We start from the raw sequence: 139,771 nt of genomic DNA on the forward strand, positions 1-139,771 counted from the left end.
TATTAATCTGAATTACCTGGAGCTCAGGCCCATATAGGTAGCAGTCTGGATTCTGGATAAATTTTGAATTACCATAGGTCAAAGGACATTGAATGATGCTTAGTGTCATTAGAGATTTGCTAGGATTGTCACTCCAGGTCAAGGGTGGTTGTCCTTTCCAGTCCTCCATCAAGCTCCCTCAGGTCACACCAGAAGTGGACTGGGTGCTGCAGGCTTGTAGGTGAGATAAAGGCAGGCTTTGCAGCATGCAGGTCACCTGAATCACCAAAGTAGTGACTACTGTGGGAGGCAGTCAGCCTCATGTAACTGGCATTTTGCAGTCACAGGACCTACATGACTGAGCATCTTCCAGAGAGATCATAGAGGCAACAGGATCTCATGAAAACATTCCAAGGAATGATGCCACCTGTGAGGATGTATCTGCCAAACATCACAGCAGTCTGAATAAGCACTTTCTTGGCACCAGGGCAAACCTCTTGGGCTAGGAAGTTGTGAAGCACACCCTCGAACAAGCTCCTTGCAGCACAGTACTAGAAAAGAGAGATGCTGTCACAGACCCAGGAAAAGTCACAAGGGAAGAGAGAATGCAACCCCAAAGAAGTTCAAAGCCCCTGTGGCATGGATCACTGTAAATATGACAAGGGCACAAAGTCAGAAATGAGAAGTGGAAGCGACAGTGGCAGGCTTGGCGTGACAGCTTGTTAAGCATAGAATAATGGAATCCTAGAGCAGCAGCAGACCCCTGTGGAAGCAGAGCAAGAGTGAGAAGATGCAGAGAAGTCTGCTTAAATGTCAAGGTTAAGGAGTTTGTTTAAGGCAAAGCCACTGGAGATGTGAGCCAAGCAAATGAGCTAGTCAGTGCAGGCATCCTCTGATCTTCCAGCTCCCACCTGAGAAGGGTGATTAGCTGCCAGCCCTGGGAGGAGCATCTCTGTATCTGGAGAGGCAAAAGCCACACAACCACCAGCCAAAGCTGCCTTCCTGATCCTGCTGGATGTGTAAGGACAGACGTACAGGAAGGAAGAGATATCTTCAGGCCATGCAATTCTATCTAGCAGTTGGGTGGCAGAAACTGCAACCGAGTGAAACTGTAGGAGGTGTTTGGTCCAGAAGTTTCTGGGTAGAAAAGACTTGAATGATGATCAATAAACAAAACACATGGAATAGGCAGGGAGGTATTTAAAATAATAGGGAGAGTGACAATGACCCTGAGATGGTGGAGAGAAGATTAACATCCAGGAAACAGGCTGGCAAATTCCCTTCCACCCTGCCCACTGACAGACCAACGCTCCCAGCGCTGCACATGTTCACCACTTGTGTTTTGCTGTTAGCAGGTCATGAGGAAATTGCTTCAATGTATTTGTTGGAGAGATTTAAAATTTTGGATGGGATTCAAGCCTAATATCAAAATGAGTTTTTTCATTAAAAGCTTTTAAATAGAAGCTACAGAGTAGTGAAAAGCAGGAGAGCTGTTTTAGAAGGAATTTGCCATAAAACTCTTCTGCTGCACAGAAGCTTTCTAAAATATTACCCTGTAAAAAATGTAATTCTCTTTACCTGCAATTTAATTACATTTCCCATAGTGCCTGTGTCAGCATAGTTCACTTCTTTTTGCTCTGCACTAACTCACAGCTGGCCGCAGAAACTAGAAGAAAAACTGTTGATGTTCAGAGTTGTTTGTGGGTTGTTGCAGGACCTCACTGAGGTCACAGAAAGGTTGTACTTGTATATTGGAGAAATAGGAATATAGAAATATGGTCTCTGTCTATGTTGGTGATAGCTGTGAGATGGCAATATAGAAAACTGGTGTAAACGCAGGAGGAGAAGTGGGAGCACTCATGTGGTCCTCTGATTTATCGCATCCAGAGTTAGTGGATCAGAGTTTTTGATCTGTTTGAGACTGCAGCAAACTCCAGGTATCTGAATAAGGGACCAGAACTATCTAGAGCTTTGTTGATTAACATTTTGTTGACCTCCTCCACCCCACAGTGTCTGTGTGTGTTTAAATGAGATCTCAGAGTTGCCCTGGAAGTATTATGAAAGCAACACTTGTGATACCCTGCGGTTGCTCAGAGAGAACCTGGAAATGTGGAAATGCATTGGAGCAAAAATGACACGATAGAAGTTAAACCCTTGGTGATGTTGTATTGAATTTGCCTTGTGTTTGGGGCAAGGGCTCAAGCTGAGTGTTAACTTGAAGAAACCAGCCTGTCATAGCAGAAGCACAAGATGAACCTCAACCTTTGACCTTGGCTGAGAGGAGATTGTATGTGCCATGGTGTTTTCTCAGTGCTTGTCTTCTAGTAACTGGAGACATGATTAACCTGAGTTGGGATGACCTGGGCTTTGTGATGGGAGGATGAGAGCAAGGCAAATATTCCCTTTTCACATTGAGCTGTGAAAGAGGGGATCCAAGATGATGGAGAGCTGGGATCATTACTGCAGTGCTACTAATCCCTTTGTTTTTGTAGTAAGTTTAGCAAGATTCTGTCTCTGCCTAGGGATGTTGCCTGGTGATAATGTGCTATCTCAAGACATGCTTCCTGCTAGTAGCACCAGGATGTTAGGCACAGCAGTTTTTTAGCAGAGGAGAGGCTACACGTTTCCAGGAAAAGGACAATGACTTGTTTAACTGCAGAGGGCCTTTTCATTTTATTTTTTTGTTCGTTTGTTTTTAGTTGATCAACTTCATTATGCTCAAAAAAAGCAATAAAGCAATGGAGATCCCATGGCTTGAGCTCTCAGTGAGTCAGTGACACACAGCAGTGCCTGTGCAGCCTGCGTGACACCCAGATGTTGTGCTAAGCTGAGAGTTGGGGCTGTGCTGCAGCTGCACCATATCAGAGCCCTGGTTTAGGTTGTTGTTAGAGTCTCTGTGGTGAGGTACTGGACATCCTATATGTATCCTTTGGAGGATGAAGGTGTGGGTGCAGGAGTGAAGAGGGAATTGGAGCCTGTAACCATGGGGTGAGCACACTGAGAGAGGTTGCAGGGAGGGAGCAGGACTGCACGCATCAGGTGAGAGAAAGGGGGAGATGGATGCAAGGGGTCAGTCACATTAGTGACTTGCCAAGTGGATTTTTTTTCTTCTGTCATCCCATGCCCTGCAGAAAGGTCCTCCCTTGCCTGTTGCCAAAATTTCATTTGGCCCTGCTGACATCTGGTCACTTTAATTAAACTCTCCCATCCCTAATGTCTGTGGCAACCCCTGATGGTCTGTGATCTGAGGGCAGCAACCTTCCCTAAACCTCAGAGGAGCCGATTAAAATGGTGCAGGCGGATGCTTTTCTCCAACATACCGAGGGTGACAACAGCGAGTGCTTTTGCAGGCATCTCCCCCTCCCCACCCCCAGATGCTCCCTGCCAGACTTCGGCACCCACCGCACGTGCAGAGCAGTCCCCCATCTCCAACGGGGGAGAAGCTGGGCTTTTGCTGCCAGGTGGGTGCGGAGGGGATGCAGCGAAACGTGCTCCGGTGGGCGCCCCGGCGGTGCCGCTGATGAGCAGTGGGAGCCAGCTGCACAGCAGAGCATCAGTCTGCTGGCTTGAGGCTGCTGTAGGGGTTGGCTGGATGCGAGAGAGCTGCTCTGAGCTGCGCTGCTGCTGGCCGGAGAGAGGTGGGGAGGGGAGGGGTGGGGTGTCAAAGTGAGACTTTCACCCTGTGCAGGGGGTTGTCTCTGAAGAAGACCATCCTGCTCTCTCCCCAGAGGCTCTCTGACCACGCTGTCGGCACAGACCCACTGGCAGAGAGGACAGGTCAAAGGCAGTGAGTACCTTTTTTCTCTGTGTCTGTCTGTCTGCAGTGCCTCTGTTCAGTTTTTTCTGGCTTTCGCTGCATTTGAATGAATGGTCTTAATATCTTGAAGCCCTTGGTTTGTTTTGCTTAGGTTTTTGTTGTTGTTGTTGCATTTGTTGTGGGGTTTTTAACCTTTGCGCTGCTATTGTTTTTTCTACTGGGATGGTTTCTTTATCTTTGCTCAGGTGATCTCCTGGGGTGGTTTGATAACCTGCATGTCACAATTATACCCTTTCTGTCTCCCAAGGAGAAACCCCAAAACACATTCATGATGAGACTGGCAATTCTCCTTGGCTGGGGTCCTTTTGTAGGAGGGGGAGGTAGGATGAAGGATGGAATGAGACACGAAAAACCTCACCACGGACACCTACCAGGATGCCTTTACTAGACGGCACAGATTGTATTTCTGAAGTCAAAATTGACTGGCTTTATTTGCAATCAGAGGAAATATCCGTGGGTATGTCAGCTTAGCAGTGGGATTGCCTTCACAGGAAATGTAGGTCTTGGCATCTGTGAAGTCATACAGACGTTGGGATCACAGGGAAGTTCGATGCTGCCTAGCTGTGCAGGTTGTTGTTGCGGGGGCTGGCAAGTGGGTGGGAGCAGGGGCAAGCAGAAGGCTATTTCATAACAGTATCCCAAAAAGCAGGCTGCTAGAGGAGGCTGCAAGGGAGAGGGCACCTAGCTCTGCTTCCAGCTGTCGCTTTGCAGTAGCAGCAAGAAAGATGAGTAGGGGCTGCTGGACTCTAGAAAGTCATGTGCTATGGCCCCACATGCGGGTGAGGCTGTTAATGAGAAAATTTGAAGGGGCTTAAGGAATTACAAGGATTGATTTCAGTTAAAGCGCATCGAAGCAGCCGGTCAGGGTAAGGATTAAGGAAATACACTCACTGGCGTGTAGCACAATCCCAGTTCCATTAGTTTAGTTGGGAAGAGGCTTTGTGAATTTTTAATGTAATCAGATTTTAAAAGGGATGTTGCATTGGACAGCCCAAGCTCTGGGATCTCCCCAGGCCCTGGCAGAGCAGGGTCCTGGTTCCTTTGCACACAGCCTCTACTCTTACCAGTTCCTTTATCTCCTCCTCCATTTTTTTCTTTGGACAAGAGGACATGGAGGTTACCTGGAGCTTGGCCCTGTCCTGGCAAATAAGAAACCTTTGCCCTTAGCTCACCATACAGTCCTGCTCTGTTCCATCGGTCTCCTGGCTGGTGGACCTCACCTTCACACTCTGATGTGAGATTTGTTCAGTCAGCTGCCCATGCGCCAAGGCTCACAGGGACATTGCCATCCCTTCCTTCCCCTGTACCTCCCTCCCTCCTTCCCTCCTTCCTTCTTTCCTTCCCCTTTGCAGACTGTACATCTCCTTGGTGGCTCCCCACAGGCTCCCACCACCCCAAAGAGGAGATGCTTTCTTTGAGTCATTTTTGTGTGAGTGCTTAAGCCTGTGGTGGTGAAAGGACCAGCATCTGCAGACATGTGAAAGTCCTCCTTTATTCTATTTGCAGTGCCAGCTTTTCCACGATGCCTGGCCAGTAACATCAGCCATGACCTGGAAGGACAGGGACAAGAGGTAGTTTGGTCTTCTTAGCGAGGTCAGCCTGGAGCTCTGCCTGTTGAGGAGAGAGACCTTCAGAGGTGTTGAATGATGAGTGCGATAACGCCAACTCCTGCTGCTCCATGGTGAGCTGTGACACCAAACCCAAATCACTTTAGACCTGAAGCTGGACTTAACCTGCGGTCTTGGTCTTAGAAGGAAATGCTGTCTCTCCACTGTGATCATCCCCTAACTCTGAACGTCTTCCACTGAAAAACTGACCTTCCACGCCAGGAGGCAAGGATCAAATGGGTTGAGAACAACTGGCCCTCCTTTTATTTTCCAGAGGATCCTTTGGTACATTTTTAAGTGCTAGGACATGAAACAGTAAATCCCTCCTTCCTGCACTCCTGCTTCCTGCAAACAGCCCCGACTGCTGTCCAAGCCAGCCAGTTAAAGGGTTAACTATAACTGGATGCCTGAATGGCTGCCTTACTGATCCCACGGAGGTAACTGAAAAGACATGATGCATCTCTCATCCCTGCCCATCCTGTTGTTGCCTACCTTGTCCAGCAAGCCTTTCAGCTTGCCGTGGTGCCCCCTCTTCCCTCCTGCCCTTCCCTGCCCTCTGCACCTCCCACGGACCCAGATTCTTTTCCTCTCTTTCTCTGTGTCCTGTCTTGGAAGCCCTCACCTAGAGATCGGTGTTCCACAAGAGACAAGTTCCTTGCACGTGGCGCAGTGTCTCTGTCCCTCAAACACTCTGATTCCCTGCTGCAGTGCCTTGATCTCAGGCATCAGAGAGAAATCTGAGCAGCACTGCGGTAATGCGTGTCACACCTTTCACTGCGAGATTCGTGAGCTTGCTGGAAAAAATAGTGCAGACAAGACAAAGGTTGGAGGTGGGAGGTGTCAGGAAAGGTACCAGAAAGATCCTACAGTGGGCTCAATGTCTGTTTGAGCACAGCAGGTCCAGCACGCTCAGCCAGGAACACACCACTTTACACACACTATTGTTGCACTGATGTTTGAGGTTTGTGTAGTGTAGCATCCCAAAACCACCAGCCATGGGTCCATAGTTGGAGGCTGTGCAACAATTCCTGCAACTGAAGATCTCCAGGTTTTTGTGCTTGTTAACTGCTGCGAGCTGCCTGTGCTGCGCCAGGGAGACACTCATTGCATTTAATTAACATTTAATTTGCTTTAAGATTACATTAAAATGTGCAATAATAGAAATTCTCCGAAGGGCGGGAGGAGAAGGGGGGAACAGGCATGCTACAGATTGGCTCAGTTGCTGGTGCTGAAGTGTTCTGCAAGAATTACATATGGAAGAGGAAAATAATGTACTTCCCTCTACAGTCACAGAAAGTATTTAGCATCTGTTTGGCAGCAGGGCTCAGGGAAGGGCTTTCTTCAGCTAAGTGTGTCCAGCAGCTGAGAAGTGGAGAGTAGGTCACTACATCTTCCTCCTGTGGTCCAGAGGATAGGATGGCCTTGTGTGATGTCTTGGGAATCTAGCAGAAGAGATGACCTTGGGCTGGAGAGGCAAACCACACGCTCTGCCCTTATAGAGACCATGTAAAGTCATTAACAGGCATCTCTATGTTTTTGAGAGGAGATGATGCCAGTCCTGTGTAATGCATGTGTGTGGTTTTTTTCCCCCTCTCCTTTTGTGTTCTTCCATGTCCCAGGTTTATGTAATGAAGGATGCTCTGGAAACATTTTCTATCCTGGGAAGGGCTGGCAAGGACATGAGGGGCTGATGGAGGCACAAAGGCTCTGAGTCTGGTTTGAAATTCAGAGGGAAAAAAGCAATAAATCCATTTTCTGCCTGGGTAAACCTGTCAGGAAAGAGGCAGTTTTAGCCTGCTTATGTAACCCTGAGTCTAAAGAAGCTACCTGGGATTGATCTTAGCCACAGTTTCATGGCTCTGCTGCACAGGCTCACCTTGTAGGTGCCTTACTCCCTCTCTTATTCCTCCCTCCCCTGCTCCTGCACTCAAACCCTGGTATTTGGGCTTTTTCTGGTGCTGCTGGATCATGGTGACTTGTTTCTGGTACTGCTGCCCTTTGCTGTCCTTCCACACCTCACCAGAGCAGGATTTCCAAGAAACCATCCCAAAGCGCAGTCTTTGAAAGTCTTTTTGCCAGTCAGAGCAGCTGAATGACTGGTGTGGGTGAGCCTTCAGCTGCTCTGGTGCTGTCTGTCCTTGGAGACTGCTTGGCATCTCACTGAAGATGTTTCAGAGCCCCTCCCACAGATGAGGGAACCAAGGACACAGGTCTGACGGGGCACAGAGACACTGTGGGGTTTTTGTTCTATTTTATTTTGGTTTGGGTTGGGTTTTTTTTTGTCCCGCTCTGGCTAGACTTATAATCAGCATCTTTTTTGGTTTTCCCCTGCTTACACCCCTGCTCCCCCACATCGGCCACAGGAACAGAGGGATGAGGACTCGCCTGGGCTGCCTGTCTCACAAATCAGACTCATATAATGATTTCACAGCTATTCTTCCGGACAAGCCCAACCGGGCTTTGAAGTGAGTATAGCTGCAGCATCTCACCCCAACCCCATTTCTGTCCTTCCTCTCTCTGCCCACCACCTCTTCAAGTATTATCTTCCTTTTATTGTACTCCGTATAAGCTTTGACTTGTTCTTTTAACCACAATGAAGAAGGAAAACAAAACTGTGCTGATACAGCAGGAACAACTTTTTCAGAACATACCCTGATCATTGATACGAGTTCTCCTGTGAGACAGGACATGCGCACTGTCCCCACTGCTGTAAGTGGAACATGTCTGCACATATTTGAGGATGTAATTTACCCCTCTGTCATCACAAATCAAAGTCTGAACAGTTGACTCAGGGTAAGAAGTGACCAGCAATTTCAGGTCGCTGTCTGCTTTAGCTAAGCCTTGCTATTAAGCACTACCCAGAAAGTTCTGTGTTAGTTTGCACAACACTTAAGGTAGATGCTTAAGACAATCCAGAGTCCTGATTCGAGATGAGTGGGGTGGGATTCATGTGATCACAAGTCACTGCTTACACCTGAGCTAAGACTTTAATCTTCCCCTGAAAGTCAAGAAAGAGAGAGAAACAATCCTGCAGGGATGGCTTTAATTTTGCTTGGCTTTTGGCTTTTACAATGTAAATGTCTACATCTGAACTTGTTCTCTGGGCCTCTGCTTAGAGTCAGTGAGAAAAATTAGTCTCTTTTTGGGTGTGATTCATCTGGTCTATTTTACCCACTTACCTGGGGATGTGAGCTGAAGAGAGCCAAGCCCCTGCAAGTCCCTCTGTTTCCTCTCACTGATTCTAAAGGGAGCCCAGGGTGACTTGCTCACCTGCAGACCTTGACATTGTAGACCTCCAATGTTAAGTGAGAATTCCAGCCTTCATTGGTGTCCTTGTCAAACAGCCCTAGAGTTAACCAGTGGCCATGGGTTGTCTGTAACTTACCCCTTCCTTTCTTTACAGAAGGCTGTCAACAGAAGAAGCATCAAGATGGGCAGACTCTTTTGATGTCCTTTTGTCCCATAAATGTGAGTAGGGATCAAAGTCTACCTTTTTTACCCTCATACCCTTAATACTGGTTGTAGCTAGAGCAAACAATATATGCATTGCATAGAGCAGAAATGGTCCCTCAGGTAGCTCCTTACTACCCACTAGGCAATGCTCGCAGTCCTTTATAGGCAGGACTTGTCCTCTGGTTAAAAGGAGTGAGTTTATGTGGGTTTCCTTCCTGGCTTTGCTCTTGACTGAGTGATCACGACTGATAAAGTCATTAGCCCATGGTCTAGCCTTCTCCAGCTCATGGGGATGTGCTAGAGGCAGGACCCCAAGGCTGTAGCCATGTGTACCATCCTTTGGAATGTACCCTTGGATCCAGTCTTTCCACACAAGCAAATGGCAGGTTCTCAGCTCTCTAAGGCCCCCTGGGATCCATGACACCATCTTGTTTCCCTCTCCCTCCAGCTGCTCTTCTGAGCTGCTGTGCGGCTACGCTGTGTTGAAGTGCAGCCTTTTCTACAACACAACAGTGTACATGGTTCAGTAACCTTGAACAACTTGCTCTGTAAAAGAGAAATCATGCGTGGTAGCCTTTAGCAGAATCCAATTTACAGTTGCTAATGCAAACTTGAAAATTTCACATCCAGAAACCTTATGCAAACGTATAATCAGTGCACCCCACTCCATTCAATAGATCGTATCAGTTCTGTTCAGAAAACATTATTCAACTTCAACAGCATTTTCACACTGGGAAATTATAAACAAGACAGAGAAGCTCACAGTAGAAGTTCATTGATGTGTTTCTATTGGAGAATAAAACAAGAGAGAGTCAAGGTTGGAGAAAAGTTAATGTGGGCAGTGAACTATTTTATTGCAACAAGGAACTGTCTGGCTTTCTCTGAGATTCAGATTTTTCCACACTTAATTTTTAAAATATAAGTGTAGAGTAATATTATATTTTATATAAAGTGTAATTTTGCTGGATTTCTACTGAGATGACAACAGTTTTGGCAGGGAATTAAGTGACAACTTTAAACAGGCTGGCTGACCAAGGCAGAAAAAGCAATACATAATTTTAGCAGCAGTATCTTCTTGAGATTGTTGCTCTTGTAGCCAAAACGGGGAAAAAAATATGGTGTTGCTGGGTATGGCTAAGAGGGAATGTTTATTTCGTGGAAATTCAAAACAAGAAGGGAAAAATGTACCAGTTTGACGATTGGGTGCCTGGGGAACGAGGAGGGGGGAGGACAGGATGTTCACATCAGCATTGCAATTCTGTACTCCAGCCCCTGTTCCACCTTCACCACTGTAAAAGCTGAATTTTTCCTTCTTAGATACAGACTGCAGCAAAAGTTCCTTTGTTACAAAAGCCAGCGAATTTGCGCATCTGTGTACTGACATTATACAGATTGTTCCCTCTTCAGCTGACTGCTGCAAATGCTAAATCAAACCTTATTTCAATTATTTTGTCCAACAGCCTCCAGAAGAGTTTCTGGTTTTATTAATAGATTAGCCTCATAGAGTGATGAATTATCAGAATTTTTCCTGTCTCTAGAGTGCAAAGTGTCTGTGATAACTCTGGTACCTAATGAAAAATATTCAGTTCCCAATAACAATAGAAGGTGATCTTTAAAATTTAAATTGATATTTTTCTCTTTTTTTATATATATATATTTTTTTTTAATCAGCAGTCACAGTGACATTGCCTGGTGATGGGTGAAAAAAAAATGTTTAATAAACTACTTTCTAAAGGAATATATTACAACTGCTCTGCACCTGATGTTTCTGGAATTGCAAGCCTGGCAGTCAAGGGTTATAATGATGCAAATGCAGAAAGCTCTGTTGAAACAGAAGTGTTGTTTGAGTTACATTGGTTTAAAGGAGAGAAAAGCGTGTATCCATAAATTGAATTATATTGTAAAGTCATTATGGTTTTACTTATGTATACTTGTATCAAAACCACAGAGCACTGCCAGAGATCTGCTATGAAAGCAGAACAAGAGAATAGCATTTTTGCGGTTAGAGATGTGCTGATGTTAGACAGGTAAGGGTGTCTTTTGCTTTATCTGACCAAAATTTGAGAGTAAGAAAAGCAGTGCCTGGCCTGGCTGCATCTGCCTGTAGCGAAGCTGCCAGCTAATATTGTACTTTAAGTGGTGAGAGAAGGACAGAACTGTCTCAGTGTAATTTCCCTGTGACTGCCCAGGTGAACAATATTAGCCAGAGAAAATCTGAAGGCATGCTTGGGGGCATGGGCTAAGCAGCAGCTGGGCTCAGGGAGAATTTTGCCTGGGGCTCACAGCATCAGCAGGTAGACCTCTTCTGATTGACATATCTGTCATAAAATCTTTCTTTACTAGATGGACAATTCATCTATTTTGGAAGGGAGATTGTGATGCTGATTTCGGGGGGTTGAGTGGTGCTTTCTGCTGTGGTCAGATGTTAAAGTGGTTTAGGGTCCCCTCCAGCCAACCTGTTCTTTGGGGGAAAAAACCCAGAGTGCTCAAGTAAGACACAGGAGATGGATGTAGCAGCTGCAAATGAAGCAACCGTTATGGGTAATATTGCAAGGGGTTGGACAGTGCAGAAAAGAATTCCAAGGAACAAGAAAGTGGATCAGAGCTCCCTAAAAGACTCTCTGAAGTGCCAGGGTGAGCAGGCTGCACTTGTATATGGAGGAGGTTCACGGGGCTGCAGTACTCTTTAAGAGAAAGGCAAACTGTACTCTTCCTGTTTTCATGAGTCTCCAAAAGATTTCTAAATGGAAGGTACCAGAACAGGTACCACGCATTATGCAGACTCTGTGGAGAGTGTCATTATGCTAATTTTTGTCAAATACCCTTTGAAGTGTGATGGCCCTCTGCAGCCCTCCCCCCTCCTCTCTCCCCACATTGTTTTAATAAATTACCTCTGTAGGTAATGTTTGATCCTTACATACAGCTGCTGGCAGTATCTTGAGCAGAGGTTTGAAAACTCTTAGGTTTTGAAGCAGTTCTGTGTCTCCAGACATTCCCAGTCTGGGCAATGTCCCTCTGTAGAGAGTGATCTGATTTGAATTAACTCCCTGGTCATTTAAGGAATAATTTGTGTTGACATTAGCAAGAGATTGTGAGTAGGGAAGGCAGAAAGGCTCTCTCTGTTAAACTCCCACCTTCTCTTTACACTGGCATTGGGACTTAAACATCACAGCCTAGCTGCTGTAGAGTAACCAGTGTTGAATGGTAGGATGCAGCTCAGTTCTGTTTCATGGATACCTCTGGATGAATACAATGGTCAATACAATGATATCGTACTTGTTTTTGCTAATGGGTGAGGCAAATCAACTTGAAACTGGCTGACTGGTCAGCCAGTCAGTCCCCTTTTCACAGCAGGAGCCTTGTCTGAGTTCACTGCAAGAGACACAAGCAGAGCGTAGCAGTGTTCCCTTGGGTCAGGGCTTCTGAGCGTGGCAAGCAACAGCAGAGAGGAGTTTGATTTTACTTACAGCAGGAAATTGGGAGGGTAAGGGACAGATCGTATGCAGCATGCTTCCTTGGGTGTCCGGGGAGCAAACCCAGTGGTTTTTACATGCTATATTTTGGCATCTTTTCCCATTTTGTGCCAGTGCAGATTAGCGAAGGCTCCCAGGGACTTGGAGCTCAGTGTGGTCTGCAGAGTCTGTGTGCGTTCATGTGAGTAACTGCAGAGTAGTCCCCTCTCTGTACCCATGCCCAGGAGATACAGGCCGGTCAGCCAGATGGAGATGTCTTTTGACAGGCTGCTGGAGGGAAATACAAGCAATAGCATGTCTCGTTTTGCATCCCTTGCAGGCTGGACACACATGGCTTGACATTTGTCCAGAATCCAGCAGGACAGTTCGTCCTCAACCCTTAGTCGCTTTTCAATGAAGCATACAACACAGAAAAGCTTTGCCCTGAATTTACATTTTTTTTTAATCTCAATCCCCACTCCCCCCTTTTTTGTGATCTCTGTATTCTTCTGACCGAACTTTATTGTTGTCCTCCTCCTTCTGTTGTCTACACATTGCTCCTCTTCCTACGCAGCACAGGAATATCCCAGCCTACTCCTAGTTCTTTCTAAGCCAGAACAGCATTAGCATTAGCATTGTGCTGGTGACAGGCACCTAACGTTCAATGAAGCAATGCTAAGCACCACTGAGAGCATGAACATATGCTACACAGAGCATTGCAGCCTTGCTTCTTCAGGCCTGGACCAAATATGCTCCACAGAGCTACTCCATCTACCAGCCATAATGACTCCACTGTTATTCCCTACATGAAGTGTTGATTGCCCTGATGGTGTGAAATGCATGCATTAAATAAATTACTGCTGATCCCTTTCTCACTCTGACAGTGGCTAATATTTGGCTATTAAACTGCCTGAATGATTTAAGCCACTAATCTCAGCTGTTCCTCATGTTGGGGAAGCTTGTTTTAGTTAAGACCTCTGTTGTGTTTTGTGCTAGCCACTTCAGTCCCTTCCTCCACAGCCCTTTTTGCTGGAAAGATCCATCCTCCATGGCCCGAAGAGCACCATTTGAATGGGATGTCAGGAGCATCTGAGTTGAGTCCCTATCCAATGACATAGTCATTGATCTGCCTGGCAGTCATCATCTGTAAAACAAAAATTCCTGTCATAGTTCAATTCACAGGTGACCCGCAGGATTATAGCTGTACAGTGCACTGCAGCATCATGGGATAGGGTAGTGCAAAAGAACTTGCCCAATCCTTCCTGTCAGTCCTCTTGTGCATTCCCTTGGTTTATCTGAATGGAGAGTAGGCATTACGAAGCTTACATTTACACTGCAAAAGTAAAAAAGCAAATGTCTTCCACTTCTCTTTCAGGCTTTAGACACTCAACAGAAGAGCTCATTGCTTTGCCTTCATCCTATCTACTCCATCAGTACTGATATACTTCTTTGGCTTCACACAAGGCTCACCACTGTTGAGTCAAATTCCTGAATAATAGGTCAATAGTTGTCTTGAAGGGCTGTGGATCTATATTAGTATATATTAGTACATCTCTGTCTTCTCAAATGGACATACCTTTAGGCTATACATGTTAAGGATATCTTATGCTGCTGCATCTGAAGACCTCTAATCCTGCTTTTCATTTTTGTGCTCTTCCTGTAAAACATCCCTGTGGAGTCATATTTTTTGGGTGCTCGGATCATCTTCCAGGATATTTCAAGAGGCTGCCTCAGTAGGTGATGCTCATACCACACTGCAATTCAGTGCTGGTTGCCCCAGTAAAAAAGCTGCCCAGATGGGTGAGATGAGCTTTAAAATACTGATCGTTCATGAGCAATGCTTCCTTGATAGCCTTCATGTGCAGGAGGAGATTAAAGTCAACATCCAGGTCAAATTCCAGCAAGGAATTCCCAGGTCCAGCCTTATAATTTCTGGCTCCTCAAAGGCTGTGAGGAGGGCACAACAGGAGTACATAAAGAGGAGAACTGCCAGACACTATTAATCTATTCGCTGCTTAAACTTACTTTAAGATAAAAAGGAGCTGATTGACATGAGAGCATGAGGCAGAGGATACAAAAACCTCCTGTTCCCTTGGGAGACCTGCTTCGGCTGCTCTCCGGTGCAGGGCTGAAGCAAACTCCTTCCTCACTGCGTCAATTGTAATGTCCCCTTCTTTTAGCCAGTATCATATTTTACAGGTGGTATGTTTTGCAGATATTATATTTGCCATTCAAAGCTACCATTCCTGCTGATCCTTTGTCAGTCCTGGTGCTCTGGGGCTGTTGCAGGGGAAAGAGGAGGGAGGAAAAAAGACCAGGACAGAAAAAGGAGCAAGACCTCTACAGGGACACACAGTAGAGCATGTATAGTCACAGCAGTGTGCTTGGGTGCTGGAATATTTGTCAACAACACCCAAGGATCTGACGACAGATAAAATGACATACATCTCAGGGAACTGCAGCTTTCTCACTTTGGTGCTTTCTTCTTTCTCAAACCTGTCAGCCTGCTGCTATGTCTTCTCCTTTTCCCCCTGCAAAGATTTCCTGATCCTCGCTCCCAAGTCCTCCACTTGCTCCCCCCACAGACCCTGTCAATTTTGTAGGTAATAAGGAGGACACAGGTTTTGAAAAATTTTTCTATCTTCGAGGTTACAGGAAAGGGAACAGCCCTAAAATATCTCTCTCATTCACTGCATTTGTCTACTCACTGAGATGCTCAAAGCAGCCACAGGCAGCATGATCCTTACAGGGACCCTGCTCCCAGATATGCCTTTGGCACTCTGCTCTGCAGGCTTTGCCAGGGCTAATGTCACATTGTTGCCCCAGCCTTGAACCCACAATTTGCACTGTTAATTGTTCTGCAGCGCTCATGGACAAGAGCCCTGGTTTTGTCCACAGTAGCAGTCTGAAAACCTGATCTCCTAAAAGGGCATTAATTAAGAAGTGGCAGGACAAGCTGGTATGATACAGCTATTTCTTGCCCTACTGGAGCTGACGGAAGAAGCAAGCATAGCTGAGATGGGATGTACCTATTTTAGTCACTGATTGCTGTGCTCTTTGCAACATGGACTGCCGATGGACTAGTTAGCAGTGCAGAACCCATTAACAAAGGAGCTTTGAGAAACATAGTATGGAGAGGTTTTGCCTGCAGTTTGGTCCTGTCTGGCCTAATATCTTTACTGCTTTTCACTTTGAGAATCTGGGCAGTTGGACATCTCTGCTGACTTACGTGCGGCCAGAAATAGCATTGTTAGTTGCTGTTCAACACCCAGGGCCATTTCTTAGGGCTTGAGGCTCAGGACCTACAGCTGAAAAATATCTCCATATTCTAAGTTATTACTGGAAACAAGAGAAGCAGGAACAAGATTAGGACATACATGGGAGAAAAAGGGCAGTGTTACATTACTGCTTCTCCTCCCATACTTAGTGTAGGCAGGAACAAAGCTGCTAGGGAATTTATGATGGGTCCTGTGACATGGTCAGCCCCTGCCTCTAGTGGGCTTGGGCTTGCTGTGGATGTGTGAAAATGACCTGCACCAAGCATCAAGTGTTGCCCCTTGGGGTCTGTCTCAGCTCCCATGCCCCCTGCCAGGAAAGACAGGAGGGAAGGCAGCTCCGCCGAGCTCACAGCAGAAAGAGGACATGTGGAGCCCCCAGTCCAGAGCAATTGCAGCAGTTCAGGTCCTGCAACCCCCTGTCAGCCTTTGTCCATCCCTGCCAGGCACACACGCACTTGCTCCTCTCATCCTTCTGGGGAGTCTGATCTTGCCAAGTGCATTCCCAATTCCATCAGTATTTTTAGACACTTGCTTGGAAATAACCAGTGTTGACTCAAGAGGTTTCCAGTCATATACAAATACTCAGACCCTATAGAAAAAGACCAGGAAAAGTTAGAAACATACTACTGGGAAAAACCCCACAAAACAACAAACAATAAAACCACCAAAGCAAAACAACAAACCAAAATTTAGGAGCCAAATTTATCCCAAGGCTCTTTCGAGAAAGGGCAGGTGTGAATCCTTCAGCTACTTCAACTCTGCTGGTGCCATTCAGGGAAAGGAAATAAAATACAATAGCTGTGTCCATAAATACGCCCAGGCAGGGGTTTAAGAGGACACAGATTGCCTAATAAATCTTGCCTTATTTCTAATCTGTCCTGCCTGACTCAGATTACATTACTGCAATGTCACAATTGCTAAGCATTAGCAAGCGATAAGAACACTTTTACCCCCTACTAGACAAGTAGTAATTATGCCATGTCCTTTCCCTCTTCCCTTTATTGTAGCTGCAACAGGCTCTTCAAGATCCTTCCTCTCTTTAAATCTGAACTAAAAATATGTCACAAGGCAATAAAGCAAAGTGACAGGAAACATAGGAGACAAGTCTACAGATGTTATGTTTTATTAAAGGTTTTTCTTAATGACAGATAGGACATTACAAAGTGTTACATTAACATGCACAAGATGCTGTGGCAAAGAGACTGTATCATCGAAGCCTGACGTTTTCAAGAAGAACTTTACAAAGGTTAGGTGCTCCAGTCTTGAAGAAAGCCTTTTGCTCTGGTAGCTAGCAAACCACTTTTTCAGAGTGACAGCAAAGGATGTTTGGCTTTGTGGGCAGCTCACAAGGGTCCAGCTGATGTGACGGTGTAAGTTATGGACACATCCTGGGATCACAGACCTGGGGGGAAAAGTCAAATGGCCCTTAGTAGGCAGGGTTGGATGGAAAGATGTCTGTCCTGGGTTCAGCTGTAACAGTGATTTTTCTCCTTCGTAGTAGCTGGTGCAGTGCTGTGTTTCAGCTTTAGTCTGAGAACAATGCTGACAACACACCAACGTTTTGGTTGTTGCTAAGTAATGCTTACCCTGATCAAGGACTTTTACATCTCTCATGCTGTGCCAGTGAGGAGGGGCACAAGAAGCTGTGAGGAAGTAGAGACAGAACACCTGACCCAGACTAGCCAAAGGGGTATTCCATACCACAGCACATCATGCCCAGTATATAATGAGGGGGAGTCACCTGGAAGGCCCACATTACTGCTCAGGTTGGGCTGCGTATCAGTGAGCAGCGGGTGGTGAGCAGTTGTATTGTGCATCACCTGTGTTTGTTGTTTTTTTCCTTTCCCTTCTTAGTTTTATATTCTCTCCCTTCGTTATTTCCCTTATTAGTAGTAGTGGTTTTGTATGATACTTCAGTTACTGGACTGTTCTTATCTCAACCCATGGGGTTTACATTCTTTCAATTCTCCCCATCCTGCCAGGAGCAGGGGGGAAAAGAGGAAGGTGAGCGAACGGCTGTGCGGTTCTGAGTTACTGGTTGGGCTAAACTACAACAATGTCTATTAATGGGGCTGCTCCCCACCCTCTTTCTTCTCCTGCTGTAATTCCCCACTTCTCTCTTGCAGATGGGCTGGCTGCTTTCCGTGCTTTCTTGAAGACGGAGTTCAGTGAGGAAAACTTGGAGTTCTGGCTTGCCTGTGAGGACTTCAAGAAGACCCGCTCAGCGGCCAAGCTGGCCTCCAAGGCTCAGCGGATCTTTGAGGAGTTCATTGATGTGCAGGCTCCTCGAGAGGTGGGTATGCCAGCACCCCGGGCAGGCAGAGCATCCCTGTGGCACAGGAAGCAGATTCACTTCCCCAAACAGGGACTTGCAGGGTGCTGGGGAGCTCTCCCTCTCGTCCCAGAGGTGATGGTGAGGAAAGGATAAGAAGGATGGGAATACCATTGTTCTGCTATAACTGCCTCTGTTCACGGTGACTCATCCCATGGTTAGGGCAGTCACTTTGATGATGCTAAATTAGTCACAGCCAGTGAGTTCACTGGCAACCGCAACCTACATTTTGTAACCTCTATGAGCTTCCTAGGAGTATTTCACCTTGCTCCTCTCATTTACTATCAATCCCTGAGCAGGCTATTGGGCTCATTTCTTGCAGGACATTTTGCGCAGAAGCATCCCACAAATGACTAACTTGTTGACTCTCCAGGGAAGGGTACTTATCTGCTGACTAACTCCCAACTCAATTATACCTCCTAAAAGATGCGATCAATAACTCAGAGCTGAACAAAATGTTCAGTCATAGCCCGAAGCTTGGAGTTAAGTCCTCTTTCAAGTACTGTCAGGCTGTGTGACTGTCAGATCCTGCATCGTGACGTTGGGCTGTGTTATTGTATTCATAACACAACCAGGAGGGTGATTACTGCACCTGCTCTCTCACGGTGGTCCTCTGGTAGACTGCATGGGTGCTTGTCACAATACACGTGCCTGTGAGGGGATCCCTGTATAAGGGCTCTCTACTCCATTTTTGAACTAGAAAGGCTATTGCGAGGCCATGGAGAAGCACCCACAGCAAGGGGATGTGGGCGTTTAGGGACACACTTCAATCCCCATCACCCTCAGTGAGCATCTTCCTGCTGTTATTCCTGAAGCTGGGTGAGATTTTCAGGATTGCAGGGCTGAATCAGGATTAGAAATGTGAGTGCAGGTTAGATGAGGTCTTTCATAAAATTTGGTTTGTTTTCATTATTTTGGCATGCTGGAATGTCAAATGACCCTTATGTGATACAGAGAGTTAATCTATATAGCTGTAATCTGAGCTAAGGCAGACAGCTTTACTTTTTAGACGCCTTGAAGACTGGACACTGGGTTAATAACAACAAATAACATATTTTCACCCAGGTTTTAAACCATAACCATAACAAATGCTGACTGCTTCAATAGGGAAAGAAAACAGGAAAACTCACATTGTTGGCCTTGCAAACAAACAGCAGTCATAACATGAAGGCGGTTTATTTTACCAAGTCCTCACTTGAGATATTGTAACAGGAAGCTGTTAAGGGAAAAATCAAACAATCCGTAACAATAAAGTTTAAAAACATTTAGTAAGAATGTAGTAATAGTATAAGCCCAGCTAAAAGTTCAGTCACCCTTATATTGGGCTGCAGTGAAGAATAAAGGGACCAGAGAAATCTTGATCAACAGGAGAGAGGTTAGGCTGAGTCAGCATTTCTAGAAGATGTGCTACATAAACCCGTGCTTAAGAGCCTGAATAAAAGTAATTTGATTTCAGAAGTGCTCAGGTCACTATGAATCTCATTCAGCTTTTCCATGTTTGAGGCAGAATTTATATGTTGGACTGCTAAACCCCTTAGAGTCTGGGGGGCTGTTTGGGCATGGATGAGAGCAGGACATTAGCTCTGTTACTGCATTTACAGCCACAGATGAGACAAATGTGCCATTTGAAGGCAGCAAACTGGTCACTTGGTATCAAACTCTCTTCTGCTACTTTTCCCAGGTGAACATAGACTTCCAGACACGGGAGCTGACAAGAAGAAATATGCAGGAGCCCTCCCTCTCTTGCTTTGACCAAGCCCAGGGGAAGGTGCACAGCCTGATGGAGAAAGACTCTTACCCCAGGTTCCTGAGGTCCAAAATTTACACAGACCTGCTGTCTCAAACCCAGAGGAGGCTCAGTTAAAGCAGCGATGGGGCCCTGAGAAACCATGTGCTTCCCACAACAGCGAAAAACCATGTCTAAATGTGAAACTTTCTTGGTGTTAAAAACAGTGGAATGAGAAAAGAGGGAGAAGGGGAAGAAGAGGCTTCCCGAGTGTGATCCAGATGTGGTATTAGGACTCTTTCTGTGCTTTTTTTGGTTAGTGGTAGCACCTTGCAGTTGTTGCCCCTCTAGCACAAACCCATAATCCTTTCTAGTCATGGGGTCATCTGTTGGGAAGGGAAGTTTCCTTTGAAATCACTATGCTGGTTTGTGTGTAAATAATGCCACTGCACCTTTCCATCCTTCCAGACCTCTCCCTGGCTCTCACCTCTCCCCTGTGTTTGGAAGGGCCCTAAGGGCAGTTGTGAAATGTGTGAAGCCAAGTCCAGTCCGAAGCATTGTCTCCCACACTGGCTGCTGGGGTCTGGATCCAGGGACCATGAGGAGGGGGAGAGAAGGCAAAGGCACATGATTCATGCTGCTTCCCAGCGTGGAAACCATCAATGAACTCAGCTCACCTTCCCATTTTGATTGCACACCTTGTAACACCAGCTGCTACCGGTTCCTTATCTCCCAGGGATGGAGATTAAGAGTTATTTTCCATATGACTGTCAAGGAGCTAAGTTTTTCTCATGAGGAATGTAATCCCAAAATCTCTCGCTAGACCTGATCAGGCAAGTCTTCTAGGGAAAATGATTGTTTTAACAGCATTTATTTGTGCTGTAGTTCAGCCTCAGGACCCCTGTCATCATTCAGGCTCTATTGTGCTAGGCACCACCCCAAAACCTAACACAAAGAGGTTCCTAGCCACCAGAGACAATAACAGGCTTGATGGCTTCTCAAGAATGACCTGCCATTAGGAAAGGGTTGAGAGAAGGAATGTCCCATCTACCCCATGCTGAGATGTACAAAGAGCACAAGACCTGTCTTCTGTGGCAGATAGCATTGTTCATGTAGTATCTGTAGAGAGATACTACATCTGCATAGCAGGGAGAGATAACATGAAAAATCACAATTACATTTACGTCATTTGCTGGTTATTGACTGTTGTTACCTACCAATTGTCCACTGTGGGTTCAATACCATGTAAAAATCTACTAAAACAGAGACTCTGCTGCATGGTGCTTGCTTAAAAACAGGACACAGGGAAACATGCAGTGAGCAGGATGAGTGTCCGCGTGTGAAGTGATGTGTGAAGTGTTCTTTGGCCCTTCTCCATAGCCTGGATAGACAGCTGTGGGAGAAGGCTCTGTGCAGATGTCAGTTGTGTAGCACCTCCTCTGTGCTGTGCAATAATACCACTGAAGGCCCCATTTCTATGGCATTGTTGTTCTAGCTTATCAGCTGCCAGATTCTTGCAATATTTTCTAGTGGAGAAGCAGACAGCCTGTCCGTGCATTTGAGCCTACAGACCAGAGGTTTATTTACTTAGTTTTATGAAGGCCTGGAGAGTGACCCCTTGGATCTTTTCCTTCTCTCAAGCATCCACAGATCAGAGGCTGTAAACCTCTGCTCTAGTTGAGGGTGGTGTGTAGGTCTGATACATCATAAAGCTGGTGATACTTAGTGTAATGTGGTGTAAACAAGGTAGGGTGAATTCTGAAGTTAAGCATAATGTGTATGGAATGAGATACAAACAGCCTGCTTGGATATTAAAGCCTGCTTTAGGTAGGAAACAGGTTTTGAGGCTTTTTGTAAGGATGCTGTGCAGGACATTAGGACAAGTAATTTTAGAAGCAAGATAGAGGTGGTAAACATATTTGTTTATTCTGGAGGTGTATTCCTCTGGTCTCTAAGACGCTAAAGTCTAAATTCAGTGCAAGTGCAAAATTTATGTCCAGTAGGGAAACCTGCTTTTCAGTACCTGCTTGGTCATCTCCAGAATTCTCCAGTTCTTTGGTAGGCAAATACCATCTCCAGTTACCTTTTTCCAAGGACTGGCCAGAAAGAGCAGCATGCTCTGGCATCCTGAACCAGTGTTCCTGCTGTCCTCTGCCCCTGCAAGGTAACCTGAGAAGCAGGGTCTGAAGCATGTTGAGAGATGTAGCATTCTGCAGCCATGCTCAGGCTCAATAGCACAACTCCTGAAACTGTTGAGGTACACGAGGTCCATAACGCCATGTGTTCAGAGAGACAAAGCTCAAGATCTGGACATTACTTTGCAAATTTCACTGTGGCGGCTCCATGCAAACTTCTTTGCTGCTTATTTGAAGGTGCAAGCAATGAGCAAGGTCTGGAAAATGCCCTACATTTGCCATGATTAATCCAAGGGGTCTACATTAGGCAGCAGCTCAACTGGGCAACTGTTCATGGGCCCATAGCTTTATGGCAAACAAGGTATCTTGCAAAGAAGGTCTAGTGGTACAGGTGTCTGGGGAAACCTGTGCAATGCTTTGGAAGAAGGCAAAGGCAGAAGCAAATGATATAGAGGCAAGCATCCAGTGGCTGTCCCTGATGATATCTGGATTATAGGAAGTAGAACAGAGTCACATCATTTATACATATAACCTCCTGTTATGGGTGAAAGGGAAAGAGGTGGGCAAACCACCGCACATTGTGGTGAAACAATACTTGACATGCAGGAGAGGATGCAAAGCCACTGAATGTGAGGAGGGGCTAGAAGAGCTCTCCAAGGAACACTATGTCTACTACACCTGTATAACAGGCTGGACTGGCATCTCTCGGGGTACAGGTTGCTTTGGCTGAAATAGTTCCCCCAGAGATAGCTCATGGTGCCAGTTGTAACCAGTGTCAGTGTGACCACAAAATGGCAGACTGGTGATCCAACCACTGCAACACAGCAGCTCAGCTTCCCAATGCTGTGGTGTCAAACAAGTTGTGTTGCAAGGGACGAAGGGAAGGCCCTGCCTTCCTCCATTTCATCCTCCTCTTGATTGCACATGAAAAAGCATTCCAATGCTGCCCTGGATGTGGGGGACAGCTGCAGCAGGCTTATGCAAGTCATTGCTTTTAAAGAGAAGGCAGAAACATCATGTTAAGTGCTTTACGGCATTCTTAAAGCCACTGATATGTCTTCTGGGTGGGCTTTGACGATGCTGACCTCTAGTGCCAGCTGATGCATCCCAGACAAGGTTTTTCAGCCATGTGGTCTGCAAGCACCCATGATGGTGAGGGTCACAGAAAAAAGAAGGCACTGAGGAAACAGCAGAAATAAGATACTTGTGTCAAGGAATGAGGAACAGAAACTCAGAAGTGAGGCTTCCCTGATGGCTACAAAGGCTGGTCCTGTTCAGAGTGTGGCTTCAGAAGCCCGGGAGGTAACATTTCTCAGCAAGCTCCTCCAGTGTTGGTGCTGTCACCCTTTCAGGTCATGACTGAACTTGTGGGAAAACTTTGAAGTAACCAACATCCTATAAAAACCAAGCTCCCCTCTCTCCCCATCCACCTGGGGAATAGCTTTGAGCAGGTTTATTCAGAGATACAATTGCTGAGAGACAGGAACTCTATCATGCTGGCTGATAGAAGTGTTTTTCCCATTAAATTGGTGCCAGATAATATCCTCCATGGCAAATTTGCTATAAGCATAGAGTAGACCAAACGGATTGTCTGATGCACATGAGTCTATCATGGTTATTTTTGTTGCTTCTCTTACAGTTTGTATCTTTTGAAGGAAAACAGACTAGTTATTTAAAGTTTGTTTGGTTTTGGGTTTTTTTTTTAAACCAAGAAATTGGCACCAGCTGCTTCTTTCATGCCAAATGTCAGTCTGAAGTGAATTAAAATAGGCAGCTATAGCTCTTCCCCTTAAACCAGGGGAAATTAAGGAAATAATGACTGAGCCAAAGCTTCAGAAAGCTCTGAGTGATGACTAATCCCCTTCAAGGACAAATATCCCATCTTTGATTCATCTCTTACTGATGCGAACGGGATATTCATGACTTACAAACCCTATTTCCCCTCTCCACAAGCACACACCTCCAACATTTTCTTCCTGTTTCAGGTAATGTCAGTGTATGCCATCACATGAAGAGAGGAAAAATAATTGCTTCACTCAGCTCTTTTTATTCTGTGTGTTTGCTGGCACATATCCAGTCAGCTCCCAAGTCCTTTGACAGCAAAAGGGAAGAAGTGTTTAGAGATTGTCTGTAAGCTTCAGGTGTTCTTAACTCCAGAAGCAGATGCAGAACCCCAGTCTGCTTTGACTTTCTCCTACTTTGGTCCATCAGCCAGGTCTGGGACGATTTTCGTCGCTTTTACTGGACTTGTTAATGTACCAATGGGTTCCTGCCCTCCATGCTGGGAAGGTGTGAAGGGCAAAGTACTGCTAGTCTAAGCAGGAGGTGGAAATAGGTGTGTGTGTCTGTAGGTGTGGGTGGGTGAGAGTGCATGTGACTTCAAGTGTATGTTATTTAGTGTCTCCTACTAGAGAAGCTTTTCCAAGACATAGATGTGCATGTTAAAATAGGAGAATTAGGCATAAATAACATAAAAGAAGATTTTTAGCGCAGTGTTGTGTTTGCCTTGTGTGTAAGTTTGACTAGTAATAAGAGATGTAAAACTCTGTTAGGCTTCCAGTTACCCATAAGAGCACATGTATCAAACTGAACTGAATGTTCACTGATAGACACAAAACCAAAATGTTTACAGCATTCAGAGCAATAGCAAACCATACCTCATGCCAGCCCTGGAGTGCCTCTCACCTGCTACTGCAAGCTTTCCCTTCCTTGGGGGCCTCTTGCTTCTCCCTCCAAACTCTTCTCTCCCTCTCAGTCCTGTCTACATGGTCTTCCTTCTTCCTCCTTCTTAGAATTTACTCCCTGAAGCACTCCTGCCCATGCGAACCTTCCTCTCCATCAGCACTGTTTGCCTTCATTCATCTGAGCTTGGGCCTCACATAACCTCCTCCCATGCCCCCCTGTTTGCATACCTTCCATCCCCATCTATCCCTCCACTCTCCTTTGCCTTTTACTTCCCGAGGCACTTGTCTCTGATCTTGCCATCTCTCTCCTACATACCTCCTACTGTCACTAGGAAGCTCCTAATAACTATTCCTTTCCCGTTATATAAGAAGAAATTGCTTCACACAATTTCTACATTGTCTTTCATTCCTGGGGCTGCTGTCTTCTTCCTTGATACTGTTTTCTCTGCCATCAAAGCATTATATCACAGAACTGGAATTAAAGGACATTTTGCTGCTAGACCAGAATGCTTTTCTCTACCACACACCCCTTGGGCTTTGCGGAGGCTTGTCTTGTCCGCAGAATGGTGTCTTCTTCCATCTATGCTCCATGTGCTGCACTTGTGGCAAGGGCTGACTAGTTGAGACAGCAGCTGGGCTGCGCAGAGGCAGCAGCTGCTTCAACAAGGTCAATGCTGTGCTTCCTCTTGGCTTTCTGACATAAAAAAGAGTGTAAATAAAGGGGGGTGTGTTGTATTTACTTAGTAAAGTCAGTCGTTCTGCTCTGTGCCTCCTCTTGGTTTTACTGGAGGGATGTATCTCTAATTTGACACTGCAGTAAACTCAACTGGAGTTCAGGGAACTGAGGGCATGGCAGGAGATAGCAAAAGGGGATGAAGCTTATTACTGGAAAAAAAATAAAAAAATCAACATTTCTGGTAAAAAGGTGCAGGAGAAAAGGCAGTGCCTGCTTCTGGAGGGACCTGGCATGCCAGAAAGGTATGGGGACCAAGTGCAGTGTGAACTGTTTGTCTCCAGTAGCTCCACAACCCCCAGTTTGCATCATGTGCTACATGCCCCAGGCTAGGTGTAAAACATGACGGATGAGAGCTGCTCATCTTTGCATTTACAGCATAGATAACGGTGTTATCCTAAGATAAATGTCTTCACATTGCTCTATCAGTGCCTGCAGTCACCAGCTAAAAAACAGCAAGGGGAGGGAGGCATCTTGTGTCATGTTTATTTACGCAGTCCTCTGTAACGAAGAGATCAGGGTACAAGTACACCCTCGGGTAGATCCCCCTTCCCCAAAAACCATGATTGAAGGATCTTGTTTTCCTATAACCTCTCTCCCGCTTCTTCTACAAGCAACCCAAATCAGACATGCACAGTTCAGATTTTTCTTTAAGCTCTCAGGCACCTCCATCTTTGGTGGGCTGGCAGTGTCCCATCGGCCAGAAGGGGCCCTGAGGACCAGACTCCAAACCCAACAGCACCAAATAAGAGTGTCTAAGATAATAAAGATATCTTTTTTCTTGGGAAACATGCTTGTGGGTGGTTCAGAAGAGATTTAGGAGGGCATTACTCCATAGAGTAAACTCAGAAGAGAGCCACCAGGTACCTGAGTAAAAAGACCAGCTTTTTTAAGACTTCTAAGCCACATTCTGATTTTAATTAGGTCCTGATGCTGTAATTGCCTCCGAAGTGTCTGAGTGCTGCTGGTATTGGTAGATGACAGCAGGAGCTGTTTGAGCAGGACATGTGGGCTGTTTAATCTTATTTCTTCCCATTCAGGGAAAAGGCAATGGCTTGGGTTCAGTTTGACCTTCCCTCTGCATTAGCTGCTTGTTTCTAGGCTCACCTTCCCCTACAAGGCTGGGAGAAGCTCCTCAGTCATACCAGATGTCCAACTGGCCATGATATCTCCACTGAGTCTTGTCACCACATTGTAAAGTGTTATTCAGCTGTACTGTGTAGAGACCATGAGGACGTAATAAACAGCCTGAGACTACTTGCTCTCTGCCTCAGTGTCTGAGCACGTTTTCCTGTGTGAAGAGGAAAGTGGGAACTGCAAGCCTAGGGATGGAGAGCTGTCTCCTAGCAGAATTGTTGGGGAGGAAAAGGATGGGAGAACCTCGTGTCTCCTTGGACCCTGCCCTCATCTTTCTGTGTGCTGGTTTCACCAGTGCAGACATGCTGGATGGGGCAGTGAAGGGATGTGTTAACTCTAAGCAGTCAGCGTTCTCTCTTGAAGCAATTTACGTCTCCCCAGACGTACGGTTTGGGGAGGTAAGTCCAAACTATTGTCAGTAGGATTTAGGAGACTACAAGGAAGACAAATCTGAACAGACTTCAGGGCTGTGAGTCAGCAGTAAAGCCCGGGGTGAGGACTGGCAGTGGGGATGGGGGCAAACAAATAAGGAATGGGAAAGGCAAGGGCCAGCTCAGCAAGCAGTGAGAGCGCAGACGTGGACCAGGACATACATGAGCTGCAGAAGTCAGAGCAACTCGGTGAGTCCCAAAGGCCAATTTACAGAGTCTGGAGGAGCCTGGGCTTGCTGGGGAAGGGGTGGGCAGCAGCTGAGAGCAATCCTGGGTGCTAGAGGAGGAAGGGGAGGTGTTAGCAGGGACAGAGATTGGAGTGAGGACAGCTGGGGAGGTTGGTTGTGTGTTAGAAAATTGTGTAGAGGGAGATTTGCTGTAGAGTGGGGCTACAAAAACTCCATGGAGGCTGCTGCCCACCTGGAGAGAGGGCTTCAGTGGGGGGGGGGGTTGAGGCCACACAGAGCATCTTCCGAGCAGGTCTGGTAAGTGAGGGCAAGCAGTAACGTGGGTCTTGCCTGGCCCTTGGTACAACAACAGCACTCCTCATCTGGTGCACAGCCCACTGTCCCTGCCAGAATGTGAGTGTTTGCTGCATGATCTGCACAGGGTTACATTTAATAGCAAAATTCAGATTTGCTTGTTTTTCTCTGGAAATTGGTGCAGGGGAATTTATCAGTACCTTTGTCTTCTTTCTATCTCCCTTCTTTTTGCCCTAATTCCCTTCCTTCCTTTTATTGCTTTTCCTTTTCATCTGCTGCTTCTTCCCTCTAAGCCTGTCCCTGAGCCAAAGCAATTTGCATGCATCCAGGGAAGGATCTGCCATTAGTGCTGCTCTGTCTCTCCTCTTAGTTAGGATATATTTAGCTATCGCCTTTGTTGTTTGACTTTGGTTTGGTTTTTCTCTTTTGTTTTTTGCTGTTCAGTGGCTTTAAAGAGCAGGTGCTGGGAACAGAAAAAGAAGATTAAAAATACCTGCTGTCAGATACCTCTCCCTACGCAGATGTGCTCTGGTGCTGTGCAAAGTGAGCACGTGAGCAGAGTGGATAACAGCTGCCCCTTGAAAAGCTCATTTGTAATTCTAATTCTTTTTTTATTTCAGTAATCTCTTTCCGCACTGCTACAGATTTCCCGAGCAGCTATTTCCTCTCATGCTTCATGTGAACACAGCGTGCGCTTTTGTCGGGAATCAATTAGAAGACCCATGGGGTAGGGTGAGGGCCCGCTGTCGCACAGGAGCTGCGGAGCAACAAGCGCTGCTGCCTGTGCGGGCAGCTGCCTGTCCTGCAATGCGCGGGGGGTTATCCAGGGTGGAGAGCAAGGCTTGCCTGCAACCACATGGACATGGCATCCCACAGCAGCCCCTGACTGTCCCTGTCTCACAAGCTGTGTCCGTAGCCAAGACCCAGTTGCAGTGTGGCTCCCTGGGGAACCCTTGCAAACACTGCTCCTGTCACAGTCTCAGCAGTTTCCCCACTACTCTCAGGCACCATTGCCAGCTTCCAAGCAATGCTGCAGTCCTGCCTGCACAGCAATAACCTCTCATCACAGGTAATCCCTTGTCATCACCACTTTCCCCGTCTCTTTTGCCTACACCTCTCCTTACACAACCAGAGCTTAACAACAGACTGCTGCATGAGCAGAGCCTTTAGATCTCTCTTTTCTACTCCTTCACATTCAGCATCTCCCTGATTTCCTGCAGAGAGCCCCAGGGGACTTGTCAGCTTCTGGCATTCTCCACTGAAGCAATACAGGGAGCATACAATGCTGTCTTCAGGTTTTACCCATGAGGTTCCCCATCAGTTTAGGATAAATCAGATGTCAGGCTCCACAGTGAGCTTGCCTGGCCCACATCTATGATGCAGCAAGATGACAGCAGCATCGCCTGGCCTGGCTCCCCGCCTCTCTTCTCTTCCCATCCATTGCTGTATCTTCCCCTTCTTATTCCACTCAAACCATGTAAAAATACAAAAATATCTGGTACTAGAAACTCCTCTCAATGCTTGGCTGTGCATTGGGGCACATCTGCAAGGGCGCTTTTCACCCTGTCACCAGTCTCTCCTTGTTTCCCTGTTACCTGCCTCATTTGTTTCATTTTTGGGGCTGAAAAATTTATTTTCCTATTTTTCAAGGTTGCCCACTCACCCAGAAACAACAGCAGCAATACCTGATGCTGAGAGGTTTTGCATTTTGCTTCTGATGTGGAAGCCATAGCTGTACCTCTGCAAACACTGGTGTACCTGCCCAGTTTCCCTGGTGGAAATGAAACTCTGAGAGCACTGGTCCCCATGGATGGGAGGTGGGCTTCATGCTGGCACAGCTGCAGCATAGTTACGGGAAAGGAGCCATGCCCCAGGCGTTGCGACACTGATGAGGTTTCGTGTTCCAAAATAAGGACTGATAATACAGGCAACTGAGCTGGGGCTGCAGGAGGCTGCCAAGCTAAATGAGACAGGAAGCACGTAATTAAATTAGATATAGAGTGGCATAAAGACATCTGAGTACACATACATTGTTGGGCTTGGAGGCTATTGCATAACCCTACTGAAGAGCTCTGCGTTACAAAACGTTGTACCTACTGCATCTCGTGCTGGCAAGATGCTTATCCTTGAACAGCATCTTCCACCCTATCAAAGGGGAAAGTTAAACAACCTGCCCCAAGAGAGCAGAGCTGCCAGGCAGTGGGTTGTGCAGGGAGCTGGTGGCTGTAGGAGTGCTGCCACAGGGTCTGTCCTGGCCTTGGCATAGAGGGTATTGCTGAACAGCCTGATCTCATTCCTGCACCTAGGCTCAGACCCATACGCATGGTACTGGCACTGTGTCATGCCCCAGAGCCACACACCTGTTCAAACACCTAAGTGTGGGACTCCGTCTTTTCCTATGGCTTTGTGTATCTCTGGCTGAGTAAATGCAGTGCCTTTGACACAGAGAAGATACAGCCTTTGACTCTTTCCCTCTCACTGAGGTTTTATAGGGGTGTCTCTAAAATAGGAGGTTGCAGGGACCAAGCTTGCACCACAGACTTTTCCTCACTTCTGCCTTGCTAGCAGCATTGCTTCACCTGAGCCAAGTGCTTCAAAAGCTGTTGCAGATGGGACAAGGTACAATCATATATGCACTTGCCCAACACACTTTATTTATATGGGAGAAAGCAGTGGGGAGGCAGGATCTGAAATGGAGGCTTCAGCCGACTTTAATGTCAAGGCAGAGGTGTGCAGGATTTCTCCACTCTGGCTCACGTCACCTATGCTCCTCTTCCATTGGCTACAGCTGCTGCTGCCATCCCAACAGCTAGAAGTTGTCTGTCCCGTATATCTGTAACATGTGCCCAGCCTCCTGGAGGTTTTCATCTCAGCATAACTTTCTTTGGGGTATGCCTCAGACGCTGGGGAGAATCACAACAGCATCCTGTGACTTTGCTGCCTATACGTGGGAGAATGGGCTTCAGTGTGTGAGCACGATTTTAAAGGCAAAATGGACACACATGGAGTCCTGCTTAACACCAGGCATGCCCCAAAATGATGAGACAAAACAACACTAAGGCATCGCTGAGCACTGCATCTGTGCAGAATGGGCGGGGGGTGGAGATTCAAGTGATGGAGGAGAAGGGATGTTACCACCCCAGGTAGCCAAACGCTACAGCTGGGAGGTGAGTGCAAAGGGTATGTGTGTATGGCCATTGCCAAAATATCTGAGTGTGAACCTTTCCTGTGGATACGAGGAGCCTGTACCCATGTCAGCATGGCACTGCAGCTGTGACACCGGTGTTCCCAGCATGGCAGTGAACAGGGATACGCCACCAGTCTTATGCGGCCAAGCACTTCCAAAACCCATGTTAGACCAAGTGATGTCCATGCTGCAAGCCTGGCCTTGGCATGGGGGACTTCTTGGCTGTCATGGAGCCCTCTGCTTGTTGCACCACACCTTGCGGTTTGTTGGTGTGCAGTGTCTCACACTGGCTTAAATCTTTCTCTTCATCCTTCTATTTTGCTATTTCAGCCCTTCCCTTCCAATTTTTGCCTCTCCCTTGCTTTTAGCCTCTTTTTTCCATCTTCAGTTCTCCTTAGGATCCACCTTTATCAGATGCTTTCCCATGCTTGGCTCAAACTGTCTTTGATGTGCATCCCCTCCCCTTCTTTTTTCCCACCACAGACCAAGCGGGCAGTTTGTGATGAAGTGCAGCTTCTGCCAGTACATGCGATCATACATCAGTCATTACGTGTTCTAGCTGTGGACCAGCGCTGTAATCTGGGGGGATGGGGAAACACTACACCCTTGTGCTCTATCTGCAGTGCAACGGCAGGTGTATTGCATTTCCTTGGGGAGTGCAAACCCTTCCACCAGGCTTTGCACGTGCTCTTGGGATGCTGTAAAGCAGCCTGACTCTGATGGGGACCAGCATCCACTGCTTACACCAGCTGGGGAAAAGCATGCTGCTGCAATGCCACCACGCCAGCCCTTGCAGCGCTGGGAGGATCGGAAGTCCTTGTGCCACAGGATGGAGCTGACGAACTGGCGTGAATTACAGCGTCTGTCCTGTCCCTCTCGCTCTCCCCATCTGCGCACTCACACGCTGGCAGTTACTCAGCAGGCTCCACACGTCGGTGGAAACGCGCCTGTTTTTTCCTGTTATCGAGGAAGCAGTTATGACTGTGATGCTCAAGGACAAGCCTGGGCCTCCCACTCCCCCTCCCTTAACAGCACAAAAGAAACCTACCTAAGCCGTTATCTTCACTGGGCTCTGCTATAGCAGCATTTGGTTGGCTGGAGGCTGGAGCGATGCTGGGCCCCCCTCCCAGCTCTCCCACCTCCAACCTGATATAAAGCACGGCTCCTTGCTGCTTTTCCAGCCGACAGCACATGACTGTGGGCGCAGGTGGTGCCACAGCTGCCTGTTGCACACCACTGCCACCGCCATAAGGACCCGATGAGTTGCTGGATGCCTGGGTGTCCAGCTTTCAGCATGTGCCGGGGGTTAGCGGCGCTCCCCATCACTTGCCTGGAAAGGTAAGAGCCTTCGCCATGCCGCAGTTCTGGGATACAGAGGCTTACCTGGAAAAGATGCGTCTAACTTAGAAGTGGCCAGACCAGCATCTGCTGCTGTGGCCATGATGTTTTGGCAGAAATTGGGGTGCAGACTGCAAGGAAACACGCAGTGAAGGATGGCCTGACAGATTTGGTTTGGCTGTATCTGTTCTGCTTCCCAGGAGGGGAATATAGAGGTAAAACATGAAGGAGAGGAGGCTGGCTGGGGCTGCCTTGTTTGTGTCCAGGCGTACAAGCACAAGAGGGTTGTTTCTCTGGCTTCATTTCTGCAGAACTTGCTTCAAGTTGACAGCAGCAGGACTATTTTCACCAACACAGTCGAAACGTTAAGTGACATGTTGCTCCTCCTGCCAAACATGGCTACAAAGCCCCATGCTGCCGGCTTGACATTTAAACACTTATTTTTGTATGAATGCCTTGGGATGCCTGAATGAGCTGCAGCACACAAATAGCAGCGGGGCCCTGCGCTGCCTGGGGAGGGACCCAAGGGAGAGGAGTCGATTTAGCAGCAGCTCCTACTGTATTGCTTTAAAGACCTCCCGGTAGGGAGGTGCTTCTGTGCCACCACCACAGAGCTGCGGTAACAGGCAGTAGCATCCCAGGCTCTTACAAAGGAGCTCTGGCGCAGGAGCATCGTGCTGCTACTGGGCTCGCTGGGTCTCAAAGGCATGGGGTAGGTGATGGTGCCACTGGGGAGCACAGCCATCCCCATGGCATGGCAGCAAGCTCCTGGTGATGCAGGAGCACCTCCCCAAAAAAGCAGGGGATCATCAGCCCTGCTGCAGCAGCCTTACAGCAGGGAGATGCTCCTATTCTGCTGAGCAGAAAGCAATCACTGTGTTTTCCCAGTGTTTGGAGAGCAGCATAGCACTGCTCGGAGAGGGGGGTGGGAAAAGGGGCCAGGTTAGCTCCAGGAGGATGGGGGGCTCCAGCTGGAGCTCAGCAGCTCAGCAGCTGCTCCTGTCCCAGAGGAAAAAGCTCAATGTTCTTTATAAATGCATGCGACACTACCTGAGAAGAGAGCAGGAGAAAAGAGTCCCCTGGGCTTTATGCACTGCTGAGTGTGGTTGCCAGGGAGCAGAAAAGCAATGGGAGAAGCTTTTGCTTCATACATCACAAGGCAAAAAAGCAGCTGAAACTGAGGAGTGAGGGCTGCCCCTCTGAGCTGTGTCAGGTCTGTGGGGTTCAGCCCCTGCAAAGTGGCGGCTGGGCAGCAGTGTCGGTTAGTCCAACAGTCCTACTTCTCCTCTTCCTTCCAGAGCCAAGGACCTGAAGACCCGCTTAGGGATCCTGCTTCATAAACCAGACCTGGGACACAGGACTGGCGCCTCCAGCAAGCTGCAGCTGGGCTCCAGGCAGAGGTAAGCCAAATAGTGCCATGTCCTAGGTTCAGCCTGCGACAGGTCCCTGTGGACCAGGCTGTCCTGCGGGATGCTCCTGCCCATCTGCGCAACGACAAGAAGAAAGCACAGCTCGCCCTCCCCACAGTCCCACCCTGGCAGGCAGGGAAGGCGGATCATTTCCGAGCTTCACCAGTTATAAAATCAGACAGGGGAACTGATGCTCCAGCATTAGGCACAGGAGAGCAGGGCCTCAGCAACAGACAAGAAACCTAAAGGGCTCCCACATTTTCTGGCATCTCATACTAGTGCCTGGGACGCCTGAGGAATGAAGGCAGCATTAAAAACAAAATACTAAATATTGCTGTTGAAGGCGGGGTATCATCTTGCAGAGGAGGCTCTGCTGGGTTTGTGCCAGCAGAAAAGAGCTCTTCTGCATATCCTTTAGAGAAGCTACTTGGCCAAAGCTGCGCTATGGAGCTGAGGTCTGGTGAGCCATCAGGGAAGTTAAAAGAAAGGGAGAAAGGAAAGAGAGCCCACAGGTAATGGATGCTGGATTCTCGCTTTGGTTTCCTACTGAGTGCTGCTGCCTCCCTTCTTGCACTGTCTCCTCCTATTAACTGGGCTGCTTGACTGAAGTGCTCTCATCCTTCACCATGGGGCAGAAGATGTGTTGTTGGCAGCACAGCGAGCCTTACATCATTTTGTCTTTTTCAGAGATTCTTCACGAGAAGTACTTGAATGGAGGGAGTCCTTCGACCAACTCCTGAAGAGTAAAAGTAAGTAGGATCTTGTGTTCTTCTCTGGTGTGAGTGAATAGGACAAATATGTTCCTAGTGAGCCATGGGGTGGCTGTACGCCTGGAGCCAGTGTGTGAGGAAATCTTGTCTCTTCCTCAGACAAGATAGTTTAGGATTTAGAAAGAAGTCCTTGTCTTGTCCTGACAGAGCTGATGTATAGGGGTCACTACCTGGCTTGTGAAGCTGTACCCTTTTCTTCTGGCTGGGTGCTTTTGGGAGGGCACAAGCGCTGTCTCGCAACCCCTCCCTGCTGCCTCAGGACAAGAGCATCATTGTGGGCATCCCAGGTACAGCAGTCCTTCAGGGGAAATGTTGTACCATGCCCTGACAGTTCCTTTCTCCACACTTAGGAGAAGGAAATGTGTCTGCTTTCCGGAGTCCTCCTTTGCACAGCAATGCAGCCACTTCCCCACAGGCTTTTGTTCCTCAGAAAACTACACTGCTGCCCTCTGTCTGTCTGTCCATCCTATGCCTCCGAGGATGGCTCTTCCAAAGGGAGAAGGAATTTAGCTGGTTTACTACGTAGCCATCTTCTGCTCCAACATTTGCTATAAGCATGGTGATACACAGGGTTCCTGTAAGGTGCTGTCTCCCTCTCCCCCATGCAGACAGTATCTCCAGACCCAGAGAGGGGACTTCTTTTTGAGTCCCACCTGTAATCCTTTCCTTACACTGGGCTCCACAGCAGCTACACAATGGTAGAAGTGCCAAATTTTAATACAAAAGAAGTTGCCTAGCTTAAAAGCTATTCCACAGCAAGAGAAAGTCCTTCCACCGTGCTAGTCTGGGGTTTCACAGGGTTTTTTTCCAGTTTTCCTCATGTGCTGTGATGGCTTACAAGCACCTCCAGCTTTGGAACTTAACACTTCCCCCCCGCCCCAGCCTGGCTCTGAAATCCTTGCTGCAATTACTCTGCCGTACTCCTCAGCATCACATTCCCCCTAGATTTCAGCTGAGCAAATAAAAATAAAGCCATTGCTGCTCGGTTCGTGCAGGCATGCTGATACGTCAGTGGATTTCTCCATAGGTAGAATTAGCTCTTTTCCGAAGCTGTAAAGAAAATACTCTGAAGCCTCATTACAGAAAGGTCAGATAAATAAAACCAGAGGATTACTTGTGTGTGGGAAAGTATTTTATTGGAGTCTAGAGGCCAATTAGCAGCATTTCAGAGGGTGGAATTTGCCTGGAGGGAAAGGAAGAAATCTGTGGATGTCAAGGTCCGAGCTCCCAGGGGGACGCTCACAGGCAGTGTGGAGTCTGGCAGTCCTCTTCCTGCCCCCTGCTGCCCCGTCAACTGATCTTCTCTCCCTCCACAGGTGGAGTGACTGCCTTCCACACCTTCCTGAAGACGGAGTTCAGCGAGGAGAACCTTGACTTCTGGCTGGCATGCGAGGACTTCAAAAAGACCCGGTCGAAAACCAAGCTGGCTTCCAAGGCCAACAGGATCTTTGAGGAGTTTGTCCAAAATGAGGCACCCAGGGAGGTGAGAGCATTTCCTGCCTTTGCCCTGTGTGGGATAGGAATGAAATATCCTGGTGGGTTTTACTGAAGTGCTCTCTTTTCAGTGGGGATATGTGCTTACATTCATGAGAGCTTTCATTTTTAATATCATGTAGTCTACCAATGTGAAGGGATATAAAAGCTTGTGAGCACCTTCACCCTCATCTGAGGATGGAGAAGACAGTTTTTGTCCCCCCATGGGAGGGAAGTTAACACTGAGTTAATATTCGCTGACACTGCTTCTTTGCAGGTCAATATTGACCATGAAACCAGAGAGATCACCCGCAAGAACCTCTCAGGTGCCACCTCTGCTTGCTTTAACGAAGCCCAGGCTAAGACCCGCACTTTGATGGAGAAGGACTCCTACCCCCGATTCCTGAAGTCCGCCTCTTACCAGGACATGACCAAGCAGGCCACCAGCCGTGGCATCAGCAAGCGGTCACATACCTGACCCGTGCCCAAATTTGCCATGGGGGGACAAGCCGGGGGACCAGGCAGAGACTGAGAGACAGTTTGCGAGGGCTGAGGTCTGTGCAGCAGGGTTTTGGCGGAAGTCCTGGCCATTTAGCAGGAACCCCAAGACCTCAAGCGCTCCCTGCCTCCCACTGAGCTGCTGGGAAAATTGGTCCTCCCTCCCTGGAGCAGCAGAGTGGGTGGGAATCCGATGTCTCTGCTTGCAGCGTGGCTGGAGACCTGCACCACCACAGGAACAGAAAGAAATCAGATTTGAGTTGCAAGCCCAGGAAAAGGAGATGGGATTCCCCGTAGCATCTGTAACCAGCGAGCTCCCACCTTTTCTCAGCACCTTGACTCTGACCTGCAGCACCAGCTGCTGGCTGCAGGGCCAGCACAGGAGCCTGCAGTTCCTGCACTGCCTGGGACAACCACCCCAGACCTGCCCACACAGCTCACCCTGCGAGGGAATGGCCAGAATAAAAATCCAAAGACTACATGGCATTTTCAGCTGGAGGGAGCCCCTCCCCTGATCCTAGGATCCTTCTGCCATTTCCTATGCATGCTCTGCATCAAAGCTTTACACCTTCTTCCATACAGCATATCCCTAGCGGTGATGTTTTAATCCCTCGCTTAAGCTGTGTGACCTTTAGATTGCACAAATCTTAGGTCACATGCAGAAGTTTTTACTACTATCATTGTTATTTATTTTATCATTATTATTATTATATGTATTTATTAGAAGAGCACTGCTGAAAGCATACACATGTCCCTTGCTCTGAGGAGTTTCTAAATGAAATCATATTAGATATTGTAGTACTTAGCATGTCTCTCATTACTTCTGTATAATAACCTAAGATTGATGACCAGACAGATATGTAACATGACCGTGGAACCAGGGACACGAAGAGCAGCAGGAAGGGTTGCAGTCCAGCAAGGCTGCTAGTGGAGTCTAAGGTGGCAGGTATCCTGTGAGCCTGAAGGACAACCGATGGCAGTAAAAGGATGCTTTGCAATCAGTGTTGTTTCCTATCTCCTCTAAGTTTTTCCTAGACAGAGTAGCGATGTAAAACAGGCACTTTGGTGAGTGATCCTACTGAAAACTTGTATTTTTTTTACACATTTTTCCCCTGGTTTAAAATTCAGCTTGGTGTTCCCTTGGCCAGTGAAACCATTCTGTGGCCACAGCACTTTACCAGAAACCCAGGGAGCCAAGCGAAACAGTGACGCATGCTGTGAATTTAGTGTCTCAGAGCGCTGCGGGATATTTTATCAGCTCAGACTTGTGGTGTGAGCTTTTCAGAAAGCCCTTCTAAGCAGGGATTTCTGGGTCCTGCAGCTGCTCTGGAAAGCTGTTGATCCCATTTGCCAGCAACAGTGCCAGTAGGCACTTGGGTGGGTGATGGGGAGCCCACCAGTATCCCATGCTGGGCCATGAGGAACATGCTACCATGTTCCATGAAACATGCTAGTTTCTTACTGAGACAGCCTGGGGCTGCCACATGTGCCTCAATTTATCTTTAAAGACCAAACCTGGAGGTCCTTATCTTGCTGGTACTCACTACTTGCCAAGGGAACCATCTTTCACCCACCCCTTCAACCTTTCGCTGGAGCACAGGATAACTCGGGCTTTTCGCAGCTGTTTGAGCAGAGCAAGGGACTGAGGACCAGTTTGGGATGTTATTGTGAGTCCTTTTCCATTTTCCCCATTCTGGTTCTGCCTCTGAGCTTCAGTGGGTCCTGACTGGGTTTACAGGGAGACTTTAGCTGCTTTCTTATTTATTATTTATTTTTACAACTGGAACCAGCTTCGTTGTGTTACTGAAATGAAAGATGCACAATGGTCCATTTTCATTACTGACGTAATATTGTCGTTATAAAATAAAATGTAAAAAGGAAAACACTGTGACAACATGTTTTTGGTTTTTTTCTTTGGTAGTGGGTTTTTAATTAATTTTTACATTCTAATTTTGGATGACTTGCAAAGAATGCTAAGGAAAGCTGATGGTATTGCATGGTTCGAGGTGCATTCACAGTCGCTTTAAAAGTTGCAGTGTCAGGAAGAGAAAAGAAAGGTGAAGACTTATGAAGAGTAAAGCTTCAAGGTATTTGGCTTACTTAAGAGAACTGAACAGCTCACAGCAAGAATGGAAGCAGAAACTGATCTTTTGGTATATTAATTGCTAGGGTATTCAGTACTGTTTGTTTTGCTCACCATTTTCTGAGCACTTTACAGGACTGCAGATCCTAATATCTATTTAGTACCAGTAAGACACCATTGTCTCAAAAGCATGGGAGGATTCAAATGAGGGCTGCTATCTGCAAAACCTGCTTTTTGGTCAATGTCATAAATAATACTTGATTTTTATCAATAACTCAGCTGATGACTGAATTCATTTACAAGGGACAAAGTATCTGGTATTAAAGTGGTTATTATAAGACATCCTACCTGTATTGCAGCGCTGATTCTGAGGTCTGAGCAGTCCCCTGTGTCCCTAGGGGATGCTTTAGGGAGGGCAGAGGGGTGCGTGGTGTGTGGACCTCCAGGGACTGCAGGATCACTGCAGGGCTTTCTGTGGCAAGAGCATTGCAGGGAGGGGAGCATTCAAGTGTGGCTCAGAGATGCTAATGCTCTGAATAAAAACAGAACACATTTTTAAGTTATCTTTTTATTGCATGTTTTGGAAGCCGGCATTAACTAGCCTGTGTCAGTGGAGGAGGAGAGTGGGAAGAGCTGGCATCACAGGTGTCTGTAATTCAGGAATACTTAGGTCCCAAGGTATGACTGCTAGCACAAGCCAGCCTCTGCCATTAAAAAGCCATTTTACAAGCAACTGCATCTATAACAAAGCCTTATGCCTCTTCTAATGCAACCATGCAGAGTCCAAGGATCATCATTCATTATAAGATACAGTGTCTCTTCTCCATCCCTATTCCCCGTAGCTGTCATCCACCCAACTGGAGGAAGGCAGTTTGAATCTTCCCTTATCTTTTATTTACTATTAATTAGACATGGCCCTGTCTTACAAGACAGGTGATTTGTAATTGCAGTGGTCTGTATGTATACCTGATCTTAGTGCCTGTCAGAGGAAAGAAATGAGCTGAAAGATGTCCAGGAAGCATTTAAATTATCTGGCAAGAAAGACTTAGAGTAGTAAAACAGTCTAGAAGCATCTAGAAAGAAAAAATAGTGGTTTGTTTGTGTTTTTTTCTAAATGCAGCTGCTAACTGAAAAAAACCGAATATTTTGTCTTGCACACCTTGAAGCTCATTTAAAGCCAGTTCTCAACTGAAAAAAATATTTAAGTTGACCAACAAAAAAAAGTAAGAAAAAATCAGAATTAAAATATTTTTGAGCTTTCTTTAGATGGAAATCTGGGGTTATGTCCATTCTTGCTGCACCATGCATAGAGATGGATGGCCCAGGCTGAGTCTCAACCTTGGCGGTAGCACTCAGACTTCACCGGTGATACTGGAGTATCCCATTTGCAGCGTAGCTTCATGTCTGCAAGTCTGAGATGCTTCCCAAAGAGAAAACTCAGCCAATAAAACCATGCTTGCATCTGGCATATCCTCCGTGAATGCTGGCAAAACCCGGTGGTAACACAACAAAACTTTTAAAGCTCTGGGGGGATAAAAAACCCCAACTCACAAAATCTCATTGAAAAAGAGGAGCTGAAGCTTCCCATGACTTCCTCTGGGCACGGCTGGCTGCGGCTGCTTCCAATAAACCAAGGCTGAAGTTTCCCAGGGCGGAGGCTGCACATTTGGAAGCAGCAGAGATCTGAGCTCCAGAGAGCAAATGTGGGGGCTGGGGCTGCCTCCCCCAGGCACGATACATACTTGCTCCAGGGCCAGGTTTCCATGAGCTAGGATGGGGGGTGGTTTTATTTGGTGGAAAAAACCACACGTTTCCCTCTGCCCTGGGACCCAGTGTGTTCCCAGTAGCAGCTTGGTGAGGTGACACTGTCCCTCTGGCATCCTGTCTCCTCCTGCAGCTGGGATCACCTGCAGGACTGAGCAGCCTTTGGGGTGGACTTAGGGCATATGCATAAGTGCAAGAGTGGCCCCATGAAGACAAGTATTTGAGCAGGTGTATGGATGCTGAAATTTCGGTGTGCATGCATGGCAATGGGGACACATGCATAACAACACATATGCAGGCAAACTTTAAAGACAATCTGCAAATAAATGCTCTAAAATGTCACTTAAATATATTTTTGAAGGAAGCTTACCAGCAAATGGGATGCACTGAGCTATTTCAAATACCACAAACACCTTATCCAGTGGTCTGCAGTGCTCAGCAACCTCTGTGCCAGCTGGCAGGAAGGGAGCAGCTGTATCACACTGCTTCCACTTTGCAGCTCTCGCTTCAAGGCCTTAGCCTGAATAAAGTGTAGAAATCATGTGTGATGTAGTTCCATATGGCTCACCCTTCCTCCCAGTACAATTGCAGCAAAATGTCTAGGTTACCAATCAGGTCCAGCTGTGTGCAGGGATTCTCATCCACACGGTGCTTTGGGAACTGAGAAAAGATTGATAATATTTATGCTTTCTGCCAGTGCTGGGCTCTGCAGCCCTCCTGCCTCCCTAGGGCTGGGCTGCCTGTGCTGGAGGCTGCTCTGATATGGTGCAGTTGCAACCTGGGCTCAGCCTGTGGGGAGAAGCTGAGGATGAGCGACAGCTGGGAGAAATGCTGCTGTAGAGCCACCTCTGCTGCTTAGGAAATGCATTTAAGCACAGGTCCTCAGCCTGGTTCCTTGTTTGACTTGTTTTGGCTGATCTGGGATGTTTCTGTTGGATCCCCTCTGCATTTCTTGCTCAGGGATTGCTACACGGTGCCCTACATGGTAAGGTCCTAACCTCTTCTTCCCAGCCCACTCCTGCTGGCAGATCCTCTGGTCTTTTTTATTTGTGGTGATGAGGACTGAACAGCAGTCTAAACACCTAGTAAATGCAGACTAAAAATGTAAAAATACTCCATGGTAAAGTGAAATGTGTTTGATGCGCCTGTGTGGACCACACCACCTGTCAGTGTTTAAATTGCATCTCTCTGTGGACTATTTTTCAGGGCTGTGTTCCAGCATTGAAAGTCACATCAGTGTGGCCAAGCATATAAACCCTGGGACATTCCCTTTTGGAAATAAAATAAGGAAGCAAGTACAGGGAACATGAATTAAAAAGCCATGCTACTATTCCTAGATACTTTTAAAATTATTTTGACTTTGGCGGGCAGTTTTTGTGGCTGTGTTTTACCTCATGTTTAATTGTAGCTGTTGGTCAGGGCACAGATGCTCAGAGATGTTACCTCTGGGAAAGGGCTGCAAAATGGGTGTAGGTCCATCAGGATGTAGGAAAAAGAATTGCTTAATTGCACCCTTGATGTCGCTGATGACTGTGCTTCAAAGTTTGTCTTCTGGTTCCCTGTGAATGGGGTGCTAAATAAGGACTCTGCAGAAGGGCAAATACAGCAGGAACGACACAGCCCAGAGACTATGGGAATGGTTGTGGAGAGGAGCTCTGTGACTCCTGTGCTCTAGAAACGCTCTGAGGCCCTTCTATTCCCCATGTTGTCTGTCACAGGGACTAAGAGTTTAAACTTATGACTCTGTGGAAAGCAATTTGGATCAGGCATAACAGAGAGGGAAAGTGTTACCAGCAAATCCTTCTTTGCTGGGGTGCAGGCATAGGACACTTTCGCCGGTTGCAAAAACCATGTTCCTAGCATCCTAGAGTTTGGGTTCCTACCATCCTATGGTTTCTTATCTTCCCACCATAATGAACTACTTAAATTAAATCAGCAAGCTGAAGAAGGCTTTTGTACTTTTGTGGCAGGGTGACGTCATATTGTTATGTATCGTAACACTGAGTTTTGTTTGGTTTTTTTACAAAGATGTAAAAAACACCCCAAAACCCCAGCGTTATGATACACAATAAAGATATTGTTGGCTCTGAACCTGTGATGTGCCCCTGCTCTGCTGGTTTATCTCTTTTACAGCCTGTGGAGAGTGGTGATTAAACACTGGCAGCCTAAGCCCCAGCTCTGGTTGAACCGGGAGAGATGCTATTGAGTTCAGCAAATTCCTGTGAATTAAAATGGCATCCTGACAGCCTTGAGAGTGATTTGAGATTGTTCCCTGAGTTTTCATGGTCTTTGTCCCTGTGCAGCTGTGTCAAGGTCTCCTGTAGTAATACAAACCATATGAAGATCCATCCAGAGGCTGTGGGATATTCCTAGACCTTGCTGATGCTCTGCATGCTGTGGAAAGCAGGTTATACAATATGACGGTTAGGTACAAAGACTATGTGACTCATGCATAGGTAGGGCTTTTGTGAAAGCTGGCATGCAGATGTGAGCAAGCAATGTAGGTGTACATGAAGATTTGGATATGCTTGTAAAACTTGCATCCCTGTACCCCTTTAGGGTATGTTTCCGCATTCATGCCCTTGTGTTTGTATCCATCCATCTCTCTGTGTACATATGTGGATGCCAGTTTGTGCATGCACTAATGTTGTCCAAAAAGCAGATTCATGCCCAGTGTGCAGTAAACCAATTCCACACTCTTGGAAGTGACACTGAGTTGATTGAGGCTGGGGTGCTGGGTGGACTGTCACGCAGATCAAGCCCATGAATGCAGACCCTCTTTGTTACATTTATACACAAAAGTTACAAGGTAGTACACTCCCAATTACAACGATTGCTTGTAATCTACATATAGTTATAATATCTGCTGTGTCATTCCTTCTAATCACCACCCATGCTCAGAGGAGGGGTCTTCAACTGGCCCAGGGTCTTTCTGACTTTGTTGTGATTTTAAGTATTATAATGAAGGTAGTTCACTTTAGGACACCTTAAAAGTTAGCTCTTTTGCCAGGTCAGGTAACCAAATGGTCACTTTGCCAAGCTGTCAGATAACTCATCCTTTAGTGCTTTGATCGTTCTCCTTTGTTCCTTCAAACACAACCAATATCATCAGCATATCATGGAAAGCCAGGCATGAACTCATTGGTACGATTTCAGCCCTGTTTCAAGTGTGGTATGAATCCTGCAGCTGGCACGGTTGGGTGGAGGAGGCTGCGGAGGCTGCATGAGCTCTGCATGCTGGTGAACTTATCTCACATTAGAAGGCAGTGCGGGAAAGTGGGTGGCACGTCACAGCCTGGGCTCTGCTACGTGTTTCCTGCACACGCTTTGCATGCAGGGCTGGAAGACTGGACTTCCTCAGGCAGTACTGTGTTTACACAGAGCTGCCTACAAGAAGGACAGTGCCTGGGCAGCAGGGAACTATGCGGGTACGGTTGGAACACATCAGCTGAGGTATAAACAGACCTGGAGCTCAGTGGTTCCCTGGATGAAATTTAGCAGCGTGGCAAGTTTCCTCACAGATTTACCAAAAGGTGAGGAAATGCTTCAAATATAAACCCCAACCCAATTTCCTGCATCCCAAAGAAAACCCCAAAACTCCTGACCCCCCCTCTGTCATGGTTTAAGCCCAGATAGTAACTCAGAACCAAGCATCCTCTCACTCACTCCCTACCTTCTTCCCACCCACCATTCCCGGAGGGATGGGGAGGAGAATCGAAAGAATTGAGATAAGAACAGTCCAGTAACTAAGGTATAACACAAACCACTACTGCTACCACCAATGATAATAATGATAAGGGAAATAACGAGAGGACAGAATATAAAAGGGGAAAAGGAAACAACAAACACAAGTGGTGCGCAATACAACTGCTCACCGCCCACTGACAACTGATACCCAGCCCAACCTGAGCAGTGATCTGGGCTTTCCGGGTAACTCCCTCCAGTTTATGTATTGGGCATGACGTGCTGTGGTAAGAATACCCCTTTGGCTAGTTTGGGTCAGGTGTCCTGGCTCTGCTTCCTCCCAGCTTCTTGTGCCCCTCCTCACTCTCACAGCATTAAGGACTCAAAAGCCCTTAATCGGGGTAAGCATTACTTAGCAACAACTAAAACGCTGGTGTGCTGTCAGCATTGTTCTCAGAGCAAAGTAGAAAACACAGCACTGCACCAGCTGCTAAGAAGGAGTAAAATAACTGTTAGAGCGGAACCCAGGACACCCTCCCTCCCCCAGAACCCCAGCGCTGGCTCATTTAATGTCTGAACCTTCAGCTCCTGAGCCACTGCTGAGCATACGTTTGTAAACAGGATCTATGGGTGTGGGACTGCTCGCGGAGAGCATTTGCTCATGACCACTCTGCTGTGTGTCGAAAATTGTCGCTAAACACCCTCCAAAACTGCAGCACCCCCCTGTAAGTGGATGAAATGCTGCTTGCTGGGGGAAGGGACAGCATATACTTGCAGACTTTGCTGGGAAGCAAACACTATCTGGAGATAATTGCTAGGAAAAGCTGCTCCTTAGCTTTGAAGGCGTTCTAAGCAATGCCTGGGGGTCCGCCTGGGCGCAGGGCCCCTTCTCACCCTGCCGTGCCGGGTGGCGGCGTGTGACGCCAGGCAGCATTGCGTGGCCCCGCTTGTCAGCCGGTGCCCGTGGTGCGCAGACGCAAACAGCTCCCGGCCAGAGGTCAGCGGCGCGGGGCAGGAACGTTTGAACGTTTAAACGTTTGCTGGCGGAGGGCGCCCTGTGGCTCTGCGGCTCGGAGCGAAGGGAAGCGCGGAGCCCCTGCCTCCCGCCTCCCCGGGCGTCTGGCTTCCTGAAAGAAGCAAGGAGGTTGAGCCCCGCCGTGCCCAAGGGATGTTGTGCTGCTTTTCCAGCCAGGAAAGTAACCTTTCTCTTTTTCGTATGTGGCAAAAGGCATAGAAGTTACTTCATGGAAATGAAATTCATCTAAATCAATGAAACAGGGTATTTATTTCGCGCTGGCCGGAGGGGAAACCATCCATAAAATGGTCCTTGGCTTTTCTGGGGGTAAATCCGTGTGAATTTATACTTTGCCTTTGTACCTTAGGACTTCTCTGTCCCTTTTTTTGATCGGCTTAGATAATTTATTTCCAGTTCAGCTTGTCACACAGTGACTCCTGGGAGTGCTGATCACTTGGACCAGCCTTTGCGGTCAGGAGAATGGGTATTGGAGTTCCAGCTCTCCTAGATACTACATAGATAGGAAAAGAGCAGGTTCTACCCGACTAACCTCTTAATGTCATGAAAAGCTTAGGAAGAGTTTCTACTCAGGTAGGGCCTCCTAGTTGCCTATGGGAGCAGAAGGGATTAATGCTGGCTTTCTTATTCCAGGTATCAGATTGGGGACTCTCCAGGACTGTGTGTGTGTCTGCCATCCAAAACTGAAGGGGAATGCCCGTCTCTGCCTGTCTGCTGCGTTTTCCACCTGAAAACATCACTGAGGGATGATTTCTTAGGTAACCTGTAATAAGTCTGAAATAGCATTTATAGCAAGAAAACAGTGGGTTCTCTCCTATCCCTTCACCCAGGCACCCCAAGGGATGTCTGCTTGGGCTGTGATTAATGCTGAGACCAGGCAAGCAAACATGATGAGTACTTATGTCTGGGTTAGTGTTAAAGTGGTGATTCTCACCAAAACATAGCTCTCTTGGCTGGCACTTGGCATTGCTGTTCTTAGCTGCCTCTTGCATAGACCTGCAAGACATCAAACATAAATGTGAGATTTCACAGTCTAATAAACTTTCCTGTTTTCTAATTAGTTCGAGTCCACGAAGCCCTTGAAATAGCAGCCTATCCTACGCAGTGTGCTTCAGCCAAACCCAGAGCATCCACCATGATGAAAGTACTGAGCACTGCACCAGTCCCATCCTTCCGTGGGATGCCTGGGTTCAGGTGAGGAACGTCAGAGGTACAGAGCCCTCCCTCTGACCACCATGGAGCCTACAGCTCACAGCCAGCAGGAGGCATCGATCCCTTCCAGCACAGAGACAGCAGAAGACCTTGCCTTCAAGTTAAATGCTGCTGTGAGGGACAGTAATAAAGAAGATGTGCTAGAGCTGCTGGAGAGAGGGGCAGATGTGAACTCCAAAGCAGAAAGTGGCTGGACACCACTGCAGAGTGCCGTGCAAGCTAATGAAGAGGACCTGGTCCGGCTTCTGCTGTGCAAGGGTGCTTGTCCACATGCCAGGAAGGACAATGGTGGCACTGCATTTACTGAGGCAGCAATAGTAGGAAATGTGAATATACTGGAGCTACTCCTTGATTGTGGGTTAAATATTAATGACTATGATGACAATGGCTTTACAGCTTTCATGGAGGCTGCATGGTATGGGAAGGAAGAAGCTTTGAAATTCCTGTATAGCAAAGGAGCAAATGTGAATTTGAGAAGGGTAGTTAGTGAAGAGAAAGAGAAACTGCATAAAGGAGGAGTGACAGCACTGATGGATGCTTGTAGGAACGGCCACTTCTCAGTTGTAAAAGCTCTTGTCCAAGAAATGGGGGCTGACGTGAACATTTGTGACAACAAAGATAGGAATGCCTTGATCCATGCCCTCAAGGAGGGTTGTGCCAAAGAAAGATACGAGTCAGCTGTCTCCATTGGCCATTTCCTGCTGGACCATGGTGTTGATGTGAACAGCAAAGATGAATGTGGGAAAACTGCCCTCATCCTAGCTGTTGAAATGCAGAGCCCAGATTTGGTGAAAGCCTTATTGGAGAAGGGCGAAATAGATATCGATGATGCAGATGAGGAGGGCAACACAGCACTGATGGTGGCTGTAGAGAAAAGTGATTACAATATAGCAAAGTTGCTGTGTGAAAAAGGAGCAAGAACTGATATTGGGGACCTTATAGCTGTTGCGAATAGGAACCGTGCTCCTAACGTGGCGCGTCTTCTTCGCCAGTATAATGCCAAGTTTGTTCCACAAGCCTTCAAAGACTGGGAGCCAAAGAGCAAATGCTGGAGGGATCAGCTGAAAAAGCTATATAAAATATATCGCCCTATGATTGGCAAACTGAAGACATTTCAATATATCCAGCAGAGAATTCAGAACACTTCTCAAGGTGGCATCTACCTTGGGATCCATAGTGGGACAGAGGTGGCAGTAAGAATAAGCCGCAGTACAGAGGGTGAGAAGGAGAAAAGGTTCTTTGAGCAATGTAATAACTGTGAACATCTACTGAAGCTCTTCCAGTTTGAGAAGGCAAAAGGCTACGTGTACTTATGCTTCCCCCTCTGGGAGAAAAATCTTGAACAACATCTGCAGGAACCAGAAGGCCAAATGGATTGCAAAGGTGCTCTGAGGATGATCTTCCAGGCAGTGAGAGAGCTGCACTCCCTTGGATTTGCTCACCAGGATCTGCGTCCCAGCAACTTTTTGATAGGTTATCCTTTGCTTTCTCAGTGTTTTCATTTTGCTTTCTTGATGTCTGTAGTTTAGAGAAGATGCTTCATAACTGTCTGTAAAAAAAAAAAAAAAAAAAAAAAAAAAAAAAAAGATGTCTTTATGGAGAATTGGGTCTCTATGGCATTAGATCTCCTCTTCGAGTGAGTATAGATATGTTTGCAGACAGCCAGAGAATGAACAGAACAACTTTACATGTCTCAATAGATCTGTCCTCCTTTCCAGACCTTTGCAGTCAGATTAACCCACAGCACACCTCTTCAGAGAACTGTTTTCTAAAGAAGGGGCCATCCAGAAGTCAATGACAGACTGTTACATTTTCCACCATTAACATTTCCGCCATAAACTTTGTTTATTAACAGTTTCTCTTATTTCCTCAGATTTAGGTGGCAAAATTTACCTTGCGGACTTCGATAATAAAAGGAAGTTGATTGAAGGCAAACAAGAACTTGTAAACTCAGATTTAGAGGTAACTTCTCTGCAAATCAATGAATGGTTTAAAATGTTGGGTGTTCTCTGATATTTTCTGTAGCTGTGAATCCTAGGGGGAAACCTTTCTGCGTCCTCAATTAGAAACCACTTTGATACCTGGGAAAGCCCAAAGCACTGCCTAAGGATGATAGTGGCTAGGATGCAAGGCTATAGCTGGTGATGGGATATCCAGAGAACCCTGTGAACATGATTATGGTGCCTGTCTCCTCTGTCTTTGTGCATACAGCTTCCAAGTTTGTGTTTCTATGTATTTGCATACTTCTGCACATCTGTAGGTGCATGTGTGTGTGCACATATACAGTCAGTTTATTTAGGAATAATAGTCCTTTTCCATTTGGTAAGAAGTTTCATGCATCTGGCATGTGAACAGTGATGTGTTTCTTTGCAGGCCCTCAGCAGTCTTGTGCTGTATGTTTTAACAGGGGGTAGGAAGCCCCTTCAGCAAGTCAGTGCTGAAGCTTTAGTTGCTGATTCCCCAGATTACAAGGAGGCTCTGGATCTTGTAAGTAGCCTGGTGTCTCGTGATGAACGAGGCTTGGAAGGTTTGAGCAAACATCCGTATTTCTGGAGCAAACAGATGTAAGTCCTGGGAGTACAAAGGGAAAGTTTTTGGTGGGAATTTGCCTGTAGTGCTGGGAACAGCAATGTCCTGTTGCAGCTAATGAATCATCTAATTCCACAGCAGGTTCAATTTCCTGAAGACTATATGGAATAAAATCAAAGATCTCCACAATCGGAAAGCTGTCTTTCAAGCTCCTAATGCTACTGAAAGTTTTCCTTATCCACGGTGGACCAAGGAAGTAATCCTCTTCTCTTTGAATTAGTACAGGGTTTGAGTGAAACATTTAGGCAGAAGCTTTTCCTATTTAGGAAAAGGCCCCATTTAAAACTTTAACTGGAAAAAGTAGCTTCAAAAGTAGCAAATACAGATAACTGAGGGAAACAATTAAATTTAAGCCATGTAATCGGAGTACCCAAGACTAAAAGCATTGGTGGTAAAGGGAGCTCTGTTGACTGGGGTGTTAGTAGGGGATGCTCGTTATAGAATTAGCTGGCAAACCTTCAAGGGTATTTGTTGGTGACCTCTGGCCCTTGCTGCCAGCAAATTCCTGGCAAATAATGTTCTGTTAAGATTGGCTCAAAAGCGGTGAGACCAGGCCTGTTTTTGCAGGGAGCATCTTGGAAAGACATGCTGCACCTGTTTGAGATGTGACAGTCTTGGCTCAGTACAGCAGCCCATGTGGTCCTTTTACCAGTGGCACAACTGGATCAAGACTTCCAAGTCTCCCCCTGCCCTCCAGGCATGCATGAAAATCTCCTGTTCCATGTTGACATCCTAGTGCAAATGCTGTAGATAGGAAACAGCAGAATCAGGGGGTCTGTGTGGTACCTGCCTTGCAGAGTGAACTCTTCTGCTCATGTTGGGGAATATGCTTTTAAGAGTCACAAGATTTACTCATGCAAGATGATGTCTCTGCAGAAAGGCAGTAGGTGTGGTGAGTGGAGGTAGATGTGCCGCTTTTGTGGTGTGTGAAAGGCAGAGAATCATCTATGTGCTTTTTTTCTTTTTTCAGATTAACAAAGATGTTCTGAACATCATGGAAAATCCCAAGAAAGGAAGAACATTCAAATATAGCAACAACGTCACTGACCTACTGAGGTTCATCAGAAACCTGGATGAACATCCAGATATCAGGTACACATTCACATCCTTGCCCCTGCCACATTTGCATTGCAGGGAGCATCTGGGTATGTGGAAATGTCAGTGAGTTTGAGGAAAAAAATCTTCAGATGGTCTTCCGGAAGGGAGAACACAACTGGGATGTGGGAGAAAGTCCGTTAGAGCTCATCTCATTAGAGGGGTTATCTCTTCTGGCAGCACAATAGTGTGTTCGCGTGTCACGGCTGCAAGCCATCTGGAGTCAGTCCTCAATATGACCTTCCAGAGGGTAAGAAAAGGAACTTAGATCATGTCCCACAGATGAACGTCCTCAACCAGAGCCTTCTGTTCCAGAGGGATGGCAGCAGCTTCAGAGAGTTGATGGCACTCCCTCTGCACCTTAGCCTTTGCAGAGCAGGCTGTGGGGTGGAGAGGTATCCATGACAACTAAGGCAGGTCATGCCTCTGCAGTAGAGGACACCATGAACGTGTCTTCTGGGTTGTTATTTTTGCTGCAGGCTGGTGTTTCTTGCCATAACTCCAGAAAGGTTTTCAGATCCCTCTTAAATATTTTTTCCTTTATACCTTTGAAAAGCCTTCTTATCTACCTTGCTAGTATTTCTAAAGTGCTGATTTTTACTCTGCTGCTGAAGTGCATTGAAATATGGATCACATAACAGCACAGGTCCTGTTAGAAGATCCTGTTAGGAGGTCTTGACTCCTAAAAAGCTGATAGTCTCTAACCCTCTATGGTCATGGGTGCTTACGCGTGAGGTTAGAGGTGGTGTTTGCTCCTAGTGATGGTTTCATTGAGGCTGGTAGCCAGCACTGCTCTTCAGTGAAGATGCAGGTAGGATTAGGCAGATGGAGGTGCTGGAGAAATAGTGAAAAAATTGATTGAGTAGCTTAGGGAAGGTATGGAAAAGTTACAGCTCAAGTATTTGTAGGAAACCTTCCTGTGTTATCAGAAAGCCTCTGGAATGTTGTGGGGTTTTGGGTTGGTGGTTTTTTAGTTTTGTTTTTTTTTTGGGGGGGGTGTTTGGTGGCTTTATTTCTGTTTTTGTTTTCTCTGCAAGAGAGGAACCAGGGTATCCTGGATATTTGAGTCTTTAGGCAAGCTTTACAAATCCTTATTGGGTTTGTTCTCTTTCAGGATCAGCAACAAAATAGGAGACCATGCTGAATATTTCTTGAAGCTTTTTCCAGCACTTACCATTTATGTGTACAACAGTTTACGTCATAATCCTGAATACAGTCACTTTGCAGACATTCAGTACCCTTTTCTGTAGAATGTCATTGCCTCCTGTCCCATGTCCAATCCCACCATCACTGCCTCATTTTATGCCCTATTTCTTCATCTGCAAAAGAGTTAAAGAAAGTGGGTAAGGAGATGAGAGAGAGCAGATGCAGGGACGGAGCATGGAGGACTTAAACTAAGAAACTGAAGATGCTTTGGAAGTGTTTGGTGTAATAGGCATTGGAGAGGAACCAAGTTGAGTGCCAACGCAGGTCCCCCTTGACTACTCCATTGCTCTGGGCTTACCTGCATCTGTAAGGTACAGATCAAGGCCCTGATCCTTATGGAGAGCAGGGAGATGTGAACAGCCCCCATAAACCTGATATGTCTGGGAGCAAGAGAAGAGCTCAGGCATTGCCAGATGACATTGGATTCTGCTAAAGGAAAAAGAGTTCAAGCTCCTTGCTAGGGCAAATATTCCCTACGGCTTGTACTAATAAGCTGCTTATCTAACTCTAGAAAGACAAGAATCCTCTCTTTTCAGTCTTTCTGAAACACAGCAGCCAGAAAATAAGATGCTTAGGCAATGGTTCATTATTCATCTGATCTGTTAAAGGCACCCTCAGGCCAGCCTGCTGGGACCTGAAGGACTTCTTTTGAGGAACACAGGAGATGTTTCCACAAGGAATGGGTAAAAGGAGCACAATTCCACAAAACTGCTGCTGTTCCTGACTCAGTTGAAGAAGGTCACTGACATCAAAGGGACTGCAGGGACCGGTTCCTCCTGGAAAGGACAATCCCTGTTGGGGCAGGCTGCATCTGCATAGGCTTCAGCACTTCCTGTCTCCAAACCAGTGCCACTGTTGGGGTATTACTGTCCTGCCAGACTTGGCTCACTTCCACAGTGCTGGTGCCCATACAGCCACAGCATGCAGCCAGCTCAGAGGTCTGGTATTGGAGGCTCGTAGCACAAACCCATTTCTGAAATCCTACAGCATGCAATGTGTGTCTGATTGTCCAAGGGCTTGCTTGTTTCTCCACTAATGCTCTGGTTTGCACAATGATTACATGTTGCGTATGGAAATATTTCTCAGCTGTTGAAAAGATCTTAATTTTTTTCAAACTGAGATTGTTATTCTTTCAATTAGCCTATGGAGAATCAAACTGGGAATAAACTTGCCTGGAAAACTGACTGTGCACTCATTTATGAATGAGCTTCCTGCATCCCCTCTGCACAGAAAGAGATAGTCTGCAGCACTGTAAAATGCTCAAAAGGCTGGGATTTTTGGCCTGCCTGTGGAGGTGCCATTTGGTTGCTTAGGTAAGGTGGTGGATGGTTTTGTCACTGTTCAGATGAATTGCTTCTGGCCTATATGGGTATTTGATGGGAAAAGATGTTGGGAAGTACTGAAGGCTTCCTGTCCTCAGAAGCAAGCTGTCTCTTGTGAAATAACAGGCTGAATGGTGGGGGGTTTTGCATTGTTTTGGTGGAGTGAGGGTGAGGATTTCATGGATGAGTTGAGGTGTGAAGATTAGCATCAATGCTTGCATGTATGTGTTTGCATACATGTAAAACTCTGGGAGTGGATGTGTTTGACCCATCTCCTCTACAAATGAGTGGCTGCCCAGAATGTATCATTGAGCCTACACATCTGTTTTAGCTGTGTATGATTATAGATGTATTTACCTGCAAACTAGGAGGCATTGCTGTGCATGAATTGGGTTGCAGACTGCCATACATACGCTCATGGCTGGTAAGGTCCATGTGCCAGCCTGCATCAGTGGTCCTGGATCAGAGCAAAAGGTCCTTCTGATGGTCTTGGGAATCTTTTAAAAAGTACGTGAATGTAACAAGAAAGCTTGACTGTGCCACTGATGAGATGCCAATGGAGAAAATGCAACCAGGAGAATACTGACTCCTTTTATGTCAATATTTTTATCTTTTCCATTCCTCTTTGCTCATTTTTTCTTGCTCATTGTCTCTTCTCATGGTCAGAAAGCAGGAAGACACATAGAGATGTATGTCCAGGTCTCAGCAGCACTGGGAACAGGGATACTATATGGAGCACCATGTCACCATGCATATGTGTCTCAATGCCACAGCAGCATGTTTCTGCTCTTGCGTAAACAGAGGTGAGGCAATGGGCTGGGCTCCTTCAGCCTGCTGTAAAGCGCCACATTTCTGGCTTGCTTTGACCTTTGCATCTTCTTGCATTGCTCTGCTGTTTTGCTAAACGGCTGTGACTTGGCAACCTTAAAAGGCTGTGGAAAAGCCTTCCTGAAAGAGGAGAGCTCTCAAGGATGTCCAAACCAGAGCAATGATCAAACCCATGGAGGCTGTGACCTGTCTCTCAGGGGAAATCAGGCTGCTGGGAAGAATGTCCAGGAAAGGCTTGTGTGGTCTGCAGAGCTGTGTCCTGCTTTCCGAGAAACCAGATGTGTGCTGGGAGGCTGCTGTCAGAGGGGAAACTTGATCCATGCACAGTGTCTGCAAAGCTTCTTGCTCACAGGGTGTCAGCCCACATGAAGAGGGGGGCATGTGAGACTGGACCAATGCTGGGGAGAGCACCAAGCCCTGCAAGGCTGCCTCTCCTCCTTGCAGGATCAGGGAGGATGGGTGAGTGCTCAGTCAGAGACCAGGCAAGATGGAAATCCAGTAGCAAGGTCAGCTGGACAGTATTGAAACTGGGTAGTATGGCAGTGTCTGAGGGCGCAGCCTAGGGATAAAGGTGTCCTGGGGAGCTGGGGGCAGAGCCAGCTGCCACAGTTAATGCTGCTTGATGTGCTGATGGCTCCCAGCATCAGTGCCCACCTGGGAGGTGCTGCCCGCCTTTGCCTTTTACAGGCAGGCTTGCAGACCATGCGTGGTGCCCAAGGGCATGCTGATTTGGCCCTGCACGCTTCATTCCCCTGCTGTCATGCCTGTACATTGTCTATTTGCTGTGCCTCTGCCTTGTGCCTCTGCTCCTGCAGGGCAGCTGGCTTAACCCCATGTGATGGGATCAGGTGCTCCCCATCCTGTCACTTTCGTGCTGAGGACATGCTTGTGCACAGGCATGGTCCCAGGTCAATGTGTTTCATTTGCTACACTGGGAAAAAAAACCCAGTCTGCAGATGCAGTGGAGTGAAGATCATTTTGGCTGTGTTTTTGCTGTGTTGAGCTTCAGGCACATCCGTGAAGCCTTCTAGGGAGTGGGCTCAGCTGGGCTTAGGCTGCAGAGCCTGAAGTGTTAGTGAAAAGTACATAAAAATGCAGCTAGCTTTTGGGGCTGAAGGTTTTTGGAGCAAAATCAAGTTACACCGCAAGGGCAGTTCTGAGGATCTGTTTAGGTTGTAATAGGGGCATCAGCTTCCTAAGTCCTTCATTCATAGAAATCTGCTTGGATTTGTTCAGGTTTTCTGATCCTCCAGAAGCAAAGTGTTGATAATCATAACTCACAAATATGAAACATGTCATTATCTGCCTTAAATACGCCTGTGTTATTCCCAGGATGCAGTCTTCTAGGATCTAAGGGTTAAAAAGTGGCTAAAAATAGCTCAAAATCACAAAGCTGGGAGCTTGCTAGGGAGCTGTCAGAGGCAAGGTGTGATAAAGATCATGGTCTTTTCTTCATGAGGTCCAAAGAACGTTTGGGATTTCTGCAGCTTCCTGGTGACTCGGCAAAGCCACTTGGACTCCGTTTCACCTGGGGAAAATGAATATGGTATGATTTGGTTAGTGCTTTGTAAACGCACTAGCTTTTAAAAAAACATTCCGAGGCCGTGAGTCAGGCATGAGCTGATTTTGATTGGAAAATCAGAAAGGCGGTGGCAAGGCAGGCACCATCTCACCACCCAGGGCCAGCTGAGTAGTAAGCCAGGTGGGCTCTCTTAGCATTGCCACCCACAGGAGGTATTTAAGAGTGAAGAGCCGAGATGAGGTTGTGAACCATGCAGACTGGAGCAGTCTCAGTGTCCTGTGGGAAGTGTGGCTCCCTGCATAGCAGGGCTGGAGCAGCTTCTAGGGGTGGGTGATCTTTGAGGAGCCCCTTTCTTAGGCAAAGTATTTATTGTGACTGCTTTCTGGCTTTAAGAACCTTCCAGATTGGGAAAGATCTCAAAGGTGGTGGTGTGCTTGGGCTTGGTGTGATTTATTTACACTGTTGGTGGGTCCCAGCTATGTGCAATGCAGTCCTTTACAGGTACATGTAAGGAAGGAGACTGTTGTGTGGATAAGGGTATCAGCTCAGGTGGAAATACATGCTGTGGTATGTCCCTGGTGTAGTTCCAGAGGTGCAAGCTGCTATGCTGTTACCAGGCAAGCTGGGGGATGCTGTGAATTACTTTATTTTTAGGTCTTACTGCTGATTAAGTGCAAACTATGCAGTGTGATTGGGCTGTGCAGAGCTTTCTTGGAGCATGCCCCTGTCCTGCTCACTGTGCACATTATGTTGGGAGTTCTGTTCTTCCTTGGAGGTCTGTCCTTCCCCTGATGTCCTCAGGGAAGGGAGAGGTGTTGCATGAGTGGTCATGATGCAACTGCTGATGGAGGCAGGGTGCAGGTGATCAGAGATGAGCAACATGGCTGTGTGCTCCGGGGAAGGTGCTCCGGGTATGGAGAGGTGCTGGAACTGGGCATTTTCTGTGAGTGTTACTGGACATGGTGGGGGTGACCAGCATGCTGCAGGGACCCACCCAGTTGGCCTTTAGGTTTGAAGGGGTGTCATGGCTCTGCTGCTCCAGGTGCTTATACTGGTGTGGTCTGGGGGAGTTAGACTGCTTCTGTGACCACCTACCTGCTCTGAAGGTAGAGCTTTTTCTCAAGACTTTAATCTGAATCTGGGGAAAACAACATGTACAAACTTCCTATCATGGACCAGTGCAGGAAGCCCTAAACTCCAGCTCTGGTCCTGGGCAGCTGGAGCTGCACTTGAGAGCAACAGCACTCCTTTCAGCACATTTTTGCTCCTTCTGTTGTTCCATTGTCATCTGGGGCTGTGGCAGCAGGATCTGGATGCCTTTTGTGAATGGTAAGACAATTATGGCATGATTGCCTGGTGAGAGAGATGAAGCAGTACTGTGCAGCAAGCGCTCTGACAGAAAATGAGGGAGGACACCAGGATGCTTCTTTGAATCCTATGGGGCTTATACAAAGGTTAAAGAAGGGTGGCTGAGCAAGCACTTGGGTTACCCAAATCTTGACTGTGGAGCAGTCTGGGGGCTGCAGGGCAGGGGTGATATGTCCCACCCTGGCTCTGCTGCAGTGTTGGGGGACCCTGGGTGGCAGATTGGAGGCTTGCAAGGAAATGGCACTTGGAAAAATGGGGACACACATTTGCACAGCTGCCCCCACGCACAGACGTGCTCCCAGCTTTGTGCCGGTGTGGGCAGCTCCTCCCAAGAGAAGCTCCATGCTCTTGCTCGTGAAATGGGGTGCAGATGGTATGCCCAGCCTCAAGAGGACAGGCCCCACCGCTCTGCGTACAGGCACAGCCAGCACCACAGTGACGCCTGGTGATAGAGATGGATTTAAGTCTGTCACCTTCCCAGTCTTGCACACACTGCATCTGCACAAAGCAGAAACCCTCAAAATCAGCAACAAAGCAAGGCGTGGACGATAGGAGGCTTTCTCTCGAGTTACAGATATTTTCCCTAACAGTTTTGATGCCTTTAAGAGACAACATAACCATATTTCCCACCTGAAAAGCAAGCTTTTCATCTAAAGGTCAGAAAAACAAGACCCCCAGATAAAGGTCATTGGTGAAACTGTGATAAGGTGCAGAAAACTGTTCCAAGCAGAAGGTGCCACGGGCATTAGTGCATTCAGAACCTGCAGCTATTTTGGGGTTGCATGCTGATTTGGTTTGCTTCTCTGACAGGGTGCTGCAGCCAGGGCTGCCTGTGGTGACAGGTGATGCAGAGCAGGAGGCAGCCTGTGCTGTATCCTGCAGGTACAGATCTGCCCGATGGTGTCTACCCTTCCTACTCCACCAGGCAGAATATGCCAGCCATGCAGGCTAGGGCAGGGGAAATGAGACTGGTCTGAGAGATCATGCATGTATTCCCAAGACACATCACTTGAGCTGAGTGATTTTACCTGCCTGGGTCTGGTTATTTGTTCCTGAGAGGTGCTGCAAGAAGCTGTGGCTCAGGGAGAATTATCCCAGGGACAGTCATTGCAGGATTAATGTCCATGTGAGAAAATTCAGTCTTTTTTACACATCCATGGCCGTCTCTCCAGAGCAGTATCTTAGTGGGGCTCTGTGAGCTAAATATGGGCTGCATTGCTCAGGCAGCAGTGGGGATGGAAACCATGTGTACTGATTAAATGTCTCTCTCCCCACTGGTTTCCTGAAAACCTCGGCAAACATGTGTCTTTGTACCAGATAACACATCTCCTGTGTAACATGATACTTCTGGCTTACTGCTAGCTGAGAATAGGTCTGTGATGGGTTAAGTTTTGTTTGCTTTTTCTGGGGGCAAGTAAAACAACTGTATTTGAGAAGGCCCTAGAACTGCAGTGAGGCTCTGTGAAGACTCAAGCTGAACACTGCATATTATCCAGTGGAAATACCTAAGCTTTTGGGTTAAGTTAATCGATGTGGCTTGGCAGTCTTGGAGAATGCTAGCACAGGGGTTTTACCCCAGCTTGGCTGTGGGGCTCAAGCACCTGCCTGTATCAAAATTGTATAAACCTGATTTTTAACCAGAACTTGACAGCAATAAATGACAGGGAGCTGAACAACAGCTTGATGACACCCACTCGACCGTCAAAGCAAAATTAGTATGTGCCTATTTTGGTTTCCCCTTTAATCAAAAATCAATTAGACAATTTCCAAATGAATATTCAGTCAAGGAGCCAGGTTGTCAGGCAGACTGACAGCGCTTAGCACCACTTTCTTTGTGTTTTTTAGTTTAGAGTTACTCAGTGTACTGAAACTAAACAAGCGGATAAGGAAGGAAAAGTATCTTTCCCAGTGAGTGTCACCTCAAATCCTGATGAAGCTTATTTTCCATTTAGGATGCTGAGAGCATTCTCTGTGTAATGCCACTGAGCCTGGTGTGTGGCTCCATGGTTCTTCTCCTTTTCTTACTCTCATTTGACTTGCAACCCAGGAGATTAGTTGCTTTGTTTCTATTTTAGGAGGTCTGTGAGAATATTTATCAATGCAAACAAGAGTTATGCAACAGTTCTTTGCTCATGAAGTCTCTGCACCCACTTCCCTATTCCCGAAAGAAATTTCTAAAACCCACTGGAAATTTTGACTGAATCTGCTGGAAAGGAATTATTTCAAAGACAAGCTTCCAATAGGCCTGCACCACATTCATCCTTGTGGCTGTGTGAAGGAAAAACTTTGGCTCTTTGAAGGTGCACCCTGTGGGACACCAAAACCCCAGGTCTGGACATTCCTGCATTAGAAGAACAAGCCTAAGGACAGGTGTGGAGCAGGGGGACAGGTGCTTAGGTTACTTGGACTGTAGATACCATGATTTGGAGGAGGTTCTTGTCCTAAGCGAAGAGATTTGCACCCTGTCCTTCTTGGAGACTTGAAAGCTCCTCATCACCTTCCATGTGCAGAGCCTGTATGAGAAACCCTGAAGAGAGCAAATCCAAGCAGACATCTGCAGCTGAGCTCCTGGGGAGTGTCCCATCTGCATTTCACCATGTCAGAGAAACAGGTGACTGGGGAAAAAGGCTGGCATCCACAGAACCAACCCCACTCTGGGAGAGAGGGGATGATGTCTACTTTTTCCAGGAGTGTATCAGGACAGGGAAGATGATGACCTTGGTTCTGTGGTAGATGACACAGTTTGGTAGCTCCTTGGGAGATAAACTCCAGATAAAATCTCCCTTTTTCAAAGATGTTTACCTGGCCACAGAAGAGACCCTGCTTGACCAAAGGAGTTTGTGGCATCTCTGATGGGCCCTAGAAGCATGTTTCTCTCCCTGACCCCACTTTGCATTTCAGCAGTCTCTAAGAAGAGAGACTAGTTACATCCTAGCTGACTGTCCCAGATAAAAGGGCAGGATCCCCCCTGGATTTCTGTGGAAAGCACTGTGCTGTGCTTTCCAAAGGGAAAGATACAGACATGGCTACGGCAAGGGGAAGAGGTGGCTGCAGTGGGGAGGGGATGATGGTGACCTTTTTCTCTGGAGAGTGAGAGGACTGAACTGGTGGCATGCAGCATCCACCCTGGTGCTTCAGCTCTGGCATTTCTCTGGCAGGTAGAGGATTTTACCACCTCCTTGTCCAGTCTACCTGGGTCAAGCGCTAGTGTGCGTCTGGTGATGGATTGCTTCCCATCCTGTGAAGCCCAAGTGGAGGTCCCAAGCTTCAGAGCATGCTCTGAAGATTCACAGCATACTTTGCTGGAGCAGATCCAGACCTCTGCCTGGTTCCCCTTTCCCCCCAGTCACAGCTGTGATGCAATGGTCTTGAGCAATGAGCAGACAGCAGCCTCCAGCTTTCCTGGGTGGGTCCCAGGATCTTACCCACAGTTTGGGCAGAATGTCAGAGTTCAAGAAGAGTTTGCTGATGATGGTGATTTCCCGTTTCAGAAAAGTAACTTCCTTTTCTGACTGCATGTTGCTGGCAGCCAGATGCATGATGAGGGCAGAACTTTCGTGGGATGGTGGCTAAGTTCGGGGAGCAGCTGACAGGGGTAGCTCTGAGGTTGGGGTCCCACTGGACTCCCATGCTTGGAGGAGGTTGGAGAATAGAATATGGTGGGGGGAAAGGGTAAATCTCCTCCATGGGCTCTGTTCTTGCACATAGCAGGCTTGGGAGTGCCTCTCCTGCTTATCTGCAGCATGTTGCCTCCTCCAGACCAGCATCCTGCAAGCCAGACAATGATTTTGTCCCCATAGGACAAGCCCTGCTGGCCTTGCACAGGTAAATGCATCAGCAGCTTCAGCAGCAGTTTTGCTGGGGTAAGGGCCTGGCTGCAATTTTGATGGGCCAGCTGAAAGTTCATTGGGAAATACATCTGTAGCAATTGCTGTCTGTCACCTTGGGGTGCGATGGATGGTTGGGAAGGATGTGTTTGTATAACCACTGGGCTTAAGGAACCAGCTTGACCTGGGTGCTCACCATTGTTTTACCATTGTTTTCTGGACAAAGATCTGTGCTGTCATCAACATGTGGGGGCTGACTGCTTCAGCCTCATTTATTTCTTTGGTGGTATAAGTGTGGCAGTTCAGCTGCTCTTCTAGAAGAGATGTGCGGTCACTGCCTGCGCCTGACTGCCACCCATGAGCCACCATGACAACTCTTCCTACCCTCACCCTGTCCCACTACTGCAGGCCCTGTCTGCTGTTTGCTGACTTTGGTTCTCATCCCCTTTCCTTTCTGTACTGTGCTAATTGCATACTTTGGGAATGAAGCTGTGACTCCAAGAGCATCCACAGGAGATAAGATAGGGAAGAGCTAATTCTGCTGCCACAGGAATTGCATGTTGCAGGTGTTGATCTGTAGATCCTTGCCAAAAATAAGCCACCTTTCTAGAACTGTCAGTGGCAGTGGAAGGCCTCAGCAAGTAAGTGCTCCACTGGATGGGAAAGGGGAATTGGCAAGTCCCTGCAAGAGGATGTAAAATCTGAAACTAGCATCTAGCTCAGGAAGGAGGATTTTATGATGAAAGGGGTGAAGTATGGGATGGGAGGGCACCTACCAGCTGGGGTTTCAGCATGACAGTCATTTCTGACAATGCTGTTAATAACAAAGCTCTTCATCTCTGGGTTGGTCTCTGGCTAGCTTCTCCACAGCCATCCAGAAATGCAGTAGCTTATCTGTGTTGTGCTCCTCAAGGAACTGCTTGAAGAACTGCAGGTAGTCAGGGTTGTGCAGTATTTTCATTAAGTGCCTGTAGAGGAGGAAACACCAGGAGATGTGATCTCTGTGCCACCAGTGATCTGGAAAATACCCAGGACCTCTGTGCTTGCTTTTCCAACAAGAAAGACACACCTGAAGAAGAGCTAGAAATATGTGGGTAAGTGGTGTGTGGGATCTGTAAACAGATGGGCCAACAAAGGTACCAGCAGAGCACAGCCTCCCTCGTCTGTCTTACCCATAGAATTGTTTAGGTTTGAAAAGACTTTAAAGGTCATCATCCACTGAGCCACTGGGAATCCAAGGAGGGAATTCTTCTGACAAGCTGATTCTTTTCTGCCGTAGGTGCACCTGTCAAACAGCTTTGCTTGCCATATATCCAAAGGAACTGGTCTCAGCCTGAAGAGGGGGCGGAGGCTTCAAGGAGTCAAGCAGAAGGCAGGATTTTGGGACTGTGATAGAGACCTCAGAATCTGCAAATGGACTGAGCAGCCCCACAGAGACCAGGGGAGGGAGGCAGGTAAGGAGGGGGCACCTGGAAGGACTAGTGGGAGAAGGAGCCTGTGCTCTTCTCTGTCTTACTGAGAATAAACAACAGTTTGCCTCTGAATGGCAGAGGGCTTCATGCATTTGGCCATGAAGGGGGTGTTCTGGAGTGGAAAACCTTCACCTCTTTGAGCTGGTATATCAGGAGATAATCGATAGATGCAAAGCCAGAGGATGGCAACATTGAAAAGATTCAGGGGAGCTTTGGAAAACCAGAGCTCAGAGTGGACTGGGATTTCAGGTCATTTATGAGGTTAGAAAAGACCTTCTTTGAAGTTCAGTGGATTGGGTCAAATATTTACTTTAAGTGTGGCTCCTGAGACTGACTTTCACAAGTAACAATAAGAGCTGCTCTTACTTGGGATTTGTGTCCTGGTTACCATTTATATCCCAGTGTGGAACTGCAAGAACTCATGCCTGGAGTATTCCCAGGAGGTGAAACCTGAGCCATATGGACATTCATGCGGTCAGTGAGCATGGAGATGTAAGCGTGGTCACAGGATGATTCTAAATGATTTTTCTGGGAATCTGAGAGCTGCCCAGCTGTAGTACAGGTGGCATGCCAGGGTGTGATTGAGGGTGAACTGCATGAGGCAGGCAGAGGATGTGAGAAATAAATCTGAACTATAGTGTGTGTGGGGTGTGTTAAAATAGTTTTCTTCTTTCGCTGGTAACTACAGTTCAGACCCATGGGCCACTTGTGCCTACATCTGAGAAGGCCCAATGAGGAAGCAAGGGAGCAGTGACACTACAAGAAAGCACTGGGAAAAATCTGCTTCCTGAAAGAGTGGAAGTAGCAAAAACCAGCAAAGCTCTGTGCTGCAAGGTGCCAGACCTGAATCTTCTAGACAGGTTACCTACTACAGCAGAATCAGACCATTATGTTTGATTTGTTTTTGCTCACAGGAAGCGTCCTCTTCTTTTTGTTCTTATGTTCAACAGCTGTGTGGACGGAACAGAGTTGGCCCCTTCCTCAAATGACAGCCAGAGCCTGCTTGCAACTGGCCACTGCTCACAACTGGCCACAGGGCAAAGGACCCCAGAGCCACCATGCTGTTGTCTGCATGGTGAACCCAGTGCAGGAGACACTGGGTGTTGTGGGAACTCTTCACCACACATGGTTTGACCTCCTCAGCATCTGCTTCAGAGAAGCCCTCCTGCTTTCTCTGGCTGGATTAACATCCCAAAACACATGCCTTTCAACGGTGGTTAGGCCTCTCCTTCTGGAGATGTTCTACTAGATGACGGGATACAAGCAGGGAAGACCCCTGCTTGTCCACTCCCCTAAGGGTATGCTGGAGCACCTGCAAGGGCATAACGGTTGGAGCCCACCCTGCTACCAGCCTGCTCAGACTGGACTGACCAACTGATGGGCTTGTGAGACTTAAAAGCTCATTTTCCTTGCTTGGGCTATCCAAAGTCAGTGAAGGTTTCTGAACATCCAGCTCATTAGACATCATCTTCTGGGAGTCTGCATCAGATAGAGAAGAGGGGAAAGATCCCATGTTCATTCCTTCTGGCTTTAACAGCCCTTCAGAACTTGTTTTTAGTGATGTGATTGTTACCTTTTCTTTCCCCTTGTGTGTCTTGCTCCTATGATCTATCTGTGACACTGCATTTCTCAGGTATGACTGAGGCACCACAAACTAACTAAGGGTTGCTACAGGTGACTGCTACCACTCTCAGTGCACTGGCAGGTGCTTAGAAACTTGATGTCATTCTCAAAAGATAATTTGAGAAGACAAAACTGAGGTGTCACACCAGCACGGCCACTGGAGAGCGTGAAGACGTGGAAATGGGGTGACAATGGCTGTCAGTGGCTTTGGATTTCAGTTGCTTTGCTGCAGATTTCATTTGATCCGGTGACACAGGCTAGAGCAGGGATGTAGTATTTGGTACCTCTGGTACTGGCAGGAGGGAATTTGGCCCATAGGTCACTGCCAAAGCTTGGATTACAGCTCCCATATACTCTGTCTCAAACCGCTCCATGATATCCATGCCCAGTCAGCAATACAGTAATGCATTTGTGTGCTACAGGCATTGGTCACCACGGGTGCACAAAGTATGCTTTATCAGCCCGAGTCATCATGAGCCACAGCAGAAATTCAGAGCCCCCTCTTATTGGTATTGCCCAGGAGAGGTTCCATCTCTGCCTGGATGGAGCCCCCATTCCGGAGGTCCCGAGTGGCAATTAATTGCCAGTGCTTGGAGGAGAGACCTTCCAAATTCCTTGTGCCATGCAAGGCCTGGCTCAGCTTCAAGGACTGGTTTATCCGCTGGGACAGAAGGAAACGTTCTTCTTTCCCAACAGTGTGGTCTTGCATCTCGGGCATCGGGACATTGCTCTGCAGAGACTACAGGGAGAAGAGCAGAGGCTGATTGCACAGAGGACATACCCCACCTGAGGAGCTGCTCCTGCACTGTGCCTCATGGGCTAGCTGCATGGTTTACTGTGCTTTAGAGTACAAAGCTACCCAAGCTAGATCTCTGCTCTAGCTTTAAACTCTCAGGAGTTTAAAGCTCAGCATAGATCTTAACCATATCTGTGCAGCTGCTTAAAGCTGGCTCACATCTGCCTGCAGCTGGGTCATACCGGGGGCATGCAGTAGGTCCTCCAGGTAGTCCAGACAACAGCTTGACAGTCAAGGCAGCAGCTTTCTGGAAGAGATCAGTGTCCACCCAGGAGGGCTGAAAACAACCCTGGGCAGACAGGTAACCTCATCCGCCTTTCTATTTAGCTGCAGTGTCTGAGGCTGGCTCTGTCCAGTGCCATGTGAGTGCCTCCATTGCCCACCACTGAGACCCTCCTGCAGGTTTGGGCCATCCTCACTGGTAAGCAGTTTGCATGACTCACCAAGCAGCAAGGTCAGAGTGGCTGGGTTTTGGCCAAGATGCAAGCAGCTGAGAGCAAGCACCAAAAATAACCTTGCTAAACCCCTGAGCAGTATCCCTGACATCACTGTGGTGACACCCAGGAGGAGTTTGGCTTAGGGAATAGTGCCTGCAGAGAGCATGGCCTTGACACCTGCTGGAGTGCTAATTGCACTCTCAGACCTGCCCTGTGCTCTGAGCAGTGATTTTCTTAACAAGAGCTGCTTAAAAACCTGGGCAGCTGATTAACTTACAACCAAGAGCATTTAATGAATCAGGGTCAGGAGCTGCCAGCTGATTTCCAAAATGCTCAGCTCTTGCTGACTGGGACATGAGCATCTCTGCGAGCCAGGTCTTTGGGGGCACTAGCCCTGACAGCCTTTCCTTACCATTCCCAGCATCATCTGCTGATTTTATGTTGCAGTTTGGTGAAAGGTCTAATAGTTTGAAGAACACTGTCTGCAGTGAGCAAGACTGCCTGGGTGGGTTGTGCGGGGACCCAAGCAGGTGGGATGCTTGGGGGTTTCTGTCTGCAAGGAGGCTTATGGGTGTAAGGCTGGTATTTAGGCTGTTAATAAACATGAGGTATTAGTGGGATTTCCACTGCCAGGAGGAGTAATAGTCCACGAAGATGAGTGCTTGTGTGACTGTTTTCTTAAATCATCCCTTTATACAGTGGAAAGAAATACATGGAAAACTTGAGTGTAGTTGAATCATAGGCTAACAGGCTGCATGACCTCTTCCCCCAGCCTGTTGGCCAGGCGCTTGTGTGTGGACAGGGGCATATTCATGTGTGTTTGCATGAGTCACATTAACAGCAGTATTTGCTGTGGGCAAGGAAAAAAGGGGAAGAGTTAATTCCCAGAAGTGAGAATCCGAGTGCATTGCCTGCTACTGGTCTCACCCCTGCCTATCCTGAAAGACTGGATTTAAGTTTCTCACCCGCTTTTGGGCCAGCTCATTGTCCATCTCAGGGGAGCTTTTGCAGGGTGTGCCCGAAGTGCTGTTGACTTCCGCTGTGGTGGAAGAGCTGAGAATCACTGCTCCAGGCAGCCTGGGCAAGGCAGGTTTTGCTGTGTCACCCTGCAACAGTATCAGCTAGGGACACTGTGGGGTGCTAGACCCCGGAAGCTAATTCTTGGCTTCTCCTTCCCTCTCTCTCACTTTTCATCTCCCCACTGGTGCCTGCTCACCCCATGAGGGTGCTCATGTCCCCTGTGCATCGCCTTTACCATAAACTGAAGGAACGTCCTGTCATCATCAGCCAGAAATTCCTCGTAGAAGCCGTAAAGCACCTGTGGAGAAGCAAAGGTGGGCTATCCTCAGTGCTCCAGCAGGAATTGCCTACTGTACCCTGAGTTGCAGTGGTGATGCTGTGGGCAGGCTACACCTCACTTAGATGCTCAGGACAGCTCAGCCAGGAGCTGTACATCCAGAGGGGTCCATTGGGCTGCTCAGAGGCTGCCCGGAAGGGCTTGGGTTTTAAATGTGTTTTACTTGTGTTGTGCTGGAACCACTAACTCAGATGTGAAAGGATGGCCTCTGCCCTGCCATCCCCCTGGCCTTAGTGTATGCATCTAACAGCTAAGGTCACCAGCTGCTAAATGACTTGCTCATCTCTGCTCTACTGCCCAGCAAGCCAGCGAGGATGCTCCTCTCCACTGACCTCGTGCATCCTGCTCACTGGTTCTAGCGCAAGGTGGCTTGTGTCTGTAAGTTTCTTCCTTTCCTAATCGTCTTTTTTTTGGTCTCAAATACTTCTATTCTCATGAATGCCCAGAGCCCTCACACCAGCCCAGGGGTGCCAACGCCAGCTCTCCCTCCCAGCCTGACCACTGCCAGCACTGCTCTCTACCTTGCAAATCTCCTCCTGGGCTCTGAATATCCAGGGGGAGAATTCTCCAGACATCAGATGGTTCCGCAACCTCCTGAGGGTCCTGGTTTCCAAGGGAAGCTGCTGAACGGTGCCCTCCTCCAGGTAGGTCTTACATATCTTCTCCCCAGTCAAATGACGCAGGAAGAAACTATTTTCTTTGCTGGGGTCCAGCACCGCAGACAGAAATTCCTCCAGGTCATGCCACAGGTCCAGGAGAAGAGTCTCCATGGGCCGGTCCTGGCACTTCAGGAAATCCCTGAAGGGCCGTCCTGCACAGGTCTCGGCGCCAAGGGCCCAGGGAAGAAGACCCAAGGTCTTGACTGGCTTTTCCATGGATGACAGATGGGCAATGGGTGCAGAGGAACACAGGTTAGAGAGGACTTTCTCTTTACAGAGGTCTTTCAGGTGATGAACCTGCTCTGTGTTAGGTCTGGGTCGTTCATGACAGGTTGCTCCTCTGCCTCCAAAGGCAGGGTTTGCAGGATGCTCTGACTGCTGTGGAATTGATTCCAAAGCGTTCTTATCGAGAGAAGATTCCTTTGTGCTCCCAGATGGCCCTGGTTGCCTTCCTGGTAGCACCTGAAAACTGGACATCTTCATTTCTTGGATGTCTCTTACTTCCCTGACTAGAGCCCAGATCTCCACTTTGGCCTTCTTGCTGCAGTAGGGCCCTGACAAACCCTGACTCCTTTTAATATGCATCGTGAAGAGATTTTCTGAAAAGCCTGAGGGCTCCTCTGATTTGGCCCATAATAAACGCTCCTGATATTCCTGCAGCAAAGGCCAGCACAATTTTTCTTCCTTCATGCCCATCTTGCAGTGGATGAAGAATTTAGGGAGCCAGTAACTCTGAATTGCAAAAAGGGCCTGTTCCTGCATCTTGCTTAGGATCTCTCTCCTGGTGCCGATGGACTGAATGTGCCTGGCTTTCGGCAGTGATCCTGAAATAGATACAGGGGATTACGATGGGGAGATGGCTCCATTCAGACCGCTCTCCAGCCAAAGAAAACTGGTGATGGTATCCCATCTCCATGGGAGCGTCTAGGAAAGGTCACCTCTCTGGAAGGGCACTGCCCATCCCCAGCTCCCATGCTTCGTACCAGCAATGGTCCTGCAGAGAGTGATGACACTGGAGCCTTCACGCAGGTGAGTGGCTTTCAGCCTATGAAGCAAGGACAGGTAGAGATCCCTCTGCCTTTCATCAGACTCATCAAGCCCCAGGAGCCTTTCAGTGGTGAGCCAGAAGTTGGTCAGTTCTTCCCCTACAGATCAGATAAGAGACAGGATTTGGAGGGAGTCCCTGAAAGCTCCACTGATGAGCGAAGCAGCTTGTGTCTTTTAAAAAGAGAAAGAAGGAAAGATTGCCTGGATGACGCAAGGGAACAGTGTAGAGAAGCACCATGGTTATATTTCCCTAGTGTACACAGCCCATGCTGGAGCTCTGTTACTGGCACATCTTCAACAGCTTTACCTGGGTTTGCAGTGTCCCCTGTCCCACTGGTACCCATTACCCCCAGCTCTCTGCCTGTGTCCCACTGGGGAGCTTGCCAACAGCTTCATGAGGAGGGGCTGTGGAGCATCCTGTACCCACCTGCCATTCCTCGGATGAAGGCCCGAAAGTGCCACATGGCCTGGCTCCCGCTGATGCACTTTTCCAGTAGCCACCAGTCAGCGCTTTGCCAGTTCAGCAGTTTTGCTGTCAGAGAGAGTGCAGAGCACGACATCAGGGGTTGCATGCGAAGAAAGCCCTCCAGGTCCCATCAGCATCCCCAGAGGGCCTCCCTGACAGAGGCTGTAGGGCAGCAGTGCTGCGAGGGAGGATACCAGCAGGTCGCACTGAAATGTGAGTTTCAGACAGGTTGTGGGGCGCATGTGTGATGTTTGCAAGGGCAACCTGCTTATGTCAGTGATAGTCTGCCCAGCTATCATTCCTCTTCCCCTTGCAAACATCCATCTTTTTTGCTTGAGTTTAGGGCTTGCTCTCAACTTTCTTCAGCTTGATGTTCTACCCAACTGGAGAAGCAGCAGCAATGCACTCAGAAACAGCACAGGAGCAAGCTTCCATGACTCACTTGGTTTTTATCAAATGAAAATCTGCATACCTGCTGCCATAGCTTGCTTTCCAGTGGCCTTCCCTTGTGTTGACATGTAAGCTGGCAAAGTAGTTGGCTGGGCTGAGATGGCTCATTTTAGGGGTAAACTGAGCACAATCAGACTTGCTACTGGTAAGACAAACCATGGCATAGGCCTGTTTTCGCAGGGCAGCATCCATCAGACAAGAAGCGTATTGCAATACAGTGTGAGAGCCACGGGCACCCCCATAGCAGCAAACCTGAAATGTCAGCACCTCTTTCCCATGCCCATGCTCTCCAGCCCTCCTCCACCCATGAACTGCATGGTAAACCCTGCTAAGCAGCTATCTCAGCTCAACTTCACAGAGGAAGAGAGCCAGTACTAACACGGCTGCAGGGTAGAGCCCCATTCATCCCGTGGAAACCCTGGGCCCTGCAATGGCTTTTTAACCCAGAGCAGAGGCAGGACCCGCTGGGCAGGCACCAGGTGGTGACAGCCCCAGTGAGAGGAAGCCCAGCTGTGGTGAAGCCAATCCGATTTCCTCTGTGCCGCGATGACTCACCTGCTTCCCCCGACCGAACGAAACCCAGGAGCTTCTGGCAGAGGACGAGGTGGAGGCAAAGGCTGGATTTGCAGAAGTGAGGCAGCCGGTGCTTTTCCAGCCAAGCCAGTAAAGCCGGGGGGCTGGGGTCCTGCAGTGCAATCCCCACACCCAAGGAGAGGATTAGGCTGTGAGCAAGGAGCCGTCTCTTGCCTGGGGATTACGGTAAGTAAAGGGCTGCTGCTATGGCAGAAGGAGGCAGGGGAAGGTGCCCTGTTGTTAGATGGTGAGTGATGCAAGCCATCCCCCTGCTGAGAAAGAATGGGGATACTCAAGCTATAGTCCCTGCCCTCATCTCCATGAGCTCTGCCTGCAGACCAGGCAGACCTGGGGCTGCGTGCAGCCGGCCCACCTTCCCAGAGCCCAGACAAGAAGGCACGGCAGCTTCCCAGCAGCACCAAGAGGAGCAGGTTCCCTTTTGCTATGGGATCTGAGCACTGCAAATGGTGCTTATGGCTGTGAAGAAGTGGGATGTCCATGGAGAGGGCTGAGGCAGTCTGAGAATCAACAGGACTTCACTCCTGATGAATTCAGCAGGAATAGAGGGTGCAAAGGGATGATGTTTGCGCTGTCCTTCTCTGCCCCTACATATGCTCTCAACTCCAGCTATCAGGGTTTATGGAGGGCTTTACAGACCCCATAAGCTGCACCAGGATTTTAAATGGCTTGTGCTTCTCCCAAGGCTTAAAGGCAAAATGATGCCTGCCTCTGAAATGATCCCCCACTGCATAAACAGGAGAGCCAGAGAGTGGCCTTTGTAATGAGAGGACAGCTCTTTCCTCCCCCTGCTACCTGCCCTTCCTCCTTCTTCCCTCCTCACAAAGAGGTGTTTTCTCACCAGATGGCTCGGCAGCTCTGGCCAGAGGTTCCACTGGCCTGTACTGCTGATGTAAATGGGTGTCTGGCCAAAAACCTGCATCAAAAGGAAAGGGGAGGTGTGAAAGAGATGGAGGGTGGCATGGGAGCCCATAGCCCAGCTGTTTTAGTTCTTACTACAGGGAAGGGCATGACCTTTCCTTTCAGACCTCTATCTCCAAGCTGAGGTACTTAGGTTTCCCTCATTTTCCAGCCTGAATGTGGTGTATTCGCAATTTTCCTGGGGCCTTTACCACCACAGAAGCTGGAAGTTCACATGAGAAGAGCTCAAAAGGGCTTCATGGTGCAGAGTGGACTTACCGGAAGATTCAGAAATGTGTTGAAAAAGTCGACAAAAACATCATCTCTCAGCAGAAGCCTCATGTCCGTGGAGGCTATGGTTGCTACAAGTGGGAGAAGAGAAAGTTACCTGGGCTTTGTATTGCCAAGTGTGATACAAATATGAACCCAAGGATGAGTTTTGACAGGGACAGCTCTAGGGAATGTACAGTATGGGTTTGTCGTGTGCACACAGAGGAGAATTTGGACCTGGGACAGTCCTTGAAAATTGGTTCTTAGTGCATCCATCTGCGCTGGGGGGGTGGCACAGGGTTTTGGAAAACACCAGGTTCGGCTGCATGCAGGAGTTGGGAAGTTCAAATGGCAGCTTCCAGAATAGCAAAGGTTCATGATTCATGGAGTATGGGCACAAACGCAGTAGCATCTGTAGGACAGGAGACAGGAGTTGCTGCAGTGGGAGGTGACAAACTGTACTCCTCCACCTCACCCAGACACCAGGCATAACTGCTATCATGCAGAGAAACTGTGCTCTGGCGCTGCTGTTTCACCCCCACTGCCTTGGTGCCCTGAGTCCTCTTGTTCAGGTTTTTGTAGCCAATCACCCCAAATTAGCAGGCACCATCAGGCCGGGAGCAGGTTGTGCCTCTGGGTAGAGTGACAACCGCTGCAGACATCCACCCTCTCCACCCAGAACATCAAGGCAGTGTACCAGTAGTACCCAACACCTCCTGCTATCCTGTGAAGTTTCATTCATGTCTGAAAGATGTGGGTGCAAATGAAGGGTGGGCTGGCATCAGCCTACTGATGGGTGGGTGTCCTTGAAAATGTCCACTTAAGTGAAGGCACAGATGTGTCACAGGGAGAACACACATTTTGGAAGGCTAACACTGCTTTTTCCCTGCTGTTCCCTTTGGGGCATGCTTAGAGGGGCTGAAGCCTTCAGCAAAGGAAACTCACCAGTGGCCATCATGATGCTGTGTCCCGGGGATGTGTTCTAGAATTCCACGCTTACCTAGTGAGTTCTCAGTGGGATTACTGAGGACTCTCAGAGGACTCTCGAGGACCACAGAGCTCTCTGCACCTCCCTTTGTTGCCCTTCAGGAAAATATCGGTTTTGTAATCTCCAGCGCTGCAAACACACTTAGGCAGTCTTAGAATTAAACCCTTCCCCTATCTCTGCTTCCTGCCTTCAAACCGGGTTCTGGGTAGTACCTCAGCACTGCATGTGGTTGCTGCCAGGACATCTGCGCTCAGGTAGTGATGGAAATTTCACGAGACCCCGCTATGTCTGCCCCAGACAGAGCAACTGCAGATTTCTTATTAGCTGTCCTGCTTCATCAGGTCTGGGGCTGAGACCCAATCTGGAAGACCTTCAGTGGGAAGAGAAGAAAGAAAGAACAAACCGTGTCTCTCTTGAAGCAGCAGTGACCTATTTCCCTGGCCTGAGGACGAATCTGCTCCTCAGGTGGGTATTTGTAATGCTGTGGTGTCAGGTTTTGGGCACCATCGTGCCTGGGGTCTTTGATGTGCCTTGCAGCAGAGAGGTGGGTGTGCTTGTCTGCGGCTCTGTGCTGTTGGTGGGAATGGGAAGGGCGCTGTGGTCTGTGGAGAGTGTGGAGTAGAGGTTTGGTGGCCTTTCCTGTACTGGACATCTCTCCGCTTGCCTAAGAGGCTGGCTGCAGGACAGGTTCTGCCAACCTTTCAGCCCTGAGTTGCCTTGCTCTAGCCATTAACAGAACGCAGTTGCATTATGTTGAGCACCGTGTCCCCTTCTGTCGCTGTGCCTGCCCCCAGCATGGGCATAAAGCACACATCGCAGCGTGCAGGCTCCCCGGCGCACCCCGCAGCGCCCCCTGAAGCGAGGCCACGTCACCAGGTGGCGCTGTCGACTCAGGAACGTGAGGCTGTCCGCCAGCAGCACGGCTCCGCATTGCACATCTGGGGCTCGGCTGCCGCAATCAGCACGGGGCCAACCAACAGTTAATTGTGGGGCTGGTGCTGGGGACCCCAGGGGGACAGTCTTGGGCTATTGGCACCGACTTGCTCTCTAACCCTGAGTAAGTCAGCTCATTCCTTTGTGCATCACTGCGCTGTTCTGTGCAAAGAGCATAACTGGTGCTATACCAAGCCAGAAGGGACATTACAGACTTGTGGAAGCACGCTAGAGATCACGCCTGAACTGCCTGTGCACACATGTGTGACTTGGGGAGGTCATGTCCTGCAACACTGCAAGGCACCGACTATACTGTGTTAGTTCACATGGTTAAAGCTGTTGGGTTTAGCAGCAGTAAGTGGTGTGCATGTCCTCAGGGTTCACGGGAGATGCATGTTCTGGTGGTGACAACGAAGGGATGTTCTCCTTTGGGTGATGTTTTGGGTTTGGGAGGTGAGGGTGACGACTGACTTGTGCACTGCTGCAGGATAACTTGGCAATGCCTGCCCTGCATCAGCTGATAAGCAGGGACAGCTCCAGGATGGGGCTGAGCACAGCCCCTTGGGGATGCACACTTACCTTCCTTCTGTCACAGCCTAGGGATATGAGCTGGTCACTGTGCCATCCCCCAAACTAACATGGGGAAGGGGCAGTCATGAACTTTAAAACATCTGCTTGACCTAGTGGTGCTAGGCAGAAGCAGTTCTGTGAGACCCTGGGGGGGTGTTGCTCTGTTCACAAATTCAAAATGATTTGTGTTGCTAAGCCCGAGAGATGAGGAGAGCATTAGGGATGAGCTGGTGTGGCTGTCACACACACGAAAGACTCAAAAGTCCTCACGAAAAGGTTGTAACTGTCAAAAAGTACATTTACCGGTTGGAAACTAAACAGATGTCCAGTGAGACACTCAGAGACTGAGGCAGCTCTGCTGATGCCTGTTCAACTCTGAACTGACCTCACTGGGGCTGTTCTGGTTTCTGCTGGGAAAAGATCAAGGTTGTGAGCAGAAACAGGCCAACACAGTTACTCTGGGAGTGTACAGAGCAATTTCCACGGAGTCTCTCCCCTAAAGGAGACCCCAAGAGGTCTGGCAGGATGGAGCTGCACTCAGCCTAACCTGCAGGGAAAAAAAAAAGAGGCTTTAAAAATAGGTGGACACATGAGTACAGAGCAGGGGAGCTGCTCCCTGTGAAGGGATCTCGGAGAAGAGTGCAGAGTGGCTGGACCCTATTTATACATAGATAAGGGTAAGGTTGCAACACCAAACACGTCAGAAGGGCCTCACTCCCCCTCTGTCCGAGTCCAAATTACCCGCGTCCTGCATTTACTGTATGGGTGGTGACGCACTGGAATGGGTTGCACAAAGAAGCTGTGAATGCTCCATCCCTGGCAGTGTTCAAGGCCAGGTTGGACAAGAGCCTTGGGTGACATGGTTTAGTGTGAGGTGTCCCTACCCATGGCAGGGGGGTTGGAACTAGATGATCTTGAGGTCCTTTCCAACCCTAACTATTCTATGATTCTATGATCCCCTAGTGTGGGGAGCAGCCCACCCTTGGCAGACCTGAGGCTGCCTCTGCCAGGGCAGAGCATCACACTTCTGGGGTGACAGAGGGGATGGGGCTGGGTTTCTTATCCTTGCCCAACATAAACCAGTATGGTGAAGTCCAAGGCTGCCCGACCACAGGGTCAGCCTCAGTGCCTGCAGTCACTGGCTGCTTGCAGCCTCCCCAGGCAGGCCAACCTGCCCCTTTTGGGGCGGGAGGGATGGTGGTGCTATTTCCCTCACAGCTCCACTTGGTACCCACCGACCCATGGCAACCCTGAATACCTCGACATTGCTTTTGGTCTCAGCTGATGGTCTACGATCCTTGCAAGCTGGAAAGCCCCAGCACAAGGGAGCGGTGCAAGCACCTTGCTGCACAAACCTTCTCTCTGTCTAGCATAGGTATTACATTCCCAAAGTGGTATTTCGGGGGAAGATTATTGGGGTTTTTTTTGTTTCCCTCCATACAGCCTCAGCCTGTTCTCATATAAATAGTTTGGGACACCTCAAAGGCTGTTAGCAATGGGTGTATTACTTTTTGGCTCATAGCACCTGAAAATTTAAAGTTTTTAAGGAATTGTCTGAGGTTTCAGGTATCACAGTTCAACTTTAAATATGAATTCCTTTCTTGAACATACTAGAATTATTTTTATGTATGATTTTCATGCTCAGTCCCCTGGGTGTACAGACTTGTTTGCTTAGCAAGGACATCTCGGTATTTCCTTATACTAATTAGAGGTATTTTTGAGCCTATTGCCATCTGTCTGTAGTTTCCTTGCTTGGGGCAGACCGTGAAGGCTGGGCTCTGACCTGTTACACCTGACAGCTCCTGCAGCATGCTCTGTGTTTGCGTCCTTCTTCTCCAGCCAAGGCAAAATCACTTGTGTAACCTTACACCAGTGTCCAGGTGTGTTGACTTTACCAGTCCAGGTTAAGTATGTGTTGAGGCAGGATGGGGACCTACTTCAGTCATAAGGAAGGGATATGGACAACAGCACTTTGCAGTTCTGTTTTATAATTTACAATGTTGGGCCTGGATCCTACCACTTAATCCGTCTGGGCGGCAATGTGCGGATTTCTGCACTCTCACTTACAGAGCTGTGAAGTATATTAGGCTGAAATTATCTGCCAGCCCCAGCTAACACGGCCCTGACCTAGCTGGGAGTGCATTTAGCAGTGTGAACAGCACTAATAAAAAAGGACCAAAAACCCCAACAAAAACAACCCTGCACACTGTGACTGACTTCCAACTGCAGGGAAAGGCATGTGCTGAGTGCTCCCTGGGATATTCTCCACCCTTGTACAGAGCAAACCGAGCCAAGCAATTTCTAGGTCTCAAATCCCGCCTGCCCCTGTCGTTCTCATCTTCCAGCTTCCCCTGGTTGCTTTTGAAGGCAAGCACGTGCTTCCCGGTGGCAGACCCTGCTCACTGAAGACGCTCGGCCTCTGCGCAAGATCTGCACGCGTGCAGGGCAGAGCCAGCAAGAGGTAAGTGCTGCCTGCTAGGGTTGCTGCCAAACCAGCTTGAAGCTGGCAGCTGTAATGCCCCTCCTGTAAAGAGCCCTCCTGGGGGAGAGGCAAGGGAGGGGGACTGCTGCAGGATGAAGTAATGCCATGGTTTCCTGTGAGGGGTGGCAAGGTGGGCATCCAGCACAGCGATTGTCACCAAGGTGGCTGAGAAAGGGGTGAAGAGGGAGGTGCAAGCAATGGGAGAGGAGGAGGTTGGGCAAGGCTTTCCTGGTTGCTGCATTTCGAGGCCCCTCTTCCCTAAATGTGTCATGGGTGCTGAACTGCATGGGGAGGGAGCTGGTTTTGTTTACTTTGCATATGCTTCTGCATGGTTTTATTTATTAATTTTATTTCTTAAATTGCCCTTCTGTGCAGCCCAGGTAACCTGTTCTGCCTCCAAAAGTCTCCCAAGTCACCAGACCTCAGCTACCCTTGACCCTGGCAGCATCCTCAAAGAGAGCATGAGCCTGCTACGGAGTGTGCAATGTTTGTTCTTTTATCGGGCAAGCAGCTACCGCCTCCCTGCCTTGGGGGGTTTCGTCAGCCTCCTGAAGCGCTCCAGGGGACACCCATCCGCTGCTGCTGCTGTTTGCACAAGGTCAGTCCCCCCTCACCTCCCCGGTGCAGACGTTTCCCCAGCCCATGGTGAGCTCCCTGTCCTCAGTTAGTGACTGCTGTTCCAGTCTTACCTGGGCAACTTGTAAATGAAGCGCCTGCTTGTCTTGATGAGGCATTAAGTTTATTTTTCAGACCTTGCTGGTAAAAGGGTAAAAGGGGCTGCATCTTTAGTATGTCCAGCCCCATGAGCCCACTTCGGAGCTGAGGTCTCAGTAGCAGCGGGCACACTGGGATGGGTCCAAGCAGAGGCAATTGTGCTCAGCAGTAAGCAGAGATGGAGGTAGTGCAGCATCAGGACATCCAGACTATGTCTTTATGCAGGACCTTGAAGCCAAAAGTGCTTTCCCAGATGGGCCTGAAAATGGTGTATCTGAATTCAGGAATGTCTTAGCTGTTGGGCATGGGGAGAGGAGAGATGCTGAAGATGTCCCTGCTTACTGCAGGGGGAGTTGGACTAGATGACCTTTAAAGGTCCCTTCCAACCCAAAATATTCTATGATTCTATGATCCTATGCTCATCCCTCCTCCCAGCTGTGCCATTGCTGGTAGCAGGGGCATTTTCGGTTCATCACACTTCCTCCTGCGATCTAACCAGTCACAGCAAAATGGACCATTCCTCCTTCCTGTGACATCTCTATTTAAAAAAAAAAAAAAAAAAAAACAAAAGAAAGAAAAAGAAAATTCATTCATTTCTGTTTAAGACTTTTTTTGTTTGATTTGTTTTTTTGTTTGGTTTTGTTGTTGTTGTTGTTGTTAGTGCTGGCGAAAAGCAAATGGGTACCTGGGCTTTGCAGGACAGATCCACAATCTGATCCCAGAGCTGACAAGCTCTTCAGCTGCAGGGTCTGGCCACCCTTTGAGATGGCCCCAGGGTGCTGGGAAAGAGTCCTAGCACCGCAGCAGCAAAGCCAGCAGCCACCTGAGCCACAGGGAAGTTTAGTATCCTGCCTTTTGACATTGAATTGCAACCTGTCCTCCTCATGGTGTGACATTTCTGAATTTTAAGGCATTCCCAAATTTATGAGGCTACACTTTCGGGGTGTGTGTGTGTAAGTGTGCAAGGCAGCCAGGGCTGCCCAGGGCAGCTGGGGGGGAATATGAGCTCAGGGATGGGGGGTCACTTGGACATGAACAGCAGCCCCAGCAAGGCACAGAAGAGAGGGAAGCCATGACCCCTTGCTGCTTGGCTCCTGGCTGGGGTTGGAAAAGAGATGCTGGGGTAGTAATGGACTGGGCACACGTAAGAGCAGGCACATCTCATGCCAACTGTGAGAGACTCAACAGTCCTGGTCCCCAGAGCTCTCCTGGAGAGACCAGAGACCTCTGCTCCAGCTGTGTGCTGTCTCTTCCGTGTTTGCATTGCTGCCTTGGAAGCAGAAGCCTGGCCAGTCCAGCCCTGACCCACACACGCAGCTCACCAGGTGCTTTCCAACCCTGGCAATTGTCGCAGGATATAAACTGTGCCGGAGGGAAATGCCGGGGCAGGCGAATAAAGGTGTTCCCACGAATTAATAGGAGGAAGAAAGAAAAACAGGAGCCAGTTTGGGCTCGCCCCTGGAGCGGCGCATTGTCTCTGGCCGGCTCGCTGCGTGTTTACAGTGGAGCCCTTTGAAGGCTGATTTAAGTCCACTCATGGGAGGTGTCACCTGTTGGCACCGTGCCTTCCGCAGCTCCCCGATGAGGTTTTGTCTCGCTGAACGCTGGCGACAATAAGGGTCACTGGAGCACGCAGCTGGCAGAAGGCACAGGGTGAGCCGTCCTTCCCAAAAAAACCCGGCAGCCCGGAGGGGAGGAGGGGACGGCAGGCGGTAAACAAGCTGCCGGCAGCCCTGCGAGCCGGCAAGGGTACATTTCTCCCCGCCGGCCTCCCGGGAGAGGGCGCTGGCCCCGCGGCGCCGGAGCCCGGCTTTTCTCCGCTGGCTCATAAACACGTACAGGGCGAGGGCAGGCGCCTGCCACCAAACCTCCCCCGGGGCCGGGAGCGGCATGCTCCCACCCCAACCAGGAAAGCCTTGTCCACGCTGCGGGGCCCTCCCAAGCAGTGGCTTGCGGGCCGGAATGTATTTATCGGATGGAGAGGAGATGTTTACATTGCAAAGCTGTCTCTGCCTCTGCTTCTCCTCGGGGTGGTTCGGAGCTCAGCAAGTGAAAAGGAGAGCTGCCCAGCCCCAAGGCTCAGAGGGTTGCCCTGCACTGCAGGGACTTCCACATAGGAACACCCTGGGCTTGTTAACTGGTGCCCAAGTTTCTGGGAAATTTGCAGCTATCAAGTACATTTCTAAGAATTTGGAGCTATTGGAGCTGTCAGGGTACTGATTAAACAAACTCAACAAACCTAGGAAAATGGGCTGGGCACAGCTTTACATTGTGGCTTGACAGCCCCCTTTTATGGGAGCTGTTTTCGATCTCTCCTGGCCTGACTGGCTCTCAGCACCAGCTCCTGCCTCCTTTTGCTTCAGCTGGGCTGCTGAATTCAGGTAACCACATTCAGGTAACCTGGCCTGAATGTACGATCCCGAGCTAATTTCTATGGGTAAAACATAGCATTTGTTTCTGTGTTGACATCTTTATACATAGGAGGTAGTGGGGGGAGGCAGTTTCTGTCATGCTTGGTAGCTCTGCCTTACCCAGTCAATGCGGGGAGGTGAAAAGCACTGATTTTATCTGGGTTCTGGACAGCCTCAGGGGATTAACACATACTGCAGCCGATCCAAGGTGGTGTTAAAGAATAAGAGGGGTTGTCCCCAGAGGGAGGGTGTGGACCTGATTCTTGAGATGGGCAATAAATCAAGGTGAAGCTTTAGCCAGCACTTTGACCTCCTCCTGGCTGAGGATCCAGTGCTACCTGTACATTTTTCTCCCAGACCCTGGCTGTCGAGAGGTTGTGCCTTCAGTAAGGTGGCTGTGACAGTCAGGAGGGTCCAGCTCCAGGGACAGCAGTTTGGGTGCCAACCCCCGAGGCTGGCATGGGGCAGCCCAGCATCCTTTCACCCCGAGGCAGGTGTGTGGGTGGTGTGTACTCGGCCTGATACCTGTGTGTGCATGCAGGCATGGGCCCATGGGTGGCAGCTCATTCTGCTAGTATTGGTATTGCTCTTCCCCAGCCGCTTGGGCCGGGGTTGGGAGGTGCAGAGAGCTGAACAGGAGCGGGATGGGACAGCAAGAGCAAGCTGCCGGGGTGGAAAAATACTGGGCAGTGCCTGCAGTTTGTGCCCCTGCCACCCGGGTGCCTCTGTAGTCGGTGGGGCTTGGAGATTTCTTCTCCCTTGTGTGACGGGGACCAGTCCTGTCTCCTGGAGCGAGGGTCTTAGCTCGGATCCAGAGGATTCAGGTGCTGGAACCTGTTACTTGCTCCGAGGGGCAAGGGGGGATTGAGCGGGCACTGCCTGTTCCTCCGCCCCCAAACATTATGCACCAAGCCTGGGCCAGGGTTTAGAGGGGGCTCCCGTTCCTCCCCCTCTTTCTTCCCGGCTGCCTGTTTACCGTCGGCGGCTGATTTCCATCCCGAAGAGTTATGCAAAGGCAGCTGCTCGTGTAAACCCCGCGGAAAGCCCGGGCTCTACTCCCGCCGCCGCTTTCTCGAAACGATGCGAGATGAGGGGCTGTGTCCTCGGGCCGAGAGGGCTGCAAAGAGGACCCCACGCCCCCCTCCTGCCCCCCTCCCGGGGACGGGGGCACGGTCAGCCCCGCCGCCGCAGGGGGAGGAGGAGGAGAGGGGCGGGCTGCTGGCCCCTCGCTCCCCCGGCCAGGCCGCCGCCGCCGCCGCTGCCCAATCAGTGCGGCGGGGCCGGCGCTGCGGCGCCATAAAGCGGCGGCGGGCGCGGCCCTGCGAGCTGAGTGTGGGAGAGCCGCGCCCGCTGCCGCCGAGCGCAGGTAACGGCCCCGCGGGGTGGGAGGGGGCGGCCCGCGGCTCCCCCGCCGGAGCCCCTCGGGGTGCGGGTTGGTAGCGCCGCCTTGTGCCGGGGCAGAGCTGTGCGGGTGAGGTTCCTGCTCCGCTTGTGTGCGTGTGTGTATATATATATATGTATGTGTGTGTGTGCGTGCGGGAAGCGGCAGCTCCAGTTTTCTCCGGAGAGCAGATGCTTCTCGCAGGTTTCTGTCTTCACGAGGCTATTCAGCTGCTTGCGCAAATTGCCTCCCTGCCGGGGGACGGACGTGTGGGCGACGCTGCTCGCAGGGGAGTCGGGCTAGTGGGGACCTTCCCCGGGCGCCACCGTAGCAGGGTAGGCTGGCGGGGGCTGGCCCGGGCAGCCGAGCCTCCCCGCACAGATGTGACTACGTACTGAAGTGACTTTTCAAGTCATTTCACACTTACAAGTCGGTGGCATTTCTGAGCTCCTGCAGGCACTGCTGCTTTGGTCCTGACACGCATGAGCTGACTGTCCCTGGGATCCCCGCTCCAGGCTGTGCCGGGCTTCCAGAGATGCAGCAGCTCTCGACGTGTGGGATCAGAGCCCCTTCAGTCTCCTTCCGTTTCGCTGCCTGGAGGCTGCTGCCTGGGCTGCTCAGAGGTTGCTTACGCTGCCTGTTGCTTGTATTTGCGCTTCCTCCTTTTTTCTAGACGAGGCTTGTTTAACTTCAGCCCAGCTGATCTGAGAAGGCAGCTGGGGCTGGCAGGCCCTCCTCGCTGAATGTTAAGAAAGCTCCAGCTAAGCTTTCCTGTTCAGTAGCCTGCCTTTGGAGCCTGGTGAGTGTGGGGGTGAAAAGTTCATACAGGAGTGAGGAGCACTTTTGAAGGCTGTCACTTGGTGGATAAGTGATACTAGTTTATTGGCAAATGTGAGCAGGAGTTTGAGTATTAATGGTACTCCGAAGGTGTCACTTCTGGAGCAGGGCTCTCCTGGCTGCCCGCATCTGTGCGGGCTGCTGTTTTCTGTCTGCAGAATGGCATGGAACTGCTGGAGATGGCAGCGAGCCCTGTGGCCAAGCTGTCTTGTGCTCCTCCCTGGCTGGAGGATCAAAAGTCTGGGAGCATAGGGAAGGGCTCACCGTTGGGGTTGTGTTTTGTATCATCCCTGCAGGAACCCCCACATCCAGACCACAACCATGGCCACCTCGGCGAGCTCCCAACTCAGCAAAGCCATTAAGCATATGTACATGAAGCTGCCGCAGGGAGAGAAGGTCCAAGCCATGTACATCTGGATTGATGGGACAGGGGAGCACCTCCGCTGCAAAACCCGCACGCTGGACCATGAGCCCAAGAGCCTTGAAGGTGAGAGGGCAGGTGCAGGATTCACAGCCCCTTGCTGCATGGAGAAAGCAGCTGTGCTTGGTTGCTCCAGAGCAGGGTTGCCATTTTTCTCTTTTCGTGGTGGAAGAATGGTACTTGAGGAAAACATTGCTCCTCACCCCCATCCAGTTACCTCTTTCCCCAGATCCCCCAGGGGAGTGTTCCCAGCTCTCCAGATGTGGAATTTCAGTGAGATGCCTGAGGTTGGGAGCCAGCCCCTGGCACTGTCCTGCTGTGGAGGGGGCTGTTGGCAGGGGCTCGGCGGCCCATTGACTCTTGAGTACTCATTTTGGCCGGAAGTAGTTTGGCAGAAGAAAGTGGAGGGGAAAGAATGGAGCTATCCGGTGTAATTAAGAGCTTGTGTCCCTCAGAACAAACAGTCCCAGCTTACACAATAATAGCATTAGGATTTTCCCCAGGTTGCCATGGTGCTGGCAGGAGACGGTTATGAAATGAAAATGCTGTGTGTGACTGAGCAGAACTATCTTCTTTTTTTTTTTTTCCTTCTTTTTTCCCCTTCTCTCTCTTCCCTTCTCCCTCTAAGGGAGTGGTTGGCACAGCTCCTTTGAAATCTTTGTTTCCCATCCTCCCACTTTCCCCCCAGGATATGGAGGAGATAACATTGCCCAGTGGAATTCACTGCCCCGCTGTGCTTTGACCTGGAGGGCAGTGCCCAGCCTCGATGGGTGGCTGAGGGGGCAAAGCTGGCCATAGTTCTCCGTATGAGATTCCACCTACAAGCGATTTGCTGTCCCACCTTCTCCAGACCATGCAGCCTGAATATGGGATGTTTAATGGCTCCTCTCTTTCATACAGCTTGAACGTGTCTCGTGCTCTGCCCTTTTCCAGCTTGCCCAGCTACCTCTGTGAGGAGACTGGGTGTTCTGCTCATCCCCATGGTTATTGCGACATGGGAAACATTCTCAGTGCTGCTCGGTTTGCTTGGGCTTGGCCAGCAGCCCAGCTCGTCGTGTTTTCCTGGGTGGCTGGGAAGTTGCACTCCCTTGTTTTTCTCTTGTTTTGGGTTCTGTGTTTTTGCGAGTTGATTGTTGGTTTGTTTTGCTTCCCCCATTTGGAAAAAAAAAACAGCTGAGCTGGGATTAAACCTATCCTAGGCCTGTTCCTATAAACCTCTTCACCCTTGTACTACTGAAGGGCAGCAGGGAGACCGTCCTCTTGCTGCCTGGGGACCTTAGGTCACTATGGCTTCTTCCTCTCTGCTCCAGATCTCCCTGAGTGGAATTTTGATGGCTCCAGCACTTTCCAGGCTGAAGGCTCCAACAGCGACATGTACCTGCGACCTGCTGCCATGTTTCGGGACCCTTTTCGCAAGGATCCAAATAAACTAGTTCTCTGTGAGGTCTTCAAGTACAACCGTCAGTCTGCAGGTGAATGGACGTTTTCCTGCTGGTGGTGGTGTTTCTGGGAAGGGGAAAGGGAGACATGCCCAAATGCTGGTCATGTCCTTAGGGTTGTGCATGACATAGTAATAATCCCTGCCCTGAAGGTAAAAGGCAAATGAAGTGATGGTGGTGGAGAAAGGGCTGGCCCTGTGATTCTTCACTGATGTTGCTGGGAGTCAGACTGTGAATAATGTGGAAATGGGGATTGGAGGTGAAGATGCTAATAATGCTTATGTTGCTTTTTCATTCTAGAGTCAAATCTCCGACACACCTGCAGACGAATTATGGATATGGTATCCAACCAGCATCCCTGGTTTGGGATGGAGCAAGAGTACACTCTTCTGGGGACAGATGGACATCCATTTGGCTGGCCTTCCAACGGCTTCCCTGGACCCCAAGGTAATCTTCATGGAGTCTGCGCTGGATCAACTCAGAAGCGCTTGAATTCTAATCAGTACAACACGGCTTAAGTGGTTCAGGCAAGCTGAAAGATTTGTAGGGGTTTCCTGAGCTGAAGATGGACAATAGCAAGCAGGATATTGGCAAAAACTAAACCATGAGATTAAGATTGTTATGGAAAAGCTAAGATGGTGACTGGCCACAACCAGATTTGCTGCTTGGTTTGATAGTCTGCAGGTGACTTAAACTCATGTCCAGCACTACAGAGCACAAGCCTAGACTCTCAGGGGAACTCGCTGTCATCAGTGCTCTGCTTTATTAGTGCTTCCATGAAAAACGTTTTGGGACTTTTCTACACATCTGAAGCATTTGGAGAGTTCTTCCTTCTGTTCTCAGTCTTCACTGAATTTAAGCCTTTTTCTTTCTAGAAACTCACATTCCCCTTGCTGTTCACCTGTGCTGTTGCAGGTCCATACTACTGTGGTGTAGGGGCAGATAAAGCCTATGGCAGAGACATTGTGGAGGCCCACTACCGAGCATGCCTTTATGCTGGTGTGAAAATTGGAGGAACCAATGCAGAAGTGATGCCAGCCCAGGTAAATTGTTTCAGATGCCTCAGATAATGAGATAGTACAGAAAAATTCCAGGCAGCAGATTGCTGCGTGCTCTGATTTGTCCTATCAATGATCAGAGCATAAGGGGGTGGGAAATGCCTCACAGCAAGCAACTGCACCACTAAGCCTGTGACTCCTCCTCCTTGTAGTGGGAGTTCCAGGTGGGACCATGTGAAGGGATTGAGATGGGGGATCACCTCTGGATTGCACGCTTCATCCTCCATCGGGTGTGTGAAGACTTTGGTGTTGTCGTGTCGTTCGATCCCAAACCCATCCCTGGGAACTGGAACGGTGCTGGCTGTCATACCAACTTCAGCACCAAGAGCATGAGGGAAGAAGGAGGTCTCAAGTAAGTGTTTTGAGCTGGGCTGGTAGCATCTCTTCACTAGGCTGCAGGCTGGACTTGGTTGCTAGCAGTGAGCTTTTTGTGGAGCTTTTGATGACATGGGAGATGTCAGTTCGGCATGTTTGAGACTTCCTTCTGGATGCTGGCTTTTTGTTGGGTTGTTTTGGGGTTTTTTGTGAGTTTTTTTGTTCAGTTTGTTTTTTTGCGGTGTTTCTTTATTTTGTATAATGGTAGACTCCCATTTTGGTGCTTGATGGGAAATTCAGCTTGCAGTATAGCTCCATCAGTGCTGACAGAAGCACAGGTGGCCAGGGTGCAGCTACTCATAACAGGTTGTCCAGCTCTTGATCTGCCAGTGCTGGGAACAGACAAACAAACTCAGCATAGTTTGGTGGGATTTTTGTTTGTTTGTTTGTTGCTTTTGTTTTGGTTTTATTGGGGTTTTTTTTCCTCTTTTTAATAGCCATGATGAAAGAGAAGGACCATTTGCTTCTGCCTGGGCCAGGCTGTGGAAGCAAATGCTGTGTTCTCTTAAACATGAAGATCCTGGAAATGTAAAACTGGAGTTCCTGTATGAGACTGATGTACTGACTGCAGGCAGGGACCTTACAGCACTGGGTTGCAGTAGAGTTCTATGAGGGAATTCCTTCTAGCAGTTGTTTTCTTGACTTAATCATAGTGATGTCTTGAGATAATGAGCCAACCTATGACCAGGTTGGCTCATGTGAGCTTCCTGAATAGAAACTAACTTGTTAAGCAGTCTCTGCTCTGAGTTCTCCAGTGGCAGTGTGCCTGTGGGATTTAGCAAGGGATTGAACTGGTCTTGTCTCACACACGGAACTACTGAAGGACCCTGTGGGATTTGGCTATGGGGATTCTTTTCCAAGAACCAGCCTGGGTCAGTAGCAGGAGTGGAGAGAAGCCCTGTGTTGAGGTTGTAGAGCTAAGGTTTCATCATGAAGTGGCTTGGGGACAGCAGTGACTCTCTTACCACTTTGACACAAGGCAAGTGGCTCAGTTACACCATCCATCAGACACTCACTGTGTCTTCCCCTCTTCCTTGCTTCCTTTGCAGGTACATTGAAGAGGCCATTGAGAAGCTGAGCAAGCGTCACCAGTACCACATCCGTGCCTATGACCCCAAAGGGGGGCTCGACAATGCCAGGCGCCTGACTGGTTTCCATGAGACATCCAACATCCATGAGTTCTCCGCTGGCGTGGCCAATCGTGGTGCCAGCATCCGTATCCCCAGGAACGTGGGCCAGGAGAAGAAGGGCTACTTCGAGGACCGTCGGCCCTCTGCCAACTGTGATCCTTACGCTGTGACAGAGGCCCTCATCCGCACATGTCTCCTCAACGAAACTGGAGATGAGCCTTTTGAGTACAAAAACTAAGCAGACTGCGCCCATAGGCATCACCTCCCTCCCCGCACTTCCCACACCCCTAAACTTCCCTTCTAGGTGTAATCCCGAGGGTACAGGATAACACATTTTGTGTCTCAGTAACTCTTGTTGTCTTGAGGTAGGGAGGAGGGCAAATTTAGTTCTATCAATTTCTGGTTGTCATTGACTCTTCAGAAGACAAGAGATGGAGAGGATGTTAGAAAACTTTTAACCACTGTTTTATTTTTTGTCTAATTCATGTGAACATCTTATGAGATCCAGTGGCTTCCAGGAACAGACTACACAGGCAAAAAGCTGGTAGGTGAGTGGAAAGCTTAAAACTACAGTTGACTTCCCCAAGGATCAAATTTGGCTTGTTGCCTCTACTGCTGGCTCTTTGCAGGCTAATGGTTCTCTAAGGTTGGTTCTGTTCTGTAGAGAAGGGAAGACAGGAGCTGTAACGTAGCCCCATGTGCTCCTAGCTGTATTGTGTGATGGGGAGATCTTCACCCTCTAGTTGCTCTGAAGTTCCTGGTAATCGTCTGGCACATTGAGCTACGCACAGGAGTGGTGAGAATTCCTGGTTCTGTCACTGCAAGTCACCTGATCTCTGTCTCATAACACAGAGTGAAGTAGTATTTTTATATTTAAATATAAAAATGACAAAAAAAATATATATGAAAGTGTTTCTTAAAAAAGGTAAAATAGATGGCTTACCCAGTTGGAGCAGGCAGAGCTGCTGTGGATGCGGTCAGAGGGCCTCCAGGTGGGACTGAGGCTGAGCTTGAGGGCTCAGTGGATGAAACTTGGATGAGATTTGTTTCGGCATGGACTGGAATTTGCAGGAGGTAGTTCCCAGACTCGGGAAGCCCGTAAATAGAGCAGCTGCAGTGTGCTCTTTAGCGTGTAGGTCAACAGGAGGAAAGTGTCTTGAACTGAGAGCTGACTGGTCAACTTGACTGCATTCTGGTCAGAGCTGTGGATGTTTTACCTTTCCAGCAGGGTTAGCATGTCACTAAAGCAGGGCTTTTGATAAAGGAAAAAAAAAGTTTCAGATACTGCTTTTTTTTTTTTTTTTTTCCCAATGTTCTTAGTTTCTAAAGCTGAGTGGTTTACCGAGACCATTAATGTCACTGTTGTGTCCTGGCTGCTGGGCTGCCTGCTTTCCAGCTGTGATGAGGGCTAGGAGAAGAGAGAGGCCACCTGTCCCTCCTGCCCAGCCCTGGCACCTCCCAGCTCGTGCTGGTGAGTTCAGATGTCCCAGGATTTTACATTCGGGTATCTTAGATGGTGCCAGTTATATTCTGTTGCATCTGGACTTCTGCCGAATAGTTGTTGGTTTTTGGTTTTGTTTTTTTTTTACAATAAAAAAAAAGAACAAAATCTTAATTCTGACTTGTGCATCATTCTTGTGATTCAACCTGGCAGCTGCCTTTGCATGCATGTTGCCTTCACTGTTTGAAGGGAATTTGGCCCTGATAGCGGGTAGGCTTTGGCTTTCATTTGTGGGGTGGGTTTTTGGGGCAGTGGTCTTGCAATCCATGCGTGCTCCCCAAAAATGGGGTTTTGTAGGTGATGGTTGTTTCTCCAGCTGTGACTGGAATGGGCTTTTCTTGGTGTGGGAAAGGGACTGGGCTTGTGACCATCCATAGAGAGGGTTACGGGATAAGTATGGGTGTTTGTGAATCTTTCCAGCCTCCGCCATGCAAGTTCTGCAGGATTTAGAAATCCCCTAGGAAACAAAATTCCAGCAAACCACAAAAAAAAGGGTTTCTGGAAGAGGACCCTTTCCCGCTCTCCCTATGGAGAAAACGCTGCTCCATAAACAACACTGTGCTGCAGAAAGACTTTTCAGATAATTAATAAAAAACATGTAAAAAAAGTTATAATGAATTAGAAGGAGAAAAAATAAATCTTTCTTCTAGACATTGTTTTCTGATTTATTTTTTTTGCCTAAAGCCTCCTGTTGAGTCTGCTTTGCAGTTACCTTAACACCATTTCCCAGCTATACAGGGTAGAGAGGCTCCCTCTTAAGGCTGTGGAACTCTTGCTAAATTGAGCCTGAAACCTTCAGAAAATGAATTTGCTGCTCATGTATTTATAGTAACCATTTTTACTTTTAATCTTGGTTTTTCATGAGGAAGAGAATCCCTTTTTGCTGTTTATTCACACATCCTTAAAATATGAACAATGGTATAGAAATGTTCACTGAATACAAGAAAAGGCACATATTAGCCCCAGAGGGTTTGCTAGGCACATTGGAGCATGAGGAACTGCTGTGAATGCAGGAGTCAAAAGTAGCACCAGCTTTTTAAAGTGCATGTCAGTTTTGTTCCCTTTCAACCAAACACCAGCTCAGGAGACAAGCCTGCTCCAAGACGATTAATATATCTGCTCACACACCACTTTTCCCCATAACTGAATTTTAAGGCAATCAAAATAAGATTAGCTTCAGCTCCCTTCAAATACAGCCCGCAGCAAATGAGCTAATCAAGATCTTACTTGCAGCATCTTTTAACACTGAACTGTGCCAGCCCAATTACCATGAGGATATGAGGGCTTTTCTCTTTCTGAAAAGCCTGATGAATCAGGTGTGTCTCATTGGGTTTCTTCTACCTTTACACACTCCCAGAGTGCCCTGATGCTGCTCCAGTATCCATATACCACTTCCCTTTTCCTTTATTTCCCCCCCCCCTTTTAATAATTTTAGCACTATTTCATTTTGTTGCAGATCAGCCTTTTCATCCTTATGCAAACTCTGGGTCTGACCACCTCTCTTCCTGAACACAGCTTCTAGAGGAGAAATCAGCTAGTGGTAGGTGGGTAAGGTTTTGCTGAGCTGTCTTTTGGATGCTGTTACCTGGCGGGGGAGAAAGGCACTTCTTGTTGCTACAGAAAATGGTTTTTATTTCTCCAAGTCTCTGTTTTTCTCTTTTCCTGGGATGTTGATATTGGCCCGTGTGACTGTCCTGCATCTCTTTCTGCAGTGGAGGATGGGAATGGATGGTCCCTAGGAAGGGAGCCAGACACAGGCTACTGAAGGGGTGATTTGCATAGCTCTGCAAGAGACTCTGTTTATGCTTGAACCTCATGTTATGACAGTAGTCCTACTTTGCTGTCTTGAAATGCCTCCTGGAGGCAGCTCTTCCAATACAGTGTTCAGAGAAGTCGTGGCTGAGATCTACACTTGCTGTTCATCGGCATTAGTGCAGAGCCATAGAAGAGGAGCTGGAGGTCCTTCGGCCTTTTGAAGGAGGCCAGGGCATGCTCTGTAAAGGTGCTGTAGCCCAGGCCACGGGGAACAGGTCAAGTGTGGTGGGTTGATAGTTTCTTGTGTGACCCAGATGAGAAAGGTGGTAGAGCAGGAGGGGAATCCTGCTGTCATGGATGTCAGTAATTTATCTTCAGCTGAGCTGGGATTTCATGCCACTTGTACAGTTACTGATTAAACTGAGGACAGCTGCTTAGGAAACAAGTGGCAGCTCTTGAAAGGAGAGATCTCCTCAGGTCTGACCCTGCATCCCCAGCTGACTGGAAGAGCCAGACAGACCTAGGATGGCTCGTGAGTAGGTCCTCCACCCACAAGTGGCTCTCCTGGCTCTGCTACTGGGACTGCCCATCTACATGCAGTGTCTGGTTTCACTATGCTAGCTCTTGTGGCTTTTAAATTGAATCCTGACTCTGTTTGTGATAAAGGGACAAGTCCATCTGTAGAATTTGCAATATTAGAAACAAATAGCTTTTCCTGAGGTCACGTAGATTGTGGGGGACATCAATCACTGAGTAATGACCCATCTGGAATCTTAAAGGTGTTTCTTATTAATTGCCTAGTTCATGAAGAAATGGTGATCTCAGTTTGTTCCTTGTGACTCTGCTATGAGCTAGTGCTGGGTGTTTTGGGACTGTCCCCCTCTCTTGTGCAATGATCTTTGATGAGAACATACAGAGAAGAGCTCTGAGCATACCCAACCCTGCTGCTCTCCACACTGAAGTGTTTCCAGGATCTCCAGCCCCAGTGAGAGGTGATGTGGATCAAGACCTCTTCCAGCTGCTCCTGGAAGTGTCTGGCTTGTGACTGAAAGAGATGAGATCTGGGGCTGGGTCCTTCTTGTGGGTTAGCCCCAGAAACTTGAAGTGGCCTTGTATGCCGAGCATACATAGGTTGACCTCAATGGGAACCTGCCTGGCTGTGGAGAAACCCAGGGTCAGCGGGGGAAATTAGGAGGAAAATCCATATTCTGTGACTGCAGAATGAGCACTAGGGCTGCAGCTCTTCACAGTCTTGTAGGACTAGGCCCTTTGCCTCTCTTAAGCCTTCTCCCTCAATGCTCCTTTCCTCCTTCCCATGGTGAGATGGCGCAACACTGCTGCATGGGTAGCAGTGCAGGGGTGTAGCGAGGCTTTACCTTAGCCAAAATACTACTCTTTTTTCCTCTCCATCCTAGTCTGCCCACAGGCTGGCACGGCTGGGCTATTTGCTTTCATAAGCCGCGTTATGTAAGCCATGTCTTAAGTGGGAATGTGGTGCCAACTTGGACTCTGCAGGGGGAAGGAGCTGCATTCCTCTGCCGGTGGGTTTAATCCCTGCCTCCAGCCACAGTTTGTTTGCTGGGAGGAACAGAAGGGCTGTGCCAAGGTTTCTAATCCCTTTCCCCAGGTGGAGCCAGCTAGTTGCCACGGGAGCCCTGCTTTCCTTTGTGAACAGGTTATGCTCATGGCTCCTCTCAGAAAGCCCTTTCCTTGGCTGCTACGAGGGTTGGCCCAGACATGCACACCGCGTCTTGAGAGACCTTCCTCTCCTCCCCTTGTTTATTGAACTCTCTGTGCTCTGTGGTTTGATTGCACTTTCTCAGAAAGGCTATCGGGGGAGAAAAATGTAAGTGGAGATTTCAACAATTCTAGCTCAAAAAACAGTGGCAAAGGTGGGTTGCCACACTGGCATGGAAAGCAGGCAGGTTGCAGAGCCTGGAGAAGACCACATTTGTGCAAGCAGCTTCTCCATCTGTCCCACCACTGACTGCCCTCCAGAGTGCCACATCTGCAGGATGTGACCCTTCTCCACCCAGGATGTGGGGGAGCCCTGGAGATCCTGCACCCACAGGTCCCTGAGGCACCAGCCTGGCTGGGTGTAGGGTGCAGGACAGCAATGGCTGCTTGTCAAGATATCTGTTGGCTCCCCAGCAACCTGAGCCCACTGCCTGTAGCTCCTGAGCTCAGGACTGATGACCTTCAGGACCCAATATGATTGGGCATGGGCTGTGGGGGTTCAGAAGGAAACTTGGGTTTTAGATGAAGCTGACAGCAGCAATGCCTTGATGTGTGGTTTTATGTCCTGTGGGTGGATGAGATATTAGACTCCACAGTTTTTGCTGGCAGCTTTCCCCAGTGCCAAAAACACTGTTAAAATGAAAATCATTAAGGTCCAGGTTTAGGCTGCTTTTTCTCATCACAAAGCTGGTGGCTCAGGCCCATCTGCATTGCTCATGGAGATGCTGGGCAGCTGGCTGTATTGCCCAGCTACTTCTGGGCAATGAAGTCCTGAGACAGAGGTTGGCCAAGATGCCTAAAATACTGGGAAAGCAACTGAATAGGATCCTCCTCTCCTTCTGAGCTGAACCCGTAGGATTCTGGAAAGCATGCTGGCCAGCAGGTATTTGGTAAAATGCTAGGACCAGCATTTGCATCAACCACAAAATCAATCTGCTCAACGTCTTCCCTGTTTTAAGGGGATCCTAAGCAAGCCACCAAGTTCAAGGTGGGAACAGCTCTGCTCAGGGCTATGTTGTCTGAATGCTGTTTCCATTTAGAAAGCTGCCTGGGAACAGCTGGGCTTAGAGATGGGCTTAGCCTGTCTCTGAAACGTGGAGGCCATGGCTTCAGCTGGCTGAATCATTGAAAACTATGCGCTTGCTCCATAATACCAGATATTTTCAGACTATTTTCCACCCAGACAGATAACACATGCAGGGTGATTAACTGGCTCCATTTTTATCACCTCCCCTTGCGGCTGGCTCTCCTGGCAAGATCTCCATCCGCTCTTTAAAATGTTTTCACTGTAACATGGATGCCTTCCCTGCTGGCAAGCAGCTCTGCCAGTGATCAGTGGGTGACACTGTCAATGTGAGCTGTAGACCTGTGAGGAAGCATTTCATTAAGAGATGGAACTGCTTTGGCCTGGAAGGTTTTTATCTGTAATCTCTCTAGGATGAAGAAAGCTGCTTGTGAAGCTGGCTGGGGAAGGAGGTAGTCTCTAGCAGGGCTGTTCTCTGCACTGTTTTGTGGGTGTGCACAGATTTGGAGGTGTGACCCATGTACCAGGAGCCAGGAACACTCCAGGGATGGTGGTTTGGCACTAAAGAGCATCCTATATTGTGGCATGCTAGCAGTCTGTGCCATGGAAATGTCCTGGTCAGAGTGAGCGTTTCATCTGCGCTTTGGCATGCAAGGAGCAGAAGAGCTCTGAGTCACTCCTGTGAGCCACCCATTGTGCTCCAAAGCACCTGGGAAGGAGTCAGCCATGCAATTTGAGCCTGTGCATGTGTAGGCATAAGTCCACATGGTTCCTCCTGAAACAAAAGACAGCCCTTCTTCGTGCCTTGCAAAGAGGCAGCTGGGGCTTGCTGGGGAGCTTGTGCTGGAGAAGGTCACGAAGCTCATAAAATGGGAGCTTCAGCTGGAAGATCTGGTCTCAGTAAAGCATAAATCTCCATGCAGAGATTGAGATGGGGCGAAGGCAGTGGTGTCACATGGGTTCTGTACAACACCTGCAAGACCAGGGTGAATGGGTTTCTGATGGGCCTTAGCTGAGCCATATCACTCTCCAAGGTGCCTGTGCCAAATCGAGTGTGACCCTGGTGTCATGGGATGTCTTGGGTGGGAGCTAGTGACACCTTAGCCCAAACTGCCCTCTGACACCCAGTGGTTCACCCTGTTCATCTCCCACTCCCATCCATCCAGTAGAAGCTGTTCACATAAAATCTAAAGCAAATGCTGCAGTACTTGTCTTTTTGTTGTGAATAATGTCAGGCCTTTTTGGCTGCATGCACTATTGAAGCAGCAGCTGTATTTCAACCATCTGGCAGTGCTCTGGGAGGAAATCAAGTGTTCTTAGCAAAGTTGGGGCAGATTACGGCTGGTGGAAACTGGTGTAATTCTGGTTGACCTCAATGCTGAGCTGCTTTATACCAATTTCGAACCAGGCTCCCAGACTGAGGCTCAGGGGGATTTGGAAGGGAGAAGTGGCCTTTGTAGAGGTGAAACAGTCATGCATGCTGCTTGGGGTGTCTGTTGGAGCAGGAAAGTGAGGAGCTCCCCGTGCAGTCAGGCAGCAGCTGCTGCTGGACAGGATTTTGGTTATGCAGGGAGGTCTCTAAGCACTTGCTGTTGGATAGTCCTCTTCTGAAGTATGCAAAAACAAATATGAGACACTTCTGTGTCAGCTGGAGCTGTGTATGTGTGTATTGCTACACTCTGCCTGTGCATGCTGCAAGGTCAGAGCACCAGCCCTGCCAAAGCATCCAGCCCTTCTGGAAAGTGTCCACAGCACCATGTGCTTGTCCCACAGGACACACTGTGCCTCTCTCTGCCAGGTACCAGGAGGCAGGCACCAGCCCTTCTTCTAGGCTCAGGGACAGCTTGTTTTGAACATCAGTGGCATGGAAAGTAGAAAGCAGGAGCAGATGTCCGTGCAGGCACTACTGGTCCATCTCCCCAGCACAGCAGGAGTCATCCCTCTGGCTCTGATGCCTGAAGACACCTGCCCCTCTGCTGCTGGACCCCCAGGCCATGCTGGACCCCCCCCTACCAGCACTACCCCATACTCTCATTCAGACCTGTCCTCTGCCCAGAAGAAAGGACAGGTCAGAGCAAAGCAGCTCTGCATGCTGAATTAATTAAAATAGTGACTCCTCTCAATGCTCAGCTCAACTTTCCCATCCCTCTGCTCTGTCTGTCCACTAATGCACTAACAGTTAGCTCAGAGTGGGACGAGAAGGATGTGGAAGACTGGAGAAGGCTGAGAGGAGTCGAAGGGGAAGGAACATGTTCAGATGTGAGGATTTTTGTCTGGTTAGTTTTAGGTTTGGGGTTTGGGTTTGGTTTTTTTTTTGGGGGGGGGTTTCTTTCTGTGGGCCATTTGTTATATTTTGGTCATGAGGAAACCTTCCTCCATAAGAAAACACTGTTTTTTTTTTTGTTTGGTTGGTTTTGTTTGTTTTGTTTCAGGTGTTTTATTTGTTCCCCTCACCCTGTGGATTTGGTTCTTAGTCCTGAGGAGCTGAATGGAACTTTGCTGTCAGAGGCACTGTGTCCATCATCCTGGGTACTATCGGAGATTTTCCTCTGCCTTGCACATCCCTCTGCCCCTTGCTGAATAAACAAATGCCTCTGTCCTGGCCATGCTGTTCCCAGTACCTGTGCTGGCTGGCTCCAGCTTACCATGTCCACAGGGACCAAGGTGGCTGCTCCAGAGTAATAGTGGATATCCCCTCAACACAATGGCAAGTGGAAAACAGCAGTGATGGGAGCAGTGGGGGTGAGGGGAAGGCACTGAATAAATCATGCACATGGATGGCCTTTTCTGCCTGACTTGGTTTCTCTTTGCTAGGAGCTGCACAGGGTTTATTGTCTTGCACATTTCTGCTCTGTCTCTAGGATCAGTTGGGTGTGCTGGGCTCATGACTCATTTGCATGGGTGCACTTTTCCAGTGCTGTTGACATCTGCTGATTTCAGATTGCTTTCCAACCATTAAACCCTATGTGGCAAGAGAGAATTGAAAAAGGGGAAGGCACCTCATTAATTTTTACTCCACCCTGTATCCTTCCCATCTCTTTCCTCTTGCAGAGACAGGGAGGAATATTGTTTTGCTTGCCCTAGGGGGAAATGAGATGCTATTTAATTGCCTACCACCATGTAACATGGCTGCTGGAGATGGGCTAAAGGATGCTGTGATTGGCTGTCACTGCATGGCACTTCAGGCAGGATGGTGCTTCATGAACTGCAGTTCAGACTGTAGCGAGGCTGCTGCTCTGATTGAAGTGGACTGGGATTTGGGCAAGGTGTGCTCTTCCTGGATTACTGCCCTAAATCCCTGGTGTTGGACACAGCTCCTGTTTCCGCCTGTACTAGGACAGGCCCACCAGACTGATCTAACCAGCCTCCTGGGCAGGCTCCCAGTTTAACCTCTTGCCTGCCTTGGTCCCTGTGGTTTGCGGGATGCTCGCACAGTCTGTGGGTCCCTGCAGTGGCAGCTGGGTACGGGGAAGTTCCCAGAGGAGGAGGGCCAGGAACTGCTGAGTAACAAGGCCGGGCAAAGGGCGAGCTCATTTCTGTTTCTGCAGTCTCTTGTCAGCGGGAGCAACGGAATGATTAACTTGGTGGGGGGTCGGGGCAGTGCACTGCCTAAAAGAAGTCTCTCGCCAACTGCTGGAGCTAGAGCTTGTGAGCAACCAGCTGTACGCTGTAGTTTTAACCCATGCGGGCACACAGCGTCCAAGCCCTGCTTTGGCTCCTCCTAACCACACATCACCAAGTCAGCCGCAACCAGCTGTGTGTGAGGCAGGCTGAGACCCAAGGCATACCCCTGCTGTTCTAGAAATCAGCCTCTGTAGGATTAACTGTGCCTAGCAAGGCCACCTCCTTTGGGGGGTTTGGGTTTTGGTTAGTTTGGGGTTTGGAGGGAAGTTCTGGGTTTTGTTTGCTTTTGGTTTCCTTTTGAGTCTGGTGCTGTTTTTCAGATGGTGTAGCAGACAGACACTGCTCTGCAGAGCAGCTTTGTATTTAAAAGGAAAAGTGAGGCATAGGACCCATGTTTTCAGCATCTCAAAGATACTGAGCTCAAAGGCAGTTTGCAAGGAAAATGATGGTTATTGCAACCCCACAGAGCGCCAGTGCAACCTGGGATCTGGACAGCCACGTTGTACACCGCCTCACTGGGTCCAGCTTGGCTCCTGCTGCTCTCCTGAGTGTGGGACAGCAGTGGGGATGGCCACGACCTAGGCTGCCTTGGGAGCTTGTTCTGGTGGGAGAGGCATGAGCTTCCATCCTAGCCTAGCTCACAGTTTCCAAACTGCCTGACAGTGCTGACAGCAGCCAAGCAAGATTCAGGCAGCAAAGTTCTCCACTGATTTGCATCTACTTTCCCTTTCAGTACCCCCCAGCTGATGTTTTATAAGAGCTGCAGATGTTTAATATCCAAGGGCAATTATTTTTTTTCCAGGTGGGCTTTTTCTAAGCAGGGAGGTGAGAGTGTGAACAAAGATCATGATGATATTCTAAAAGTGATCATATTTTGCCGTAGCTAAGTCTAGCTGTTGTGCCAAATGGAGATTTATTTCTCAGTGAGATCATCTGCAAGAAAGCAGACCATGCTTTCCGAGCAGTAGTAGCATTATTGTGGCTGCTGGGCAGGTTTTGGGTGATGGCAAAGACAGTGATTGTCAGGAAAGGTAATACTTCTGTTAGACATGCCTGATTGCTGGAAGAAAAACAGGTTTCCTGGTGGCACAAGAGAAAGAAAACAAGAAATGTGTAAGCAGAGACATGGTCAGCTTCAAACTAGGTATGTGAACTAGCTCTGCTTCTGGTCTGTCCTTGCTTTGAAGACTTCTTGCTCCATCTCAGACCTATGGTAGTTTTGGGCCAGCATCTCTCTGGGATTTCTCTAGCTGTCTTGCTAGAAGATAATTCCTTTCCCTACAAACTTTAAGGACTTGACACTTGTAGTTTATCCATCTTCCCTATATAACAAGGCTGAAAGAGAGAAGGCAAAATGCGTATGGCACTTTTCATAGCTTCCTACCCCACTGCGCTAGGGAAGATGTATACTGGGTGGGGGATAAGCCTAGCTCTCAGGGAGACAGGCAGAGATGGGGACAGGAGTCTGCTCCAGGGAGAATTAATACAAACACGTGGTCAAGCAGGTAGTGGACAAATCCTGCCTTGATTGCTCCTGGGTTGGTGTCAGGGGAAGGGGGGGGATCAGGAACCCTATCCTGCTGTGTTGATGCAGCACCCGGGAAACACTGCTGGAGGCTTTCTGTGGAAAGATGGCTCCTCCTCGTAGGTGTCACCCAGTGCTGGGATGAAGTAGCAGACAAGAGAAACAAAGATGCCTTTGTCATAGTTCCTGTGCCCTGTGGAGCTGCCTGGCCCTGTGCCATGAGGGTGCCTGGCTCACTATTGAGACAAGAGGTTTCAGAAAGGCTGGCTGAGTAGCCAAGAGCTTCTCAGCTGAAATTTGACGGCAATTGCTCTCTCACCTGGAGAGAGCAGCAGTGTAATGGGGCTTGGATGGGGCAACCCCTAAAACTGCTGATGGGGCCAGCACCTTCCCTGCCAGCCCACCTTGATGTGGCAGAGATGTTTATAGCGGGATGGGTGGCCTCTCGAGGTACACCTGTGCAATGCCTGGGGTGGCCCCGGTGGGCAGGGGGGTGCAGGCATGCCATGTAGCACAGAGCACAGGTGGGTGTCTGCAGGCTGCCTCTGGGACAGGATGAGCGTCAGGTCAGTTCGTGGGTCTGTGGCAGGCAGGTGCACTGCCAGTTTAGCGCTGTCTGTAATTACCAGCACTCCAGCCGCAGCCAGAGGTGCCCTTGGTCTGGCCTGGACCAAACTGACCTCTGCTGAGCAGAGCCATCCCCTTGCTGGGCTGAAGGGAGAGCTTGGGGACCCAGGTGCACGGGTGTCAGGACTATCTTTTGCTCTAGGAGGGAAGACGAGTCCCTCCAGGTCTAGGATGCAGCCTCAGAAATGCCAAATTGTACCCAGGGGATGGAAAATTCCCATTCCCTGGGATCTCCAGGCAGCTTGTTCCACCAGCATGAAACCCATTTAAAATCCATCTCCTTTCTGGGGGTAGGAGAGAATGCATCTATCCTCACACGTGTTTTTTTTCTCCTGTTCATCACCGTGGGGCAGGTAGGAAGCAAGATCTGCTTGTACATCCCCCCTTCCCCACGTTGCTGCTCCTGTTTTGGAAAGCCCCTGGGACCGCGAGAGTTAATTCTTCATCCCAGCTGCTTTCCTCCTAGAGCTCAGCAGGAAGAGGGACTGTGCTAGGCAAGGGGCACCATTTCGTAGGGGGATGTGGAAAAAAAAGCTTCTTGTTTAGACCTTTTACCTAATTTCCAAAGTTTCAGACCTGAGGGCCATAGCAACAGGAGCTGCCGGCGGTGTGATTGGAGGCAGCAGGCTGTGCTGGGCTGCCCTCCCAACCAGCATCGTTGCGGGTGGGACGCAGCCGGCATCGAGGTCACTGTTGGCTTTCTGCCTCCCCTTCCCCTGGTCCACTCCACGGGATGAGCTTGAGGCATGTGGTTGTGTTTTTTTTCAGCTGATCACCTTCACTTGTTTCAAGTTTGTTTTCCCTAGTTTCTATGGGTTGTTTAAAAAGGTCTTGGCACTTGTGAAATCAGAGGGCATCCAGGAGGGGCTGTTTTCAGGAAGACCTGCTAGAAATTAACAGGGTGGTAAAAACTCAGAGAGTTCTCATGTATATTTGTATAACCATGTAGACGTGAGAGGGGTGGCTCTTGCAGCTAAGGAAAAATTTGGCCCAAAGGAGCCTGAGTCCAGCGATACGTTCCTTTTACCCCAGTCAAATAAGCCTTTGCAAAAATACCAGGGATTCATGCAAACGAAAAGCAAAGGTGTGACTTTGGTCAATAAAAACTACAAAACGTTCTTGTTATGCCTATAGTTTTCTAATTCTCCTTTTGGATTCATTAGGATGGTTCAACTATTTACAAGTGGAGCCCATCCTGAAGAAACATCACAGAGTCTCTATGGAGAAAAGACCTGATGAAACTTGCATGTGCTGCCCATGAGTCTTCTGAGCAGCAACCTCTTGCTTTGGTGGCACTATCCCCTTCTACTCCTTGGTAGGGCTGCAAAGCTGATGCAGCCTTGGGCTCGGTTTCTGCAGGTCACTGAAATCAAATCTCAACACTTCCACAGCTGCTCTTCAGAGCAGAATTGGATTTTAATCTGAAGATGTGAGCATTTCTGACAGTGCTGATCCTGTCATGGCAGTGACTTGTCAGGGAAAGGAAGCAATAAAGGGGGTTAAAAGCAAAAGCACTTGCTAGAAAGAAGATGGGGATTGTAGGAGAAATTGAGTTGATTTAAATAGAGCTAATCTTTATTCCCTGTACCTTCAGGAACACTCAAAGCTTCAGCAGAGCAGCTAAGTTTGATTTCACCTGTATTACAGTTCTCGTGCAGCGGGCAGCACCTTTCCTTGATCCTTCTTTCTCAATGAGCTACAGGTTTACTAAAGCATGTGCTTAAGCAACTCACTGAATCCACTTGATCCTCCTTATGCAGGCAGCAGGGAAAAGTTTTTCAACATGAAGCTGATTGCATTTCTGCTCTTCCTAGCTTGTGCATGGCAGTGCGTTTGCAGTTCTTTTCCTAGACAGGAGCACATATTTCCGTGTGTGTTACACATTTACCTTTAAGTCAGAATTAGTATTGTAAAAAAAAACAAGGTAGATATACTCCAGACAAAGCTACCTTTGTGTCTGCTGAAGACCTTCTGTGCTCAAAAGCTTTCTGTGCATCCCTGTAGCATTTTAACCCTTCCACAGCAAGACAGTTCATCCCTAGGGAGCTGTGTGCAAAGAGCATCAGCTTCCCCTGGATTTTAATAAGCCGTGAAACTGGGTGTTTGGCTGTTTGCATTATTCTAGTACTCTGTGTATAAAAAAAAATGCAATATGTGGTCCATTCATCTTAAAGAAGATCTACCGTGATATTTTTATTCTTAGGTAAGTTGTTACAACCGTAAGTAAGGTTGTTTCTTCAGCCACACACTACTTATGGTGCTTCTCAGCCAGCCAGTGGTCACATACAGCAGCTCTGAACAAATCCAGAGGTCTGGATTTGGGGCTGAATAGCTTTTTGGGGAAAGCAGTTGAAGGAGAGCCGCTGTATGAAGTGACCTTGTGTCATGTTATATCGGAGTGATTCCCCACCTTTCCCTGTTCCTTCTGCCTCATTTATAGGGTACTTCTCATGCAGCACTGGATTTGTGTGGAAAAGCCTTGAAAGCTTGGAGCACCTCTCTTTTCCCAGGAGTACAAGCCTGGAGGCGCGTTTCCCTTTCAGGCATAGAACAGACAAGAGCTGGATTGCTCCCTTGTATTCAACTTTCTGTTCTTAAGGAATCATTGGAGTATGAATAGGATCCTTATCAAACCAGGTTCATCCAAAGGACAACGCCATATTAATTGTCTGCAGAACTCCAGCAAATAAACAGAATTCCTCCTGATTCCTTATTTGTCGGCTTTTATTGCAATGGCCAACCCAAGCAGAGGCCACAGAGCTTGGCCGTGGGTAGGTGACAGCATTTGGCAAGTACTGGACAATGCCCAGCCTCCCAGGTTGTATGATCAAGCAATATGAAAAAACTTCTGGTTGGAGCCTTTAAATTATGTATTTGGGAGAAAAAAAGAGTGTCTAACACATCTTTAGGGGGCCTAAATGTAGAGGTGAGACCTGCTGTGAACAAGGCTTTTTTAACTTGAAGCCATTGACTATGCTCTGGAGTAAAGGTGGGGGAAATGGACAGCAATAATAGTGATAAAATAGAAGTGTGGGCTTGGTTCCCTTCCCAGGCAAGGACTAGCATCCTAAAGCTTAAGGACTGGCATTGTAAAGCTTAAAGTCTGGAGTACAAGAGGCCAAAAGCCTAATGACTTTCTGTGCCCCAGGAAAAAAGCAGGTGGCACAGGGCACAGCCAGAGCTATCAATATCTGACATCTATTGCTTCTGGAAAGTCCTCTTTGGTCAAGCTGGTCATCTGCTTTTGTCCCAGTGCAGATCAGACAGCCAAAAAAAAAAACCCTTGTCTGCACAATTTCAATCTAGGGCTAAATTTAAACACCAAAATGTAGCATTTAGAAGCCCAGTCCTCCTCTCCAGTGGCTGCCTCTAGCCAGCCCTCCCTTTGGCAAGGAAGCAGCTTTTGTTTTCCTAGGACTTTAAGCCAGCTTGGAATAATAAATACCAGTGAAACCCTCCCTGCCCCAGCGCAATGAAACAGCCTTCTCAGTTCCCAGATTTGCAGGACGGAAGTACTCAGCATGTCTGTTTCTGATGCTTCCCTTCCAGATGTGGAGTGGCAGGGAGCCAAAGGCAGTCCTGCTGGTTGGAAAGTGGGCTGGGGAACAGGCAGTGGAGTTTTCCTCTGGAAACCCTCTGATCTCACTGCTCATGGTCAGGGGAAGCAGTGTAGGCTGCCCTGGTAGCTATTCAGCTGGTTTCCAACAGCTTGAGTGAGCTGCTTCTGTGCTGCAGAGGAAGTGCCCCTCCAGCAACGTTGAGGATGCTTTCCCTCCCAGATACGTCTTTAGCCTCAAAGAGCCCACAGTCCCCATCTTCTCCTCCTGAGCAACACCACTGGGGCTGGACTCTAGTAAAACTCTTGTAGGCAACTTGATGGAACAGAGACACCCATCACTGAGAAAGCCACCCCTCTGCTTAGTCCTCATGTTGCAAGGACAAAGGTCAGCATTAAACCATTTAATGCATGAGGCCTTGTGCCAAAGTCATTCTAAGTCTCAAGTGATCTAGTGGCCCTGCAGGATGAATTTGGAGATTGGAGCCTGTCCCCCTTGGATGAGGTCGTGGGTGTTTCAGGTTCAAATGGCCCATGAAAAGTGCTTTTTTTGGGCAGTGGGATTTAGGCAGTACAGGAAGGGGCTGCCCATGGGCACAGCTGCCTCTCATGGTGATAGCACACAATGCAAGCCAGGGCACCACATTGCGTGACCCAGCTTGGCTGTACCTACCTGGTGGAAAATTCCTGTCCATGGGCAATGGCCTTCTGCCTTTATTTTTAAGCAGTTCACTAAGGACGCAGCTAACACACAGAGATAACGGGTGCTGACAGGAACCTGGCTGCTAACTCGGTTTTTGCCTGGGCTTACGTGATGTTTGTACTTAAAGGAAGGTAGGATGGGGGGTGTGATGGAGGAAGGGGGCAAAAGCACACAAATGTGATGGGAGAGAGAGCCTGCAGAGGAGCTGGGGCTCTCTGAAGAGGTCACAGGAAAGGATGCTTACACTAAAAGTCAGCGTTGAGATTACTCATCCGTGACATTCAGTGTGGGTTCCCTCCCACGTCATTGATGTGCTGGGGACAGGGTGTTCATATATGTGGGATAGGGATCCAGACCCAACGTGGTATTAGAACTGATCCATCCCCATGCGGCAACAGAGCTGAGCATTGGGAGACTTCACCTCGAAAGTGGGGTGCTCATGGCATTTCTCTGCAGTGCTGCATAGGCTTCCTACTCTTCTTTTTCACATCCTTCCCTTTCTCTTTTTCCCTTGTTTTTATGCAGCAGTACTCACTAGCTGCATTCCTACAGCCCACTCAGTTGGGCTGAATGCTGTGCTGACCCTTTGCAAATCAAACCATTTATTTCCAAAGTTCTTTGTTTACAAGGGAAAAATGCACGCACACACACAAACACAAATAAAAACCATCCAAACCAAACACAACCCTCCCCCCCCCCAAAAAAAAAAACCCTTAGGTGTAGGTAAACTTTCAGCTTGAAGCTGTTTCATTTGCCATGAAGGAACGGTGCAGGTGTCTCAAGTCAAATACATGCATGAGTCTTTGCAAGATTAAATCTTCCTTATTGTCTTCCTGAATGTGTAAATCTATCTGAGGGAAACCTTTGCCCTGGAGGCAACTCAGGATAGATTCCTAGTTTTCCTATCTCAAAAAGAAATCTTGAATAAAATCAGAAAGATGTAGACACACAAACCACTCCTAAAGACATAAACAGTATGTCTTAAGAAGCGATGTATTTAAAGCAAATCAAAGAGTAAGTAATGGGGGTGGGAGGTGGAGTTGGTCTAGGTGACCTTTGTAGGTCCTTTCCAACCCAAATTATTCTATGATTCTAATAGCAGGAGCCCTAAGAGGATGATGAACACCTGAAATCTCATGCCAGAAGACCTTACACAAATGAAGGTAATTCAGGTGGGATACCCGGTAAAGACCAGCTGCAGATGATGCTGCTCCAAAAAGGAAGAAGAATATACATTTTATACGGGGTTGTAAAGCCAGGGCTGCGCTGTGCCTGGCCATGGACTTGTGTATTGCTTGATGCTAGTTATGTGATCCCCATCCAGAACAACTCACATGTGCACACAGGGTACAAGGGCATCTGCAAGCACTCATCTCCCTCTGCACTGCACTGCTGGGATCAGAGGCATGGAGGGGCTCAGGGAAGGGGGAGTGCAAGCAAGCTCGTGGCAAGCTGTGTCTTCTGCATGCCTGTGGGCACTGAGGCTAAAGAAGCTCCATCTCAGAGCAGGGGCACAGTTCCTGGCTGGGCCAACCTTTCCCATTTCTTAGGGGTGTTGCTGGGATGTTGATGGGGATGCAGGAGAGGCTGGCTAAGAGAAATCCAAGCCTTTTCCCAGGCTCCCCAGCAGTGATGTGTCTGCCCACTCCCAGCCCTTCTGCCCAGTGTCACACTAGGCAGAAGAAGATCCCCTCTGCAGTGTTATCACCAAGGATGGGTGGTAGTCCTTGGGCACCCTGCCATCTCGCTGAGTCAGCTGGCCCAGATATGAAAGACAGAGGTAGCACCTACTGACCCAGCAACTGCCGCCCCAGAATCTGCTGGCAGGGAGAAGACATGCTGGTTGGGCTGCAGAAAGAGCCTGAACTCCATATGAGAGGCTGCCTTTGGGGGTTGTGCATGGAAGATTTCCAGGCTGAGTTTCTGAGTAGCAGAGTACAGTATCAGAGATGTGTAGTGTGTCAGTGCATAGCCCAGGGGAGCCAGGAAAACCTTCCTGCTCTGTCTCCATCCCTACCTGCCAGATGAAGGGAAGGTGTTGCAGCAACCTTAGACCCCAGTGCCCTGGGGCTGGAAACTGCTGTCCTAGTGCCTGGGTTTGCAAGTGATACTCTTGCAACTGACTCACTGTGGTGGTGCATTTCCCCCTGCCTCTTCTGGGCTGCTCTGTGATCTCAGGAATTCCTGTCAGTCCTTTGCCTTGTGTAATGAGTTGGGTGGCCTACTGGGAGCTCTTGCATGGCTAAGGTGGGAAGTGGCACGGACCACACCAGGACTCCTGTTGCCTGGCTAAGGTGGTAAGTGAGAGAGGGATAATCAGTCATCCCCTGACAGCCTTGGAACATTTCTTCCCTTGATCGTAGCCCAAGAGGACTGGTACCATTCTCACTGGAGTTTTGAAACAGTTTCAGTAATTACCAACTCAGGTCGTGGCCAGGATGGACATTTACTAATGACTAAACCAAATCATCTTGCAACCATATAAACAGTGGTCATAAGTGAGACCCTTTGAGCTCTCCTGGACCGCAGTGGGCTGCGGCCAGCACGTCCCTCTGAGTGGGATGCCTATCAGAGCCTGCAGACTCTCCAGTTTGCAATAAGGAGAGGACTGTTCCCAAAAGCTGTTGATGGGACCTGGGCTGAAGACTCTCCACTTCTAAAGGCTCAACCCTCACCTGTTGAGTAATGCAAAAGCATTTGACGTGAGTATTTCAGTGAACTCAAGGGGAATTTTTAACAGGTAGGGGGGTGTGTGTGTGTCTCTGTGTTGGATTGATACAATGATTCTTTATGCGATCCTAATTGATAACATATGTAGCCCTTTAGATATAAACTGTTGACCAAGTCTGAGACTAAGATTATACCTAGCCACAACTAAACTTCACCCGGAGTTTAGCGAGCAAGCAGGTCTATTCTGAACCTAATGACTCAATGGGAGGGTCTTCCTTACCCTTTTGTATCTTTGGTCTCTGTATCAATCATTTTAGCTCAATTTTAACTCAATTTTCATAGAATCATAGAATGGTTGGGTTGGAAGGGACTTTAAAGATCATCTAGTTCCAACCCCCGCCACAGGCAGAGACATCTTCCACTAGAGCAGGTTGCTCAAAGCCCCATTCAGCCTGAACTTGAACACTTCCAGGGATGGGGCAGCCACAGCTTCTCTGGGCAACCTGTTCCCGTGTCTCAACACCCTTACTGTGAAGAACTTTTTCCTAGTATTTAATCTAAATCCCTCCTCTCTCAATTAAAGGCCATTCCCCCTTGTCCTGTCACTGCATGCTCTTGTAAAAAATTAATCTCCAGCTTTCCTCTTAGGCCCAGGGTCTCCCCAGAGCCTTCTCTTCTCCAGGCTGAAGAAGCCCAGCTCTCTCAGCCTGTCAATATTCCTTTGTATGTTTCACCCGCGTAATAAGTAGTAGAGTGAACCTTGCCATCAAACTTAAATCATGCTTTTAATTAACTTAAAACTACTTTTGCTAGTGCCTATGATGGCGATTCTTTGAGTGACTCTAAACCACTCATTTCTCAACACTCACACCCTGTTTCCCTGCACAGGTAAAGTGTTTATACAGGACTTAGAGCGTCTGGACTCCGGGACTTTATTCATTCCCAGAGCGGCTGGCTGATGCTCTGCTGTCACCTGAGCAGTCTGATGGCACAGGGTGGAGAAAACCCAGGATTTAACCGTCCCATCAAAGATTTTGAGACCTCCAGCATCTTTGGCAGGGCCACCACCTCTGCTTTAAGTTGAGAGATGGGAAAAGTTAAACTGTTAAGAGGAGGGGAAGAAGTCCCCTCTGTGCTGCAGATGGGAGGAGTACAGCCAGGAGAGGATGAGGAGAGCAAGAAGGGGATGGCTGCTCCATGCCAGCAGCTTGGGTAATAGCAGCAGTGGTCATGTGCAGAGATCAGCCTTTGGCATAGCCTGTGTGTTTGTGCAGCATGGGGAGGGTGTGTGAAATCAGCTCCTGCTTCCAGGAATCCTCCCAGTACAGGATCCACAGCAGGGAGCTGGTAAACTTGATACAACTGCTGGCCTGTAACTCAATCAGCTCCCTGCATTAGCTGCTCCCTGCCTGGGGACCTCACTAGCCTGGTGGCTCCTTGGGGTGGCAGTGCATGGAACAGCAAGCCCCAGGGCATGGGGCATTGCCAGCAGGGGTTCAGAAGAGATGGGAAGGGTGAAGGGAGCTTGTGCCCAGGGTCTAAAGGAAGGGCAGCTTCTCCAGCCCAGGGTGGGTGGCTATTCCTTGAGTTGTAAGCATCCAGGTGCTGACTGTAAACCCTCTCTGGTCTCAGCTGCAGGCTCTCAAAGTCAAAAATAGCCATTGGCCGAGGAGCAAATATCTCTGCCCAACCTCCTGTTCCCCACCTCCCTGTTCTGGCAGCAGCCAGAGCTGCGGGCAACAGCCTGCACCCATTCACAGATAACACCAGCTCTGCTGTGCCTGCTGCCAGCTCCTAATCTGCCTGCTTGCAAAAATATATCTTGCTTGGGCTTTTTGCCCTCCTCCCTCCCCTGCTGCTCTGGAGAGCTTATTTACTGCTGGGCGAAAGGGAAACCATGACCTCCGCTGCCTGCTGTCCCCTTCAGTTGCCCATCCCTGGGAGTGGTGGCATGCTGGCTGGGGACATGCGAGGGGACGTGCTGCTGTGCAGGGGCAAAGGCAGGGCAGGGCACCCCAGTCCTGATTTTGCTGTGTTCCCAGATGCAAGAGGAGGAGGGTGGGAAGAAGATTTCTCAGTCACAACAAGTTATATTAGTTAGAGCAGTGTGGGGCTTACGGGTGGTTTCTGCTAACAACCCCCAAGTGGGGACTGAGTGTTGATGAGCAGCTGGGGAGACCTGGGAAGGTAGGAGTGGGGATGAAGTTAGTTAACACAGAGCATGGAGCTGCTTAGGTGAGGATGGGGAAGAAAAGGTCTTGCTGAAGTGGCAGGAGATGTTTGAAGGCAGGGACACTATGAGGGTGAGATGCTCTTGGTGGGTAGGGATGGTTTTTCCATGGCATGGGGGGCTGCTGCTCCCAGCCTGGACTATCTGCAGCAGAGAGCTTTGGATGAGAGGGACCCCAGGGTAGTCAGAGGGACAGGAGGGCCCAAGTGAGATAGGAAGAGTTTGACTGGTCTGGCTTAGCACAGCAAGGAGTATGAGGAGGCCATGGAGCCTGCCTTCTCCTGACCCCATGTCCAGGCATTCAGCAAATTGGCCCAAATCAGTTTCTAAACATATTCCTCACCTTAGAGCAGGGAAGGACAGGACCTGGCCTTCCTTTGTTTTTCCCCTCAGCTCAATTTCTTTCACAAAGGAGGAAGCAGCCGGGGCAGGGAGGGCCTGCCTGAGCCACCCCGTGGGGGAATCAGGGTGGGCTTCCTGCTGCCCGTTCATTTATTTGTATTTTCAGAGTGTGCTGCAGACACAAAATCACTGAAGTGAGTGAAATTCCACCCTGAAGCCTGGAGTAGCTCCTCATCCCCATCCTTCTCCTCAGGGGTAAGCTGGAGTCAACAGCTGAGCCAGAGCTCAAGTGTCCCAGCCATGGTGGTGCCCAGCTAAGGTGAGGGGCACCTGGGTGGGTGGGTGCCAAGGCAGTGGGTGGAAGAGCTGGGGACCAGCAAGGTGGTGAGCAGAGGACAGCCCTCCTGCTGTTACTGCTCCTAGAAGAGCGCCCTGGAAGTCAGGTGCTGAAGACCCTGTCCCAGACTGGCACAGGGTGCCAGAGGGCTCTTGGTGCAAATGATCGCAAAGGGGAATTTTTTTTGGTAGGAAAATTCCCCTCCCTTTTCCACTCCACCACCACCACCACCCGCCCCCCCACCCCCCCCGCCCCAAGGGAGCTGCATTGTGGGGATGCTGACACGAGACTGGGGCAAGCTGGGGAGGGGTGAGGAGCTCAAATACATCTAAGAGGAGGCTGAGGTGTACCATGCTTGCTGAATGGAGTGATGAGCAACGTAGTGAGTCAAAGCTGAGGAGGGAGAAGAAATCCAGCAAACAGGAATGTGTGGGGGCTTAAAATGGTACAGCACATCTTCTTGAGAACATACCTCAGATCTCTTCATCATCTCCAGCAACAAGTGATGCAAAGGAAGTATGTCACTAGGGCTTGGGCATGACAGCAAGTGAGTCAGGCGGGTGGGAGTCTCACGTTTTGAATCACTACTGGCAGTGCTGCCGGACCCAGCCTCAGCCCTGGGAGCTTCCACTGGCTGCTTTCACTTGCAAGGGGTGATGGAGCCACAGCCCCCCAGGGCAAAATTGCCACTTTATAAGTTCAACCTGAAATAAAGAGAGAAACTGTCCCCTTGGATGCTTACTCAGCTGGAAAGTATAGCAAGAGTGAAGAGTGTCAGATCATTGCTTTGCTTGCTTTAAGGCAAGCAATTTGCCCAGCAATTAGGACAAGCACGATGTGCTGAGAGCTGTTGTTTGAAGCTGCTACTTGGGAGGTGTGAAACATTTTCCTCTGCTTTTCCTTATGATCTTCAGGAGATGGTTTTCCCTGCCTGAGCTACTCACATGCTTGGCAGCATCTGGTTCAGGCGGCCTGAGCACCCAGTGGTGATCACATCTGCATGGGGCCAGTTGTTTTCACCCAGAGATACTTACACTGATGAGAGTCAATAGGATCAATATTCAAACCACAGCTTGAGCCTCAAAGGTAGGGATGAGGATCTCTGTGTCTGGGAGCCAAATCCCAGGAGAAGGGGATGCAAAGCCCTGTTGGTATTGCTGGAAACAGGGCACAAGCTGTGGCTGCCAGGACTGCTGTGTGGGCTTGCATCAGGGAATATGTACCCTGTTATGCATGGCCTGTTGTTTCATCTCAGACTTGGGGAGTGGGATCTCTTTTCTGAGCCACCCTTCCCTGGTGTGGTGGCACAGGATGATGTGATAGGGAGAGGATGGCTGCCTCCATAGGGCAGCAGAACAGGCAGGGGATGCCCCACTGGCATGCTGAGTCCTTTCTGCCTGTCTGTGCTGAGACCAGGGGCTCCCCTCACCCTGTGCTCACACCTCACCTCCAACACTCTACAGTTTGGGGGTGAGTTTTTCCCCCTCTAGTACAGAACCCAGTGCCTGCCTGCACCTCCAGGGTGTCAAACTGCTGCTGGTCCATGGCTCTGCTCCGAGGCATCCTCTCTGTTTTTCTAGGCCTTGTTGTCAAAGATTCATTCCCTTTTTTCCCAAAGCAGGCTGTTCCACTAATAGCAAGCACCCATCAACCAGCAGCTGAAGGCTCAGTTGCTTTGCCTAATGCACGGAACTTTCCACTTGTGGTTTTCCTCTTTCCAGCCAATGGAAGCGCCTGCTTTCCACAGTCTCTTGTCTGCAGAAGCATGCGGGAAACGTCTGCCCTCCTGTGTTCAAAGTCCCCTCCAAAGAGAAGCCAAGGGTACACTGACCTCACAGAGTAAATATTTTCCATGACATCTCCTTCCGACATCTCCTTTCAGGCTCTCTACCTATAGCTGACCCAGCTCTGGGTTTGCAGCCAGCCTGCTCTGGCTCCACTTGTGTGGGGAATGGGGCTGGATTCTGCCCTCTCCTTGCCTCCCTGCGTGTCCCTATATAATGTCACTGCCTGAAGGTTTCAGTTTCCCCCCCCAGGGACTCTGCTTGCAAATGAGGTGGCTTGTGGGCCAGCACTGCTCCCTGTAGACACCAAATCCTGCTGGCTTGCTGTGATGGTTTCTCCAACACCTCCAGCTATGAAACGCCTGTGGCTATGGGCTGCTGCCAAGCCAGCTGGGATGCTGAAGGCAGCAGCCTTAGAGCAGGAGCAAAGCATCCATGGGCCAGAGGTGGGATGCAGGGAGGCTGTGTTGAACTAGGAGCAACTTGTTGCCAAGCAAAGGGGGGGATGCATATTGACTTTGTATCCTTGCTGCTTGCCCTGCTGAATGAGAAGGGGTAAATGATCCAATGGGTATTTTCCACCTCCAGGTTCTCACTGATCGTATTTTGTTTTTCCCTTACAGATTACTTCCCCCAACAGCATTCTTCTCATGGGGTCAGTCACATCTGGCACCGATCCTGAGAAGGTCTTGGCAGCTGGATTTACAATGCAGATAGATACTGCAGAAGCCAGGACTCTTCATGGTTGAGGTCTATTTTATTTGCAAACACAGAAAGCCCCACCATTGATTTGCTAAGAGGAGATGCTTTGGTCATTCTCCTGCTGGGGCTTTTGAAACCATGCACTACTGTCCAGGCCCAGAATGGTCTCCCAAGGGGAACTGGGGTGTTTCATGCTCCTGTATATAGGACTGGGTCCCTACCACCCCCCTCTTGTGGAACAGGGAGAAAACAGAATATGCTGCCAGAAATAATGTCAAGCATACGGCACACACCAGGAGGTGTCAAAAAATGCTCACGTTGGCCTCACAAGCAGCCCTGTCCCTTCTGCATTGGCCATGCAGGGAAAATTACCCAAGCAATTTGCTGTGGGTGTTTCAGAGCCTGTTAATTCTGGGGCCAGGTCTACAGCACAAGTGCCTCTGCCAGTGAGTGAAGGAGCACAGCTATGCTTGTCCCTCTGGTAGCTCCTCCCCAGTTTGTATAAGATACACTAGTGTTTCTCAGTTCTTCATGAGAGAAGTGCTGTTCTTACCTATAGGGTTATTATGACTAAATTGAAAATGAGTATTTGACATCTATTAACCTTTGTGGTTTTAGGGGTTCCTTTTTGCCTTTTTAGCACAGTGATTTGTTTTGGGGGGGGGTCTGTGTGGTGTTTTTTTGGTTTTATTTTTATTTTAAATCTCTCTCTGGTAGCCAGGGAAGTGTTTTCCACTTGTTCCATAGCCTGCCTGGTGGTAGCTTTACTGAACACTTAAGGATGCAGTGGAGTGCTTGGCTGGACCAGGACTGGACCAGCCTGTGATTTCTTGATATTGTCCTGTTCCTGCTGCAGAGCAACTGATGGGCCTTCTCCCTCTATCCCATGCCCTTGAAGAAATGTGTGTTTGTATGTGTGGCACTGCAGCACTCTTGTGCTGAAGCATCAAACGCACAGGCTGCTTTCATGAGCTGTAAGAGGGAGAGCTCATTGCCTGTGCACTGAAGGTGCACATGTTGCTGGCACACTTTTGCACCTATTTTTGTTTGCTTTTTGGAAGAGATCTGTATCCTTGCTCTTAAGCAAGTGCTGCACTCCTCCTTGCAAATATCAGTGTGGATCTCTGCTCCTGAGAGGATGTGAAGGATGTTGTAGCACATCCCTCCTGAAATGGCTGTCAGTGTCAAGGAAATGGCTCTATGCTGGAAACGCCTGCCCATTGGACATAGCAGGCTTTTGGAGGCCATGCTGTATCATATGTTGGAGGTTGACACAAAGCTTTTCCTTGAGGCTTCAGTCTTCCTTGGGGCTTATACTTCTGGGGAAAGGAAGCTGTGGCTGACCTCATCACAAACACAAATTACTTGGGGGTTTTGTTGCTCTTGGGGTTGGGGTTTCGGTTGTTTTGTTTCCTGGGTTTTTTGTTGTTTTTTTCTTTTTTCTTTCTGGTTTTGTGTGTTCATTTTGAACAATAAAACATCTGTTCCTGAGCCCAGCAGCTGGACCAAAATTAAATGACGTTAGCATCAATTATCCTCCCGGGTGGGGAGGCTGATGGGGGAATGGTACAGATTTCCTTAACACTGAATAACAAATGAGAACAACAGCTTGGCTAGGTGACTCGTGTTCCTGGAGACCATCCAAACAACCCGCCTGCTCGAGCCCTTGTGTTGGGGTGCCCACTGCTGTGCATTGCTGCTCCAGGTACCAGCCATGGGGTGCATGGGGAAGACATTTCTGCAACAGTAATGGAATAAGACCCATTTCTGGTGGAAGGGCTTATGGATACTGCAGTGACAATGATTTTTCTGAGTGCACCATTCCAATACAAACACACTGATAAAAAATAAAAGTACTTGGGGGAGGAGAGGGGGGGGGTGTGAGGGCAGCTCACAGGGCTGGATGTGTGCACACTTCCTGTAGAGCCAGCATGGAGAACCCCAGCTGGGACATCGTTTATGGTGGGCACAGGCAGGCTGGAGCAGAGCTGGGGTTTACAGAGGGCTGGGATGATGCAGAATCATGTTCCCTGGGTACAGAAAGGGGCTATTAATGGGGAGAAAGAGGGGGGAGTGATGGAGCACAATGGCTCTGATTTGTTGGCAGTGGCGACCTACAGTCCCTGGCAGCACCTCAAAGCAGCTGTGAAGTGCCAGTTGGTGGCGATGCTTTGGCGCGTGATGCGGGCGCCTGACCCTGGTGTAAGGCTGGGACATGGGCTGCCCAGTGGGGAGGGCACTGACCTGCTTCTTGTCCCTGGGGCCCTGCACAGGAAACCCAAGCATTCTTGTGATATGCTGGGTGCTCCAGAGACATGGTAGTTTTGCTTTCTGGGGCTCTCCCCACTCCCATCTGCCCTGCTAGCCATGCCTGGGTAAATTTTACCTCTCACAGGACTCAGGTTGCCTTTCTGCCCAAGGTCGGGTGAATGCAGCCTCCACCATGGACAAGGTGGTGTCAGGATCAAGCCAAGGATGGGCACGCATATAGTTTTGTGTATACACACAGAACTCTCCTCCTGTTCCATCCTGAACATTTCCCCATATCCCGGTAGTACAGGGAAAAAACATGACTGTGGGAAAACTCAAGAAAATTATCAGGGAGTACCATTATTATGAGCAAGCTTCTTTATACCTGTGCAGCCAGATCCCTGAATAACTTAAGGCAGGCTTCAGGAAATAATTTAGGCTGCTGCAATTTTGAAGACTGAAATAGCTTTCCTGGTCCCCAGGGAGCTGTGAATTTTCAAGCTTGACAGCTTCCAGCACCCTACGGGTGAGGTACAGCTGCTCATTGCAGAGAAGACCCTTGTGCAGCAGGGCTGGGGGGGGGGGAATGGGGCTTATGGGGCTCACTAGCTCAAGTGATGTGATCTTTTGGAAAAAGTGAGTATTTGGGGTGAGCAGCAAGGAAAGACCCCATCTGAAAACTACTGCTTGCTCCAAAATCCAGACAGCACCAAGCACCATTTTGTCTGTCTTCTTCCTTGAATGTCAAAGGTACCACCACGGGACAGCATGCCTGTGATGGGTGTGCATCCTGGGCTCTGTTGCTGTACATCTGCACATACAGGTGCATTCCACTGATGCAGCTCTGATGGGAGCATCACCCACATCATCCAGCAAAGACACTGCTGAGAAACCCCCCTTGCTTGCTTGCCTGACCTGTTTTAATCCTTTATTGCCTTTGGCCCCCAGCCTCTGTAATGGTAACAAGCTATACTGGGCCAAAACTACCCCAGATGTCACGTCCAATGTGCATTGCCTCTCTGTTCCAAGTCTGGGCCCTGCAGGTGCTCCTGCCCTTTTCTTTCCTACCAGAAAATGGAGTCCAGCTGGGAAAATCCCTAAAACTTCACTCAGAAGAGACTTGGCAGAATTAGAGGCAAAAATAAAGGAAGCTTTGGCTTTAAAAGGGAAAAAAAATCACTTTGTCCCAAAGCAACTGAACTTACCCCAGTACGTCTATTTTCTGTTACGTTATGTACTGTACTCCAGCCTGTTTTCTCAAGCTTTACAAAAGTGAGTGTATCGTCATTCTGTTTGCCTGTCCCTTCCCTCAGTAACATGCTGAACTGGCTGATTTTGCATAGGTCTGGCAAAGACATTAATTCCTCCCCAATATTCAGGTATTTCTGGCTGTATGAAAATAGGCGCCTGTACTAGAAGCCTGGCTGATCTCTTGAAGAGAGGGAAAGGCTTGCTGGGTCCCAATTTCCCAAAAACTCATGGCTGGCAGTGACCCCACCAGCTGGAGCATCTGGCAGCTGGGGAAGTGACCAAATTGGCAGGCAGCAGCCTGGATGGGAAGTGGAGCAATCCAGGATACCCCGTGCAGGATGGGGGCAGGCAATGGACTTTATAAGAAAAGCTTCCCCTTGTCCCCACTCGGGGCTGCATTAGGGAAGAGTTCATCAGACAAGACACAAAACCTGGTAATCCCTTCATGTCAGGGTGAGGCAGCCTGTATGGAAAGCCCAGGGGATGTGTGCAGGAAGGGGCTGCCCTGATTGCACATATCTCTTCCCCTCCCAGCCTGGCAGCAGAAAGAGCCTGGAGAGACTGTCTGATGCATCAGGATTCAGAGGGATGGAGCCAAGATAAAGGCTGAGGTCCTGCCTGATTCTCCCAAAGTCTCTCACTTTCTTCTTTTGGCCCAGTGTGCAGTGGCCTGCTTTTCCCAACCTGGTTGGTAATCCTAACACAAGGCAGATGCCTGAACCTCTCTTGGGGAGTTAGACCTTAATCCCTACCTACCACTGGTGCTTTGGCTCCCTATAAGCTGCCTCAAGGACTGTCTTCTGCACATTACCTTCCCCTACCCAGAGCAAAATGGGCCTGGGGTTGGGGGGAACAAGGTTTTGAGGTCTCTAGGCAAGAAGTCAGCAGGGCAGGGCTGGGATATACAAGCAGCCATCTATGGATTGTCAGATGGAGGAGACTTCAGAGAGCTGGATGCACCAGAAAATGCTGAACAATGCACAAAAGGAGCATGAGGCATGTGCAATGCAGCTGTCTGCCTAGGAAAAAGGAGGTGGGGTGGGGGAAGAAGGGGAAGAAGCAAGGCAGGGGTAGCGTGCTGTCTGCCACACAGCATCTGCGACATTGGTGGAATGCTCCATGTGGGCTGTGACAGGGCAAGGGATGCACGACTTTGTCCTGGTGGCTCTGCTGTGCGGCTCTGGAGCTCTTCCTACTGCTCGGGTAGGGCATAGCCTCAGACTGAAGCTGAAAATGCTGTAATAACATCTGGATTCCACCTCTGTGGGGATTTTGTGCTCTGCAGGGCTCCCATTCAGCCTGCTCATCCAGAGGCTGCCCCTACCCCACAACCCAGCCTCAGCATCGCTGCCCCGGGTAGCTCTGGCAGTGCTTGCAGGGCTGCTGAGGCAGGGAGATCTCCTCCCCCTGGTCCCCTCACCCTTCATTTCAACACACCCCTCTACCTCTGGCTTGTTTGCACAGCTCAGAATGTTCTGAGCATTATCAGTGTTTGCACTTTTGCCACTGTTTGTGCTAGTTGCACTTTAAAGGCAATAAAGTCAAACTTTGTTTGCTTACAAAGAAACTGTATTTTTTCCCCTTATTAGACAACCAGAGCTCACCCTAAAACATGGCACCAATCACTCTTGTAAGACTTGGGCCTGCTTGAGCTCCTGGAGACAATGTCTCTGGACGAAAAGGGGCTTTATATGTGCAAACACACCAGGCTCACACTGTACCTCACTCCATGTCTCTGCCTGCCAGGCTTTATGCTTTATGGAGGAGTATGAAGCCAGCATACCCCCTTTTTACCTTTGGGCTGGTCTCCTGAAGCCAGTGGTGAGGTATCCTGGGTTACACAGCCCCAGCAGGCCCTTTACCAACTAAACTGGCATTACCCCTGCAAAACCACTTCACCCCAACTATGTCCCAGTGCTTATGGAAGCAGACTGGGAACTGGCTGTGCTGACGACACAGGGCGACCAGCTCCCACCAGCGCAGGGAGGTGACCTCACGTGTGCTCAGCTACCCGATGCGGTTCCTGCATGCTGCCACCGCCCCCCATGTGCTGGCTCTGACATGCTGTCCCTGTCCGACGAGCTAAACATTAACAGGCTGGGGCTAGTGCAAGGCCAGATGAGTATCAGGAGTGACTTGGGGAGAGATGTTATTTCTGGAGAAAGCAATGCTAAGAAAGAGCCTTCCACTGTGTTGCTCAGGGGCCCTCTCCCATCTGGCTGCTCCAGCATCCATGTTCACTGAAAGCCTTCCTCAATCATCCTGTCTCCCAGTCTTCTCTTGCCATCTCTCAGTCTGGTTAAGCAGGGGCTTGCTGAGCTGCCCAGCAATCACTCCATAGGCAGAGTATTTCACACAACACCTAAGGCTGACCTGGCCAACGAGATACTACTGGGGTGTGTTAAGCCTCTTGGGGTGATGCCAGCTCCACTGCTGGCCCCACTGGTACCACTCCAGCATCCTTGCAATGCCCATTGCAAACCCTGTTGTCCACAGCCCCCAGGGCTCACTGGCTGGAAGGCAACCACAGCTGACCATATTTCCTGGAAGGGCAACACTATTTGTAACCCATCCCTAGATTAACGTAAGGCATTTTCTCTGCCTCAGTGGGGCACACGTTGCCTCTCGAAAAGGCAGCCTCAGTGATGTGATGGCTCAGCACCAGGAACACAGGGTAAACAAGGTGCCCGCCGGCCCCTGGCTCTGCAGGGACAGCCTGGGGCTGGAAAGGCCCAAACCACACAGCTGTAAGTGGGGTTTAAGCTCACAGAAAAAGAAGAGCTGTAGAAAAGGCAAAGCTCTCTCTGGACTGGAAATAACGGCAGCGGCGGCTCGTTGAGACCCGAAATGCTGGTGCTGTGCCGCAGTGCGGGGTGGCGAACCCTGCCCTCTCCTGGACACTGGCTCACTGGCGGCCGTCCCCCTTTGGGGAAATGTCCAGAATGTTGAAATCCCCCTGAGAAATGCAGCCTTAGCTGTGTGAGGGGTGCAGCTCACACAGGCCTGTTGGGCCAGGGAGGTGGTGGTGTCTTGGAGTGAGCTTAAGACGTGAGACATGCTCCTTGGCTAAGCAAGGAGGAAATGCGGAAATGCCATCTGCCAACCAAGACTGAGGCACGGGGAAGCCCCAAGAGAGGGAGCAAGTGGAGGAGCCCTGCAAGATGCCCAGTGGGGAGCACAGCGGGGATGAGGTCTTGCGGCAGTAGGACACGGCCGTGGGGGCAGGATGGGACCAGCTGAATTGGCGCAAGCCCTCTGGTTACCTCTCTGCTGCCCAGAGACGAGTGAGTGGTGCTGGCACAGAGCTGCAGGGAACCATGGGGAGGTGACTGCTGTCCTACCACGCTTTGGAACTAAGGCTGGTTTTGCCTGGCATTTCATTTGGATTTTGATGGCTGCTGGTGTTATCTATAAATAAAGCAAGCAGTGTGCCTGTTTACTGAGATGGCCGTGAAAATTTGGGCTGGGTTCATAAGGAAAAGCATGGCTGGGATGCATCGTTTGGTATGTCCTGATGCCTCCTTGGCAAGTGAGCACTGGTGGCTCCCTGAATTTCCCTTGTTTTTCATGGGGACCATTTTCCAGACCAGGAAGAAATGGCCACAGTCTGCCATGTCGTATCTTCCAGCTGCACATTCCATCTCAGAGGGGATGGACAGTGCAAAGCAGAGCAAGGCTATGTTATAAGCCTTGCTGCCCGCAAACCCAGTGCTGCAGCCCCTAGCTCCTCATTCATGCTGGGGGGGATTACCTGGTAAGCCAGGGTGGATGTGATTTGCTCTGTGGAGGATTACACAACTGTAAGTCACAGGTCTGGAAAGAAGCCCAGGACGTGCCTGGTGCTGCCTGCTCCCTCCCAGTGTAGGATGAGCTGCGCAGGTGGGCACAGGCCACCTGGCACACGCTGGTACTTGGGAAGCTCATCCTTGCCCAGTGCAGCCTTGGCTTCAGCTCCTGTTTCCATCCTGCTGCTCCAGAGCACGTCTTCCGCACCTCCTGCTGCCTCCAACAGCTCTCCCCTGCTCACAGGTCCAGGCCAACACTCCTTGGAGTCCTCTGTGCTCTGCCAGTGCTAATTTCCCTAAGGAAACTGATATGCCAACATGTTGCAGGCACCACAGCGTGGTGCAAAGACATGGGACTAATCCTGCCTTAGCCCAAACCCCAGGACTGCAGCATGGGGCGAGTTTGGGTAGGAGACACAGTCTGGTCCCTGTATTGTATCCCGAAGCCCACAGGCAGGGCACACACGAACATACCTACGGCACTGATTGATGCCTGTAATCCCAACATTATGTTTCACTGCTTGTATGTCCCTCTAGCTCAGTTCCCTACTCCAGGCCAAACCAGAGCACAGCAGGCCTTGGGATCCTCCTAATTAAATGGTGTTAGTGTTTTTTCACATTGCAATTTAAAACACATGACATAGAGACATAGCTCAGCTCAGAGACCCACATCTGTCTTTCTCCCAGCCTCCAAAACCACCCAGTGTGTCCCTTGGGATCAGACACCAAGTGACAAGCCCAAGGGGACAACTGCCACCATGCTCATGATGGACCCACCCCCCATGCCACCACCTGGGATGGGTATAGTGGTAGTGCCCATTTTGGGCTGTGTCTGGAGCTGTTGGGGTCTGTCCTACAGCACTGGGCAGAGCAGAGCCCTGCTCATACCAGACAGAGCAGCTGCTTGTGGCATCCATCAAAATGCAGGCACCTCCTTGGGAATGGCCATATTTCATCCCTGCATCATTTATGAAATTATCTGGGCTAGATGAATGGTGATTTTTGTTTCAGCAGACACTGCACGCCAGGCACCTTACAGGAGATCAATCTCTGACCCCATAATTGTGTTTCTCCTCCTTCCTCCCCCCCCCGGCTTCAAATAAGCAGGTTTAAACTGGTCCTACCTCTCTGAAGAGGTGATGCTGAGAGACAGGAAGAAAGGAGGGGAAAGGGCAGTAGAAGGCTCTCCCACCCCAGCGTTTGGAAGGTCCTGAGGGCCTCCTAAGCAGTTTCACCATGAACCCAGTTGTCTCCAAGATGCTGCAAGGGACCATGTTCACTCATGCTTTTCTGTCCTTCCCACCTCCATGATGGGCCAGCAGCAAGAATGTCTGCGGAGGTCAGGGAGGTGGGACTGGACAAAATCTCTCATCAGCTCTTCCTGCTCTTCTGCAAATATCCTTCTGGCATCAGCAACAACAGCTGTGCTGTGGCTGTTCCGCTTGTCACTTTCTTGCTTTATTTCATTTTAACAGGTCTGGTTTTACGAGATATTTTTGCCTTTTATGTGTCCCAGTACTCAGAATAGTTCATTTGGGTAGTATAATTTTGGTAGTATAATTTGGGTAGTATATATTTGATCGATGAGAAACTTAACATGAGCCAGCAGTGTGCGCTTGCAGCCCAGAAAGCCAACCATATCCTGCGCTGCATCAAAAGGAGCGTGACCAGCAGGTTGAAAGAGGTGATCCTGCCCCTCTACTCTGCTCTCGTGAGACCTCACCTGGAGCATTGTGTGCACTTCTGGTGTCCTCAACATAAAAAGGACATGGAACTGTTGGAACAAGTCCAGAGGAGGGCCACGAGGATGATCAGGGGACTGAAGCACCTCCCGTATGAAGACAGGCTGAGGAAGTTGGGGCTGTTCAGCCTGAAGAAGAGAAGGCTGCATGGAGACCTCATAGCAGCCTTCCAGTATCTGAAGGGGGCCTGTAAGGATGCTGGGGAGGGACTCTTTGTTAGGGACTGTAGTGATAGGACAAGGGGTAATGGGTTAAAACTTAAACAGGGGAAGTTTAGATTGGATATAAGGAGGAAGTTCTTTCCTGTGAGGGTGGTGAGGCACTGGAATGGGTTGCCCAGGGAGGTTGTGAGTGCTCCATCCCTGGCAGTGTTCAAGGCCAAGCTGGACAGAGCCTTGAGTAGCATGGTTTAGTGTGAGGTGTCCCTGTCCATGGCAGGGGGGCTGCAACTAGATGATCTCAAGGTCCTTTCCAACCCTAACTATTCTATAAACACAGGGGATAAGGGGATTTGGAGTACATAAGTGAGAGTGAAGTGTGTGTGTGTGTGTGTGTGATTTGATTTGCATTCATGGTGTGGACAACAGTGCTGTGGGGCACCAAGAATAGGATTTTAGGATCTGTTCAATCTAGGATTGCAGGCTTCTAAAAGGCTTTTGATGTTGTCTTGTGCAGAGGTCCAGAGTCCTTTTGAGCTTTGCTTTCAGCAGTGAAGAAGCCCTCGGGAAACCACAGGGAAAACCCACACATGTATGTCCCTAGAGTAGGGGTTAAATAGTGGGTCTTTCTTACACAGCTTCATGCACTCCTGCCTGTCTGAACACTTGGCAATAGACTGTTTGGTCCATGGAAGTTTTGTCCACATGAAAGCAAACTGGTCATGTTTGCAGAGGTTCACTGAAGAAGCGTAAGACCGAGGACAAGAGCTCACCTCATGACAACAGCTGCCTGCCTTGCTGCTTGCTTGGTTTGGCCATGCTGGTTAACTTCTCAAATGATGAAAGCTTTAGAAAGCACTTCTCTAAAAATATACATGTATTTTTTTAAATCCATGCATTAGTATCTTTGACATAGCAGCCAATGGACGTGAAAATGAGTTTTCAGCTCAGAAAAGCTGTCGGGGTTGGTCTCTGCTCCCTTTTCCTCCACGTGACAAAAATTACTCGAATTCTTCTCATATAATAGCCAGCTAGCGGTCTTACACTGCGTTGGCTGAAGAGCAGATGCAGCTCTGGCAGGCAGTCAGAAAAACACTAAATGAGCAATTTTACTTCTGCTTCTTGCATCCACACCATTCCTCAGTGCTTGCAAGTGCGTGGTGTAATCATCCTCCATTTGTTTTTACGGCTTCAGTTCCAGAATAGATGGGAACAGAAGCTACCGTAAGCTCTGCTCCTGCTGCTGGGATGTGCAAGACAAATGGAGATGAGGAGGGTGCAGTTACTATGTCCCCTTGCGCTTTCTCTGTTAAGCACTTAGTAACCGAGATACTCCAAGTCAAGCCTAATGAATGCCAAATAGTGAAGGTGCTTCTAGATAAACTCTTTACCATGGAAAACACTTACAGGCATTTGCTATGATCTGAATATCCACAAGCTCAGCTTGCTTCTCTGGCTCATTTACTTTACCAGCTAAAACATACCACCCCTCTCAACTTCCCAGCATCTGGAGAAGGGAAAATAAGCTGCATTTGCCTTTACACAGAGCACTATACTCCCAAACATCCTGGGAGCATTGGTGAGGCTGTTGGACACCAACCCCATTCACCCAAAACAGACTGGGATGGCACAGCATGCAGGAGCACAAAGTAAAAGATTTCTTACATGGAAAAGAAAGAAAAAAAACTAATCCCCAAACCCAACACTTCTTGCACCAGTGACTGGAAATGCTTGAAGAAAAAACTTGTATTTTTTCTTTTTAGTTGATTTACATAGTTCCCCTAGTACCTGATGGAGAGCATTGGTGCAACCCAGGTGCCAAGGACATGGCAAATACTGCAAAAGCAGAAGCTGGAGGGTCCCTCCACTCTTACCTTTGCACATCACTGGCTTATGCTTTGCTCCCTCTCCCTGCTGCCACCTCGCTGCTGTGGACTGGCTCTTTGGGCTAACATCATCTTCCTCCCAGGCCAAGGCCAGTGTAGGGGATTTGCTCACGCTCCCACTACATCCATGCAACCTGCCTGGCAGAGTTGCGCTGTTCAGGCAGGTTTGGCATCCTGAAAGTGAGCTGTTCGCAAACACACACTGCCAATTTCCTCAATTCCCAGTGATTTATCTGCAGAAGGAAAAGCTAAGCTCAGCCTTGACATCCCGCTCTTCATTCCACTCAGTTTTCCAGCCAGGCAAGCTGGGGCCCGGGGAGTTCAACGAGTGTGGCTGAGGACAGACCACAAATCAGGGCTCAGTAAACCAGGGCGTGCAGGAGCCTCCTGGCTCAGCCTCCCAGCTGGGGGACCCTGCAAGTGATTTGTTTTTCACCTGCTGTTTCCTTATTTTTAGTGCATGTGCTGGAGTTCCTCGTTACTCCCAAAGAGCTTACCTGGAACTCCCTGTACCCGTGCTGGAGGGTCACTCATAGCCTTGCAGGGCTAGCTGGTCCCTGCTGTGCACCTTGCAGAGGGGCTGGAGGATGCCCAGGGTCTCCAAGCAATGTAAGTACCTTTGTTCATCCAACTGACATCCGTAAGCAGCCAGACACCAAGCAAAGACCTGTATTTTTCCTTTGCTGGGATTGTGTTTTCGGAGCAGTATGGTGGGGGCTGAGTCAGTGGGGGCTTTGCGAGCCTTCCCACACATCCTGGGGCTGCAGAAAAAGGGAGAAGCTCCACATGCCTGTGCAGGCATAGTCTTTACCTCAACCATTGGACAGCCTGAGTCTTCAGGAGATTCATTTTGCCTGTTCTTGCCTCCAGAAAAGTTTCTTTTGAAAAGGTTCATCTTTGGGACAAGGGCTGCAGCAGTTAACACTGCACTGCTCCAAGCACAGCTCCACCACAGACTTTGCATAGGAACACAGTTAATTTTAGCTCATCTGAACGTGCAGCATGATTGCACAGCTGAGAACAGCTGCAGTTAAAGAGATTCTGATGGAAGGACTCAATTTCTTAACATTTTTCAATATTCATCCCCCTTAAGTCCCGCTAACAAGGCACTTTGTGTGTGCATCCTCAGAGGCATCCTCTGGACTCAAAGAAGAGGGGCACAGAGAAAGCTGAGTCTTGACAAGCAAGACCTGTGCAAAGTGGAGGGTGTTGGCCTATGCCTTGTGCTGCTCACTGTGGCTGAATCAGCATCCCAGGGGGACTGTTCTCTGGGTCCACACAAATACCCCAAAGCTGGATCAGGATGAGCAGAGGGGTTGCCTGGCTCCCTCTGTGGGCAGTGAGGCTGGCACCTGGCATGAACAGGATAGCCCTCGGGCACAGGCTGTGTCACAGCCCTGGAGCTGATGCCAGCACTGGACTTTGGCCAGCTATGGGAAGGTGTTTACCGATGCCATAATAACAGCAGCTGAACTGCTGGCACCTTTCCTCAGAGCCAGCACCCCTCCTGCCTGCCAGGCTGCTGGGGAAACAGGGACCCCCATGGGCAGAGCCTGCCATGGGGAAGGTGGAGAGGCAGCTTTGGGGAGGCTGGCAGGGTGCCCTCAGGGCACTGGGACATGGAGCTGTGCTTGCAGTGGGGCTGGGTGTGCATGGACAGGCTTTTGCACTTGCTTTTTCAAAGCTGGGATGTGTGGCAAAGTTTGTTTCAGTTCTTGAACATGGCTTATGTGCACTGGGATAGCACCAGTGTATGCCCCAGCATCGCCAGAAGTGCTGAGTGCCCACCTTGCTGGATGAGTGGAAAGCCCGATGATGCAGGTATCTAACAGGGTCAGCAACCCAGGCTGTGACAAATGACATCCTCCAGCCACTGAGCACACAGGGTTTAAACATTTCTATTTTCTGCTCCTAGGCTTGCAGGAACTGACAGCCGTGTGAACTGCCCCCTCTTCAGGCAGAAGAGTTTAGGATCTTCTCCCTGGCCCTATTCCCCTAAATCAGATTATTTTTGGTACACTACACTGATGTCAAACAAAATTTGAGGTGCGGGGAGGTGGGGTTTCTATTTGCTGTGCCAAATGCTGCCCTGCAGGGAGACGCCAGGATGGTCCCCTGGAAGTACTGGCACCAATGAGTGATGCTCTGCTTTATCCAGGGTTACTCTGACCTACAAGGTCGAGGGCTGCAGACCTTAAAAGTTGTACCTTGATTCTAGAGCCCTATAAATATGACCAGTGCAAAACAGTAACAGTAACTGCAGTAACAGTCATCTAATCCAGTTAAATATAATGACTATAATCCATCAGATTAGCCAAGAACACATGGGGAGTCATAAGGACCGCAGTAAGAGTCTCTGCCCAGCGCTGAGTGCACAGAGGGCAAGGAGGAACGCCAGCCAAGTCTTTGCTGCTGTGAAAACACCCCAAGAATTAACAGTTTTGCAGTGGTGAAGATCGCACATGGCCATACAACAGTCCAGTTCCTAGGGAGGTTCATGAGGAATTTGCTATGCATCCTTTGGGAATGGAGTCAGCTCCCATGCTGTGGCACAGAGGTTGCTCTCTGTTAGGAGCATGATCTGTGTCTGGAGTCTGACCTCCCCCTGAAGCCACCGTGCCCTGCCACGTTACCAGATAAAGGCTTGTTAGCTGCCTGGGAGCTGCACAAATTGTTCAGCTGGTGCTTCTCTGGCACAACCCATCCATCCATCCCGTGGGTTTTATACTGGGAAGCTGCTTCTTCCCTTTATATAACCCACCTAAGCACAGATTCCTATACCAGGGATCAGATGATACTAGGAGGAGGACAAAGGGGTTGAAAACAGATGTTTCAAAGCCTCCTTTTTCTGCAAACAGGAGGCTTGCAGCTACAGGCAGAGTGAAGCAGCAGACAAAACTCCATCAGTGGCTCTTTCCCAGCCAGAATTATCCCTCTGCCACTGACTTCCCTCTTAATACCCCCGCTTGCCCCTTTCTGCTGGATTAGTTGGTGCTAAGGCTTTGACAGCCTGTGAAGAGATGTCACGCTTCATCTGAGAAGGTATTAGAGACCGTAAGACTCCACAGCCCTGTAACATTGACACCTGGGCTTTGGCAGACCTTCCTGCAGAGGTAACCACATGCTTTCAGGGCGGAGTGTGTGAGGCAGAGTCACAGGGCATTTCTAAGTTGCAGCACAAAGCACATTTTCCCTTTTTTACTACTGTAGGAAATTTCATTTGGAAGAAAATATAGCATGTTGCCTGGCTGCAGAATGTGGAAAACAAGCAGGAAGGATGGGAGCAGCAGGGAGGGACTGGCAGACCAGAAGAAAACCTCACCTCAGGCAGAACAGTGCAAGAGCCTGGGAGGTACTCCCCACACGCTATTTGCACCCTGGAAACAAACACTGGATTCCAGAAATGCTGCTGGAACAGAGGCTGTATCATGAATTTTGAATGCAAGGCAACCCTTGAGGCAATAAATATGCTTGCATGCATACACACAAGCTAACTTTTTCACCTCTTCCCACTTTGACACCCAGACATGGTGTCTGACCTATGGGATATATTCTGCCTCATTCATTACCAGAGGCTCCACCTGATTCCTGTCCAACATGTTATTCCCAAAGTTCACCCTCCAGTTAATTTTATCTCCTTCTCTGATCCTCCTGCCCTGCCCAGGCTGGTTCCTGTCTGAGTGTCCAGGGCAAGAGCAATCAGGAGGGCATGGGAATCACAGGACTGATAGCAGTAGTTTATAGCTCACACTGCACTGGTTCTGAGCTGAAGATATTGACTGTATGGGCAGCTTAATAAGTGCAAAGGAATGGGCAGCATGACGTATTGAAGCTGGGAAAAAATATCAACCTACTAAATAATTTCCCTTTGACTAGGAATGTCCTGCAGTCTCTAAATCTTCCAAATTCTTCCAAATTCTAAATTCTTCCAAAGGATTTAATAAATCCCCTGCTTTCCCCATCCCCCAAACAAGACACTCCTGTGTGGAAGGTGAGTCCCTACAACGTGTCCTCCACAATCCGCAGCAAATGAATGGGAGCTGGTCCCATGGTCGTCTTGGTGGGTCTGTCGCACCATTAGCAAAGAAGGAACATGGGAGCAATGTCCCAGGAACATCAGTGAAGCTAAGCAAGGGGATGGAGATGGGAAGAGCCATTTGTCTGGCTTCTGAGTTGCATTGCAAGAGAACTGGGATGGAGATGAGAAGCTGGTGCAATGAAGGCATAATGGATACCATAATGTATCTTTGAACCCATCTTGCTTCCAGTTCCTGGAAGCAAATACTCTGGCAGACACTGACAGGATCCTGCTCTGTGGATCAGCTTCTCCTGATCATTCTTGGCCCATAAATAAGACTCAATGTCATAGCTGTGGACAGTGGTTTCCTGGCCAGTAGGGCAGAACTGACAACCTTATCCCAACCTTTCTTTGGAAGGGAAGAGATGTGAGCGGCTCTTTCCCATGTGCACTGAATAGGTTGTGCAACTCCGCAGGATGGTGATGGCCTCAGCGCTGCCCTTTAAAAGCCTGAGCAACCCAGAGACCCTTCAAGGCACTACTGGCAGCGGGCAGAGCTCAATACAGGCAGTTCTGCTTCTGCTGCTTGCTCCTTGCGGCTGCCTTGCTTTATGCCTTGAATGCATTTCAAAGCTCTTGGCACCGCCTCTGAAGAGATGCAAAGACTCAGTCCTGGAAAAAGGCTGCGGCTAGAAGAGCAGATGCTGTATCACTCCTCTTTGCTGGAGAATGACTGGGAAGAGAAGGCCCAGGAAACAAGGGTATATTTTATGTTGACTTTGCTATTTGGTGCAATGCCAGAGTATTCAGCAGCGATGGAGGACGGGAAGATTATCTTTGCTCCTAAGCAAACTGAATTGCTCTGCCAGGGAAACCTCTGAGATTTCAAAACTGATGGGAAGATTGCACTTGATGCTTCGACCTGGCGTGGCAGGACCTGCCACAAGGCCGCTGCCCTGCAATAGGTACAGCTCAAATCACTGGCAGTGGAGAGGATTATCATAACTCCAGGGCCACGACATAGCTAACACCCTCCTGAACATGTTTTCCATCCCATAACTTTAACGAAAAGCTGGATGCGTCCCCCTTGCCCACTCCCTGACAGTCCTCCTGTAACAAAAAGCTGAGCTCAAGCCCTACCCCAGTTGCCTCATGGATGTGGGGCTGCCAAGTAGAGAGAGACCCTCATCCTACTGCTAAGCCCTACTACATCCCTAACCTGAACCTAAGATGGGGAGGGATATGACTGGGCTTACGGTCTGGAAGGGAATGAAACCCCTCTGCTCTCTTTTCTTTAGACTTGGACAAACCTAGACCATTCGCTAACACTGCAGCTCTTCCAACATCCAATATGAAATCCAGGTCTTGAGCTGTTACTTTGTTTTCCAGGGCAAGCTGTAGGCTATGTCTGTACCCTATGCCATGATACCATACAGGCTATCCTATATATTGTACCTGCATCCTATTTCTCACTCGGTAAGAATCTCAATGAGCAGGTGATCAGGAGGACCAGTTTGTCCAGTGAATACCATAACCAGCCCAGGGGAAACCAGCACCTGCCCTCTTCCTGGCTCTGCACCCATGGGTGAACAGAGCAATGAGTTTGCTGAATGAACCCCTATCCTGCCTACAATCAAGTCTACCTGAAGACTGCATCTGTCTTTACCTGACTTCACTTTCCAACGTGTCCTCACCAGCGGGGCCCTGGCTGCTCTTCTGTTACCTGTGGGGATGGTCTCCAAGGGTGTAATTCAGAAGGGCTATAAAGGTTAAAGCTTGGGGTTTTGGATCTTCCAGGGCTCCTCCTCTTCACACCTGGCTGTGTGCTGGAGGCACGCAAGGCCAGGAAGTGATGGTGGTGCTGGTTATTCTTGCAAGATGTGTGCTTTTCAGGCCAGATATTCTGTGACCTGACATAATTTAGTGGAGTCAATGAGAAGGGCAGATGCTGAGAAACAGAGGACAGAAGCAGGGCACAGGAGAAAAAGATCCTGAAGTCTTATGAAGAAAAAACACCTATTTATCGACAGCCCATGTCTGTGCTGCCTGCCCATCCCTCTGGAGGGAAGATCCTACAGAGCTGAGCTGACCCTGCTTGCCCAGCAATGCCCTCGTCCCCTGGGAGCTATAATCCATGTTTCCTTCAGGCAGCTGCGGCATGGTCCCTGCCCAGACCCAGCAGCTGTTGCAGGACGGGTGCCACAGGACGTCCTGAGCTGCTCCATACCCCCAGGCCCCGGCTTTCCTCACCCTACACAAACAGCTTGTGCAAGCAGCCCTGGGCTCAGCCTCTCCCTGGGGTGGAGCCCCACCAGCACGCACAGGGACATGGTGCCCTCCCCAGCCTCTCCCAGCCACCCCCAAAGATTGGCCCAATTTATCCTGCCATACCCCTGGCTGTCTACAGTCTGCCCAATCTCTGTGCCTGCCGTTTACTCAATGACTGCACACAGTGCCTGCAGGATCTGGCATGCCTGCTCTTCATTTGCAGCCCAGGGCACCAGCTTGCAGCACTCTATTTTCTCCCTAGCCATTTGGGGCCTCTGGAGCCAGGAAGGTGTTTATTCCATCCTCCCTTCAGCCAGTGCTGTGAGACAGCACTCAAAATGACCAGGGGAGCATGACACTCCTCTGGACGTGCCTGCTTCCACCTTTCATCAGGCCCTGCTGCATCTCAGCACAACTGTGCATCTGAGCCTGCAACACAGGACATGTTATCCTGCCTGCCCCGCCAGGCCTGGGTCCAAACACCCATCCCTTACATCAGGGATGGGCACTGGATATCCCTGATACTTCTGTGCCCTAAGCACGGCTCGCACCTTGGCAAACTCATCCTGAGGTGTTGTGAACATGCCAGAAAAGACCAAATGGATTTATTATTTTGAACCCAGTAATCATCATCTCATGCCCTGTGGCTGCTCAGCCCAAGGGACCTGCAAAAGCTCTTTGTGCAGGGAGGAGGCACAGGGACTGGCAGCGCCTGTGCAAGGCAGCTGACATCCATCAATTAAACCCCCTGAAGCCCAGCATATTTCATCATTTTCATCCCTGCATCTGCCCTAACTGCTTCCCAGGGAGTTTCAGAGGGCAGCCGGCCGAAGCCCAACCTGCAGCCAGCACTCCAGGACCTCTGGATTTACACCAGCCCAGCCTCACGTTCTGCAAACACAGCAGCTGCTGCAAGCACAGTCAGAGACGTGAAAAAACAGCAAAGCGCAGCTGAGAGGGGAAAAAGCCCACCCTGGAGCAGGCAGGAAAGCCCGAAAAGCTCTGGGGAGAAGGAAGCCCTGCTTTCCTCGCTGTGCCCCCCTCCTTTGTCCCACCCCTAAAAAACACTCCGATCTGCCTGTGATTGAAAACAAGGCTCCCTTGAGCAACAGTGAAATCTCATCGTATTTTTTTCGGGTAGGCTGTGTTACTGGGAGAGGACGGGGTCTGCCTCCAAGCCCTGACCCACGCCTCCTGCCAGCCCTGAACTCAAAAACAAGCGACTCTGGAGGAAGAAAGGGAGAAGGGAAACATGCCGTTCCCTGCAGCTCCAGCAGCTCCTCGCGGCTCAGCAGCGGAGGCCCCGGGCTGCTGGCAGTGCGCGGATTGGGTGGGGGGGTGGGAAAGGGAGCCCAGTTTGGTGTTACCGGGCAGACTTGGAGATTGAGGGGGGATAGAGGGAGGAGGACACACACACGCGCCTGCGTCAGGAGGGGAACATGCACAGGGCTTGTTTTGTGATGCTGGATTCCAATTCGCCTCCGCCGGCGCGCTGGGACACGGCGTCAGCTGCTTTCTGTCTCACACTGCTATTTGGGAGACAGCAATAAGGGGGGGGGGAGGTCTCTAGCTCTCGATTGGTGCTGGGCTGCATGGTGCCCGCCTGAATGTCCCCATTGTGCTGCCAGCGAGGGAGCAGGAAGTGCTGGCATTGCCCCTCTGTGCTTTGGCACTTCCTCGGCACCCTGCCAGAATTGGAGACCCCGGGAAAGGGGAATGGGGCCATGCCCCCAGAGGGTTATTGGGGGGGGGGGGGATGGGGGTGGGATGGGAAATAAGAGGGAGGAAAAGAAGAGAGGAAAAAGAAAGAACAGGTTTTTGAAGTAGAAAATGTCACCATGCAGAAAGGGAATTGAAAGGAAAGGGAAAAACACCACCAACCCTTTTGTCTGCTACACTTGGGCATTAAAACCGGTATTTTTCTTGGGGAACAGTAAAAAAATCCCCTGCCACTGCCTCAGAATGCTAATTTTATCCCCAAAGCTGGGTTTGCACAGGTGGCTGGCCCAGCACGGGCTAAACTGATTCCTGCAGGATGTTTCACCCAGCCCCGGAGCCCACTGATGACCATTCCCTGTCTCCATCACTGTGACAAACATTTCCCAGTGCTGCCACCCAAGCTTCCCCCTCTCCCTCCTTCCCTGCAGGATGGGTGCCAGACAGGGGCATGGTAGGCACCTACACTTACCTAGCTATATGCAAGTGTATCTGAGCTGAAGAGCCTGGAGTCACCTGTACAACGTGTCCTCCATCACCAGCACGGGCTGAGAAACTCCAAAGCTGCTCAGTGCTCCCACGCACCTTGACAGCACAAAATTAAACCTGAAAGCAGGAGACACCACCTTAAATGGCAGCAGGAAAGGATTTTTAGTATTTTTTTTTTTACCTTAAAATGTGTGAAAGCCAATTTACTTCTCTAGGGCAGAGACAGGAAAACTAAACCCTTTTCTCAGCTCCCTGTGCCAGATACCCACTCCATCCTCCTGCACGAGGGTCTGGGGTACCTCTGGACAGAGTCTGTGCTGCGCTGAGGGAAAGGTGCAGAAGTCAAGGCTTGGTGCATAGAAGCAAGGGCCCCCAAAAGTTACCATAATAATCTTAGAAAAAAACAAAAGAGATTTTTGAATAATGCTTTGAAAAACATCTCCATGGCTTCAGGGCCCTGGTACCTTGTTAAGGGTAAACGTGGGCTGGTAGCACCCTCATGTTGAACTTCAAGTAACAAATTCTGGGGCTAGTGACCATTCAGCTTTTAATATTTCTTAATTTTGCTTGCTCATTAGCTTGCAAACAAGAAAGTCCATCACTTCGTCCTGAGCAGAGGGAATATAAATAGGCCCACAGTGCTGGCTACCAGGAAAGCTAGCAGGACTTGCTCCATGTGAAGGACAATGTAACCTACCCTGGTTCCAGCTTCCTGGTGCTTAGTAAGTGACTGCTGCATTAATTAATGCACTTTGACATTGGCACTTGCTCATTAGAGTAGCACCTGCAGTTACAGCATTGGCGGGGAACACTGCACACTAAACAACATGCCCATTTGTCCAGGGCCCAGAACATCACAGACAAGTACATGGAGGGCAACTTCCACTGGGGTGAGGCTGACCAGGGCCCAACACATCCCCACAAGGGGGAATCTCACCCTCCAAGGACTTTGCTTACCCATGCCACCATCATAAACACGCAGGGCTGCTGCAGGTCTGCCTTGGCCACCCACCTTACTGGTGGCCATCTGAGAGAAGATGGGGTAGATGACAGCAGCTTGGAGTCCAGCCTGGAAGATGCAGCCCTGGGCGGCTCTTAAAGTCAAGCAAAGCCCAAGACAAAACATTTGAAGAGCCACACTCATTAGAGAAGACAGTGAGGTGTTTTTTATTTGTGTGATGTGAGCTTTTATTCATGGTTCCTCATTAGGATTCAAACGACCTGTGAACCTATCCCAACTTTTGGCTGGCAGTATCTGCGCTCCTGTCAGCTTGTAATCATCCATTGGGCAGGTCACTTGAGGGGAAAAATAAAAAAAAGCCCATGCAATTATAAACCAAGTTCTTCCTTGTGTTCAGTCTCAGCTAAGTGGGCGCTCTCCTAGGGTGACCCAAGACACTGACCCAGGCCTTCTGGCCTCTTCCCATTCACTCCACAGTCTGGCCAAGGCCAGTACCAAAGGATTTTAATTAAAGCTTCTTTCCAGCCACAGTGGTAGGCATTTTGTCTTTTAATTGCAAAACAGACAGCCTCTCAGAGAACCACATGACTGTCCAGTTGGCCAGTGTGCCCTTTCCAAACCAAGAATTGGGAACATTAGCACGAAGCACAAGAATGGATTTTCATATTAAGGACATGTACAAAACAAGAGGTGAATGGTCATCATTATCATTAGGAGGCAAAAATGAGAAGAACATTTTCTTCTGTTGGCTAGGGGTGGAAACTGGGCTGAGAGCCTGTCTCTCCCATGCTGAAAAAACAAGATGGGAGAAGAACCACCACAGCTGACCCTCACACCTATTTTACCCTTGCAGCAACCCAGACAACTGATTTTCTTTTCACTTGCTCTGTTCTACCTTTTTCTAGGGAAAGGATGATCAGATTTGTACCTGCTGTTCCAGTGAATGTCTTGGTGGCTCTTGCCGTGAGCATTTTAAGGTCAGTAGAGAGGCCTTGTCATGAGAGTCCGCTGAGGGTGCATCTGCTGTTTGCATGAGCATTAACGCGGTGGCTCACAGGCACTATGATACCAGTGGATAGTTGGCAGCCCTTCTCTGTTACCTCTAGAAAATGTGAAGTCGTATCTTATGTTGTTGCTCCTCAAGCTCAAACACTTTGTGTTTTGTACTGCTGAGCTTCATATTGCTGTTTTTGTTTGTCTTCCAGGTCATCCAATTATATTTTTATGACATCTATAATCATAGAATCATAGAACTGTTTGTGTTGGAAGGGACCTTAGAGATCATCTAGTTCCAACCCCCCTGCCACAGGCAGGGACACCTTCCACTAGACCAGGCTGCACAAAGCCCCATGCAGCCTGGTCTTGAACACTTCTAGGGATGGGGCAGCCACAACTCCCCACAAGGTAGCTTCTTACACTGTTGATACCCCCTCAGCTCTGCCTCATTCACACATCTGAATGTTGCTGTTCTACTTCTTTGGGTCATTCACAGACATATGAAACAAGACAAGCCCTGATGCTGATATCTGGGTAGCTTCAGAGGAAGCCTTCCCTTCTGCCTGACGCATCCCCTTTCAACACCAGCCATGGCCACCTGATGTGTATTCAGCCCAGACCCACTTGCATCCCACTGTCCAACTACATACAGACAATTTTGTTCTTCAAAATCCATTTAAGATCTTGTAGTTTTTCCTGAAGTAGAACAGTTTGGCTTCTCTAGTGCAGTCCAACTGTTCACAGCAAGGATGGGCAGCCTCTGCATCAGAGGATAGGCTTTGGTGGGAATGTCAGAGATGAAAGGAAATCTTCCAGCTATGGCATCTCTCTCTCTGAAAAGAACCCCAGGCACACATGTGGTAGACTTGGGCTGTGTTTGTTGATGCAGCAGCCAGCTCCAATAGCATGGACCAGCATGCAGGAAATCCAAACCGCCCTTGCTAGGAAAGAGCAGAACGTCACTCCCTGTAACAGCCTACCTGGGCTGGACACCACCGAGCTGCCAAACCCACTTCTTCTGGGGAGAAGTAAGCTCAGAGATGCTATTCCTACAGAGCCAGGGAAGCTACTGGTAATCAGAGGGATACTTTTATAACCTACACTGCATGCCTGAAATCAAGAGAGTAGATCTAGGCATGCAAAAAGGTGTGTGTAACTAAAGCATGCTGCTCATGCTCCTCACGATTAAACATCACCATTAGCACAATTCTCTTGGCAGATAGGAAAACCCCAGCTGTCATGCTCTGCAATGGCTGTAGCTTCAAATGTGACATGATTTGAAGGGTGTCGTGGTTGGTTGGTTTGCTCAGATTTTAAGCCTGGCTTTGCCTATAGAGGGTAGTGCAGAAAAAGGGCATGTTCTTTAGTGACAGCATAAAAAATCCTCACCTTGAAGATAAAAAGACCCTTCCTCTCCATTTCTAAGCATGGCATATGCTTCAGGAAGCCATATCTTGGTCTTTCTGCTGTAAAGTCATCACCAGCTCTCCCCTTGACAACAATATGAATGTGTTTGCAATTGAAGGACATTGACCGGAAGATGAAAACAACCTGGTAAGGAAAGTTTTCACTTTCAAATGCTACAGCTTTGCTGTTTGGCAACTTCCTCTATTCCATGTTCTCCTTCCCAGCCAATTCACATTTTTGTTTCAATCTTTACAGCCCCAGCCAGGAACTTCTGTGCAGAGCTGTTGTTAGTGTGTCATGGATAGCAACACATACCTAAGGGAAGGAGTCAACGTTTGCTGGAAACAGGCCTGGCTGAACTCCCTTTCCCCCTCCCTAATCCAAATGGCCCCCAGCTTTGGAAAAGTTTGCCTCCAACTCTGAACTCGCTTGGCCCCAACTGCTATAAATAGTCGGAACAAAACCTCCTGGGCCAAATGCCCTGAGTGTTTAGAAAGCTTTGATCCCACACTGCTTTTGAGAGCTTGAGCCTTTTCAACTTGTGCAGCTTGAGCCCATATTGCTGCTCAAAGTGGGGCCAAGGAGACCTGACTACATGGCTGGAGAGCGGGAGGGTGTTGAGCCCTGTGTGCACCCCATGTGCAGATTCTCCTGTGACAAACCAGCATCAGTGCAAGAGCAGATGACAGGGTGCTGGACTAGAGCAGCGATACCCACTTTGAGTCCATGGAGCTCCTGAGGAAAGCCATCCCTTGGCTGGATCCAGCTACCAAATCCTCCTCCTCACTCCCAGTCGCCGTGTTTGCTTTCTGTCCCCGTTTTCCTGCATGTTGTGGGTGCTTTGCTTCCCTCTCCCTCTGGGCGTGCCCGGCCCTTGTGCCTTGGCACCGCTTGCCTTGGCCAGAGACGGAAGTGGAAAGACACAAACATCAGGGGGGGGGGAAATAAAGCAAAACAGAAAAAGGGCTGCTCTTACAGTATTTCCAACCCACTGAGCCCAGAGTGGGAATCCTATGAGAAGGCCAGCTCTCACAGAACCCCAAGCCAAGAGGCTTGGACAAGTGGTCCCAGGGGTTGTGTATCCCACCACCATCACCAAGATCATGATGGTTTTGGAGGATCACAGCTTTGGTTCTGCTGGCCACTGGCACTTGCAGGGGTGCTCAGCATCCATAAGCAGGCAACTGGATCAGCACCCAGGCATGCTGCTCCTCAAGCCTCCTATGACCAAAGCTGGTGTGGCTGCAGGGGGAGGCAGCCCCATGTACCTCCACAGCCTTCCAATGACCCCAGCCCTCATACAGCTCCAGCCACCAGCTTGGTCTTCCCATCTGGGCACAAGAAAGGGAACCTGAAGGCCACCCCAGCCCGGCTTTTCGGGCTCAGCAGCAAGGAGCACCTGCCTTTCTTACCTCTGCATTTCCAATGTGTGCAGCTCAGAGCTCCCAGATCCCAGCCAGGAAAACAGTTCTCTGCCCAGGCAGTCAAAGCTCTTCCTTTTGGGAGCAGAAGTTGGCAACGCTATTGCACATGGAGTGGGGCATAGCTGGGGCAGGAGACTATTGTGACCTTTCAGTTCTTGAAAGGGGTCTATATCAGATGGGATAGAATTTCTAGCATGGTCTGTTGCGATAGGACAAGGGATAATGGTTTAAAACTAGGAGGGGAGATTCAGGCTGGACGTGAGGAAACAATATTTTACAATGAGGGTGGTAAAATACTGGCACAAGTTGCCCAGGGAGGTAATGAATGCACCGTCCCTGGAGACATCAAGGCCAGGCTGGATGTGATTCTGGGCAACTTCTTCTACTTGAAGGTGTCTCTGCCCATGGCAGGGGGGTTGAAACTAGATGACATTTGAAGGTCCCTTCCAACCCAAACTATTCTATGATTCTGTGAGCTCACCAGCAGTAGCTTGGAGGAGAAGGGGCCTTGCTGGCAGGACAGACAACCAGGATAGAGGTGCAGCACCAAACCATTCTCCCTTTGTGTTGCTTTAGCAGTGATTTCATTTCCTAGGAGTTTTGCTGCAGCCTCACTTTTGCGAATGCTTTTCCCCAAGCAAGTGACTTCAAGAACACTTTGCTCCAGAGCAAACCCCACTTGAAACTCTTGGAAGTGTTTCTAACCTCAGCAACAAGCATTTGCTCCCTATCTTCTCACCTTACCCTGCAGCAGGCTGACAGTGGTGAAATCATGGCCATGTGGAAATTCAAGGGAGCTGGCATGGGCTTGGGCTGGCACATCTCTGGGGACCCAGCTTAGCTAATACTGTGTTAGGAAAGGGCTGAGGTCAGCCCCATCACCCCCGTCACTGACATGAGGGTAAGAGAGCCAAGAAATTACTCCTTAGGGGAAGTTATAAATAAAGCAGCCCAGCTTTAAGGGAGCATTGAAACCCACACACAGAGCCTATTGGAGAGAGGACTCACCCTGCCACATCCCATGGTACATCAGATGGGGCTTGGTCCCACCGCCTGGGACTGTGCCTTGTGGGGCAGTTGGGTCACAGCAAAACCCTTGCAGGGGACATCCAGTCCAGCTGATGTCCACACAGTGCCCAGCTTGGTGTCACTTCTGGAGCACCCACCCTCAGTTCTCCAAGGGCATTGGACTTGCTGTCTGAGCCCTGCCAGGGACCTTTGCCACCTTTTTCCTGCACACTCCTCACCAACGCATGGGGCAACCATCACCCTAATGCAAAAATCGCTGCAGTGCCCACAAACCTCCCTAGGTGGGCTCCCATAACCTCCCTGCATCCCAGGCCGTGTCACCCTGGATGGGGTGGCTGCTCCCCAGGGAGCACATGGTGGGACAGGCTGCCCCGTGGGGAGCTTGGCAGCATGCTGCCTTGGAGGCGAGGGCTGGCTCAGGGCTTTGTTTTATGTCCTGTTTATCCTGCCGAGAGAAACAGAGGAGTTCAGTGTGCAGGAATCTCGTGTCCTCTCCTCGCTCCCCTGCCGCATGAAAGCTGCTGAGCAAACAGGAGAAAATCAAAGGCGATTGCACCCCGTTGGGTTTCCGCACCACCGGCCCCTCTGCCAGCTCTTACATAAGCCACCGGCTCAGCCCGGTGCTGTGCTCAGGGCTTTCTTCTGGTAAACCAAGTAGCTGCCACAGCAGAGCCAGTCTGGAAGCCTGCAGCTGTGCTACCCCCTTTGCTCACTGGGGAAGACCCCTCTCCTGCCTCCTTGTCAGCCTGTTGTTTTCTTTTTTCCCCCCTGCAAGTAGGGTGTGAGACCTGGGCAGCCCCTCGATACACAACTATGCTACATTCACCTGGTTGTTGGCATGGCAGGGCTATCCCCATGGCATCCTGCAAACCCAACACCATAGCCAGCCATCTCATCATCTCATTTCATCATCTCATCCCATCCTCTTGAAGACTCAGCACTGGGGCATGTTTTCTCCTCCTACTGGAGAAAGGAGATGCTGTAACTCAAATCTGCCTCTGTAACATCAGACATCATTTCTCTCCATTTCACACCCAGGGCATCACAGAGGCAGTCACAAGAGGTTTGGCACCAGTGGCATGGATGTGCGTCCTCTCCAGCAAGCACATACTGGAGCACCAAGGCAACCTGTCCCTGCTTTAACAAGAGCATCTTGAGCCTATCAATCATCTTTAGCTGTCAAGCAGTCCCTAGACATAAGGGCATCCCCAAACACATGCCCTGCAGGTTTATGAGGACTCACTTTCCCATCTCTCCTGGGCATGCCATCGCTACAGAACAGGAATGAAAACCCTACAGACATAAAAACACAAAGGAAAGAATACTGAATCCTCTGTGTATATGCCCCTCACCAGCAGTCATAGCCTCAACCTTCCCTTCCAACAAAAGATTATTCTCCAGTTTTGAAAGGTGACAGCTGCCAAAGGAGGACAAGGAAGAACAAGCTCATCTTACCTTCTCTTTTCATCCCTACCCCTTTCTTTTTTGCTCTCTTTGCCTGCCTTTCACTGGGGAAGAAGGAAGACATCAAAGTTTCATGCTTTGAGAGGTCACAAGGAGCCAGTGCTCAAGGGTCCCATGCCCCCACCTACCCATGCAGTCACACCAGCCCCCCAGCTCTGTGGGGTACTGTAGGAAGAGCTCCCCAGACCATCGCTTTAGCAGCTCCATCCAACACACCTAGACCTGCCATCCATCAGTCTTCAGCAACACACTACTATCCTCTACCATGCAAAAGTGTTCTTACTTTCTACTATTTTTTTACTCTGTTTAATAATTTCGGATTAAAAGCTGTAATGAAAAGTGTCAAAATGCCATTTTCCTGGGCTTCATCATCTTGCAAACCTAACAGCATGGCAGCCCTGCTTACCTGCATGCTCCCTAAGCCCTCAGAAGGGAACTCCTCACTTTCTAGCATGCACAGCAGAGGGTTTAGCTCAAATTAATTCATACTTGGAGCTGTGTCAGGATCAGGCAAATCCTGGCTTGGCTATCTCTCTTTAGACTACATCTTGCAAACAGAAGGGCTGGAAACAATTTTGCTTTAATTGCTTTATAAAATGCAGCCAGCAGATGGTTTGGTAACCCAAATTCATGACTCTTTCCATAGCTCCAGGCTGATGGCTTAGAAACCAAACCCAAGAACAACCCAGGTAGCAAGGGACCCTCCTGCCTGTTTTACCAAAATGCTGGCCATGATGCCCAAAACAGGACTGCCCAGACTGGCTGAGAACAACACCTCAAAGCTGCCTTTATTGCATGTTCTACCTGCAAGCCCCCAGCACCAATGGAAAGTTGTCTTCATTTCTGGCTGTTGGTCTCAGGTCAAAACTAGCCAAATGGCACTTAGATGGCCATCAGACTAGGAACAGGAACTGACAAGGCTACACGTTGTTTGCAGACCTGTGCACTACAGCAGGGTTTTAATACATCCAGGCTCACTTTCCTGATCAGTTTATTCTTCACGTTCATTCCCACCTCTTTATGAACATGCATGCGCTCAGCATCCCACAGTTCCTAAGTTGCAGAGCTCTGCCCCCAAACCAGCCACATCACAGTGTGGAGGAATTAAGGCTGTCCCCAGAACCTCACAAACATCTCGTGAAGCAGGCTTGTTTTTCTGTTACGAAGTAATTTGAAATTCTTGGAAGGCAATCAGGAAAGTACAAAGTATTCCAGCTCAGGACAGCCTGGGACGCATTCCTTAGTGGCACAATGGCTGTTTACTCAATCCCTCGTACATTAATATCTAAAAATGCATGAGTTCAATTGTAAGCAAGAGGTACGAGCTTTACAATGCTGTCTATTCAACAACAGCCTCTCCAGTCTGAATGCTGATTTTTTTTTTTTATTTTTCTTCTAATCTTGCTATCTTACACATTATTGGAGATATTTCAAGCCCATTTATTTCTGGTTTTGAAATGCATCCCTCTGAAGCCCAAGGCCAAAGAAAGACTATTTTGAATCAGAGTACAGGCAGGGAGAAGAGCTGTTTGTGCCAGCACTGTCCTCTGGCTCAAGAACAGATGAGGAAGAAGCTGGCCACAGATACATTCGTGCTGGCAGTCCATAGAAGATCCTAAACATTGAGAGGGAAGGCCCCCAAGGCAGTCTCATAAGAAGACCATTGGACACAAAACAGCCCAAACCCAACCTGTTTCCAAGACAAAGCACGACTGGTTTCTGGAAGCACTTGACCAGCAGGTCGCCTGTGGTGAGCACAGGTTTCATCTGCATTCATCAGCCCGAGGACTCTGAAGCCAAACAGTCCAGGATCTTCCTAACACTTCATCCGAGGAAAGCCTCTGAAACTGCATCCTGACAGCAAGCTGGCGAGCTCAGCTCCCTCTCCCAGGAGGAACTGTGGGGAATGAGCTGTGGATGGCCAAGCTCAAAGAGTGGTGGTGAATGAATTTAAACCCAGTTGGTGACCAGTCTCAAGTGATACTCTTCAGGGTTCAGTACTGGTTCCAGTTCTCTTTGGTGTCTTCATCAATGATCTGGATGAAGGGATTGAGTGCACCCTCAGTAAGTCTGCAGATGACACTTAAGTTGGATGGGAGTGGCAGTCAGCATGAGGGTAAGGAAGGCTCTGTAGAGGGATCTGGACAGGCTAGATCTATAGGCTGAGGCTAATTGTATGAAGTTCAACAAGGCTCGGGGCTGGATACTACACTTTGGGCCACAACAACCCCATGCAATGCTATAGGCCTGGGGAAGAGTGTCTGAAAAGGTGCTGCGAGGAAAAGGACCTGGGGTTGTTGGTCAACAGCCAGCCACACATGAGCAGCTTGTGCCAAGGCAGCCAAGAAGGCCAACAGCATCCTGGCCTGTATCAGCAATAGTGTGGCAGCAGGGCCAGGGCAGTGACCATCACCCTGTACTGAGCACAGGTGAGGCCACACCTTGAATCCTATGTTCAGTTCTGGGCCCCTCCCTACAAGAGAGATACTGAAGTGCTGGAGCGTGTCCAGAGAAGGGCAGCGAAGACTGGTGAAGGGCTTAGAGCACAAGTCTGATGAGGAACAGCTGAGAGAAGTGGGGTTGTTTAGTCTGTAAAAAAGGATGCTCAGGAAAGAACTTACTGCTCTCTATAACTACCTGAAAGGAGGTTGTAACAACGTGGGTTACACCTTGCTACAGAGAAGAGTTAGACTCTCCTTCCAAGTAACAAGTGATAGAAGGAGAGGAAATGGCCTCAAATCGCACCAGGGAGGTTCAGATTAGGAACCTCCTAGGTTCAGTTAGGAAAAATAGGAGGAAGTTCACCTCCCCTTCCCTTTTTGCTGATTAGCACTGCCATAGGCCCTTCTCATGTCAGGTCTCTGCAACCTCAAACTCCCCAGCGGGTCCCACTTACAGACCTCTCTCCCTTTTGTGTCCAGTCTTGCCAAATGGAGCTAGCTGAGACCATGGCTGTGGGCTCTGGGAGGTTCACCAGGACATTCACGGCTAGGCTGGCAGACTTTCCTGGCTCTTTTTTAGTCTTACATAAACACGCTGTTGTTTCAGGCATTATCATGCCAGGGAACTTGGTTTTAACTCAGCTTGCTTTCTTTAAGCAAGAGCTACTTGTTTAGGTTGCCTAAACGAGATCCATCCCTCTTGCTTGCAAAGTCAGAGCAGATCAGCCAGCTCCACCCCCATGCTTTCTCACACTCGTGTGGAGCTCAGACACCTTCACACAAGCTCTTGCTCCGAGTGGTTGAGGAGAAACAAGTCAGAATACTTTCACAGGCGATTAGGGCTGCATGTGAAATCCCAGTTGCTGCTTCTGATAGAGCCTCAGGCCATAAAACAGCAGACTGCATGCTAATCTCAAGGAAGTGGTGCAAGAGGAGAAAGGAGCTTCCTTGAGCAGGAGGTTCATGTATCTTTATCTTTGCTGCTGTCAAAGGGCAGTAGCTGAGATTGCAGCATCCTGGAAAGCCTCCATGCAAGCTGTTTCCTGAGGACATCAACAAGTCTGGAAAATCACCTTCACTCTCTTGATAAAGATTTCAGTGAACAAAGGAACTCCCAGGCAGGTTCCCAGGAAGCCCTCACCTCTACTTGCTAGAAATTTATCAGCTTACATTTGAGTGAAGCCTTTGGCTTGCTCAAACCACAGGTACTGCCTGGAGAGGCACAAACCTTCTCTCCTATTGAGGTTCACCACTGTTTCAGCTGTAACTTCTGCTTAGCAGAAACCAGTCAGACAGGTGGGGTTTATGGAGTGGTCATCCAAGTGCTGCCAAATCACTCTCCAAGGGCAAGAGCTCTCACACAACACAGATTTCAAACAGTGAAGAAACCGGAGAGGAAACACACCACAATTCAATCACTCTCTCCTCCTGCCCCACGAAAGAGAGCAGGACACGTCATCTGAGAAAGTCTGTGAGCCTTCAACCTTTACTGCTGACTCTTCAGCCAGAGACCTCCACTGAGAAGTCACTGCTGCATCAAAATCTGCAGTGCTACAGCAATGCAGAAGGCAGCATCTGTCTCCCTGTTCACTCGAGCAAGAAGGCAACTCCATGGGCATCATAGGAACATCGCCTTTGGAGCATTTATCTGTATGTCTGTACACAAATATTCTTAATGAAAGAGCCCAAAGCCTGTCTCCAAACACTGGGCCCCAGGCCACCTCACCAAGGAGGACATGATCTGCACCAAACCTGGCTGGGACCGTGCTGATGACACTCAGGCTGATAAATATCCTGGTCTGGTGAGGGAAAAAACCCCACCAGACTGCCTCCGGCTGTGGTGGGAAAGGCTCCTTCTGCTCCATGCGTGGGCTGGGGTTAGTGTCCTTCAGACTGCGGGCAGGGTGGGAACTCCTCCCTGACCGCCTGTGGTGAACTCGGCGGAGCACAGAGCCAGACTGCTTTTACAGCTTCGCCTGCCCAGATCCCCAGCTCTCGCCCATCCTGCCAGTTGGCCAGTCCAGCCCAGAAGGCAGCTGCCTGTTTGTCTTGGATGACCTCCTGCCAGACCAGAGCTTTCCACAGCACGGCTCTTCTGTGCTGCTGGA

General features: G+C 49.1%; 5 protein-coding genes and 1 long non-coding RNA gene across 12 annotated transcripts; 5 read left to right on the top strand and 1 right to left on the bottom strand.

Moving 5' to 3' along the window:
• Positions 1-3,539: 3,539 nt before the first annotated feature.
• On the top strand, positions 3,540-20,810 carry RGS8 (regulator of G protein signaling 8). 3 transcript variants are annotated; one of them, XM_065672608.1, is made up of 7 exons: positions 3,540-3,617; positions 3,708-3,766; positions 5,303-5,477; positions 7,767-7,868; positions 8,807-8,871; positions 17,713-17,879; positions 19,600-20,810. In XM_065672608.1, the coding sequence occupies exons 3-7, from the start codon at positions 5,440-5,442 to the stop codon at positions 19,780-19,782; spliced, it is 555 nt and encodes a 184-aa protein (XP_065528680.1). In that variant the 5' UTR covers positions 3,540-3,617; positions 3,708-3,766; positions 5,303-5,439; the 3' UTR covers positions 19,783-20,810. The 3 variants fall into 3 exon arrangements, with proteins under 3 accessions (XP_065528680.1, XP_065528681.1, XP_065528679.1); XM_065672609.1 differs by lacking the exon at positions 3,540-3,617 and having other exon boundaries at positions 3,691-3,766; positions 5,303-5,840; XM_065672607.1 differs by lacking the exon at positions 3,540-3,617 and having other exon boundaries at positions 3,691-3,766.
• A 10,409-nt stretch (positions 20,811-31,219) lies between these two features.
• On the top strand, positions 31,220-37,815 carry RGS16 (regulator of G protein signaling 16). 2 transcript variants are annotated; one of them, XM_065674023.1, is made up of 6 exons: positions 31,220-31,771; positions 33,070-33,171; positions 33,543-33,692; positions 33,868-33,929; positions 35,267-35,433; positions 35,701-37,815. In XM_065674023.1, exons 1-6 carry the CDS (start codon positions 31,692-31,694, stop codon positions 35,899-35,901), a joined length of 762 nt encoding a protein of 253 aa, XP_065530095.1. In that variant the 5' UTR covers positions 31,220-31,691; the 3' UTR covers positions 35,902-37,815. The 2 variants fall into 2 exon arrangements, with proteins under 2 accessions (XP_065530095.1, XP_065530094.1); XM_065674022.1 differs by lacking the exon at positions 33,543-33,692 and having other exon boundaries at positions 31,365-31,771.
• A 6,907-nt stretch (positions 37,816-44,722) lies between these two features.
• On the top strand, positions 44,723-51,771 carry RNASEL (ribonuclease L). Of its 4 annotated transcripts, none has more exons than XM_065674026.1 (8): positions 44,726-44,794; positions 45,119-45,243; positions 45,547-47,170; positions 47,571-47,659; positions 48,071-48,261; positions 48,365-48,482; positions 49,257-49,378; positions 51,196-51,771. In XM_065674026.1, exons 3-8 carry the CDS (start codon positions 45,721-45,723, stop codon positions 51,272-51,274), a joined length of 2,049 nt encoding a protein of 682 aa, XP_065530098.1. In that variant the 5' UTR covers positions 44,726-44,794; positions 45,119-45,243; positions 45,547-45,720; the 3' UTR covers positions 51,275-51,771. The 4 variants fall into 4 exon arrangements, with proteins under 4 accessions (XP_065530099.1, XP_065530098.1, XP_065530096.1 ...); XM_065674024.1 differs by having other exon boundaries at positions 44,734-44,794; positions 50,496-51,771; XM_065674027.1 differs by lacking the exon at positions 51,196-51,771 and having other exon boundaries at positions 44,723-44,794; positions 48,854-49,275.
• Positions 51,772-58,025: 6,254 nt separating this feature from the next.
• On the bottom strand, positions 58,026-70,477 carry RGSL1 (regulator of G protein signaling like 1). Its single transcript, XM_065672995.1, is given in 17 exon segments — positions 58,026-58,140; positions 58,307-58,410; positions 59,053-59,179; positions 59,651-59,768; positions 60,231-60,307; positions 60,309-60,422; positions 61,315-61,477; positions 62,298-62,416; positions 63,062-63,288; positions 65,038-65,100; positions 65,661-66,622; positions 66,782-66,943; positions 67,273-67,377; positions 68,317-68,446; positions 69,194-69,268; positions 69,532-69,614; positions 70,468-70,477. Coding segments are annotated over 17 exon segments (2,754 nt in total).
• A 226-nt stretch (positions 70,478-70,703) lies between these two features.
• LOC136011749 (uncharacterized) lies at positions 70,704-75,221 on the top strand. Its single transcript, XR_010611453.1, has 4 exons — positions 70,704-70,764; positions 70,852-70,975; positions 74,359-74,474; positions 74,871-75,221. It is a non-coding gene; the product is annotated as an uncharacterized LOC136011749 (long non-coding RNA).
• A 3,659-nt stretch (positions 75,222-78,880) lies between these two features.
• GLUL (glutamate-ammonia ligase) lies at positions 78,881-85,876 on the top strand. Its single transcript, XM_065674028.1, has 7 exons — positions 78,881-78,986; positions 80,135-80,325; positions 81,570-81,731; positions 81,999-82,145; positions 82,614-82,741; positions 82,909-83,108; positions 84,181-85,876. Exons 2-7 carry the CDS (start codon positions 80,160-80,162, stop codon positions 84,497-84,499), a joined length of 1,122 nt encoding a protein of 373 aa, XP_065530100.1. The 5' UTR covers positions 78,881-78,986; positions 80,135-80,159; the 3' UTR covers positions 84,500-85,876.
• Positions 85,877-139,771: the final 53,895 nt, after the last annotated feature.

Source organism: Lathamus discolor, chromosome 3 (assembly GCF_037157495.1).
Source record: "Lathamus discolor isolate bLatDis1 chromosome 3, bLatDis1.hap1, whole genome shotgun sequence".
Taxonomy (NCBI): Eukaryota; Metazoa; Chordata; class Aves; order Psittaciformes; family Psittacidae; genus Lathamus; species Lathamus discolor.

Coding starts and splice junctions, on each gene's coding strand:
- RGS8 (XM_065672608.1), top strand. CDS start 5,440: ATGATGAGTGCGATAACGCCAACTCCTGCTGCTCCATG. Junction 5,478..7,766: donor CCAACTCCTGCTGCTCCATG/GTGAGCTGTGAC, acceptor CATCGGCCACAG/GAACAGAGGGATGAGGACTC. Junction 8,872..17,712: donor TGTCCTTTTGTCCCATAAAT/GTGAGTAGGGAT, acceptor TCTCTCTTGCAG/ATGGGCTGGCTGCTTTCCGT.
- RGS16 (XM_065674023.1), top strand. CDS start 31,692: ATGAGTTGCTGGATGCCTGGGTGTCCAGCTTTCAGCATGTGCCGGGGG. Junction 33,172..33,542: donor CAGCTGGGCTCCAGGCAGAG/GTAAGCCAAATA, acceptor ATCATCTTGCAG/AGGAGGCTCTGCTGGGTTTG. Junction 33,930..35,266: donor CCAACTCCTGAAGAGTAAAA/GTAAGTAGGATC, acceptor CTCCCTCCACAG/GTGGAGTGACTGCCTTCCAC.
- RNASEL (XM_065674024.1), top strand. CDS start 45,721: ATGGAGCCTACAGCTCACAGCCAGCAGGAGGCATCGATCCCTTCCAGC. Junction 47,171..47,570: donor TCCCAGCAACTTTTTGATAG/GTTATCCTTTGC, acceptor TTATTTCCTCAG/ATTTAGGTGGCAAAATTTAC. Junction 48,483..49,256: donor ATCCACGGTGGACCAAGGAA/GTAATCCTCTTC, acceptor TTCTTTTTTCAG/ATTAACAAAGATGTTCTGAA.
- GLUL (XM_065674028.1), top strand. CDS start 80,160: ATGGCCACCTCGGCGAGCTCCCAACTCAGCAAAGCCATTAAGCATATG. Junction 81,732..81,998: donor GTACAACCGTCAGTCTGCAG/GTGAATGGACGT, acceptor TTTTCATTCTAG/AGTCAAATCTCCGACACACC. Junction 82,146..82,613: donor CGGCTTCCCTGGACCCCAAG/GTAATCTTCATG, acceptor GTGCTGTTGCAG/GTCCATACTACTGTGGTGTA.